A 144,179-nucleotide genomic window follows, 5' to 3' on the forward strand; every position below is an offset into this window, starting at 1 on the left:
CTCCTGGGTGTCCAGCATTAAATTTCGATGCACCTGTGCAGATTTACTGTATCCCTTGGACCTTCACATTGACCGTGAAACGCAGAAATTGCAACGGGATTGAATACAAAATGCACAATGCCGACTTACGTACAAGAAGAGTAAAACTTCTGAGAGTTTGAGCTTTGAGCGGCTCATGGGAGACCAGTATTAGATTCCGATCCACCAGTGCTGGTTTACTGTATCCCTTGGTCCTTCACATTGATCATGAAACACAGATATTGCATCGGGATTGAATTCAAAAAGAACAATGCCGACTTAAGTACAAGAATAGTGAATCACTTCAGAGTTTGTGCTGTGAGCGGCTCCTGGGATACCAGTATTAGATTCCAATGCACCTGTGCAGGTTTACTGTATCCCTTGGACCTTCACAGTGACTATGAATCACAGAAATTGCATCGGGATTGAATACAAAAGGCACAATGCCGTCTTAAGTACAAGAAGAGTGAATCTTCTTCGTGATTGTGCTTTGTGCGGTTCCTGGGAGACCAGCATTAGATACTGATGCACCAGTGCAGGTTTACTCTATACCTTGGACCCTCAAATTGACCATGAAACACAGAAACCGCATCGGGATTGAATACAAAAGGACAATGCCGACTTAAGTAACAGAAGAGTGAATCTTCTAAGAGTTTGTGTTTTAAGCGTCTCCTGAGAGACCAGTATTAGATTCTGATGCACCAGTGCAGGTTTACTGTATCCCTTGGACCTTCTCATTGACCATGAAACACAGAAATTGCATCGGGATTGAATACAAAAGGGACTACGGACTTAAGTAGAAGAAGAGTTAATCATCTAAGAGTTTGTGCTTTGAGCGGCTCCTGAGAGACCAGTATTAGATTCCAATGCTCCAGTGGAGGTGTACTGTATCCCTTGGACCTTCACATTGACCATGAAACGCAGATATTGCACCGGGATTGATTGCAAAATGGACTTCCGACTTAAGTACAAGAAGAGTTAATCATCTAAGAGTTTGTGATTTGAGCGGCTCCTGTGGGACCAGTATCAGATTCCAATGCAGCAGCGTGGGTTTACTGTATCCCTTGGACTTTATCATTGACCATGTAACACAGAAATTGCATCGGGATTGAATACAAAAGGGACTGCTGACTTAAGTGTAAGAGGAGTTAATCATCTAAGAGTTTGTGCTTTGAGCAGCTCCTGGGAGACCAGTATTACATTCCGATGCTCCAGTGCAGGTTTACTGTATCCCTTGGACCTTCACATTGACCATGAAACACAGAAATTGCATCGGGATTGAATTCAAAAGGGACTGCCGACTTAAGTACAAGAAGAGTTAATCATCTAAGAGGTTGTGTTATGAGTGGCCCCTGGGAGACCAGTATTAGATTCCGATGCTCCAGTGCAGGTTTACTGTATCCCTTGGACCTTCACATTGACCATGAAACGCAGAAATTGCAACGGGATTGAATACAAAACGCACAATGCCGACTTACGTACAAGTAGAGTAATTCTTCTAAGAGTTTGTGCTTTGAGCGGCTCATGGGAGACCAGTATTAGATCCCAATGCACCAGTGCAGGTTAACTGTATCCCTTGGAACTTCACATTGACCGTGTAACACAGATATTGCATTGGGATTGAATACAAAAGGCACAATGCCGACGTAAGTACAAGAAGAGTGAATCTTCTAAGAGTTTGTGCTTTGAGCGTCTCCTGGGAGACCAGTATTAGATTCCGATGCACCACTGCATGTCTACTGTATCCCTTGGACCTTCACATTGACCATGAATCACAGAAATTTCATCAGGATTGAATACAAAATTGACAATGCCGACATAAGTACAAGTAGAGAGAGTTTTCTAAGAGTTTGTGGTTTGAGCTGCTCCTGGCACTCCAGTATTAGATTCCGATGAACCAGTGCAGATTTATTGTATCCCTTGGACCTTCGCATTGACCATGAAACACAGAAATCGCATCGGGATTGAACACAAAAGGCACAATGCCGACTTGAGTACAAGAAGACCGAATCTTCTAAGGGTTTGTGCTTTGAGCGGCTCCTGGGAGACCAGTTTTAGATTCCGATGCACCAGTACAGGTTTACTGTATCCCTTGGACATTCACATTGACCATGAAACACAGATATTGCATGGGGACCAATACAAAAGAAATAATGTCGACTTAAGTCTAGAAGAGTGAATCTTCCAATAGTTTGTGATTTGAGCGGCTCCTGCGAGACCAGTATTAGATTCCGATGCTCCAGTGCAGGTTTACTGTATCCCTCGGACCTTCACAATGACCATCAAACTCAGATATTGCATCGGGATAGAATACAAAAGGCACAAGAGAAGTTAATCTTCTAACAGTTTGTGCTTTCAGCGGCGCCTGGGAGACCAGTATTAGATTCTGATGCTCCAGTGTAGGTTTACTGTATCCCTTGGACCTTCACATAGACCATGAAACACAGAAATTGCATCGGGATTAAATACAATAGGCACAATGCCGTCTTTAGTACAAGAAGAATGAATCTTCTAAGATATTGTGCTTTGAGCGGCTCCTAGGAGACCTGTATTAGATTCCGATGCACCTCTGCTGATTTGTTGTATCCCTTGGACCCTCACATGGACCATCAAACACAGATATTGCATCGGGATTGAAAACAAAATGCACAATGCCCACTTAAGTATAAGAAGAGTGAATCTTGTAAGAGTTTGTGCTTTGAGCGGGTCCTGGGAGACCAGTATTAGATTCCGAAACACCAGTGCAGGTCTACTGTATCCCTTGAACCTTCACATTGACCATGAAACACAGAAATTGCATCGGGATTGAATTCAAATGGGACAATGCCGACTTAAGTATAAGAGGAGTGAATCTTACAAGAGTTTAAGATTTGAGTGGCTCCTGGGCGTCCAGTATTAGATTTCGATGCACCTGTGCAGATTTACTGTATCCCTTACACCTTCGCATAGACCATGAAACACAGCAATTGCATTGGGATTGAATACAAAGATAACAATAACTACATAAGTACAAGAAGAGTGAATCTTTTAAGGGTTTGTGCTTTGAGCGGCTCCTGGGAGACCAGTATTACATTCCGATGTACCAGTGCAGGTTTACTGTATCCCTTGGACCTTCACATTGACCATGAAACACAGAAATTGCATCGGGATTGATTACAAAATGCACAATGCCGATTACGTACAAGAAGAGTAAATCTTCAAAGAGTTTGTGATTTGAGCGGCTCATGGGAGACCTGTATTAGATTCCGATGCACTAGTGCAGGTTTACCGTATCCTTTTGACCTTCACATTGACAATGAAACACCGAAATTGCTTCGGGAGGGAATACAAAAGGGACAATGCCAACTCAAGTAGAAGAAGAGTGAATTTTTAAGAGTTTGTGCTTTGAGCGGCTCCTGGGAGACCAGTATTAAAGTTCGATGAATCAGTGCAGGTTTACTGTATCCCTTGGACCTTCACATTGACCAAGAAACACAGAAATCGCTTCGGCATTCAATACAGAATGGACAATTCCGACTTAAGAACAAGAAGAGTGACACTTCTATGAATTTGTGCTTTGAGCGTCTCATGGGAGACCAGTATTAGATTCTGATGCACCAGTGCAGGTTTACTTTATCCCTTGGCCCCCAACATTGACCATGAAACACAGAAATTGCATCGGGATTAATACATAAGGCACAATGCCGACTTAAGTACAAGAAGAGTGAATCTTCTAAGAGTTTCTGCTCTTAGCGGCTCCTGGGAGACCAGTATTAGATTCCGTTGCACCAGTGCAGGTTTACTCTATCGCTTGGACCTTCACATTGACCATGAAACACAGAAATTGCATCGGGATTGAATACAAAAGGGACAATGCCGACTTAAGTACAGGAAGAGTTAATCATCTAATAGTTTGTGCTTTGAGCGGCTCCTGAGAGACCAGTATTAGATCCGATGCTCCAGTGCAGGTGTACTGTATCCCTTGGACCTTCACATTGACCATGAAACGCAGAAATCGCATCGGGATTAAATACAAAATGCACAATGCCAACTTACGTACAAGAAGAGAAAATCTTCTAAGAGTCTGTGCTTTGAGCGGCTCATGGGAGACCAGTATTAGATTCCGATGCACCAGTGCAGGTTTACTGTATCCCTTGGAATTTCACATTGATCATGAAACACAGAAATTGCATTGGGATTGAATACAAAAGGCACAATGCCTACGTAAGTACAAGAGGAGTGAATCTTCTAAGAGTTGTGCTTTCAGCGGCTCCTGGGAGACCAGTATTAGATTCGGATGCACCAGTACAGGTTTAATGTATCCCTTGGACCTTCACATTGACCAGGAAACACACAAATTGCATTCGGACCAATACAAAAGATACAATGTCGACTCAAGTACAAGAAGAGTGAATCTTCTAGTAATTTGTGAATTGAGCGGCTCCTGGGAGACCAGTATTGAAGTCCGATGCACCAGTGCAGGTTTACTGTATCCCTTGACATCCACATTGACCATGAAACACAGAAATCGAATCGGGATTGAATACAGAGGGAACAATGCTGACTTAAGTACAAGAAGAGTGAATCTTCTAAGAAATTGTGCTTTTGAGTGGCTCCTGGGAGACCAGTATTAGATTCCGATGCACCAGTGCTGGTTTACTGTATCCCTTGGACCTTCACATTGCCCATGAAACACAGAAATTTCATCGTGATTGAATACAAAAGGGACAATGCCGACTTAAGTACAAGATGAGTGAATCTTCTAACAGTTTGTGCTTTGAGCGGCTCCTGGGAGCCCAGTATTAGATTCCGATACACCAGTGCAGGTTTACTGTATCCCTTGGACTTTCATATTGACCATGAAATACAGAAATTGCATCGGGATTGAATACAAGAGGGTCATTGCCGACTTAAGTACAAGAAGAGTGAAGCTTCTAAGAGTTAGTGCCTTGAGCGGCTCGTGGGAGACCAGTTTTAGATTCCAATGCAGCAGCGTGGGTTTACTCTATCCCTTGGACTTTCACATTGACCATGAAACACTGAAATTGTACCAGGATGAATGCAAAAGTGACTGCCGACTAAAGTGCAAGAGGAGTTAATCATCTAAGAGTTTGTAATTTGAGTGGCTCCTGGGAGACCAGTATTCGATTCCGATGCTCCAGTGCAGAGTTTACTGTATCCCTGCGACATTCACATTGACCATGAAACACAGAAATTGCATCGGGATTGAATTCAAATGGGACAATGCCGACTTAAGTACAAGAAGAGTGAATCTTACAAGTGTATAAGATTTGAGTGGCTCCTGGGTGTCCAGTATTAGATTTCGATGCACCTGTGCAGATTTACTGTATCCCTTAGACCTTCACATTGACCATGAAACACAGAAATTGCATTGGGATTGAATACAAAGGGAACAATAACTACATAAGTACAAGAAGCGTGTATCTTGTAAGGGTTTGTGCTTCGAGCGGCTCCTGGGAGACCAGTATTACATTCCAATGTACCAGTGCACGTTTACTGTATCCCTTGGACCTTCACATTGACCATGAAACACAGAAATTGCATCGGGATTGATTACTAAATGCACAATGCCGATTACGTGCAAGAAGAGTAAATCTTCTAAGAGTTTGTGCCTTAGCGGCTCATGGGAGACCTGTATTAGATTCCGATGCACTAGTGCAGGTTTACCGTATCCTTTGGACCTTCACATTGACCATGAAACACCGAAATTGCTTCGGGAGGGAATACATAAGGGACAATGCCAATTCAAGTAGAAGAAAAGTGAATTTTTAAGAGTTTGTGCTTTGAGCGGCTCCTAGGAGACCAGTATTAAATTTCGATGTACCAGTGCAGGTTTACTGTATCCCTTGGACCTTCACATTGACCAAGAAACACAGAAATCGCATCGGCATTCAATACAAAATGGACAATGCCGACTTAAGAACAAGAAGAGTGACACTCCTATGAGTTTGTGCTTTGAGCGTCTCATGGGAGACCAGTATTAGATTCCCATGCACCAGTGCAGGTTTACTTTATCCCTTGGCCTCCAACATTGACCATGCAACACAGAAATTGATCGGGATTAATACACAAGGCACAATGCCGACTTAAGTTCAAGAAGAGTGAATCTTCTAAGAGTTTCTGCTCTGAGCGGCTCCTGGGAGACCAGTATTAGATTCCGTTGCACCAGTGCAGGTTTGCTCTATCGCTTGGACCTTCACATTGACCAAGAAACACAGAAATTGCACCAGGATTGAATACAAAAGGGACAATGCCGACTTAAGTACAATAAGAGTGAATTTTCTAAGAGTTTGTGGTTTGAGCGGCTCGTGGGAGACCAGTGGTAGTTTCCGATGCACCAGTGCAGGTTTACTGTATCCCTTGGAGCTTCACATTGACCATGAAACACAGGAATTGCATTGGGATTGAATACAAAAGGGACAATGCCGACTTAAGTACAAGAAGGGTGAATCTTATAAGCGATTGTGCTTTGAGCGGCACCTGGGAGACCAGTATTAGGTTCTGATGCACCAGTGCAGGTTTACTGTACCCCTTGGTCCTTCACATTGACCATGAAACACAGATATTGCATCGGGATTGAATACAAAAAGGACAATGCCGACTTAAGTACAAGAATAGTGAATCACTTCAGAGTTTGTGCATTGAGCGGCTCCTGGGATACCAGTATTAGATTCCGATGCACCAGTGCAGGTTAACTGTATCCCTTGGAATTTCACATTGATCATGAAACACAGAAATTGCATCGGGATTGAATACAAAAGGCAAAATGCCTACGTAAATACAAGAAGAGTGAATCTTTTAAGAGTTTGTGATTTGAGCGGCTCCTGGAAGACCAGTATTAGATTCCGATGCACCAGTGCAGGTTTACTGTTTCCCTTGGACCTTCACATTGTCCATGAAACACAGAAATTTCATCGGGATTGAGTGCAAAATGGACAATGCCGACATAAGTACAGGATGAGAGAATTTTCCAAGCGTTTGTGGTTTGAGCTGCTCTTGGGAGACCAGTAGTAGATTCCGTTGAACCAGTGCAGGTTTATTGTATCCCTTGACCTTCACATTCACCATGAAACACAGAAATCACATCGGGATTGAATAAAAAACGCACAATGCCGACTTGAGTACAAGAAGAGTGAATCTTCCAAGAGTTGTGCTTTCAGCGGCTCCTGGGAGACCAGTATTAGATTCGGATGCACCAGTACAGGTTTACTGTATCCCTTGGACCTTCACATTGACCATGAAACACACAAATTGCATTCGGACCAATACAAAAGATACAATGCCGACTTAAGTACAAGAAGAGTGAATCTTCTAGTAATTTGTGAATTGAGCGGCTCCTGGGAGACCAGTATTGAAGTCCGATGCACCAGTGCAGGTTTACTGTATCCCTTGGACATCCACATTGACCATGAAACAGAGAAATCGAATCGGGATTGAATACAAAGGGAACAAAGCTGACTTAGGTACAAGAAGAGTGAATCTTCTAAGAATTTGTGCTTTGAGTGGCTCCTGGGAGACCAGTATTAGATTCCGATGCACCAGTGCTGGTTTACTGTATCCCTTGGACCTTTACATTGCCCATGAAACACAGAAATTTCATCGGGATTGAATACAAAAGGGACAATGTCGACTTAAGTACAAGAAGAGTGAATCTTCTAGTAATCTGTGAATTGAGTGGCTCCTGGGAGACCAGTATTGAAGTCCGATGCACCAGTGCAGGTTTACTGTATCCCTTGGACATCCACATTGACCATGAAACACAGAAATCGAATCGGGATTGAATACAAAGGGAACAATGCTGACTTAAGTACAAGAAGAGTGAATCTTCTAAGAGTTTGTGCCTTGAGCGTCTCCTGGGAGACCTGTATGAGATTCCGATGCACCAGTGCACGTTTACTGTATCCCTTTGACCTTCCCATTGACCATGAAACACAGAAATTGCATCAGTATTGAATACAAAAGGGACAATGCCGACTTAAGTACAAGAAGGTGAATTTTCTAAGAGTTTGTGGTTTGAGCGGCTGCTGGGAGACCAGTATCAGATTCCGATGCACCAGTGCAGGTTTACTGTATCCCTTGGACCATCACATTGACCATGAAACACAGAAATCGCATCGGCATTGAATACAAGAGGCACAATGCCGACTTAAGTACAAGAGGAGTGAATCTTCTAAGAGTTTGTACTTTGAACGGCTTCAGAAAGACCTGAATTAGATTCCGATTCACCAGCGCAGGTTTACTGTAACCCTTAGACCTTCACATTGAGCTTGAAACAGAGATATTGCTTCGGGATTGAATACAAAAGGGACAATGTCGACCTAAGTACAAGAAGAGTGATTCATCTAAGAGTTTGTGCTTTGAACGGCACCTGGGGGCCAGTGTGAGATTCCGATGGCCCAGTGTAGGTTTACTGTATCCCTTGGACCTTCACATTGACCATGAAACACAGAAATTGCATCGGGATTGAATACAAACGGTACAGTGCCAAATTAAGTACAAGAAGAGTGAATCTTCTAAGAGTTAGTGCTTTGAGTGGCTCCTGGGAGGCAAGTATTAGATTCCAACGCACCAGTGTGGGTTTACTGTATCCCTTGGACATTCACATTGACCATGAAACATAGAAATTGCATCGGGATTGAATACAAAGGGACAAACCGAACTTAAGTACAAGAAGAGATAATCTTCTAACAGTTTGTGCTTTGAGCGGCTCCTGGGAGTCTGGTGTTAGATTCCGATGCACTAGTGCAGGATTACTGTATACCCTTCGACTTCCACATTGACCATGAAAGACAGATATCGCATCGGGATTGAATAAAAAAGGCACAATGAGGACTTAAGTACCAGAAGTGCGAATCTTCTAAGATTTTGTGCTTTGAGCAACTCCTGGGGGAACAGTATTATATTCCGATGCACCAGTGCAGGTTTACTGTATCCCTTGGACCTTCACATTGACCCGGAAACACAGAAATTGCATCGACATTGTATACAAAAAGGACATTTCCGACTAAAGTACAAGAACAGTGAGTTTTCTAAGAGATTGTGGTTTGAGCGGCACCTGCGAGTCCAGTATTAGAATCCGATGCACCAGTGCAGGTTTACTGTATCCCTTGGACATTCACATTGACCATAAAACGCAGAAATCGCATCGGGATTGGATACAAACGGTACAATGCCGACTTAAGTATAAGAAGAGTGAGTTTTCTAAGAGATTGTGGTTTGAGCGGCTCCTGCGAGACCAGTATTAGATTCCGATGCACCAGTGCAGGTTTACTGTATTCCTTGAACCTTCACATTGACCATGAACCACAGAAATTGCATCGGGGTGAATACAAAACTCACAATGCCATCTTAAGTTCAAGAAGAGTGGATCTTCGAAGAGTTTGTGATTTGAGCGCCTCCTGGGAGACCAGTATTAGATTCCGATGCACCAGTGCACGTTTACTGTATCCCTTTTGACCTTCACATTGACCATGAAACACAGATATTGCATGGGGATTGAATACAAAAGGGACAATGCCGACTTAAGTATAAGAAGAGTGAGTTTTCTAAGAGATTGTGGTTTGAGCGGCTCCTGCGAGACCAGTATTAGATTCCGATGCACCAGTGCAGGTTTACTGTATCCCTTGGACCTTCACATTGACCATGAAACACAGAAATCGCATCGGGATTGAATACTAAATGCACAATGCCGACTTAAGTACAAGAAGAGCTAATCTTCTAAGAGTTTGTGGTTTGAGCGGCTCATGGGAGACCAGTATTAGATTCCGATGAACCAGTGCAGGTTTACTGTATCCCCTGGAACTTCTCAATGACCATGAAACACAGAAATTGCATCGGCCTTGAATACAAATGCACTATGCCAACTTAAGTAGTAGAAGAGTGAGTCTTCTAAGAGTATGTGCTTTGAGCGGCTCCTGGGAGACCAGTATTAGATTCCAATTTACCAGTGCAGGTTTACTGTATCCCTTGGAGCTTCACATTGATCAAGAAACACAGAAATTGCATCGGGATTGAATACAAAAGGCACAATGACGACTTAAGTACAAGAAGAGTGATCGTCTAAGAGTTTGTGTTTTGAACGGCACCTGGGGGCCAGTATGCGATTCCGATGCACCAGTGCAGGTATACTGTATCCCTTGGACCATCACATTGACCATGAAACACAGAAATTTCATCGGGATTGAATACAAAAGGCACAAAGCCAAATTAAGTACAAGAAGAGTGAATCTTAAAGAGTTTGTGGTATGAGCGGCTCCTTGGAGACCAGTATTAGATTCCGATGACCCAATGCAGGTTTACTGTATCCATCGGACCTTCACATGGACCATCAAACACAGAAATTGCATCGGGATTGAAAACAAAAACCACAATGCCGACTTAAGTACAAGAAGACTGAATCTTGTAAGAGTTTGTGCTTTGAGCGATTCCTGGGAGACCAGTATTAGATTCCAATGCACCAATGCAGGTTTACTGTATCCCTTGGACATTCACATTGACCATAAAACACAGAAATTGCATTGGGATTGAATAGAAAAGGGACTACCGACTTAAGTACAAGAAGAGTTAATCATCTAAGAAATTGATTTGAGCGTCTCCTTGGAGACCAGTATTGGATTCTGATGCTCCAGTGCAGGTGTACTGTATCCCTTGGACCTTCACATTGACCATGAAACGCAGAAATTGGATCGGGATTGAATACCAAATGCACAATGCTGACTTACATACAAGAAGAGTAAATCTTCTAAGAGTTTGTTATTTGAACGGCTCATGGGAGACCAGTATTAGATTCCAATGCACCAGTGCAGGTTTACTGTATCCCTAGGATCTTCACATTGACCATGAAACACAGAGATTGCATCGAGATTGAATAGAAACGGGACAAAGCCGACTTAAGTACAAGAAGAGTGAATTTTCTAAGCGGTTGTGGGTTGAGCAGCTCCAGGGAGACCAGTATTACATTCTGATGCACCAGTACTGGTTTACTGTATCCCTTGGACCCTTACATTGTCCATGAAACACAGAAATTTCATCGGGATTGAATACAAAAGGGACAATGTCGACCTAAGTACAAGAAGAGTGATTCATCTAAGAGTTTGTGCTTTGAACGGCACCTGGGGGCCAGTGTGAGATTCCGATGGCCCAGTGTAGGTTTACTGTATCCCTTGGACCTTCACATTGACCATGAAACACAGAAATTGCATCGGGATTGAATACAAACGGTACAGTGCCAAATTAAGTACAAGAAGAGTGAATCTTCTAAGAGTTAGTGCTTTGAGTGGCTCCTGGGAGACAAGTATTAGATTCCAACGCACCAGTGTGGGTTTACTGTATCCCTTGGAGCTTCACATTGATCAAGAAACACAGAAATTGCATCGGGATTGAATACAAAAGGCACAATGACGACTTAAGTACAAGAAGAGTGATCGTCTAAGAGTTTGTGTTTTGAACGGCACCTGGGGGCCAGTATGCGATTCCGATGCACCAGTGCAGGTATACTGTATCCCTTGGACCATCACATTGACCATGAAACACAGAAATTTCATCGGGATTGTGTACAAAAGGCACAATGCTAACTTAAGTACAAGGAGAGTGAATCTTCTAAGAGTTTGTGGTTTGAGCGGCTCCTGGGAGACCAGTATTAGTTTCCGATGCACCAGTGCAGGTTTACTGTATCCCTTGGTCCTTCACATTGACCATGAAACATAGAAATTGCATCGGGATTGAATACAAAAGGCACAATGCCAATTAAGTAAAAGAAGAGTGAATCTTCTAAGCGTTTGTGGTTTGAGCGGCTCCTGGGAGACCAGTATTAGAATCCGATGCACCAGTGAACGTTAAATGTATCCCTTTGACCTTCACATTGACCATGAAACACAGAAATCGCATCGGGATTGAATACTTAATGCACAATGCTGACTTACGTACAAGAAGATTGAATCTTCTAAGAGTTTGTGCTTTGAGCGGCTCCTGGGAGACCAGTATTAGATTCCGATGCACCAGCGCAGGTTCACTGTATCCCTTCGACCCTCACATTGAAGATGAAACACAGAAATCGCATCGAGATTGAATAGAAACGTGACAAAGCCGACTTAAGTACAAGAAGAGTGAATTTTCTAAGCGGTTGTGGGTTGAGCAGCTCCAGGGAGACCAGTATTACATTCTGATGCACCAGTACTGGTTTACTGTATCCCTATGACCTTTACATTGCCCATGAAACACAGAAATTTCATCGGGATTGAATACAAAAGGGACAATGCCGACTTAAGTACAAGAAGAGTGAATCTACTAACTGTTTGTGTTTTGAGTGGCTCCTGGGAGACCAGTATTAGATTCCGATTCACCAGTGCAGGTTTACTGTATCCCTTGGACCTTCACATTGACCATGAAACACAGAAATTGCATCGGGATTGAATACAAAGGGAACAATGCCGCCTTAAGTACAAGAAGAGTGAATCTTCTAAGAGTTAGTGCTTTGAGCCGCGCTTGGGAGACCAGTATCAAATTCCAATGCAGCAGTGCGGGTTTACTGTATCCCTTGCATCTTCACATTACCATGAAACACAAAAATTGCACCGGGATTGAATACAAAAGGGACTGCCGACGTAAGTACAAGAAGAGTTAATCATCTAAGAGTTTGTGTTCTGGGTGGACCTGGGAGACCAGTATTAGATTCCGATGCTCCAGTGCAGGTTTACTGCATCCCTTGGACCTTCACATTGACCATGAAACGCCGAAATTGCATCGGGATTGAATTCAAAATGAACAATGCCGACTTAAGTACAAGAAGAGTGAATCTTCTAAGAGTTTCTGGTTTGAGAGGCTCCTGGGAGACGAGTAATATATTCCAATGCACCAGTGCAGGTTTACTGTATCCCTTGGACCTTCACATTGACCATGAAACACAGAAATCGCATCGGGATTGAATACTAAATGCACAATGCCGACTTAAGTACAAGAAGAGTGAATCTTCTAAGAGTTTGTGGTTTGAGCGGCTCATGGGAGACCAGTATTGGATTCCGATGAACCAGTGCAGGTTTACTGTATCCCTTGGAACTTCTCAATGACCATGAAACACAGAAATTGCATCGCGATTGAAATCAAATGCACAATGCCGACTTAAGTACAAGAAGAGTTAATCTTCTAAGAGTTTGTGCTTTGAGCGGCTCCTGGGAAACCAGTATTACATTCCCATTCACCAGTGCAGGTTGACTCTATCATTTGGACCTTCACATTGACCATGAAATACAGATATTGCATCGGGATTGAATGCAAATAGGACAATGATGACTTACGTACAAGAAGAACGAATCGTCTAGGAGTTTGTGCTTTCAGCGGCTCCTGGGAGACCAGTATTGGATTCGGATGCACCAGCGCAGGTTTACTGTATCCCTTGGACCTTCTCATTGACCATGAATCACAGAAATCGCAACGGGATTGAATACAAAAGGCACAATGACGACTTAAGTACAAGAAGAGTGGTCGTCTAAGTGTTTGTGCTTTGAGCGGCTCCTGGGAGGCCAGTACTACATTCCGATGCACCAGTGCAGGTTCACTGTATCTTTTGGATCTTCACATTGACCTTGAAACACAGTAATTGCATCGGGATTGAATACAAAATGGACAATGCCAATTTAAGTACAAGAAGAATGAATCTTCTAGGAATTTGTGCTTTCAGCGGCTCCTGGGAGAATAGTATTAGATTCAGATGCACCAGTGCAAGTTTACTGTATCCCTTGGATCTTCACATTGACCATGAAACACAGAAATTGCATCGGGATTGTGTACAAAAGGCACAATGCCAACTTAAGTGCAAGGAGAGTGAATCTTCTAAGAGTTTGTGGTTTGAGCGGCTCCTGGGAGACCAGTATTAGTTTCCGATGCACCAGTGCAGGTTTACTGTATCCCTTGGTCCTTCACATTGACCATGAAACATAGAAATTGCATCGGGATTGAATACAAAAGGCACAATGCCAATTAAGTAAAAGAAGAGTGAATCTTCTAAGCGTTTGTGGTTTGAGCGGCTCCTGGGAGACCAGTATTAGATTCCAATGCACCAGTGAACGTTAAATGTATCCCTTTGACCTTCACGTTGACCATGAATCACAGAAATCGCATCGGGATTGAATACTTATTGCACAATGCTGACTTACGTACAAGAAGATTGAATCTTCTAAGAGTTTGTGCTTTCAGCGGCTCCTGGGAGACCAGTATTAGATTCCGATGCACCAGTGCTGGTTTACTGTATTACTTGGACCTTCACATTGACCATGAAACACAGTAATTGCATCGGGATTGAATACAAATGAGACAATGCTGCCTTAAGTACAAGAAGAGTGAATCTTCTTATAGTTTGTGCTTTCAGTGGCTCCTGGGAGACCAGTATTGGATTCTGATGCACCAGTGCAGGTTTTCTGTATCCCTTGGACCTTCACATTGACTATGAAACACAGAAATTGCATTGGGATTGAATACAAAAGTGACAATGCTGACTTAAGTACAAGAAGAGTGAATCTTCTAAGAGTTTGTGGTTTGAGAGGCTCCTGGGAGCTAACTCGATACAATACACCCAGGAAGTGGAGAGGAACCCGCACTGGACACCTCAAAACGCTGAACATTGGGAATAATTGTAGATGTAGCTAAATGGAATATCTGAAGGGAAGTAACAAAATAATGTGTACTAGGATATGACAAACCTGCCCAAGTCCTCTACAAAGGATACCAAGGGTCTAAATAATTTTTTTATAACATTTTGTATTTAAAAATATTTGTGTGTATAAATTGTTCATGTTGATGTAAATTTGACAATTTAAGAATTGGTCATGCTTAGGAACAATATAAGAAATAGGCGTTATGTAAAAGCCAGTGTGCTTTTGTTTGAAACGAAAATGGCTATGGAGAGTGGAAAAGGTTCGAAAGGCGAATTGGCGTGCTACCTTGAGCAAGTGCGGGAAGTAAGTCACACAGTCTGTAGGCAGCAGTGATTGAGGTAACTCCTTTGTGGAGCAGAAGCTTTGCCTGCAAATTTTCATAAAAATGCCTCGGTTGAAGACTGCAAACAGCTTGCAGCATAGCTGCGAGTTGTTGAGCTACTGTATGTAAAACTGAATGAAGCCAAGTAGAGAAATTGAGCCCATACAGCAAGAAACTTGCAGGCTGTAGTGTGGGTAGTTTAGCTGTCATAACTGTTCGCCACACCCAAGCGTACAGCCCACAGATAAGATTTTTTTCTATTTTTACCTTTGTAGGGCATGAACCATTAATTTAAACTGTGTTTTAATAATCATTCTTGAACTTTACGGAAACTGGTTCACCCTGTTATTTCATCCTAATCATACATCTGTATAGGGTTCCTTCCTGGTGTTTGATTAATCCGAGTGTCCTGTTTTACAGACTTATGAAGTTCCAAGTTAATATAAAGAGGCACCATTTAAATAGCTTTAGTGTAAATAATAAAAATGTTTTCTTAACTATTGCAAAGTGTTGTAGTTTGGTTACATAAAATTGAATCAGAGTGAAGCCAAGTTACTAAAAACTGTTAGATGGCTATACAGAATTAGTTCAAAGAATGATAGCTTTTGAAAGTTAATTCCACCAAGAAAGAGGTTTTCTTTAAGTGAAATGTTCAGTTAAAAAGTGTGTGCTTTAGTGTCTAAGTATTTAAGTTTCTTGATTATGGAAAGTGCTTTTCTAAAGGTTGTCCCCCCCACCCCGGCTAATTTTTTTTACCTTCCTCGAAGTTATCTACTGGGCTTTTTCTTTTTTAAAAACATAATGCATAAAGATGTAGCCCAAAATTGTTTAAGTGGGGTAATTTATTTGAAGAGCCAAACTAAACAGTAGCAAGAAAGTAGGCAAAATTCACATTTCTGCTTCTCCAATACTTCACTATTTCATTGCCAGGATAGGTTGGTGACCATTAAGTACATGTTTCATACCGCTAAATGAACTTGGAAATGAGTTGTCCTAGCTTCAGTATATTATTATTCATACTGTGTTTCTATCTAGCCACTGGGTAAGATCTTAGGAAAAGAAGTGAATAGTCAAATTTTCTTATCCATTAGATGCAACACATGGTAAATTCTTGTAAGAAGGATAACTCTATTGATTATCTTTTCCTATAAACAGGACTATCCTTCCATAGTGTATTTTATTTGGAAACTAAATTAAATTTTAGTAAGAGGGTTATACGTGGCAACATAGAGACAGGGTTTCTGTTATTTACGTAAAAGCATACTAATATCATAATGGTAGTGTTATAAGGTCCTATTAATGTGTGGTCATGACATTTGTTAAATGTCTCACCACATTCCTATTGAAACTATTTACTCTTCTTGTAAATAACACCTATGACAATTTTATACAAATGTCCACTAAGACTTTGCTCGTCAACTTTCATTTAGGTAACAGCGATCTTTAGATGTATTTAAATCAGTACTGTTAAGAAATACTGACTAGCTTTATTTTCAAGAATCTCAAGTTTAAGTTATACACACTGTTATCCTCCAATAAGAATCATTGGCCGATTCTTCATCTTTGACAGGTTTAGCATGCCTGCAATGCAAAACATTATCTTTTGTATTAACAGATGAAATCCAACTTTTTAAATTTAATAAATGCTTATACAAACATAAAGTTTCTTCAAAAAATGTATTTCTGACAACTTCCTGTCACAGATAATTTTCACTGAATGTTGCAACCCAGTTATATTGCTGATGAGAAGCAAATGTTGATCTTTTCCCTCTCTTCCTTCACCATCTCCTGTTTTCAGAATGAGATTTTCACTCTGCAGCGGAAACGAGGTACTGGCAGAAGTAAAGCTGTGAGTACCGGATGTGAGTCGTGCTTTGGTAGAGCACTTGCCTGCGAAAGGCAAAGGTCCCGAGTTCGAGTCTCGGTCGGGCAAACAGTTTTAATCTGCCAGGAAATTTCATCTCCAGTTTTGTTCACCTTGACATATTTCTACCAAAAAGACTACCCCAATGGATCCACTGCTTATATTTAACACACAGTAAATTCAGTTCAAATATTTCCTTAACAGAGGATGTGCATTGACGAGCTTGAATTAATCAGAAAAATATAAACAGATACTAACCATTCCACAGCTCTTACAAAATACTTGCATTAAGTAATCATCAAAGCTACTTTTTGTACAGCAAGAGGACTAACAGTCAAAATGGTGCTACATGCTACAGGCAGTGCAATACAATTTATTTTACTCATTGCTACAGCAATAAATGTACTTATAAAAATATTCAGACTTAGACTATAATCAAATACAGAGAGAGAAAATATTCTAACTAAAGAGATATAGCAGCCATAGGCAGAAACAAATAAAAAAACTGATACTAATCTTAGCTTTGAGGACCAAAAGTTTCTTCATCTGGAAAACACAAAAAGAGAAATGAGACTGTTCAAGAATTAAGGATGAAAATTCAGGATCTTGAGTCAAGGAAGATGGACATGATGAAATTCAGTTGCGAAAGAGCAGCAGATGATGTAATTTTAAATGCTGAGAAATAAGATCTCTTCAAGAGGAGCCACCAAAAGGTCAAATAAGTGAAAAACAAGCTGAAAATACCGGTAAATGGGCTAAAATGGCGGCAAATAGATAAACGAAACAGAAAGATAGTGCTGAAGAACAGGCAACCAAACAACCACAACAACAACAACAATAATAATAACAGCACATTGTAGCAATATATAATAGCAGTCCCACAACATCTGGAGGAAGATTTTCCACTAACAGAACAATAAATTCATGAAGCCATCAAATCATTCCAACACTTCAAAGCAACAAATGAAGACTCCACTACAGAAAAATTATTGAAATAGTCAGAACACACAAATGATCTACAACTGCTGTTTGAGAACATTTGGAAAGCTGAAGAGATTATGGAAAGCATTAATCCACAGCTATGAAAAAAAGGGGAAACACAAAATGTCAACAATTGCAGAGATGCCTCACTTCTGCCAGTGGTATACAAAATATTATCAAAAATTCTCTGGACAGAGTTGTAGAAACTTTAGACAAATAACTGGGAGAATCTCAAGGAGCTCTAGAAAGGGAATACCCTGCACAGAACAGATGTTTATTAGAAAATCGATAATTCTCCACATACTGTTAATCACCAAACCTATAATAGTATCATGTATAGGTTTCAAGAAAACATTTGATTTGGTAGGCAGAGAAATTATAGGTAAAATCATCAAAGAATTTTGTGTTAAAGCAAACATAATCCTCAAAACACTAGCAAATAGGATGGCAGAAGCTAAATTTATGGGAGAAGTATCTCAACCATTTGAAATAAAAACTGATGTTAGACAAGGGGACAGTTTATCACCTTTACTGCAACACTGCATTCTAGAAAAAATAGAAAGTATCTGGAATTTGGAGAAAAAAAAATCACAAAATTGAACCAATAATTTTAGGATGAAAAACAAATGGAATTAAGGTAAACTGCCTGGCTTCTGCAGATGATTCTGATATACTTTCAAAAAATCTGGCAGACAGTTATTGAAAGAAATCTTTTGGAAGAAATAGCAAAGGGAGCTGGTCCCAAAATTTCAGCCGAAAAAACAACATTGATGACAATTTCAAACAATGCATCAACACTCTTAGAAAAACAAAAATGTAAAATAGCATTAGGAAGTAAATTTAAATATATTGGACAAACTGTACAACAAAATGGACTAGAAGAATTAACAGTAGATGCAAGAGTCAGCAAACTGGAGAGAGCAAATCGTTTGACAAAGGATATTTACAACAAGAAATGTACAACTAAAAAAAACAAATTTAAACACTATCCCACAGTGGTATGACCAGGATGTTTACATGGATGAGGATGCCTAATGATGAACTATAAGCTGGACAGAACAGAGGTTCCACAAAGGAGCATTATTAGAAAATAATGGTTGCAATACAAGCTACAGATGGCTGGAAAATGAGAAGTAATGAGGAGATATACAAAAATTTTGAGAAAATATCAGAAGTAATGGCTAAAAGAAGATTAATCTTTTTTTAGAGACCTCTACTGAATGAGTAGTTCTGGAAGAAGGAATCAATGATAGCATGGATTACAGAAATAAGAAAGAAACAACATCAAACAATCAGAAATAATAGAAAGAAACCTTTTTACAGATAAAATACTGAATTTAAAAGGATCATCACCTCTCCAAGATCAAAATTAATTTCATCCCTCTCAATAAGACCGTGAAAACTGGAAATAAAATTCATTAATATGATATTGCGAAGCTCAAAATCAATCAAAACATATTGGAACAATGCCACCAGTAACTGACAGTTGAATCCCATAAATGGGCAGACATTGACTCCATGATCCAACAAGCAGCTAATACTAAAATCCTGACAGCTAAAAAGAGGAATCATACATGGTGGAATGAGGTTTGTGGTGAGGTGGTGGGCCAAACAGCAAGTGCATGGAAAAAGTGGAACTCTACCAGGAGACCTGATGATTTTGATGTATTCCATGAAGTTCGAAAATATGCAGCCAGAACTCTACGAAGGGCTAAGCAGTTGCATGAGAAACAGCAGTTATAACAGATCGATCAGCGTTTCCAGATAAACAATGTCAGAGACTTCTATCAGACGTTCAAATCGAATTTGAAAGGATACCAAGCCCCTAGTTTTTGTTTTAGAGACGAAAATGGAAAGCTCAGTGTTGTGTACATAGTTCCGCGTATTCAGCGCGTACACAAATTTCCCACTAGAGTGAGCCCCGCTAAGCACAACAGCGCAGGCGCAGCACTCATCCATCTCCGCACTACGAGATGGCGCTGCCACAGAGACGGACCAAATTCTGCTTCCGCCGATTCACGTATTAATATGTAACACAGCCAATGAGATTGCTGCTAAGATAGAACACTTTCTCCTCGCGCATCACACTCGCGCAGTGATACATGAACGTGCGAAGTATTATAACGAGTGTAAAGACCTTCGACCAGTCAGTCTGCATTTGTCTGCACCAGTCTGCATTAGTCTGTACCAGTCTGCATAGTCTGTACCAGTCTGTACGAGTTCTACAATTGTCTGTACCAGTCCATAGTCAAGATTCAGTTTGCGCCTAATAAGATTACCATATTCCTGTACATTGCCATGAAGATAAATGTATAGACACTTTCATCAAGTACCCGAGATATATGTGAGAATAAGATTAATGTATCAATACCAAAGGAACTTCAGATTGTCAATTGTAAATAGCATCCAGAATCAAGTTAAGTAATTTTTATATTTGTTATTATTTTAATAAATGTATGTGAAAACTAATCAAGTTCTGTTTAAAGTTGGTCACCGTCAATCTGCTACTCTCAGCGTGCAAGTGGCATTTCTATCGTCTGACCTAATGGCAGAAGATAAATACGCCATGATAAGACCACGAGACATATTGCTGACACTCGCTTACTTTGTTAGAGCAACAAGTCAAATAATCTGATGGTGTGTGCACTGAAGGTCTTACAGTACGCACACCACACTCGGCCTGACCAACAAAAAAACTGCAAGATAATGTCTCGTTACTTTGAAAACCTACTTAATTGTGATGAACCGAAAGAAAGATTCGCTGTATGTGCCCCAATCCACAAACTACCCCTCATCTCCATCTAGTAAAGAGGAGACCAAAGAGATCATCAACAACTTTAAGAATAATAAGGCAGCTGAAGAGGATTCAATAGTGGTGGAACTACTGAAGCTGGCAAATAATGAAACTCTAGATATACTAGTCCAACTTTTTGAGGAGATCTGGAGAGGTAGGATGATACCAACTGAATGGCAGTCAGCTTTAATCCATCGTCTACACAAAAAAGGTGATAAATAGAATGTCAATAACTATAGGGGTACCTCATTAGTATCTGTTCCATATAAGATTCTCTCGAAAGTGATACAGAATAGAATAGAAGATCATTGTAACCAACTGATTGGGGACTATCAAGCTGGTTTCCAAAAGGGTGATTCTTGCGCAGAACAGATCTTTAACCTGAAGAACATCATGAGGTACAAAAAAAAATTGGAAGAAATAACTATGTGGTCATGTTTGTTGATTTTCAGAAAGTATATGACTCCATCGACTGACATGCATTAATGAATATTTTGGAAAAGTTTGGGGTGGATAATACATCAAGAAAGCTGATCAAACAAACTCTTGCTAACACAGTGTCGAAAATTAAACTTATGGGTGAGGTATCTGAACCCTTTACAATCAGAACGGACATAAGACGAGGAGATGGACTATCCCTCTCCTTTTCAATTGTGTCTTGGAAAAGGTCATTCGAGAGTGGAGAAAGTTATTAGCCCAAGAAGAAACAAATGAAGAGTGGTTCAGACTTGGTCCTAAGAACAAAGGGGTGTGCATTGACTGCTTAGATTTTGCGGCTGACCTGGCCATTTTTGCTAACAACATAGAGTCAGCAATCAACAAGATAAATAGGCTGTCAGAAATTGATGAAAAAAGTTAGACTCCAGATCTCTATTCAAAAGACAAAATATATGACGAACATCTGTGACGGACCTGAATGGAAGATAACCAACCTGGGAAAAAATCGGATGAGTTAAGAATTTCAGGTATCTCGGTGAAGTCATCCACCAGGAGAATGGATTAAAAGAAGAAGCAATTGTCGGGATGAGGAAGTTAGACCAAGCATACCAACTGACAAAGAATACTTATAACAAAAAGTCTATGAGTATATGGGCCAAGTTCCAACATTATAATACAGTTGTACAACCTGAGGGCTTATAAGCATCCAAAACTTTGACCACGAATAGACAAGGTCAAGCTGAGTGGCTGGAAAAGCGTGAGTGTAGGATATTAAGGAAAATCCTAAGGTAATAGATGGGTCGATGGACAATGACGAATGAGAGCAAATGAGGACACGTGCAGTGAGACAGAACCTATCACAGCATCCATTACAAAGAAATGATTGTTATTTTATGGTCATCTCATGAAAATGGACGGTGATTGACTAACAAAAAGAATACGGAGTTTCATCCTATCTAAGAAAACGAGGCCGAGATGGTTCAAAGAATGTGAAAAAGATCTTAAGCAGATTGGTATCTCAGAGAGAAATTCCTGAAAGGAACAAATTTTGAAGATTGGTGACCAACTACCAAGGTTTTAACATGGCATCAACATCCGAAAGACAGTGAGGACCATTATCTGAAGAGCATAAAAAGGCACTTCTTGGAGGGGCTCAGAAGATACTGGCAGGAAGTCAAAGCTGGAGCAAGAACAAGACCTGGACACTAGAGTGAAGTCGGTTGTTACCACGCAGTCCGTAGAGACTCACCTCAATAAAAAAAATAAGTAAATAAAAATAAAAGGCTTTCAATGCAGAAGAAATAGGGGATTGAGAACAACACGAATAGAATAAAGGGGGAAAAACATGAGGAGGAGATGGACGAGTACTGGAAAAACAGGAGACGACAAGGGAAGAAGAAGAAGTGAAGTTATTACATGACGAGAGATGGTGATTGGATTTGATTTGATTCAGTTTTTGTTACATACACCGAAAAAATATGATGATTCTCGAGGGTGTGGAACATGTCAGAATGTATAACACAAAACATTTTAATATAATGAATACTTCCCTGATCATTTGTCACGAGATTGTCAAAATAGGTGAATACAATACAGTAAACTGGAAAAGCTAATATTTACAGAATTAATACGCTGTCAGAATGAAACATTGTTATGCACTATTAATAAATTTATCATACACAAAATACTTAATATTGACTGTTGCAACCAAGTGCTGTCAAAACTTAAATCTAACATATTTTTACTTAAGCTGGCCTTTCAGTCTCTGTTAGGATATTCATCTACAGAGTAGAAGGCATTGCCTATCAAAAAGTCATTCAAACTCTGTTTAAACTGTGCTTTATCTGAAACCAAGTTTTTAATGGGTGCTGGTAATTTATTGAAAATGTGTGTTCCTGAATATTGGACCCCCTTTTGGACCAACATAAGTGATTTTAGGTCTTTATGTAGATTGTTCTTATTCCTAGTATTGATAATATGTATTGAGCTATTTGTTGGAAATATAGATATGTAACTTGCAACAAATTTCATTAAGGAGTAAGTATACTGAGAAGCAATGGTCGGAATTCAAAGTTCCTCGAATAGGTTCTACACAATGTTCTTCAAAGACTGGTCCCAGATACTCCATTGCACCATTCACTGAACCTGATAACCCCGAGCCGTCAGTAACAAAAATTAAGTCTTGCTTAAGAGATTTACAACACTACATGCACTTGTTACCAAAGCCTCATTTACTTTTAGAGCTATCTGTTCTACTTCCTTTTTGGCCCCACTTCTCTCTGTCTTCACTATATCCCATACAGTTCTTATTTTGTTGATACAATTATCTTTTTCTCTTAATAAAGTTACTTCAATTTCTGGATTACTTGATTCAATATTTTGCAGTATTCTTTGTAATGCATTACAATGCTAATATCAGAAATGTTCCTAGATAGTAGATACAGTCTCCTTTTTCCCCACATGATATCTTTATTCCTTGTGTAATCCATGGTTTATCTTTTGACTTCTGTGTGATTTGAGTTACCTTTAGGGGAAAACAATTTTCAAAAGAGGAGGTAACTTTATTAATAAATGCTTTGTATTTTCCATTTGAGTCAGGTAAACATCTCTCCAGTTCATGTCTTTGAGCAATTTCCTGAATTCCTCAATTTCTGGCTTATTTATTATCCTCCTGTACTCAGATTTAATATTTTTTTTATCCTGACAAGTTTCAACATTTAACACAGGATGCTGCACGTTGTGATCAGATAGTCCATTTACTATTGGTTTTGTGATATGACTTTTTTCCCCTAGATTTGTTCATAAAGATATTATCAATAGCAGTCTCAGAGCATTTACATATCCTAGCTGCAAAGTTCACAATAGGAACTAAATTGAATGATAGTGTTAAAAACACCAGCAACCACTATTTCCTCTTCTTTTTTTTTTTTTTTTTTTTTTTTTTTTTTTTTTTTTTTTTTACACAAGCCATTCCTTTCGCTTTGTGAAATGAAGCACTGCCTAGTCCCAAAACACAGGACTACTATGACAAGGTGAAATGTTCTCAGAGTGCTACATGTATGATAGTAAATGTAATCAGCACTATAGTTGTTTTCTGAGTAGTTATGCTGTGTGTGTTTCATTCAATCAGATGAAATGGAATAAAATCATCTATTTATTTATTTGGGCTCTTTATCACCAAGATACATTCAATGTTGGTTGAGGTTTATCTTTTGAATTCACTCCAGTGTAGATTGTCAAAATTTTATCAGTTGTCAAAGTACTTGTAACACAGTTTTCGAATTTACTGCCATCCAGGAAAGTCTCGCACTCAAATTATTCTCAGAGACTGAGAGCTGGCTGAAACCCAGAGTAGAAAGCTCTGACATATTTAGTGATTAATGGAATATATATCGGAAAGGCAGGTTAGACACTGTAGGAGAGGGAGTGTCCATTGTCTCTATTGAGGTCAAAGCTGATTGTGACAGTGAAGTTATCTGGTTGCATATAACAAGTCTACGTGAAATCAAGTTAATTAATGAATGTTTTAATCAGCCACCCGGTTCTGCTATGACAGTTTTGGAGCCATTCACAGAAAGTCTACAGACAGTAGCACGTCAATACCTAGATCATGCAATACTAGTTGGAGGTTAATTTAGCCTACTGAGTATAGATGGTAGCCTATGGCTTCATTGCAGGGGGTGCAGTCAATCTTGTGAAGCACTTTTGAATGTGGTTTTCAAAAATTGTCTTGAGCACCTAGTTTGGCATGCCACATGCAATGGAAATATCTTAGACCTTGTAGTTACAAACAGGCCAGATATCATCAATGACTTCAGCATAGAATGAGGATTAATAATCATGATAACATCATAATAACTAAGGTTACAAAAATTAATAAATCAGTCAAGAAGGCTAGGAAAACGTTCATGCCAGAAAGAGCAGATAAGCAGATGTTAGCATCTCACTTAGACAGAACTGACATCACTTAGTTCCATTAAGATGGACGTAGAGAGATTATGGTCAAAGCTTAAACAGATCGTGAATTGCACTCTCAACAAGTCTGTACCTAGTAAACGAATTAAGGATGCAAAAGAGCCACTGTGGTTTAACAATGAAATTCGGAAAATACTGAGGAAGGAAAAGCTACTGCACTCTTGGTTCAAAAGAGAATGCCAAATGGCAACAAGGAAAGGTTACTACCACTGTCATACCTCAGCAAAAGATCTGGCTGAGAAGCAGGGGAAATTATTGTCCTATGTAAAATCACTAAGTGAGTCAAAGGTTTCCATCATGTCACTTGACCAGTCTGGTGTGGCAGTAGGAGATAAATGTTTTAAATTTTACATTTAAGAAATAATTCATGCAAGAGAATCATATAAACATACCGTCATTTGACAATAGCACAAAGACACCTAACAACAATCACCTGTAAACATGTGCCATGTCAGTGCTCTTGGAAGAGAGCTGTGGCAGTGACACGGCTCTGTTGTTGTTCCTGTGTAGTGATCTGCAAAGACGGGGGAGGGGGGGGGGGGGGGGGGGGGACGGGTAGAGATTCAAGCAGTGATGAAGTACTTCATAAAGATAGGTATGAAAGCGAAGGACATTCATGCCGATTTCCAGAATACACCAGGGGCTCTGCTCCTTTGTCTTCAACTGTTGCCAAGTGGATAAATGAATTTAAATTTGGTCAGGAGAGCTTAGATGATGATCATCCATGAATAGGTCAGCCAAGATGTGTCACTACTCTAGAAATCATTGCAAAAGTGCGCATAATGATCAAGGAGGATCACCAATTTAGAGTGCATGAAATTGCTCACGCTTGCCAGATGTCATCTGAAAGGTATTCACAAGATGGGTGCCGCGACTCTTGATGCTGGGTCAAAAACACATGAGAATGGACATATCACAACACTGTTTGGCCTGTTTTAGGAGAAACAAACAAGAACTTTTGTGCTGGTTTGTGACCACGAGGAAACTTTGGTTTACTACTATACCCCAGAGACAAAGCAACAATCAAAGCATTGGAAACATGCTGAATCTCCGTCGCCAAACTCCTTCAGCGGGGAAGGACATGGCGTCAGTGTTCTGGGATGCGCCACCAAATTCCTTCAGCGGGGAAGATCATGGCATCAGTGTTCTGGGATGAGAAGGGGATTCTGTTTGTACTTTATCTCCCCACTGGGCAAACAATTACTGGAGAATACTATGCTAACCTTCTGGACAAATTGCAACAAAAGATATGAGAAAAAGGCCAGGTTTAATAAGGAAGAAAGTCATCTAGCATCAAGCCAATGCACGCTCGCACGCATGTGCCATCGCCATGGTAAAATTACACAAACTAAGGTATGAATTGTTGCCACACGTGCCTCTTCCCTAAACTGAAAATTTTTCTTTGTGGATGAAGATTCACTTAAATTAAGAATTGACAGCCTGAGTTGACAACTATTTTGTAGGCCTGGAGGAAAATCATTGTCGAGATGGGATCAAGGTATTGGAACACTGTTGGACCAAGTGAATTAATCTACAAGCAGGGTACATTGAAAAACAAAAAAGTTTCAGTGACATAAGTACTTTTTTTCTATTCTGTTTCAAGAACTTTTCAAACCACCCTCGTAAGCATCCCTGACACCTGAAATAATTAAAAACAAATAAGTCACCAGTTGCAGATGGAATCTCAATTTGGTTTTACAAAGAGTGCTATATGGCACTGGACCCTTACTTAGCTTGTATTTATTGTGAATCTCTCACCCAGCAGAAAGACCTAAGCAACTGGGGAAAAAATACAGAGGCGTCTCCTGTATATACGAAGGGCGAAAGAACAGACCCGCGAAATTACAGACCAATACCCATAACATCAGTTTGCTGCAGAATTCTTGAACATATTCTGGGTTTGAATCTAATCAGTTTCATAGAGACCAATAAGTTTATGTCCACAAATCAGTACAAAGCATCACTCATGGGCAACTCAGCATGCCCTTTTGTCATACAATGTCTGTTCAAAAAATTCCAGAACTTTGTCCACAAAATTTTCTATGCTTATCTTTTAGTTACTATGGATTGTCTCCTTCAAAATACTCTACTCCAAAATTGATACACTGCTCCCAATATCATTTCCACTTCCAGGAGCAGTCTTGACACACATCTTGCTGGGTCGCATAAAGTGCCGTCTGCGAATTTTCTTCTATCTCATCTACCATTGCAAAACTTCATCCTTTTCACCTTTGGAAATAAAAAGAAGTCTGCAGGGGTCATACTATTCTCACAAGGAACATCTCAGTCTCATTTGTAAGATCCAAAAAGTTTTTTTGGTCTTGAATCATGAGCGTGGAATGAACTTGACGGCAACACAATGCATTCCAAGATGCTGTGTCATTTCATAACATGATCCAATTGAAATGTTACATTCTTCTACAATCTCTCGGACAGTGAATCTTCGACTGGCACACACAATTTCGTTGACGTTCCTGACACAAGCATCATCAGTGGACATCTAAGAGCGTCCTGAACAAGGATCATGTTTGACTTTTGTAAAGCCATTTTTAAAACGTGTGAATAATATGTAACACCGAGTATGGCTTAAGTACTCATCGCTATAGGCTCCCAGCATCATTTGGTGTGTCTCTGTAAAGGTTTTCTTGAGTTTCACACAAAATTTAATGCAGATGCATTGCTCCTCTAACTTTGCCATCACAAAATTCACAAACCCAGATTCCATATTTCTTGATTTCCGAGAAGCATTTGACATAATGACTCAATGCAGACTTTTAACAAAGGTACAAGCACATGGAATACATTCCCAGACATGTGAGTGGCTCAAAGACTTCTGAAGTAATAGAACCCACTACATTATCCCGACGGTGAGTGTCCATCAGTGACTGGGGTATCATTAGGATCGTTCCAGGGATGTGTGATAGGAGCGCTATTACTCATATTTTCTATGTGCATAACTGATTTGATGGACAAAGTGGACAGTAATCTGTGGTTGTTTGCTGATGATGTTGTGGTGTATGGAAGGTGTCATCGTTGAGTGATTTAGGAGGATAAAAGATGACCTGGACAAAGTTCCCAGTTGGTGTGATAAATGACAGCTAACCCTAAATGTAGAAAAATATAAGTTACTGCAGATGAGTTGGAAAAACAAATCCATAATGCCAGAATCCAGCATTAGTAGTGTCATGAATGAAGAAGTCACATTGTTTCAATATCTGGACGTAACATTGCAATGTGATATGAAATGTAACAAACGTGTGAGGGTCATGGTAGGGAAGGCGAATAATCATCTTTTGTTTGTTGGGTGGATTTTACTACAGTGTGGCTCAGCTGTGATGGACATCACATATAGGATGCTAGTGTGATCTCTTCTTGAGTACAGTTTGAGTGTCTGGTATCCGCAAGGGGTCGAATTAAAGCAGACATTGAGGTAATTCAGAGGCAGGATACTAGATTTGTTAACAGTAGGTTGAAACAACAACATACAAGTATTATGGAGATGTTTCTGGAACTCAAATGAGAATCCCTGGAGGGATTTTGAGGAACACTGTGCTGACTGCAGAACAATTCTGCTTGCACCAACATACATTATGCGTAAGGACCACAAAGATAAGAGACAACAAATTAGGACTCATAGAGAGGCATATAGACATTCACTTTTTCCTCACTCAATTGGCAGATGGAACGGGAAAGGAACTGACTACAGTTGAAATAAAATTACTTGATAGTTGGCACTTCAAACGCCAATAAGAGTAGTCAGCGTCACACTTGAACTGTCTGCTGTTGCCAAACTCCACCAAACTTGGCCAGTCACTTCCAATTCCTGGTTCAGCATTCTTTCTTGATGTATTTGTATCCCGAATTACGAGCCCGACACTTTTATTATGTATTTCATGACACGCGATACCTACACCAAAAACAACACACATTAACAATGCTAATGAAAGACACACATTTCATTCATAGCACTAACCAAACACTACTGAATAACTCAGCACAAGGTGTGATTCAGTATCATACATATAGTTATCATATTCACAGAGATCATCTTACATTAGATAAGCTTTTCACTACACTGCGTGAAACTGAAATTTTTAAGGTTGCAATTCATAGTTGCAACTGGGTCACTACATTCACATATATAAATACTTCATGCAGTGCTGTGGCATAGCACAATGGTTGGCAGATTAATCTAATATGTAGCATGTTGTAGGTTTGAATCTCATCAATGTAGCAAAATTTTTATTTTTAAATCTAACCAAAAGAGTGTGATTATTATTTTCATTCAATTAATTGGTTTAAATATATTTTTTTTTTTATTTTTAATAATTTGCTGCATCATTTTTCATCATTGTTTTGACTGTTCTATTTGGTCTTATTTTTCTTCCTGTCATTATTTCTTCATTTGGAATCTGCCTCAGTCATCTATAATCCACGACCAAGTGCCCACATGGACTGTTCACTGGTTTCTAACATGGCAGCATGTGCAGCTAGTGTAAGGATAGTTACAGGTAACAAATGACATGGAGAAATTTCAATTTGCTTTCAGCCCTGAAATTGAGTTTTTGTTGTCGTGAGTTTACCCTTAAGGGTTAGCTTTAATTGCCATGAACAAAGCGATCATGATATTAGTACTGCTGCAGACTGTTGACCACAATTTTCTCGGCTGGGTTAGGACACAAGTTTACAGTCAGAGATACAAAACGGGTCGTCTGCCCCAGTTCAGTCACTGGTCACTTTAAATCAATAGTCGACAGAGTATCCAACATTTCTGACATACCTTGCACCAGCCACTAGAAAAATTGCTCTGTGTTAAACATTTAACATAATTTGTGAAGTGAGCTGCTTGTTTGTTGTCACCTGTAACCAAACGGTAGCTGGTAGCCAATGTGGCAACATTGTTGCAGCAAGTGATTGATGTCAACTATCAAGTAATTTTATTCAGACTATTGTAGTGAGACAGGGTACCTTCTGCCATGCACCATATGGTGGCTAGTGGAGTATGTATGTAGATGTGGAATCACATCCCATCTGGAAAGTCAGCCCTTGATCTGCAGTTCTGGGTAACTTTCTCAAAATCTACCCTCTTTCCTAGACCTATCCTTCACCCCTCTTCCTTCCACTTCAACCCTTCTGCCTGAAGAATGAGCTACTGGCTCTGAAGCTCGCCTAATTATAATCTTCTTTTATGTGTGTGTTCTGCCGCCACTTAGCAAGTAGGTTGTTTATCTATCCAATTCAATTATCATGTAATCAAAAGCTGCATTTAACACACCAAGTCTCTTTTACCAATCACTTTGAATATGTCCTGCAGAATGTACTGTCTATCTTGTCCTTTTTTGAGATTACTGTTTTGTTGTACTTTTCTACAGGCATCATCTTACTTATTAAGAGTCAGTTCCTTCATGTTGTTGTTGTTGTTGTGGTCTTCAGTCCTGAGACTGGTTTGATGCAGCTCTCCATGCTACTCTATCCTGTGCAAGCTTCTTCATCTCCCAGTACCTACTGCAACCTACATCCTTCTGAATCTGCTTAGTGTATTCATCTCTTGGTCTCCCTCTACAATTTTTACCCTCCACGCTGCCCTCCAATGCTAAATTTGTGATCCCTTGATGCCTCAAAACATGTCCTACCAACCGATCTCTTCTTCTAGTCAAGTTGAAGAGCTGCATGTCCTCGGGAAAAATTATGGCTGTAGTTTCCTCTTGCTTTCAGCCGTTCGCAGTAACAGCACAGCAAGGTGTTTTGGTTAATGTTACATGGCCAGATCAGTCAATCATCCAGACTGTTGCCCCTGCAACTACTGAAAAGGCTGCTGCCCCTCTTCAGGAACCACATGTTTATCTGGCCTCTCAACAGAAACCCCTTCGTTGTGGTTGCACCTACGGTACAGCCATCTGTATCGCTGAGGCACGCAAGCCTCCCCACCAACGGTAAGGTCCATGGTTCATGGGGGGAGTTCCTTCATAGTCAACAGTTAAGGAATGGGTGGCTGAATTCATATGTGGCATATGTCTCTGTAAGATGACTCATGAACTACTTCCTAGAATTACAATCAAATATGAAAATGCTGAGAAAGAACACAGTGTGATATTGCAAGATCAGTAATTAAAAAGATGTGCAAAACAGTTGATGCCGTGGCCATACCAGAAAGTGAGTGGCATGTCTGTTGAAGCCTGACTACAACCTAATGTGAAAAACAATTTGGGACAATCTGACACACAACTGATTCTATGCACCAATCTGTTCCCGTGGATGAAATGAAACAGCAGTTGCACAAAAATAGCCAAGGTGACTTAATCGGAGAGAAAGAGTGGTCATTGTTTTCTAGGATGCAAAAGGGATTGTATTTTAGATTAGCTTGCAAGACTGAAACAATACCTCACAGATACTATGCAAGTATTCTGACTCAACCGGATGAAAAAATATGGAGCCAAGACCCAGGGGGAAAAAAAAGTTTATCATCAGTGAAATGCATATGGTCACAAAGGCACTTTCACAATAGGAAAACTGGGAGTTTCAAGTGTGAAGTCTTCAAATATCTATTCCATTCTCAAATTTTTTCACATTCTGACTTTAGCTTCCTCTTCTTTTCTTTTTGTATGAATGATTCACTTAAGACTACATGCGTCACAGTTCAAAACCGTTTTGTGAGTCAACAACTGGATATGTTTTCACTGCTCTGTCTCTTGTAACTCCGTTGGACATGGAGGTAGCAAATGAGGATGTAGGATGTCCATGACATACTGTTGTGCTGTCAGAGTGACCTGAAGTCATATCCGATGCTGCCCCAAACGCCCTCTCCCTATGTCGTTGTCATACTCACTGACAACTGTCATCGCGGGTCTTGTAGAATGTGACTCACTGCTGATCACATGACAGGTGCAGGTGTGAAAGGGTTACAATGTGCTCGGCGTACTTGCAGCAATTCTCCCATGGGCTCGTCAGACACGGTCAACCGGAAGCTTGCTGACAAGCAAGCCGCCCTTATGTACCCAAGCAGTCCAACATGGGGACACTACCACATCTGAATGTCTCACAAATCTGCATACTGCATAATTCAATCAGCCTGGCAAATGGAGACACACAATTAGGCCCCTTCAAATTTTGTTACGTGCTGATAGTGCTGACTCACAGAAGTACAGGGCATCTGTGTCCTTCACAGGGATCACTCAACATCTTACGCTCTTCACATCTCTTATAGCTCCTACCATTCATGGTAACAATCCGAGACACAAACAAAGCTAATGCAATCTGGTGACCTTTTTATCCATTTCAGAGAGTTGCGACTCTCATAATTTACCACTGGTATGCACACTCGTGAAACTACGTTGCTTCAGGGAGCTTCCCTTTTTTTTCTTCAAGCAGTTTAGTTCTTTGAATCCATTTTTCTTGTAGCTCAGAATAATTATTTTATTGTGTAGCAAACTTACAGGCTAGCATTCTGGCCTGAGCTGTCTGAGTTGGTGGTCATGTGTGTGTGTGCGGTGTGCTTGCTTGTGTGAATGAATGGTGTGTATTTCTATTTCTTTTTCTGATGAAGGTTGTGGCCAAAAGCTTATGTGTAAGTGTCTTAACTGTGCCTGTCTGCATTTTAACGTGCCATCTTTATGGTAATTAGCACTCTATCTTTTCCTACACTGCTGATATTCCAACCTGTAGTTTCCATTGTTTGAACTTACGGACTACTGTTTTATGTTGCAGTGCACTTCTACAAGTGTAATACACAAATGTTGCCTTAGGAAAGTGTCACAATAACATCCATGTCTACCGTTTGCTATTTTTTACGAAATAGCACGTCACACTCGAAATTTAACTTAGCCAATGAAAGAAGTTTGAAGATTTATTGTGTGTAAGAGACACAAGGGCCCACTGTGTGGGAAATGTGGGAAGTTCTGTGCAGAGACGGAGTTATCCACAGACACAGTAAGTCTTGGGAGCTATACGGGTGTTTAAACATCGCCACCTGCTGGGATGAGGGGCCACTTACTCTGAGGTGGCGCTGTGCCAGCAACGAGCTCGACCCATTGATTAGCACCACAGATGACAATGAGCAACCAGCTGCTTCTCTGTGCAGAGATATAAAATTTATCGATTTTGGACATCGGGTGACAATCTGTCACATGGAGAACAATGTTTACTCTGGCAATTTTTTACACTAATCTAGTGTTCTGCAACATATTAATGTGAAATGTTGTCTATGATGTTGAAGAGTTTAAGTTAAACTGATATCTGAGAATTTGTTGTTTTTGTGGCACTATCCGGAAAATGGCCTCTCTTGCAGCTCCAAGCATAAATGTATAGTGAAGAAGAATAATTAGCACAGCACACTGGAACCGAGTAGGGATCCGGTTTACTGCTCGGCCACTAAATTAGCATATTGTGAGTACACCAGAAGAGACGCTGTACACACTTGCATATACTACATACACAAGTACAAGCATCGATCAAGCTACTGTGAAACTGCACTCTGTGTGACTCATCACTACATCAGAATACTGTAAATGTGGTGATTCCAATTTCGTAAGGTCTCTTCCTGTTTGTTTTCATCAGTTGGATCTTATTTTTCAAGTATGTGGGAATCCAATGAGCTGCCTGTTTGGATACATTCTTTCTGTATGTCCCACAAGTTGGATTCTTTGGAGACACATTGTAACAAGAGTTTTTAGGAATTTGCCTGGAGATTTCACACTGGGTTCTGTGTGATGTATTCCAACTTTTATTCTTGGACCTAAGATTTTTACTACAATTTTACATTCTTCTAATTCAGTTTGCTGTTTTCATGTCTTGTGTTGGACAAAGAGTCTCTCTCATGCATAAAGAAATTCTAATTTGATCACTGTTGTGCAATGTTAGATTTTAGAGTTCCAGGAAAAATACTTTTAGTTAACTGAGAGACAGTTTGTATTTTCTGAAGTCTGGATTCTATGCCTTCTTTTCATTATGATGTTCAGTGGTCTTTTTCACCTAATTATTTAAACTCTGTATCACCGAATACTATGTTGTTGCCTATATAAGTTCACCCAGTGCCATTTTGGTATCGTCCATTAATTTTTTACCCAGGTGAAATTATTAGTCCAATTTTCCTAGATTGCTCCCTTAATATTTCAAATTGCTTTAGCACATCAGTGATGTTTTTGTCAATTAGTATTACATCATCGGTATAGGTTACACAATATAATTCTATCTTTAAGTTTACATTCTAGTCAGTGTAATAGTGCACCTGCTCTTCTCCATTATCTTACAATTTTCTTAGGGGCATAGTTGAATAGCAATGTGTTATGCCATCCCATTTTCATATACTTATGTCTGTCTTAAATTACACTGCTTGAAAAAAAGTGAGACACTCAGAAGGTGGGGAGAAAACAAATTGAAACATAGCTAATTTAGAGGGTATGCGATGTTATTTCAGTGATAACAAAACAGAGTCAAATTTACACAGAACTTATCAGTTTGAGCCCACTTATCAACACAGCAATGCACCCTGTCTGGCCTGGACAGTGCGGGAGGATGTCGTAAAGCTGCTGCATACCCTCCTGAGAAAGGTGATCCACAACTGTTGTAACTGGACATTGCAATCATGGATACAGGCAGTGGGATGGAGTTAACGTCCATGTTGGTCCCATAATGTTCTATCGGGGACAGATATGGGGATTTTGCTGGCCACAGGAGTATATCAACATCACGCAGACAACTTAAAGAGACACACACTACATGTGGACAAGCACTGGCCTGTTGAAAAATAGCACCACAATACTATTACACACTGCTGTACCATCAGAGTTCCCTCAGCCATTACAAGCCGTGACCTGAAGTCATACCCAATGGCTCCCCACACCATGGGACTGCTTTGTGACCCCCCCCCCCCCCCCAAAATGTGGAAGAATGGGACCTCTCCCCATCTCCCCGGGTCACTGTCGAACTTCTCCACGATAGTCATTTGGAGCAGTGCAGGACTGGGACTCATTAGTGAACATAATGTGACACCATTCATTAGCAGTCCGTACTTCTCGATCATGGCACCACTTCACATGCAGTCATTTGCTTGGGTGTTAATGGCAGCCTATGTGCAGGACGGCAATTCCATAGTCTGGCTGCTCCTAGCAGTATGACACAGCATGTTGCAAGGAGTCTATTACAGTGAACTCCTGTTTATCCTAAATGATCGGGACGGTGGCCGGTTCCGATAACAAAAATTTCAGATAAATCAAAGTCCCCCTGTTTTCACATGTGAACACTCCAAATTGCATCAATATTGCGAAATACGATCGTAAAACGTGCGTAGGGTATGTAAAACGTTACTGATATGGTTGCAAATAACCCTGCACTTTTTTACTGAAAAAATTGTGTTGACATGTTAAAAAGGCACCAAACTATGATTGAAAACTCAAAGTTTTTAAGTGCTGTATAACAAAGCTCGTTTATTTTGCATTCTTACAGAAAAAAATCTCCCTTATTTGGCAGCAGGAAATAACAGGAGTTTTAATTTTATTACCTACTCTTTTGAGTAAAAAATAAACTACTGAACAAAATTATGAAACAAATCTAGAGATTACTCAAAGGAACAAAAAGTCTGTCTAGAGGAACTTTCAAGAAAATTAAAAAAAAAATACTTTTTAAGTTATGGACATAGAAGTTCTAGGATGGTTCATTAGAGTTTATTTTTTGGTAACGAAGTCACAAACGTCTTTTTCTTTTGTTTTTTTGCTTGAGAAACTATTGCTGCAACAATACATCTCCAGCGTTGAAATCAAACTATTTCAAGATAAATCGTCTCCGCCTGTTGGCTGATGTACTCCAGGGCAGTTTGGATCACTTCATAACAGAATGTGTGAGGAATATTTTTCTCTGATTCATCATCAGAAACATAGTCTTCTGACACTTTATGATCGGTCACAATTTGGACGATTTCATCCTCAGTCACATGAAAAAATGCCATTTTCTATTCACTCTTCAATGTCTTCGAAGTGTGTGTCTTTACAACCAGCTTCTCCAGTAAATTCACCAAAATTATGTCAGCTTGAGTTTCGGTGTTGCCTCCTCCTTCCCACCACTTAGGTTGCCTTACGATCTAAGAGTATTTTTCCAAGACCTAACAAGAGGAACTGGAGGAATTAGATTCCAAGCTTCAGCAATCAATGAATGACACTTAAAACATCGATTTTTTTTAAGAGCTTCCACAAAATCATCTGCAGCATCAATCACACCTATTAATTATTCCAGCATCTTGCGTCTGTAATGTTTTTCCATCGCCTCAAGAATACCTTGGTCCATCGGTTGACATAGAGATGTGACATTTTGTGGGAGAAATACAACTTTGATATCCCCATCTTGCAGATCACCTGGGTGAGAAGGAGCATTGTCCACAAGAAGTAGCACTTTTCAAGGAAGTCCTTTTCCTTCCATGTAATTTACTACAGTTGGAACAAACTCTGCCTGGAACCACTCTCTGAAGATGGCACTGTTCATACATGCCTTAAGACTGACTCATGTACCTCAGTGGCAAACTGGTTGGTTGGTGTCTAAATGCTCTTGGTGTTTTGGATTTGCCAATTAAAGTAAGACACAGTTTATGATTGCCAGTGGCATTACTGCAAGCAAGGACAGTAAATCTTTCTTGGATTTTTTTGTATCCTGAAGCCATTTCTTCTTCTTTAGAGGCAAGGGTTTTCATTGGCAGCATTTTGTAATTCAACCCAGTTTCATCACATTTGTAAAGTTGATTGCCAGTATAACCTCCTTTGTCAATGATTGTGTGCAGTTTCTTCTTAAAATCAGTGTAGCAGCTTCATCCCCAGATAATGATTTGGAACTGATGGCAATTTCATGAATGCCATGCTGCTTCTTGAAACGATCCTGCTGGCCATTACTTCCGAGCAATTCTTGCTTCTTTCCTTCAATCAGCTCATCAGCTCATTTTGACAAAGTAGAGGACCTGAAACTGACACACCTTTGGCTCTTATTTATTCGTGCCACAAAAATAATGCCTCTTCTAACTGAGGATGTGCACCTTTTCTCATTGCTTTTCAAGATTTCACTGCGCTGCCCAATGCTTGGATGGAACAAAATTTTTAAATTCCTGATCAATTTGTCTTCCGATCAGTAATTGTACTCCTACTCTGCAGCAACTTTTGTGGGTGGCTCACCAGCATCAATTCTCTGCAAAGTGTGAAGCTCTTTTTCCAACAAGATCACATTCATTTTATGTTTCGTGCCTGTAGTCACGTTCAGTGTTCTTTCTACAGACACTCGACTGAGTCCTTTATGGTTTTTGGCCCCTTTTATCTCTGGACACTTTAAGGCACATAGTGGGAGCACGAAACCTCAAATCAGAAACACACAGATGCACAACTTGACAACACTCGAGATGCACTAGACAAACTTTTGACTTTTGAAACCAGGCTGTGGCAGCCATCAAATGAAAGCATTCGATACATCTATGCCATTTCCTCTGTTCTACCCAAGCCCACGTGGCAACACAACAGGGTGTTGTACATTCACTGTTACACACTCAGCTTTGATGTACCGACAACAAGTGGAAAGTGTTAGGCAGCGCACTCTAATTGTCGGTTTTGACAGGGCTACGTTGCGCTGCATAGAACAATACTGTATGTACTGTACTACCAAGGAGTTCCAATAGATGGCAGTGGCATGAAACCATGCAATACGAATAAGAAACACACTAGAGCTTCAACCAACACACGCACGAATTGACGATACTTGGACTTTTGACACACACCAGTGCACAGATTAGCAGCAGATTGCCAAAAAACACCAGCAAATGCTTGGCTCCAGGTGCACGCAAACTGAAACTTGTCAAGTGTCAATCTAGCTAGCCAAAAGTGTAGCTGCACGAGAGTTTACTGTACTTGTTCTCAGATGGCAGTCACAGATGTGAACAGGTTACAATGTACTCAGTACACTACACAGTGATGCTCCCTTGTAGTGGTCTCATGTAGTCAACTGGAACATTGATGACGAGTATGCCCTTACTTTCCAACATCAGGCCACTGTCAGATCCAAATACTCCAAAAATACAGATGTTGCAAGGTTTAACCAGGCGACCAAATGGACATCCACAATGAGGTTTCTTTCAAACTCTCATCAGATAATGCTGTCTCACACCAATATGCAGCACCTTCATATCCTCCAGAGTGATGATTCATCTGACGCTATTCGCATCCCTTATATACCACATGATGCTTGCTAAACAGCAATAAAAACAAAGAACACTAATGAATAATGAAGGAAAAGACAGACTGTTACTTACCATAAAGAAGATACCTTAGGCTGCAGATGGGCAGAATTAAAAGACACTTACATAAAGCTTTCAGCCACAGCCTTCACCAGTAAGTAGTAATCTGCCTTTTCCAATATTGTTGATATTCCTACTGGAGTTTCCATTGTTTCAAGGACACTGATGCTTTTCTGTGAGTGTTTGCTTTATGATGTTTTCTGCATTTTAGCTTTTTTTTAAAAAAAGAAAAAAAAAGAAAGAAAGAAAAAAAAAGATTTGTTGCTGGAAAACTTCTGAAGTCCAATAAAGGAGTTACAACAGCCATATATGGTTATCTGGTGGACCTTGCAGAACCAAATTCTAGGGCTGAAATATCTTGTTGACCAATGGGCATTAATCAGAATGAATACTAAATAAAAATTAAATCCAAGTTTACACAAAAAACACAGGTTCTATCACTGTTGTTTTTCGTTCTATTTTGCTCTTATGTTTGCTATGACTTGTTAAACAGAAATTTTCTTTCTATCTATAGAGTTACATTTGCTGTAATGTATCTTACCTCGATGTTGTTTCTTCCTTCTTCTCACTGCTGCCCAAATCATGGCAAGCAAGTCATCCTCACTGCATTTGCTTCGTATTGCATCTCTGAAACAACTGTTAAAACACCCGTTAAACAGTACCAGGCAATTACCACACAGTGAAATGTTGGTACACTAAAAAGGAAGAAAAACTTTGCAGAAATCTTCAACAGTAATCTTGTAGTCTGCAGTAGGCAACAGCAGGATAACAAACCCACTGGACAAGAATGGGAAAGTCATGATAGAAGTTACTTTTATTTTTATAAATAAACAGGTATCTTACACAAATGCTCAAGAGTGTACATAGGATCTTGGGCTGAAGAGGTGGAGCAGAAACTTACATTAGTTTTGTTGAAGAGGGAGTACTGGAACACAGCACAATTTCTTGCAAAATGAAGCCAAATTTATTGATAAACTCTTAATTAATTGCCAAGCTCACTAATGTGATCATTTTACGACAGGTACTTACTGCTTGGAGTATATGTGACTTTTCAGGCTTGCCTGATAGATCTGTTGCAAAAACACTTTGGGTTCCCCACCAGATAACATTATGCAAGTCCCTCCCTCAATATTTCAGTGACACAACGTTTTGGCCTCTACAGGTGGTGGTGATTTCCACCATCACTGCTGCAAGATGCAACTGGCAATTTCCACATGACAGCTTTGAAATTTATCATGTGGATGACTATGACCATCATATTTAGAATTCAGAGGATTTCATAGAATACCTGAAGATGCTTAAACTAGAACTTTCAGATCTTTTAGTTAGCTCAAATGTTATATCATTACTTACAAAAGTGCCCCTGCAGCCCTCATTAGAGGTTATTAACAGCAAGTTTGAGAAAGAAATTGTGGTGCTGTTTAAACATGTGCATACCTCATCCTATTTCTTATGTAACACCAACTACTTTAATCAAGTGGACAGTGTTCCCATGGGAGACCCTCTATTTCCCTTAGTAAATATCCAACATTCCTCCTTCTGGCAGAATGCTGAAGAGACATTTGTGGTGTGGCCCACATAATACAGACACTACCTATGTCCCTGCAGCATTTGCACTCGCTCCATCTGAATATTCAGTTCACTGTGGAAGTACAAAAAGATAGCAGCTTACCATTCCTGGATGTCACAGTTTGAAGAAAAGCTGACAGAACACTGGGGCATAGTCTCTACTGCAAACTGATACACGCAGAGTTATATTTGCGGTCCAAAAGTTGCCATCACCCTGCACAATGTGGTAGTGTCTTACACTCCCTGGCACATAGAGCACACGTGATCTCAGATACCAACAGTTTGCCTGGTGAACTGTAAAACCTAATAACAGTGTTGCAGCAGAACGTTTATTCTTGTAAACAGATTTGCAATGTGTTCTGAGCAAAGCAAGTTCAGTGTAGGGATGTAAATGAAGATACTTAGACAAGCACTGCAAATGGCTTTCTTGCCATATTTCAGTGGCATGTTTTCAAAAATAGAAAGAATCGCTAGGAGAAACAGAATCAAGTGTGTTTTTCGTCTACCAGCGAAACTAAGGAAGTGTTTGTGTTAAGTTAAAGACAATCTTGACCCTAGAAAACATAGATCATGTATAAGATCTGATGCCATTATGGGAAATCTTATATAGGGCAGACACCTCACATTGTGCAAGAACACTGTGTTCAACAGCACTGACAAAAATGCCACCCAGTAAATTAGTGGTAGCAGAGCACTGCCTGAATACAGGGCACCACACGTTTCCCAAGAGGCCATACGGTGGGCAATCTTACCAACAGGAATATGGAATTTTGACTAAGCACTGCCCAGAATCCAGCACTGACTGCCATGAAATTAAAACAGTAGAAACCAGATCCTCCGATGTATGACCTGATGCAGCACCTTGCAGAGAGTTAATTCAGCTTTTAACCACACGAGTGTCCAGAAGTGCAGTCATTGCCCACAACACAATAAGCAGAAGGCTACTATGAATGGCATTTCCATCCAACTGGGAGTGCCTGTCCACACATTCGTACTCCTGCTTCTAGCCTGACAAATTTCAATTCTGCTGTGCGAATATCACCAGTCACATCTTGCAGCAGTGATGACAGGACCCACCACTACCTGAAGATGACGAACAGTTGTGTTGGTGAAATATTGCGAGGCTTGCACAAAGTTATTCAGTGGCCAATCTGAGAAGATTTGTATACATTATTTTTCTGTGACACAGGTATTGTGCAGCAAAATGTGATAACTTTCTGCATTTGCCTTTTTGTAAATTTCAAAATACCCCAAAAATTGGTGAGAAACACTGAACATATGACGTAACCAGATGACATACCCCACAGCATGTGCAGCAGTCGGGGTTGAGTGTAAAGGAATGATTGAGCAGTGCAATACTTTCATTTGAGAAAACAGAGCAAATTTCAAAACATTTTGTAAATATGATCTGTTGTAAATGTAGATGTTACAAAATTACTGTCCCTGCTGTAATCAAGCAAAAGCAGTTCTGATTTTGTGTTTTTTGCTTCTGTCACTTCTCTTTTTGTTTACAGACATTAGTTAGTAAAGAAAACAAAGGTCATTTAATGGCGATGATGCTATTCTGAAGTTTACACTCATCTACTTGTTATGCAATATGGTAGGTTTTCATTGTACTGTACTTTGCAAGAAATCAAGGAAACTGCAAGACCGATAAATAAAATAATACACATCAATATAAATACATAATTGTTTAACACAATGAAAAAATACTGCCTGCCAGATGCAAGACGCAAATCCTGAACGCCATCACTAAAGTCGCACACATGTATCCGTAGCCACAACGATATGAATACTTGACTTGGGTTGGGATGATCAAGTGTGACAGACCAAGAGGCTCAACCACTGCAAGCATGGCAAGGTACATCATCTGGTGACATTTGTCATTCGCTTTTGACACATTTCCCAACATTTGTATCGTATCCAACATTTGTAATCCCATGTGTCTTGTATTAAATTACTTGTCTCAGGGTCATCTACAGTGCTTTGGAGGTTTTTAAATGTTAATACGCATCACCCTGTGTGTGTGTGTGTGTGTGTGTGTGTGTGTGTGTGTGTGTGTGTGAGTATGTGTGTGTATGTGTGTGTTTATATATATGAAACAAATACTAACAAAGAGATAGAGGGCCTGGTGAGTACTTACCTCAGCTCAGTACAGCCGATAGATACACAAAACAGAACAGAAAATTGACGTATCCTAGCTTTCGGAACTTCGTTCCTTCATCAGGGAGGAGAGAGGGGAAAAAAGTGGAAGAAGGGAAAGTGGATTCAGTTATTCACAACCCAGGTTATGAAGCAACAGGGGAAAGGTAAACAGGGAGGGTAGCAAAGATGGAGGCATGGATGTCAGAGGGAAGCCAAAGATATTCTACTGTAATTACTGTGCCAGCTTCAAACCAAGGAGGATGAATACAGAAGTAAAGAGGTACATAGTATAAAGATAAACACAACTATGTAGGATAAAAAGATGCGTGAATGGCTAAAGAGGAAAGGGAAAGAGGAGAAGACTAAAGAGTAAATGGGAGTGAGGTTGGTTAACATAGGTTCAGTCCAGGGGGATGGCGGGATGAAAGGATGTGTTGGAGTGCAAGTTCCCATCTCCGCAGTTCCGAGGTACTGGTGTTGGGTGGGAGAAGCCAAATGGCACATATGGTGTAGCAGGTTCCTAGGTCCCTAGAATTATGCTGGAGGGCATGCTCCGCTACTGGGTATTGGACATCTCCTAGGTGGACAGTTCGTCTGTGCCCATTCACGCGCTCAGCCAGTTTAGTTGTCGTCATACCAATGTAAAAGGCTGTGCAGTGCAGGCATGTCAGCTGATAAATGACGTGCTGTCTCACATGTGGCCCTGCCTTGAGTTGTGTATGTTATACCAGTAGCGGGGCTGGAGTAGTTGGTTGTGGGGGGATGCATGGGGCAGGTTTTGCATCGGGGTCGGTTACAGGGGTAGGAACCGCTGGGTAGAGAAGGTGGTCTGGGAATATTGTAGGGTTTGACAAGGATGTTACGGAGGTTAGGGGGTCGGCAAAAGGCAACTCTGGGTGGTGTGGGGAGAATATTGTCAAGGGATGATCTCACTTCAGGGCTTGACTTGAGAAATTCATATCCGTGGCGGAGTAATTAGTTGATGTATTCGAGGCCAGGATAATATTGGGTGACAAGGGGGATGTTTCTGTGTGGTCTGGGGGTAGTAACATTGTTGTTGGTTGGGGAGGAATGTATTGTTTGGGAGATCTGTTTGTGGACAAGGTCTACAGGATAGTTGTGGGAGAGGAAAGCACTGATATATAATATAATACAGGGAAACATTCCAAATGGGAAAAGTATATCTAAAAACAAAGATGATGTAACTTACCAAACGAAAGCGTTGGTATGTTGATAGACACACAAACAAACACACACACAAAATTCAAGCTTTCGCAACCCACAGTTGCTTCATCAGGAAAGAGGGAAGGAGAGGGAAAGACGAAAGGATGTGGGTTTTAAGGGAGAGGGTAAGGAGTCATTCCAACCCTGGGAGTGGAAAGACTTACCTTAGGGGGGAAAAAGGACAGGTATACACTCGCACACACACACACACACACACACACATACACACACATATATCCATCCGCACATATACAGACACAAGCAGGGTATATGTGCGGATGGATATGTGTGTGTGTGTGTGTGTGTGTGTGTGTGTGTGTGTGTGTGTGTGTGTGTGTGGCATACTGGTCTGAACTATGCAGCCTTCAAATGGAAGTTTTTTGATCACTCCTTATTTTGCACCCTGCCACCTTGGCAATATGTACCGCAAATCATCAGACAGACGACCTTCCTGCATGCTTCGAGCATCCCCTGGTGCTGTTCCGAACCAATGCTAATCTTTGTAACTGTGACGAGCAGTGTGCAGATTGCATCTTTGTATCCCACAAAGAGGTGACAGTTCCCAGTGGCATGAATGGTTACTGTTTATTGAATGTCACTGAGTTGGTGAGTCATTTGCTACATTGTGGCCCACCTGTTCGCTGCTAAAGCCATGCTAGTCAGTGGTAACCCCTGTCAATGATATCCTGTTGCCCATAGCAGTTCACTCTGCTGATTGTGGTAGTATTTTCCTTGAGTAAATCTGCTCACAGTACACCTTTGACACTGTGGTACAAGAAAGCCCAATGACTACACACCCTTATAGAATAAGTGTCTCGAGCCATGGTTACCCACGATATGGCAGTGATAAAATCACCCTGTGATCAACTGTCACACTGCAGCTGTAAGCTGCACCTCCTTTTTCAGAATACTCAGGTTTATTAATTTGAAGTAAATCAGATCTTTTGCAGGAAGATTTAACAAAAAGAGCACATCCACGAAAGGATGAAACCATGTCTAATTAACTGGAACACAAAATTAATAATTAGTGGTGACAAAGATCCTCTGCAATAAAAAATAATGTCCACTTACTTCATGTATTAGTCTTCAAGTGACAGAATATATGTAACTGTGTCCTTCTTATTTACACTGATTAAACAATGGAAATTCCAGGTAGGAATATCAACAGTGCAGGGAAAGATAGATCACTATTTACCGTAAAGAAAACAAAGTTGAACACAGGCACAACACACAAGCAAGCACTCCACGCGCGCACGCACGCACACACACACAGAGAAAAAAAAACTGCCAAGTCCAGCAGCTAGGGGCAAGCTACTGGAGTTGTCAGTCATATGTGTGTGACATGTGCTTGCCTGTGTGTATGAATGTGTGTGTTTCTCTGTATCTCTTTTGCTGATGAAGGCTGTGACCGAAAGCTTTGTGTAAGTGCCTTTTTAATTGTGCCTGTCTACAATGTAACATGTCTGCTTTACAGTAAGCAGCAATCTATGTTTTCCTATATTTTTCATTTACACAGATGTAATTAACAAATCAGAGTCTATTTATTCCAGAGAAGTGACAGTTTGTTCATGACAGTTCAGCACAAATCTGATTTTTTATATACAGCAAGGCTACCTATAAATTATTCTGTGTGCCAGTGTTCATGCTGACTATAGGGATTCACACGGATCATGTGTAATTTGACATCTGGTCCTGTAAACTTACTTCTGCTCAACGTGAAAAATTCTCCAATCCACATTTTATAATTAACCTGAACATATCAAATAATGCACCCTTCGATATAACTGCTTATTGTCCACTTCCCATCACTCTATTCCCAATGTCAACCCAATTGACCTCTTCTTCTAATCCAAAAACCATGGTTGACTCAATGTTTGCTATTGCAAGCTATTGCTATTGCAGCACAAAAGTGCCAGAGGCACCAGTAATGATTTATAATTAAAAATACTAGAAAGTAAGGCTCACTGGTCCGTACATGCTAAGACAAACACTACAAGTGTCTAAGACACCGCGCTCTCACACAACAAGTACAAGGTCTGAATACATTCCATTTACGATACACTAAACTGTTTCATTCACGGTGCAATATACATACTCTCTCCCCAATAAACAGAATAGTTATAACTCAATTGTTCACAAGTGTATATTATGACTCTTGCCACAGCTATGCAGTCAGTATGCCACAGGGGTGCCATAGAAAGGGATCAGGTTCAATTCCTTGTAGAGCCGGGAAATTCTGCTCGGTGGACGGACTGGAATAGGGTACACTCTGCTTGTAGTTCCAGCTGAGGAGCTACTCAAGTGAGAAGCAGTGTCTTCAACTTCTGGAAGTTGATAACAGCCTGGAGAGTTGTATACTGACCCCCTAACTCTCCATAGATATATAGTAGAGGACATCTCTCGAAGGGCATTGCGTGGTCTTCTGGGCCCAATGCAGAGTTCCTTTATCAATGTATATTGTATATCACCACTTGTACACACTCATCAGCACAGTACCATATTGTCTCTTCGCGTGGCAAATTTTTATTCCCTTGTTTCCAGATCAAGATTTTTCCACTTCCTCTTCTTCTTCTTCTTCTTCTTTTTTTTTTTTTTTTTTTTTTTCTTTTTTTTTTTTTTTTTTTTTTTTTTTTTTGTACCACACATATTCCACACGGTTTATGCTCACTCCTTCAATGATACTTCCTATCCTCCTCTAGTGTCCGAGTTGTCCCTGCTTTCCTGCGTGTTTGTTGGTTTAAACACCCTTGTTTCAAAAGAGAGTGACAGCTTCGATACAGTCTTGTCAACATTTTGTATTTTTATTTAGCAATTATTGTTTGAGCCTTATAGGCGAATGTCACAAGATATTGTCAACCACTGCATTCACTAGATTGGAATGGGGTTCATGGTAACTTATCAATTCATTTTTTAAGTTGCTGTTATCTTTTTCATCCTATCTTGGACTAGCTTTTCCATACTCCCACTCTATTTTACGTAGTCAAACAGTTATCTGCCCTTGCAAACTTGCTCCTTTACTACCAAGTTAACTAATACTGGGCAGCCTAACAGAAGTTCCAATATCCAGTCTTTCACCACAATTCACCTACACACACTTTTCACTCACTGATTTTCTTTTTTCAATGTCATAAATATTTTGCTTTCACAGACTGCTGTGCTATGAACATAAAATTGTAGGAACATCTGCCTCACAGGTCATTTTTTTTTTTTTTTTTTTTTAATTAAAGAATATGTTCCTTGCTTATTCCTATTTGCTTCTGATACATTTCCATTCTCACTTTTATTTTGTTTTGATCCATTTCTTTTTTCTTTGATAGACAAGTCAAACAACAATGGCAATATGTTGCAGCCCCTTGTGTTTCACCCTACTTACTACGAACTTACTTTTCTTAGCTTCCAATTTTATTAGTCATTTGGTTTTTAAGATACTTAAATTAATTGTTTGACCCTGTATTTTTATATCTTATTTTACCTTCGGTTGATAAAGGATTTCTGGTATGCTCACAAAGAGAGAGCTGATTCTTCCCACCCCTCACCCCCCTTACCATGTCCTGAAGCAAACTTATCGCCAAGTATCTTGCAGTTTTTTTCCTATTATTAATCTCTTAGTCTAGTCATCAATTTAAAAGTGTCAGTTGTTGGTCCCATTGTCTAATAATTTGTACATTTATACACATGAAGTTCCAATTTTTATTTGGAACATATAGACTCTGATAATCATGAATCACAGTTCAAATGGCTCTGGGCACTATAGGACTTAACATCTGAGCCAAGGCAGGATTCAAACCTGCGACCGTAGCAGTCACGCAGTTCTGGACTGAAGCGCCTAGAACCGCTCGGCAACAGTGGCTGACGAATCATAGTTACCATCACATGGACAGAAATATTGTGTTAACTTTATTACAACATAGGGACATAACTAAAAATGTCTTTACATAATTTCCAGTTCTGATTACTTTCCTTTAATTTAATCTCACAAATAGGTTAGTGTAACATGATGTTGACAGAGGCAAATTATATATACTCACAAATTATTTAGCTAGAGGTATCTGGTTTGTATGTCTGGGAGGGAGGAGGGTGCAAGCTGAAAACTTCAAGAAAAGATTACTCATTTCATACCTGCTGGATTTAACTGCAGTTTATCTCTTCCATATACCAACCACATACCTAATGTGCATGGCAAACAGTTTGAAAGTATTATTCTATACTCAGCATTTGGAACTATCAGTTCCTTAATGAGAGAGGAAAGAGGGATAAGTTTCTGAAGGTCTCAAAGGTCACTCGGACTCCATGACTAATGTGAGGACAAGAGGAACAAATGTGTCTATAAGAAGTTTTGGAATTTCACATCCTGGAGGTAAAATACTGATCAGTCTGTCAGTCTTCTAGTAATTTTATGGTTTCCTCACACGAATTTTCACTTGGACACGATTATTCTATGTTTCATCACTCACCTGAGAGATATCTCTGAATTCCCAAAGAGACACACCTTCAAATTGCCATCAGCTGTTATCCGTAAACGGTTGCACGTGCCACAGAAGTGTTCACTCATTGAGGTAATAAATCCCACATGTCCCTTGAAGCCCGGCACATGGTATGCCTGCAAAAAGAAATTGTAAGAAAATAGCTACTGCTGTTGTGAAAATACTATAAATGTGTTGCTCACCAAGTGGAGGAAGGAGAAAATGTGCATTAAGGGGAGTTTGAACGCCATATCCTGACAATGTTAAATTTAGTGACTTAACTTCCCCGTATTTCAGGAACAACTGTAGCCATTGACAAGAAACTTTTACAGGACATTAAACTATATGTTCTGAGTCTTACAATAATTGCATTTCAGCCACTGCTTTTGGAAATACAATTTTTTAATCACACAGTTAAAATTTTGTGTACTTTTTTGTATGTTATTCTAAATAATTTTATTTATACATAACATTATGTTCTTCTTTTAGTTCAGAAGGCTCAGGATACATACTGAAAATTTGAATTCGCTATTCGAATTAGTTACTGAGATTTAGGGAAAAATGCAAGACAAAATGTAAATTTTCAGGAAGAGTTTTTAAAGTTTTAATAGACTGTAACTCAATATATGCTTAACATTTTATTTTTAGTCACTCAGAAGCACCCTGCACCATACTGTATATCATCCTCTTGATCTTTTTTAAGTTTTTTCTTGTTTTCTTCTTTCTGGACTCCGTAGTGGCCAACTGTGCTGCATACTCTGCTTTACCAGTGCAAACCTTGTCCATCCATTCAAATTCTCTGATGCAGTTTGCTCCAGAATTAATTCCCATATGTTGTAGCACTTTCACGCTACCAATGTTGCCATCATTAAAAGCAATAACAGCATGACTGACCCCCACTTTAGTGTCTTCATTACAAGAAAAACATTTTTTGGTCTACATCTACATCTACATCCATACTCCTCAAGCCACCTGATGGTGTAGGGTACCTTGAGTACCTCTATTGGTTCTCCCTTCTATTACAGTCTCGTATTGTTGGTGGAAAGAAGCATTGTCGGTATGCCTATGTGCGGGCTCTAATCTCTCTCATTTTATCCTCATGGTCTCTTTGCGAGATATACGTAGGAGGGAGCAATATACTGCTTGACTCCTCGGTGAAAGTATGTTCTTGAAACTTCAACAAAAGCCCGTACCGAGCTACTGAGCATCCCCCCTGCAGAGTCTTCCACTGGAGTTTATCTAACATCTCTGTAACTCTTTCGCGATTACTAAATGATCCTATAACGAAGCATGCTGCTCTCTGTTGGATCTTCTCTATCTCTTCTATCAACCCTATCTGGTACGGATCCCACACTGCTGAGCAGTATTCAAACAGTGGGCGAACAAGTGTACTGTAACCTAATTCCTTTGTTTTCGGATTGCATTTCCTTAGGATTCTTCCAATGAATCTCAGTCTGGCATCTGATTTACCCACGATCAACTTTATATGATCATTCCATTTTAAATCACTCCTAATGCATACTCCCAGATAATTTATGGAATTAACTGCTTCCAATTGCTGACCTGCTATATTGTAGCTAAATGATATGGGATCTTTCTTTCTATGTATTTGCAGCACATTACACTTGTCTACATTGAGATTCAATTGCCATTCCCTAAACCATGCATCAATTCGCTGCAGATCATCCTGCATTTCAGTACCATTTTCCATTGTTGCAACCTCTCGATATACCACAGCATCATCCGCAAAAAGCCTCAGTGAACTTCCGATGTCATTCACAAGGTCATTTATGTATATTGTGAATAGCAACGGTCCTACGACACTCCCCTGCAGCACACCTGAAATCACTCTTACTTCGGAAGACTTCTCTCCATTGAGAATGACATGCTACGTTCTGTTATCTAGCAACTCTTCAATCCAATCACATAATTGGTCTGATAGTCCATATGCTCTTATTTTGTTCATTAAACGATTGCAGAGAACTGTATCAAACGCCTTGTGGAAGTCAAGAAACACAGCATCTACCTGGGAACCCGTGTCCATGGCCCTCTGATTCTCGTGGACGAATAGCGCGAGCTGGGTTTCACACGATCGTCTTTTTCGAAACCCATGCTGATTCCTACAGAGTAGATTTCTAGTTTACAGAAAAGTCATAATATTCAAACATAATACATGTTCTAAAATTCTACAACTGATCGATGTTAGAGATATAGGTCTACAGTTCTGCACATCTGTTCGACGTCCCTTCTTGAAAACGGGGATGACCTGTGCCCTTTTCCAATTCTTTGGAACGCTACACTCTTGTAGAGACCTACGGCACATTACTGCAAGAAGGGGGGCAAGTTCCTTCACATACTCTGTGTAAAACTGAACTGGTATCCCATCAGGTCCAGCGGCCTTTCCTCTTTTGAGTGATTTTAATTGTTTCTCTATCCCTCTATTTCAATATCTACCATTTTGTCATCTGTGCGACAATCTAGAGAAGGAACTACAGTGCAGTCTTCCTCTGTGAAACAGCTTTGGAAAAAGACATTTAGTATTTCGGCTTTAGTCCATCATCCTCTGTTTCAGTACCTTTTTGGTCACAGAGTGTCTGGACATTTTGTTTTGATCCACCTACCGCTTTGACATAAGAGCAAAATTTCTTAGGATTTTCTGCCAAGTCAGTACATAGAACTTTACTTTCGAATTCATTTAACGCCTCTCGCATGGCCCTCCTCACATTACATTTCGCTTCGCGTAATTTTTGTTTGTCTGCAAGGTGTTGGCTATGTTTATGTTTGCTGTGAAGTTCCCTTTGCTTCCTCAGCAGTTTTCTAACTCGGTTGTTGTACCACGCTGGCTCTTTTCCATCTCTTATGATCTTGATTGGCACATACTCATCTAACGCATATTGTACGATGGTTTTGAACTTTGCCCACTGATCCTCAACACTATCTGTACTTAAAACAAAACTTTTGTGTTGAGCCATCAGGTACTCTGAAATCAGATTTTTGACACTTTTGCTAACCAGAAAGATTTTCGTACCTTTTTTAATATTTCTATTTATGGCTGAAATCATCGATGCAGTAACCGCTTTATGATCACTGATTCCCTGTTCTGCGTTAACCGTTTCAAATAGTTCGGGTCTGTTTGTCACTAATATGTTATCGCCATGAGTCAGTTCTCTGTTTAACTGCTCAAGGTAGTTTTCAGATAAAGCTCTTAAAAAATTTCACTGGATTCTTTGTCCCTGCCACCCATTATGAAAGTTTGAGTCTCCCAGTCCATATCGGGCAAATTAAAATCTCCACCCAGAACTATAACATGTTGGGCAAATCTAATCGAAATATTTTCCAAATTATCCTTCAGGTGCTCAGCCACAACAGCTGCTGAGCCAGGGGGCCTATAGAGACATCCAATTACTATGTCTGAGCCTGGTTTAACCGTGACCTTCACCTAAATTATTTCACATTTCGGATCTCCGTCAATTTCCTTCGATACTATTGCACTTCTTATCACTTTAAACATGCCTCCCCCTTCACTTTCCAGCCTGTCTCTGCGGTATACATTCCAATCTGAGTTTAGAATTTATTACTGTTTACATCGGGTTTCAGCCAACTTTCTGTCCCTAGTACTATGTGGGCATTGTGACCGTTTATTAATGAGAGCAGTTCTGGGACCTTTCTATAGACGCTCCTGCAGTTTACTATTAGCACATTAATATTGTTATTCCCTGTTGCATTTTGTCTACTCCTACCTTGCCGCATCTCAGGAGGTGTCTTGTCGGGCCTAGGGAGGGAATTCTCTAACCTAAAAAACCCACATGTGCACTCCACACATACTCCGCTACACTTGTAGCCACTTCCTGCATGTAGCGCACGCGTGACCTATTCAGGGGGACCCTACATTTCTCCACCCGATAGCGGATGTCGAGAAATTTGCACCCCAGATCTCCGCAGAATCATCTGAGCCCCTGGTTTAAGCCTTCCACTCGGCTCCAAACCAGAGGACCACTATCGGTTCTCGGAACGATACTACAAATAGCTAGCTGAGATTCCACCCCGCGAGGCTTTCCGCCTTCACCAACTCCACTAACCGCCTGTATGAACTGAGGATGACCTCTGAACCCAGACGGCAGGAGTCATTGGTGCCGACATGAGCAACAATTTGCAGTCGGGTGCACCCAGTGCTCTCTATCACTGCTGGCACGGCCTCCTCCACATCTCGGATGAGACCCCCGGCAAGCAGACAGAGTGAACACTGTCCTTCTTCCCCGACCTTTCCGCTATTTCCCTAAGGTGCTCCATCACCCGCCTAACGTTGGAGCTCCCAATAACTAATAAACCCCTCCCCCCATATGCCTGCTCAGACCTTGCTGAAGGAGTGGCCACATGTCCACTCACAGGCAGAACGGGCGATGCCACACAGCCAGCCTCCACACTGACCCTCCGCCTCGTGCGCCGCGAATGCTGCTGAACCCACCACTCCCCTTGGGAAGAGGGTGGCCCAACCGCGCCCGGTACCCGCAAAGATGTGTCGACAGAAGGGTCAGTGGGTGAAGCATGTATCACCTGGGGTGTACCATGCAAAGCACCAGACTCCCCACTGCCGCTACACTCCAAGGCAGCAGCCTGAAGACGGGTAACCGCGGCCATCAACAAGTTCAGCTGTTCGCGAACAGTGGCCAGCTCCACCTGTGTCCATACACAGCAGTCACACATCCTATCCATCCTAAGAAATCAATTTACTGTAGAGAGTTAATCAACTTATAACTAGACTGCTAATTCACTAAAGGTGGCTGATAGTTGACTAAACTGTGGTTACTAGACACTTCCTGTAGAAAACAATGAAAATAGCCCTACCTGTCTCTGGACTGTATTGAAAACAAACACTAGCACTACTGGCACTATGGCTTACTAAACGGACTCTCTCTGACTGTATTCAAAACAAACACAAAATCTATGGAACACTATTACTAGCACTCGACAATAAAAAGCTTCCTAAAAGCAAAAACACATGGAAGAAGAAGTGACAAGTAAGAAAAATAGAGTTAATACTTAAATTAGCGTAACTCGCTGCACAGCAGACATGACGCAGACGGCAGTTACGACAACACTGACACTATAAGATTATTGAACGACTCATTGGGATTTTGAGTCTGACAATGCAGACACTTCTTCAATAATTCCAGATTGCCAGGTCTCTGTAAACAGGTTTTATGATATCCACAACTGCTGCTGGGATATAATGTTTATGGCTGTATGACCTGTTTGAGTACTGGGCATTGCGGTAATTGCACCATGAACCAGATCCAGGAGGGCAAAGATGGTGTACTGGTTTATCATCAGCTGACAGTCTCTGGAAGAAGGTAGCCTGTACTGCCTGCTTCAATTTCAACAAATCCTCAGTATTATTTCTAATGGCAATCTCATAATACTGTTGTAGTTGATCAATCATTTTGTCTGTCAGCCTGCTTCTTATGGTCTTACCACCTGAAAGTTTCTTGTCTCTCAAACTTTGTTTCAACTTCCTCAATCTGGTACCCATCCTCTTCTGGACATGACGAACACATTCCAGTTCTGTGATAAGCTTCTCACCATAAGGCTGAGTGGCTACTACACTGTTATATGCATTTGAGTCTGCATAACCTAAGAACTTAGTGTAACACACTCGCCTTTAGTTTACAGATCGATTATAAATTTCAACAGCTGCACAGGCCTCCGTACGACTAGTTGTCCTTCATAATTTCTGTCACAGATATGCCCTTCTTCATGCCCTGATTTATACTTATAACAATGTTTGGTTAAAATCTGGAAATCTATTAGCTTTCCAGTATCCACACTGGTCACTGTAGCAACAGAATTCTTAGAAATGCAGCTGCGCTACTACCAAGCGCCCCAAAAGCTACGGATATGTCAATCATACCATCGTTTATTTCAGCAGCTTCATTTGCAGCACACTTAATTGACTCACATGCAGCAGATTTCACAGCAGCTCCAATAAATCCTGCATACTTGTCCATTTTACAAAGTGGGCGTGGCATATACATCATGACACACATTGTTTCTGCTGCAGTGTAACCTTTGCCAATAGCTCTCAATCCATAAAACCACCTAACATTTATTTCAAAATAATTATCTTTACACTTATCAGAATTCCAAAATGAATGAGTATATTTACAACTGGCAGAATTAATGATACGTTTCCTGGCTAGTCCATTTGATACCTCAATGTCTTCATGTAAACTAACTGGCCCTCCACATACATACAGCACACACATTCACATAACACCCCTGTTAGGTTGTGTAAATGTATCAGAATATAACCTAACCTACCGTTTACATGAGTTTTGTTTTGAGATAACTGTGTTATCACTATGTTTCATTTTAATCTTCGAAGCACTAATGGGTGTTTCGCTAGATACTCATGAGTTTGCCAGTATTTCATTGTCTGTAACTTCACACACCACATGCTGAACGCAAAGTTTCTCTTTATACAAAAATTTATTGCCATGAAACCCACATTTCTTAAAAACACTTCATTTTGGAGTCATATTTTTTGAGAGATTTACCAGTCTATTCGTCACTTTTCCTCGGAAGAACGTTAGCACTTCGATATACAAAGCATGTTTATACTATGAAAAGATACGATACTATTTTTGACAGTGCTACCAATGCAAACACATAATTTAACCTTTATAACACAGCAATCCACAGCTTTCTACAGGGTGGTCCATTGATAGTGACCGGGCCAAATATCTCACGAAATAAGCATCAAATGAAAAAACTACAAAGAATGAAATTCGTCTAGCTTGAAGGGAGAAACCAGATGGCGCTATGGTTGGCCTGCTAGATGGCACTGCCATAGGTCAAACTCATATCAACTGCATTTTTTTAAAATAGGAACCCCCATTTTTTATTACATATCCATGTAGTACGTAAAGAAATATGAATGTTTTAGCTGGACCACTTTTTTCGCTTTGTGATAGATGGGGCTGTAATAGTCAAAAATGGTTCAAATGGCTCTGAGCACTATGGGACTTAACTTCTGAGGTCATCAGTCCCCTAGAACTTAGAACTACTTAAACCTAACTAACCTAAGGACATCACCCACATCCATGCCCGAGGCAGGATTCGAACCTGCGAACGTAGCGGTCGCACGTTTCCAGACTGTAGCGCCTAGCACCGCTCGGCAACTCCGGCCAGCTGCTGTAATAGTCACAAACATATAAGTATGTGGTATCACATAACATTCCGCCAGTGCGGACGGTATTTGCTTCATGATACATTACCCGTTTTAAAATGGACCGTTTACCAATTGCGGAAAAGGTCGATATCATGTTGATGTATGGCTATTGTGATCAAAATGCCCAAGGGGCGTGTGCTATGTATGCTGCTCGGTATCCTGGACGACATCATCGAAGTGTCTGAACCATTCGCCGGATAGTTACATTATTTAAGGAAACAGGAAGTGTCCAGCCACATGTGGAACACCAACCACAACCTGCAACAAATGATGATGCCCTAGTAGATGTCTTAGCTGCTGGGGCAGCTAATCCTCACATCAGTAGCAGACAAATTGCGCGAGAATTGGGAATCTCAAAAACGTCGGTGTTGAGAATGCTACATCAACATCGATTGCACCCGTACCATATTTCTATGCACTATGAATTGCATGATGATGACTTTGAACGTCATGTACAGTTCTGCCACAGGGCACAAGAGAAATTACGGGACGATGAAAGATTTTTTGCATGCGTTCTATTTAGCGATGAAGCATCATTCACCAACAGCGGTAACCTAAACCGCCATAATATGCACTATTGGGCAACGGAAAATCTACGATGGCAGCGACAAGTGGAACAGCAGCGACCTTGGCAGGTTAATGTATGGTGTGGCATTAAGAGAGGAAGGATAATTGGCCCCCATTTTATCGATGGCAATCTAAATGGTGCAATGTATGCTGATTTTCTGCGTAATGTTCTACCAATGTTACTACAAGATGTTTCACTGCATGACAGAATGGCGATGTACTTCCAACATGATGGATGTCCGGCACATAGTTTGCGTGCGGTTGAAGCAGTATTGAATAGCATATTTCATGAAAGGTGGATTGGTCGTCAAAGCACCATACCATGGCCCGCACGTTCACTGGATCTGACATCCCCGGATTTCTTTCTGTGGGGAAAGTTGAAGGATATTTGCTATCGTGATCCACCGACAATGCCTGACAACATGCGTCAGTGCATTGTCAATGCATGTGCGAACATTACGGAAGGCGAGCTACTCACTGTTGAGAGGAATGTCATTACACGTATTGCCAAAGGCATTGAGGTTGACAGAAATCATTTTGAGCATTTATTGCATTAATGTGGTATTCACAGGTAATCACGCCATAACAGCATGCGTTCTCAGAAATGATAAGTTCACAAAGGTACATGTATCACATTGGAACAACCGAAATAAAATGTTCAAATGTACCTACATTCTGTATTTTAATTTAAAAAACCTACCTGTTACCAACTGTTCGTCTAAAATTATGAAACATATGTTTGTGACTATTACAGCGACATCTATCACAAAGCGAAGAAAGTGGTCCAACTAAAACATTCATATTTCTTTACGTATTACACGAATATGTAATAAAAAATGGGGTTCCTATTTAAAAAAAACACAGATGATATCAGTTTGAGCTATGGCAGCGCCTTATAGCAGGCCAACCATTGCGCCAGCTGGTTTCCCCCTTCGAGCTAGACAAATTTCTTTCTTTGTAGTTTTTTCGTTTGACACTTATTTCGTGAGATATTTGGCCCGGTCACAATCAATGGACTACCCTGTATATAAGAAATTACCGATTTTATTAGGTCTTCACGTTATGCATGTAAAAATTTTAACATTTTCAACTGGTGTAGATTATATTTTAGAAAATAAAATAAAATACTTCCCACACAAGTTTATAAGTAATATACATATCATTTTAGTTGGAGAATTGCAAATTTTATAATCAGATAAAAACCCAAAAAAGTGAAAAAGAATGTTTTCCCCTTCTAACTCCCCTTAAAGTTATGGAAATGTGCAAGCTTTTGGAGTCAGTGGCTTCTTCTTCTGGCAGAAACAATGAAGGGGAAGGAAAAGGGAAGAAATAAAAGGATTGTCAAGGTTTAGGAAATGGGGAGAGTTGCAGAGAAGCTGCAGAGAAACCCAGGCCAGGACAGACTTACTGAATGGGATGAGAAATATGTAACTAAACCAGTCCATCTCTCATACCACCAGCAGATGTGAAGTATTCTTGTGATCGGTAGTAAGTCATAAACATTAAATTATTTTCAATGTATGTTCATATGTAATACTGCACGTACCTTTGAGGTATCATTGGGCCCATTGGGAAGAGGATCAAAATCAGGCCACTGCTTTCTAATTATTTGGAGCATTTCACTAAAGGAGACCATCTTCCCATCATTCCATTTGTTGCCGCTGAAAGGCATGTACTCGATAAATCTTACATCAACATTTTTCTCTTTTGTTAACTCCACAAAACTGCACACTTCATCTTCATTAAAACCTCGCATTACAACACAATTTATCTGTGGAAGAAAGACACCATTAAAAACTTGGTATCAGATAAAGCATGGTTTAAACAGAGTTTGAAAGACTTTTTGATAGGCAACTCATCCTACTCTATACATGAATATCTTAACAGTGGCTGTTAGGCCAGCTTAAATAAGAATGTCTGTTAGATTTCAGTTCTGAGAGCACTTTGTCATAACAGTCAAGATTATGTACTTTTTGTTTGATAAATTTATGAATAGTGCATAACAATGTTTCGGTCTGACAGCGTATCAATTCTGAAAATATTAGCTGTTACAGTTTGTATTGTATTCACCTAGTTTGACAATCTCCTGACAAATGATCAGGGTATTCAAATGGTTTATATTTTTTATGTTATACTTTCTGGCATGTTACTCACCCATGAGAATCATCTCATGTTTTGGGTCTTGGAACAAAAGCTGAATCTAATCTAATCTAACCTACAAAATAATGGTTCTACAAGTCTGTTGTTATATTTGTATACCTCACTGATTCTGTTAAATTAATCTTTTTCTCTCTTTTTAGAGAATGTGGGAATTTATCTTAGCATGCCAAACTGTTAACCTTCTTAACAATTTAAGAAAATTAAACTACATACATCTCCAATCCTTTTTCCCACTCCAACGCACACATCTTTTGCTGAAGGTATTATTTTAACTATTACATTAAATTATGAAGCTTTCTTGAAACTGTGCTGCCATTTGTGAAACAAAGTTAAAAGTGTTCTCAAGATAAAAGGTCTTCACAAAAGGAGCATTTAGTATCTGTGCAGGTAGTAACACTGACAGCCTTCATATAAACAAGCCCATATAGTAGAACATCCTGCTTTACACATACACGCAATGGCAGAAAAAAGGAAAAGAGCACACCTTTCATTCAAGCATTGAACATATAAACTGATGAGACAAAACACTATGACCTCCTGTTTGATAATGTGTTTGTCCACTGTTGGAACACAATACAGCAGTGATTTTGTGTGGGACAAGTTCAATAAATTTCAGGTATGTTCCCAACATTATGTGAGGTATGTTCCCAGCATTATGCAGCACCGCATGTCTAAGCACAGGTCATGTAATTCCCATAAATTGGAGATCAGTGGTTTCTGGGTGCAGAACTGGTATCTGATATCATCGCAGATGTATTCCATCAGATTCAGAAGGGGTGAATTTGATTCTGGCCTCGTGACACTGAAAGTCATATTGTTGAAACATGTCACCTTCATTAGGGACAGAGTGCGGACAGTGCACAATAATGTTCACACAGAACAAAGCTGTTATGGAGCCTTCAGTTACTACCACAGGACCCATAGAAGACCAGGTGAATGTCCTCCATAGCATAATATTGCTCCCACTGGCCTAAGTCTGTAGCAAAGTGCACCTTTCAAGCACCAATTCACTCTGTTGACAGTGTATGTGCACAAAACCGTCAAGCAGGTGTAATGCGAAACACGAATGATTCAACCAGATGACACATTTCTATTGATTCACTGCCCAATCTCAATGCTCCTGAGCCACAGAAATTGTAATTCAACAGTGTTGTCAACATGGGAACATACAGGGGTTGTCTACAGCACAGCCCTATGTTTAACAATGTGCAATGATTGGTGTGCTCTGAAATACTCGTGCTTCCACCAGCACTGTGTCATCAGACCTGCCACAGAAATTAGCTTCCTCAACCGAATGTCATCTTTTTCGAAGGAACCATCCCAGCATTTGCCTTAAATCAATTAGGGAAATCAAGGGAAACCCAAATTTTGGTGGCCCGATGGGTCTCGGGTCCGTTGTTCTCTCGAAGGCAAGTCCACTGTCTGACCACTGTGGTGGCATGACCTAGTCTTAATTAAGCCAGAAAATCCTGGGAAATGCTGACATACTTATTGATTTAAGATATAACAATTTAAAACAATCCTTTCATGAATTTCACTACAATTTTCTGCTCTTTTGAAAAAAAATTTCTTTTGACTGTTTTGATGTTGTTTAGTATGTTTAAATAATGATGGCAGTCTCTATAAAAGGGCAGTTTGACTTTTAAGTTTAGTTATACTGTTTTAAACTACATCCTTCATCTATTTGTCCACCCAGAAGTGCTATAGGATATAACTTGAAGACTATGGTGAGGTGGTGGGGGACAGTCATGTGTTGAGAAGGAGGTGCTGCCAGAAACGAAGTGTGTGAGGTGACGTTATTGACACTGCATACAGGGAGAATAAAAATACTCTATTCCATATTCATTTACAATCTACGTCTGGCCCCCATATGGTTTTACTTTTCTCCAATAAGAAAAAAAGAAATTGTCAGTAACTGTCTTTATAAGGTCTTAAAAGGAAACAAACAATAGAAAATCTAGGCTGGAATAATGACCATATTATAAAAAAGATACATTGCTATTCACTGTATACAGGAAATGTTAGGTCACAGACAAGCACAACAAAAAGACTACTAAACAAGTAAGCTTTCGATCAGAAAGTCTTCTTCCAAAGTGGACAAAACACACACACACACACACACACACACACACACACACACACACACACCCATGACCGTTGTTTCTCCCATTATGCGCAGTTGCTCCCAGTCTGGCCCTAGCAGCCAGAGACAGTGGTCATGTATGTGTGATCTGCATTTGCGCGTGTGTGTGTGTGTGTGTGTGTGTGTGTGTGTGTGTGTGTGGGAATGGGGGGGGGGGGTGGTTTGCACCAAAAGCTTACGTGTTTAATAGGTGGTGTTTCCCCCCCCCCCCCCCCCCCCTGCCAGCAACACAACATCTACACTATACAGTGAGTGCCAATCTATCCTTTTCATAATACTGTCGTTACCACCTTGCCAAGAGGCATATTGTGGAGTAATCCAAAGGGCTCTACTAATTTGTACAAGAGGAAGGAGAGCACAATCTCAATGTAAGTTTTTAGAAAACTGGTATGTGCATTACTTCTCCAAACCTTTCAGAAAAGACACGGTATGCTCTTCATTCAGCAAGATGCGTAATAAACAATATTAGCAATACTGCATCAAACTTGTTCACTTTCATCTTTGGATTAAACATTCGATTTCAGAGAGTACAGAATTTGGCAGAATCAAATTTTGGGGATATGTGGAACTGGGACAATGGCATATTTTTTACCCATTCAACAAACTAAGCACTGCTGATTGCTACTTTTATTGTGTCTGCTGCTGCAATGCATCTATGAAACTGTAAGTGCAGCATCTATGATGGAATAAAATGTTATACAAATGAAACAAACAGGCACAGTGAAATAGAGTAGTATGGCTCATCATTTCGGTCTCACAGATTGGCAGGTGTTGACTTGAAAGATAATACTTAAGAAGTATTTACTCAAATCCAAGCCGCACTTTTTTTCCGGTTTTTGTAATCCAAAAAACCGCCTGCGGCTTAGAATCGAGTGCAAAGCAAGTGGAAGTTCTGAAAAATGTCAGTAGGTGCTGAAACAACTAACTTCTGCTGTCGAATATATGTAGCGCTACACAGGCATGCTTCATAGGCACAAAGATAAATACTGGCGCCAAAACCTCTGCGTCAGTAAATAAATTAAAAAAAAAAAAGGTGGAAGACAATTTTCATACATTATCCAAAGAAGTAAATACAAATTCCGTATTGTTCATCTTCGAATGTAGCAGAACTTCAATGTATTACGAAAATCCGACTGGCAAGACTGTTTGGGATGTTTGTCAATATGGCCAACTCTACGTTCTGAATGTTTTCCTACCTGTGAGAAGAGATGGTTGCTAATAGGAACCTGATGAAATGTGAATCACATGCAGTATTCTCTTCATCATAAGAGTAATACGAATATAAACATTTTGCCACGTATTCTTTCGTGTTTGCTGCTATCTTATTTAAATCCTGTCTGCCTAATAAACTACGAAACTAGAGTGAGACAACAGCAAATGCGGAAGAATATACGTATCGTGTCATGTTTATATTCGTATTATTCTTATGCCTAATAGTGATACAGTCAGAAATGAAGCATGGCAACTGACTAGATTTTTATATCTAAGATGACTCTAATTTCTGTTCAGAATTTGATGTACTAAAGAAGCGGCCGCAAAGATTTTCAAATGGAGAAAAATTTTCGCCTAACTCTCGTTCAGAACATGTTCTATCATACGCAGTCTATTATTTGGTTCTTGTTGATCATTATCAAAGAAAGCAGCAGTGTATGTAACAAGAAATAATAGTCTCTTGCCATTGTTCCGCTAATGAGACAATTTCTCTCTCTTTATTTTTTTTTTTTTTTTTTTTTTTTTTTTTTTTTTTTTTTTTTTTTTAAATTGTAGGCAGCGGTAGCGTGCACAAAAGCAAGCCATGCCACGAGTGATGACAGGCCGCAAACACGCACTATCAGAATGCGACAAACAATGCATGACACAGTACAGTAATGCATTTTCAGCTTAGAGTGACATAAACGCCTATAACAAGGAAAATGGCACTTATCAGATCAAAGCAAAATAAGCAATCGATTCAAACCAGATGAAGCACGTGAAAAAGGAAGGGTACCAGTATAAATACGGACGGAGCGCCTGACGCATAGCAATGGCTACCTGGTAAAGCTTAAGTGCTACGCTTACGACTCGAACCAAACTACTGTAGCTGTATCGTCATTCACTCGAACTAAATTGTGTCTCATATTACAATGGACTGACTTTGTTTCGATTTGGAGGTGCGGCCTAAAACTTTTCTCTCCCCTTGAACTTCGAGTCTCAAATTTCAGGTGCGGCTTAGATTCAGGAATTTTTTTTTTTCCTTTCTTTATTTCGAGTCTCATTTTTCAGGTTTGAGTGCGGCTTAGATTTGAGTAAATACGATAGGTGGTATTTCAACTAATTCTGACTATGAAATAAAACAAAGTACAGCAGGGAGCTCTGACGAATCAAAGAGCAGCGATGAAGATTCTGATGAATAGTAAAGTATGAGTTAAGAAATAAGATGCTACTGAGATCATAAATTTTTCTTGTGTTGATGAATCTGTTAACAAACATATTCAAAAATGCACTGAAACATTGGCACATGTAGTGTTGGGAGGTGATAAACTGTCATTACTGTTAGAGGAGCTACATATTTCTTGCTGTTCTACTCCTACATGACACTGTATCTGAAGGTATAGAATGAATCTTCACTGGCTAGAGAAATGGGTAACACAATTTTACAAGTCTCTGCTGTCATGTAATCTCTTCAGGGAAATCATGACTGTACTACGATTCGGTTTGTGGTTGACAAGGTCAGAGTCATTAAGAAATGCAAGGCAGCTACCATGTCAGTCCTAGAAGAAAGAGACGTAGCAAACTGTCAAAGCATGTACATCCCCGGTCCTTATGTTTGTGGTGATGTACTAACCAAGTAATACTGAAGTGTGATCCAAGTCGCACAAATATGGCTTTAATAATAACCTCCGAACAATATGCCTCTAAGGACTCAACAAGACACAGAACGCTGATGTGCACATTACAAACTAGAATCACACAGAGAGTCAGTCAGCACTGTTCCACACTTACATATGTGCAAGTCGCCAGCAGATGGCATGGCAGGGACCGCACGGCACGCTTGGCTCCCAGAGACGGCCTCCAGCAGCCAGCCTGCAATGATCAGTTGGTGACCAATTTAAAGACGCAAGTACGGCAACACCACTCTCGGTGCACTCACACAGATACAGCAGTGATGAGCAGTAGTACCCCTCCTGTCTTGCGCGCCTTTTATCTGGCCCTACAATTTACTTTCCTAGACCCACACAAATGCCTGATCCTCCTAATTCAATTTGCTCTGCAGACTATTTAAAATTCATAAAGAAAAAGGAGCCACAATTGCACTTTGTGTGCCAGTTACTTTCCAATACATTGGCACCAGCTGATCTTATTTAAGAATACTCAACTTTCGTAGCCATACTTACAGCACATCCTTTGCTTCCTGGTCTAAATCCAAGTTAACTCCCAGCCCCCTCCCCCCCCCCCCCCCCCACACGCACACACACACACGCCCCTCCCCCCCCTCTCCCCCCCCCCTCCCAATCAGCTAGTTGTGTGCTGTTACCTCACGTCACACCCTAATCTATGAGTACCCAGCTGTCTGTCACCTGACCCCTCTACCTGCACCCCTAGCTAGCCCACAGATGGCTCCCCACTCTCCCACGAGCCACTAAATGCTTCCCTCCAAACCCCTCCCATCTCTCTCCATCCCTCACATTGCCTCAACCCACCCCATCCTACCCCACTCTAAAGCCCCACCTCACTCCAGAACACTCACCGTGGGCCAGTAAAGAGCTGGCAGTTGAGCGACCACAAAATAAGGAGACGTGCATGCGCATGTGAGTGTGTGTGTGTGAGTGTGTGTGTGTGTGTGTGTGTGTGTGTGTGTGTGTGTGCTCGTGCGCATGTTTTTCCTACAGCTAGAAAAAGAAAGTGCATTCTGGAAGCTCGCCAAGCAACGTACCTTTTAGTTTGGAATGTAGAAGACGAGGTACTGGTGGACGTAAAGCTGTGAGTACGGGTTGTGAGTCGTGCATGGATAGCTCAGATGGTAGAGCACTTGCCCATGAAAGGCAAAGGTCCCAAGTTCGACTCTTGGTGCGGCACACAGTTTTAATCTGCCAGGAAATTTTCATATCAGTGCACACTCCACCGCACAGTGAAAATCTCATTCTACATATCTTTTGTTCATGTGCCTATCGATGAGACAGTGCTTCTGCCTTTTGGTGAGCCATCTCCTTTATTCCTAAATAATTCGTAATTTTCAACAGAAACTTTCCGTACGTTATTATTGCATCCTACATTACAATATGCAATTTCCACAATATGTGGTCCTCTGTGAATATAATGGGGGTAACAACTGTAGGAGACCAAAAACTGACTGCAGTAAGCAAGTTCAAGTTATTGTACGCTGCAGTAGTTATGCAGAGGTGAAGAGGGTCACACAGGATAGGCTAGCATGGTCAACTCCATGAAACCAATCTTCAGATGGAAGATCACAACAATAAAAACATTTGATTCAGCATACACCAGACTCCAAACAGCGTACACAACCTGTATGCTCAGAAACACAGAAAATCATATTGGTTCCATCAGCAGGAAACTTCAGCCCGTAATTGTTATGGAACACTGTGGCGATTTTGTTCATTAACAAAACCCAAAACTGGGGAGTAATAAGAGAGTATTGTTGTAACTTCTTATCAACCTGGTTACCAAAATACATATTAAGAACACTGGTAAAGTGTTATTTTAAAGGGGTCACTCCAAAGCGCCACGAAAGTATTTGAGCAATGTATAAAATTAGAGAATCAGTGCACAATATTGAAAGCCTATCTACATTATCTATATCTGCATGACTAGTCTGTAATTCACAATTAAATGCTGGCAGAGGGTTCAGAGAACCACCCTCAACCTCTTTATCTACCATTCCACTCCCCTACAGCATTTGAGGAAAAACAAACACTTCAATATTTCCGTACAAGCTCTGATTTCTCTATTTTATTACAATGATCATTTCTCCCTATGTAAGAGGGCTCTAACAAAATATTTTCACATTCGGAGGAGAAAGTTGATGATTGAAATTTTAAGAACCTGCTCCAGCAAATTGCTTTTGCTTTAATGACTGCTACCCCAATTCACATGCGATATCTGTGGCATGCACTTTCCTGTTTGCCAATAATACAAAATGAGCTGCCCTTCTTTGAACTTTTAAATGATGTCCTCTGTCAGTCCTATCTGGTAAGGATCCCACACCATGCAGAATACTCCAAAAGAGGACAGACAAGTATAGTTGTAGATAGTCTCTTTAGTAATCCTAATCTTCTAAATGTTTTACTATTAAATCACAGTCTTTTGTTTGCTTTCCCACCGCATTATCTATGTGAGCATTCCAATTTAAGTTATTTGTAAATGTAATTCCTAAGTATTCAGTAGACTTCACAGCCTTTAGCTCTGCGTGAATTATCATGTAACCAAAATTTAGTAGATGCCTTTTACTACTCATGCGGATGACATAACAATTTTTATTATTTAAGGTCAGTTACCACTTTTTGCATCATATGGATAGGTAGCCTAAATCATTTTGCAGTTCATTTTGATCATCTGATCACTTTACAAGACAGTAAATGATTTGCAAGACTGTAAATGACAGCATCATCTAAGAGGACTGCTCAGATTCTCTCTTAAATTGTTAATGTAGATCGGCAACAGCAGGTGGTCTATAACACTTCCTTGAGGAATTTCAGATATCACTTCTGTTTTACTTGATGATTTTCCATCAATTACTATGAACTGTGACCTTTCTGACAGGAAACCACACATCCAGTTGCACAACTGAGACAATACACCATAGGCACACAATATGATTAGAAAATGCTTGTGAGGAACTGTTTCAAAAAGTCTTCTGGAAATCTACAAATATGGAATAAATTTGAGATCCCCAGTCGACAGCACTTATTACTTTGTGTGACTAAAGAGCTAGCTGTGTTTTAAAAGGTCGATATTTCTGAATCTATCTTGGCTATTTATCAATGAATCATTATCTTTGAGATAATTCATAATATTCAAACACAATATATGTTCCAAAATCCTAATGCAAATCAACATTAGTGATATGAGTCTGTTATTTAATAGATAACTCCTCTTTTCTTTCTTGAGCATTGGTGTGACCTGTGCAACTTTTCAGTCTCTAGGTATGGATCTTTATCAAATGAGCAGCTATATATGATTTCTAAAGGAGCTATTGTATCAGCATTCTCTGAAAGAAACATAACTGCTTTATTACACTGAGGAGAGCTACTACTAAGTTACTCACAGTTGCAGTTGTTCTTGATTTGAATACTGCAATATTTACTTTGTTGTCTTTGGTGAAGAAATTTCAGAAATCCGTGTTTAGTAACCCTGCCTTAGTAGCACTGTCATCAGTAACATTACCACAGCTATTGAGCAGTGAAGGTATTGGTTGTGTCTTGCCATTGGTGTACTACACATGCAACCAGAACCTCTTTGGATTTTCTTCCAGATTCCAAAATGAAGTTTCACTATGGGAACTATTAAACACATCTTGCACTGAAACCCACCCTAAGTTTCGAGCTTCAGTAAAACATCGCTAATCTTGGAGATTTTGCATTCTTTTAAATTTTGACATGCTTTTTTTCATTGCTTCTGCAGCTGAGTTTTGACATATTTTGTGCACCACCCTTTTAATTTATTTGGTATCCTTTCAATTGCACAAACAGAATGTGCAAAGTAAGTGGAAATTACTCGTCTCTTCCCTGATTACAGTGCAATAGAAGATACTACAAGATGTTGACAGATTGCCATATCTCGGTAGCTTTATATGTAATAATGAGGTCACAGATGCAGAAATCACCAGCAGAACTGGAAAATCAGTCCATATGGTAATTAGGTCTGTAATATGTCAACAAAGCTTTGACTGTACTCCTTTATCATTATATGTGTGAGACTTGGAAAATATCAGTAAAATCAGCACACAGTCTCCATATTTTTCACCAACAATGCTAGAGATGAATTCTGAAGATGTTAACCCAACCAAGTTACAAACGATGAAGTGCTGAGAATACGAGGTCTACACAGCCTGCACGTAATTATTGTTGAAAGAAGACTGAAGATTGCAGGTTATGTTCTACGCATGTAAGGTGGAAGAATCCCAAGATCAACACTGTTGTGGAAATCAATGGACAGATACAGATGTACAGGAAGACCTTTTAACACCTGGAACTTTTGCAATGAATCTTCTATGCATGGACACAAACTTGGAGGAAGGTGAGAACTTGGCAACTGATCGAGTGAACTCTGTGAAACCAGTTCTTTGTATGGTACACAGCAAATCTGAGTAAGTTAGTAAGTAAGTAAGTAAGTAAGTAAGTAAAGTAAGTACAACTGGGGATTTTGCAAAACTGCTAGATGATCGATATTATTGTCTAGATTTGACACTGTTGGACTTCTACCTTTTCCTTGATGTGTATTCTTCAAATTGTGAGTTTTATGAGAAAGCTGATAGGTACTTACCAATCAACCTTCCCTCACATGAACTGACATTGTCTCTTTATAAATTCTACTGTGCTAACAATTATCTACTGAGAATCCTCGACTAGGTCTCCGCAGCTCAAATGAGCCAGTTTCTTTTAAATTTCTGTCTTTGGCTATAATTGTCTTCCAAGTATGGTGACACAACATCCTGTCATGAAACTTTTGCCTTTACACTTGTTTTTTTTTCTGGACACTGCCTTTTTCTGCACTGTGCACTAAATACACTATGTGAGTAACGCCCAATCTCCAACAACCAATCTTGAGCTGTAAACAGTTGTGAACTCTGCCAGGGCACATAACAAACAATTAACATTTGCGTTTTAGTGTTCTAAGCTGTGAAGTCATCAGCGGACAAATAATTTAGTACCTATTCCTGGACAGCCGGAGTGGCCGTGTGGTTCTAGGCGCTACAGTCTGGAACTGAGTGACCGCTACGTTCGCAGGTTCGAATCCTGCCTCGGGCATGGATGTGTGTAATGTCCTTAGGTTAGTTAGGTTTAATTAGTTCTAAGTTCTAGGTGACTGATGACCTCAGAAGTTAACTCGCATAGTGCTCAGAGCCATTTGAACCTATTCCTGACATGCTGTTGTTTGGAACAACAACTGACATGATCCAAAATATTACTTTTTTTTATTATAGCTTCACTTTTATTTTGTCTAATGATTACTAATTTCAGTATCAAATTCCATCATCAAGCCACTATATGATTGGAAAGCAAAGTGTATCGTTAAAATATTGTTTATTAAACAGATTACCATTATATCATCATTCCTTAAAGTAATGTCCAAAGTGGAAGGACAGATGATTAATTTTGAGTATATACAAAAGTCAGAGTACTGAACCGGATATGAAAGAAGGAAAACCAGAAGGGCAGTGAGAGACGGGTGCCTTCTATCACCTTACTTCCTTAATATTTTCATCAAGGAAGTAATAACAACAACAAAGAAAAGATGACAAGAATCAAAAGGTAATTTCTGGAATACTCCAAGGAAATGTGATAGGACCATTACATTTACAATGAATATAAATGATCCAGTAGAAAGTGTCAGAGGCTCCTTAATATTGTTCACAGGTACTCTCACTTGTCCATCAGAAAGTAGCAACAACAGAAGGCAGTATCAATTTGCACAATGACCTGCAGAGGATTGGTGAATGATGCAGGCTCTGGCAGTTGACCCTGCACATAAATAAATGTAACATATCACTCACACACACACACACACACACACACACACACACACACACAGGAAAAGAAATCCAATACTGTACAACTACACTATTAATGACAAATTGCTGGAAACAGAATCTACCATAAAATATCTAGAAGTAACTATCCAGAGCAACCTTAAAGTGGAATGACCACATAAAACTGCAATAGAAAAGCAGATGCCAGACTAACATCCACAGGAAGAATCTTAAGTGAATGTAAATTACCCCTGTGTCCTTACCCAGTAGGACTGACAGAAGAGAGAAAGAAGATCCAACGAAGTGCGGAGTGTTTTGTCACAGGATCATTTAGTCACTGTGAGATCATTACAGAGATGCTCAGCAACTCCAGTGGTAGATGCCATAAGAGTGCAGTTGTGCATCACGGAAAGATTTACTACCCAAATTTCGAGAGAGTAGTTTCCGAGAAGAGTCTGACAACATAATAGTTTCTCTCATATACAATTCACGAAATGATCACGTGAAGAAAATTTGAGAAGTTAGAGATAATACAGAAGTGTACTGACAGTCATTCTTCTCAAGCACTGTTCTCAAGTGGAACAAGGCAGAGGGGATCAGTTGGTGGCATGAGACGTACCCCCTGCCACACACAGTTAGGTGGTTTTTGGAGCATGATGTTGATATGGAAACTTAATTGCATGCATATACACTGCAGATTGATGACATCACAATAGTAAATCAAAGTAGGAACTAAATAAAATGTTTCAGGCCTTAAATCTAGAAATGGTAAAACTAAAGCTAAAAATGAATACAAAGAAGACAAAAGTTATGGCTACAGACAAGAAAGGAGGTGGAGGTAGGACTGACACAAGAACAGGCAATGAGCAACTCAAGAAAGCAACTGAAATTCAATATCTCAGTAGCTTTTTGCAAGAAAACAATCAATATTTCAAGGCATTCAAGAAAAGAATAGCACAGGTGAAGAATTCCTTCCAAAATAAGAAGAAGCTGCAACTGAATAAACATATCAGCTTCCACATTAACAAAATATTTGTAAAGACCTTTGTGTGGAGTGTTCTGACACACAGATGCAAAATCTGTACATTAGAAAAGCCAAAGGAAGCTCGCCTCAAACCTGCTGAAATGTGGTTCTGGAGGAGAAGTACAAGAACTAGCTGCATTGACGGAAAAATTAAAGGAAGTAGGAGAGAAGAAAAAACCACTGAAAGTTATAGGCCAGGGCAAAGCAAAATACACTGGACACTTAACTGGAGACGATAATCTTTTAAAAAACATTTCTGAAGGCAAGATCGTAGGTAAGAAAACAAGGGGATGACTGAGAACATCCTACTTAAACAATGTGATCAATGAATGGGATTTTCTTCACACATGGAGATGAAGACAACTGCTGAAGAGAGGAAGCTGTGGCTGCAGAGACAAGGTTTAACCTTTTGGAAGAGTAAGGACAAACAAATACGAAAAAAGTGAGTCTACATGGTAGCTACATATGGAATAAATGACAACTTCTTGTGTGCAGTCATCAAGTCACTTACCCCAGTAGGTGTCTTATCTACTAAAAGTAAAGGTCACTGTTGTGCTTTCAATAGATGTGAACTGCACCCTGAAAATGGTATGTCTAGTTTGCAGTTGTACAGAAGCTTTTTATTTTGCAAAATGGTTCAAATGGCTCTAAGCACTATGGGACTTAACATCTGAGGTCATCAGTCCCCCAAACTTAGAACTACTTAAACCTAACTAACCTAAAGACATCCCTGCCTGAGGCAGGATTCGAACCTGCGACCGTAGCAGCAGCATGGTTCCGGACTGAAGTGCCTAGAACCGCTTGGCCACAATGGTCAGCTTTTATTTTGCAAAGAAATTTTTGATAATAAGATGAACTGATGCTGGTACTTGCTACTGAAACCAGTAGTACTTAGATATAACAAAAGTGTGACTATAGAATTAAGAATAATTTTTCCAAACAATCGAGTATTTTTTTCAAAATGGCACCACAATAGAGGATACTTATTTTAAACTAAAGACACAAAAGAAAAAAAGAGAAACTGTAAAGATCTTGAGTTTCATAATGCTCTCTTGGGAGGAAAATATAAGATACCAATTACAAATTATTTGTTTCAGTTCCTTTAGAATAATTTCCTGTTTCACAGGTGCCTTGAAGAAAATAAAAGATCTCAAAAGTGTCTTAATGACAACCGATGGCCTCATGTTGACAATAATTGGTAAACTTGCAAGCCATACTTTTTTATGTTGTATAAACTACGAACCTGTTAGCATCGTCAGCTAAAATTTACTTCTTCTGTCTTAATATACCTTCCTTCACTTACAGCTGCAGTGTGGAGACAACGGTGAGGGTGGGAGCGGGGATGGGGGTGAGGGTGAGGGCGTACTGCTTTAAAATGGTGATTCTTGTATTGATATTCTTAACAACAGATTTATATCTTTTGTTTATGAAAGTCTGCATGCGATGACAGCTGCACTAGTAATACCTTTACAGGTTTGTATTCAAGTTGCAAGGCTAGATCTATGCCAGCCATGACACGCTTCCAGCCTTTCCTCCTCATGATCTGGTTGTAGCGTTGGGACTGCAGGGTGTCTAAGCTGATGTTCAGACCGTCAAGCCCTGCCCTCTGCAAGGCAACAAGCTGTCTTGTCAACATGAGGCCATCGGTTGTCATTAAGAACTTTCGAGATCTTTTATTTTCTTCAAGGCACCTGTGAAACAGCAAATTATTCCAAAGAAACTGAAACAAATAATTTGTAACATTGTTGCTGCATATGAAACAAAACTCCAGTTGATAAATTGAAAATACAAATTCCTTAAAAGTTAACTGTACATTTGCCCTAATACAAAGAGATAAGAAGGGTTAATAAACTGAATTGGAGAATGCAAGTTAAGATAGCAATGAAAAAATAATTAGAGGCATAAGATCACCTACTGCAACAGGGAAATGGGAATCAATATGAACCATTACCCAGCTACTGTCAACTGATTCCATGTCTCCATGCACACTGTATAAACCACTGTGGGTTTGTCCGACAAAGTACATTGTTGTACCACACATTATGGTTTATCCCCATTCAATGCTCATGTGGAGTGTGGGAAGAATGATTCAAAAATGGTTCTGTGCATGCTGTAATTAATCTTGCCTTCATGGTCCCTATAGGAGTGATACATATGTAGTTATTGTATAATCCCTAAATACCTCGCTTAATACAGGTTCCTGAAATTTCATAAGTTGGGTTTTGTCATATATTTGGCGTCTATCTTCACTTGTCTGGCATTTCCAATTTTTAGTAGCTTCTTGATGCTCTCCCATGCATCAAATAAATCTATGATCAATCATGCTACACTATTTTGTATACATTCAATGTCTGCCATTAGCCTTATTTGTTATGGGTCGTACTTAAGCAATATTCTAGAATGGGCCACACAAGTATTTTGTAAGCAATGTCCTCTATAGACTGATTGCATTTTCCAGTATCTTACCAATGAATTGAAGTCTGCATTCTGCTTTGCCTACAAGTGAGTCTATGTCACCATTTCATTTCATCCAGATATTTGTATGAGTTGACCAATTAAAACTGTGATTATTTGATAATGTAGTCATACAATACTGTCTTTTATTTGTTTTGTGATGTGCTCCAATTTACATTTCTGAAAACTTAAACTCAGTTGCCTATCTTTGGAGCAATTTGAAATGTTATGATCTGACTCAAATTTGTGCAGATTTTTTTCAGGCAATAATTCATCATAGACAACTCTATCATCCAGGAAAAGTATGACGTTCCTTATAATATCGTCTTCCAGAACATTAAGGTACAACATAAATGTAATGGTATAAATTACTATAACTGTATAAATAAGTTTATAAGTGTGTAAAATACATTGAACTATTTGTTACAACAAAACATTGTACTGGTATACTCAGCAAGATGTTAAATCAGCAGATAGCTACATTTTATGTTCAACATTTTGTGTACAGCATATATGCTGGAAAGGATTTATACCCAAATTAAATAAATCTGAAGAAATGGTAGTGTGTCTCTGGAAAAATTATCCATAAAAACTCATACAGTCCAATTTGCTATTATGTCACTGTTGCTGAAATATAATACAAAGTAACTGAATTCGATGAACATTCTCAGAGTGCAATATGCCTCAGAGTGAAATGCACAGTAATGTCAACATTATTTTTCCAGGCTATGTTTGCGAAAATGGATGAAAGCAAACCACACATTTTGTTCTCAATCTGCGGAAGCATTATGCACTGTGAAACACTGTACTGCTGTTCTACATAAAAGCTGTCTAATTGTCAACATCTTTCCCCTGCTGGCTGTTCTACACTTCTCATCACTGGTTCAACACATTGTAAGATATTTTATGCTGTATGACACCACAGTCCAGTCTGGTTAGGACAGCATAAAAATAATATATGAATTTCAGTATTGAAACTGGAACAGCAGAACAGCTCTCATCACACTGGATATCAAATCGAGGTTGGATTACAGCCGTGGGTACATCATTTCATGCTACTCAACTGTATGTCATATGTCAGAGTTCTCCAACTGTAGTGGCTGGTGACTGGTGGCTGGCGACTGGTGGCATACCCATCTCCTGGCATCCTGTGAACAGACGTTCTCCACAGGTGACAGATTTGAAGAAAATGCTGGATACGGCAACAGTGGAACACTCTCTGTATCGAGGTAGCTCAGTACAGATCAGGTGATGTAAAGTCTTGCATTATCCTGTTAAAAGATAACATCACGGAGCCCTTGAAAATAGGGTACAGCGATAGGCCTTAACAAAACACAAATGCAATGGCTGCTGTCCAAATTACTGGCTATGTGAACCAGAGGTTGTGACATGTATCCAGTTGCACCCCATACCATCACATCACATGCTGGACCTGCATGTGAATGACAGGTACAATCTGGCCAGCTCTGTTGGCATCAGAGCCTCCACACACAAGTACATCAATTGTGACGATGTTGCAGAACCGAGACTCATCTGATACAATGACACAGTGCCATTCCTGTGTCTGGCATTGTTGTCAGTTGCACCGCTGTCAGTTCAACTCTCTCTAGAGCTGCATTAATGGCTTGACAGTCTGTGCTGCTCCAGATGCCATCACATTGTATGTGTGGATACTTGTCTCACTGTATACAAGCCCACTTCCTGACTAAATGTACACAACTTCACTGCAGGATCATGTACGCATGAGCGAACACTTGTCTGCCCTCTCAGGTGCTAGTTGGATGGCACTACGGAGGCCCTGCAAGGCATTTAGCATGGCCCTCCTGAACCTACCAATTCTATGTTCGCACAAAATGAGATTCTGAGCAATGCAAGCAGCAATATAGTGAAACAATAAACCAGAGTCTCACCAGACCATGAGCCTGCCACTGCCAAAACTGGAATGCTGATAAACATTTCTCCTTCTTCCATTATGCTTAACACGGTCTTTGTGTACACAACCAACACTGAAATAGAATTTCTGAATGAGAAACCGGCTTTCTTGCATACAGAATATGCATGTTAGTGCTGAAAAGTAATGCCTCTGAATTTTTTATTCTGTTCTCAATATCGGTCGAGGTATGACACGTCACGCATATTACTTGGTCAACTTTCCCACTTCACTGACTCGTGGCACACCCCCCTCCCGCTAACAGATGGAGTCGCAATAGGCAGCCCACTCTGACCAGAGATTGTGAATATGTTTACGGTGCACTTCGAGGAAGAGGCCCTGATGTCATCCAAATGGAAATCCATCTTCTTCTTCTTCTTCTGTTATGTGGATAACACACTTGTCATCTGGCCTCATGGAAGAGACAAACTTCTTGACTTCTTTGTACATCTGAACTCCACACGCCACAAAATCAAATTCACTATGGAGACCAAAGAAGAAGGAAGACTACCATTCCTGGACATCATAGTCAGGAGAATAACGGACAGCACCCTGTGCCACAGTGTGTATCTGACTCTATAAAACACATAAACTCAGTTCTCCCTATGGCACTGTGAATAATTTCAATAACAAAAACTGAGATGAATGTTGCAGCGTACATTTAATTTCCACTTTTGCTTTGCATTCAAGATCAGTCTTACCTGAGAGTGCAACATTACATCTTTGTTTAATTTAATTATATGTTCATTAGATTTTGGTTATAAGGCACGTTTTGCTTCCTAATGTTTCATCTCCAAATGCTGGAAACAATCCATGGAGGAAGAGGAGTATGTAAGACATTGGTGGACCAGGTTGGAAGTATCTGTGAATTTCAATACTCTGTAGAAGAGCCAATCATTTGAAAATAACTTTCAGACCTTGTGGCTATTCTAACAGATATACATAGGGCACTACATTCTAAAATATTTGCATCTTTCAGTGACAAAACAAGCAACTAGAGGAAAAGTTCTCTTGCCACTTGTAAAAACAGTCGCAGATCGCGACCTCTGAGTGCTATAAAGAGAAGGTATTGATGCAGTGCTTAAACCAAACAGAAGACCACAACTGCAGCCATACTCAAGCAAATTGCTATGCAGTAGTTTCAGTGAATTTGACAATGATGTGGCTGCTTTCATAGTGGCCCAGTCATATTGTGGGGTACGGAATGCCAGTGACAGGGCTGGAATTGTAGGTGACAGATGGGTTTTTGGCAAAGACTTGTATCAATACCTCCTTAATTATTGAGCTGAAAAACTGTAAAAAACATCATACAGTAAAATCACACAAAAAAAATTCCTATTTCTGCAGGTATTGTGCCTTCTGTTTCCTTTTCATTATAAAAACATATTGATTCAAATTTATAAAGTCACAACTATGTCGCTGTGATTTGTGTAACACACATTCTGGAACATGTTCCAGGAATGTCATGAAACAGACAGCTTTAAATACTTACTCTAGCTCATCTTTCAAGACTTGCATGCCAACAACAACACCATCTATCCAATCTGTTTTTATTTCACTTTCATGTAAAGCTTTCTCCACAATGGATATCATCTGCCATGTAGGCAGTGCAAGAAGAAATTCCACACTCACATTTGGGTAACCAAGTGGATTCTGTGTCTTGTCAGAACCAAGTACAATCAACCCAATTTCATCTTTACCACTGGTAAATATCTGGAAACATATTAAATGGTAAAAATAAGTTTTGTTTATAACAAGTTGTATACCAATAAAAACATCACACACAGGTACTCTTTATAAAATCATTTAATTCGATAGATAAAAAATCTACTCACCAAGCAATGGCAGAACACACACATAAAACACTGTTGTGATAGGCAAGCGTTTGGAGCCAGTGACTCCTTCTTCAGGCTGAAGGGTTGCAGGGGAAGCAAGAAGGATGAAGGAAAAGGACTGGAGAGGTCTAAAAAAAGGGGTAGATTTTGGGAAAGTTACCCAGAAACATGGGTCATGGGTGACTTACCGTACCGGATGAGAAGGAGAGACTAATTGTTGGGGAGTGCATCGGGCAAGATTCGGAAACCTGAGAGCTTAAAGGTGGAAGACAGGGTAATATGCAAGACAGAGATTACTACTAAAACTGTACATGAGTTAATAAGAGTGAGAAGCTAAGTGTATTGTATGCAACAGCTGTGGGAGGGGGCAGTGAAAATAGACGGAAAAGACAATGAAAGATGTAGAAAGCTAAAACGGAGTGAAGCAAAGAGTAATTACAGTGAAGAATAGCTGAGACAGGAGAAATTAACGTAAATTAAGGCGAGGTGGGTGGTGAGAACCAAGGACATGTTTTAGTGCTAGTTCCCACCTGCGGAGTTCTGAGAAACTGGTGTCTGGCGGATGAATACAGGTGGCATGTGTGGTGAAACAAGTGCCGAGGTCACGTATGCCATGTTGAAGAGCATGCTCTGCAACAGGATATTGTGAGTTCCCAGTATATACACTACGCCTATGCCCATTTATCCTAACTGATAATTTGGTGGTAGTCATGCAGATGTAGAAAGCTGAACAGTGTTTACATAATAGCTGGTATATGACATGTGTCGTTTCTATTTCTCGCCTGATCCGCAGTTCTGTGTGACTTTCCCAAAATCTACACCTTTTCATGGAACTCTCCAGGCCTTTTCCTTTACCCTTCTTCCTTCCCCTTCAACGCTTCTGTCTGGAAGAGCCACTGTCTTTTATGTGTATGTTCTGCTGCCGCTTGGTGAGTAGATTTTTTATCTATTCAATTAAATAAATTTATCAATAATTTATTGTTTTTGTTGTTATAGTTACTCTTTATAACCTACTTAAAATACATCACGTACCCTCCTCTCCACAATTCTTCGAACACATAGTTTTGCCTTTTGTAAGAAATCACTGTGTTTCTGTATAACATACTTGGAGTCAAAGTGTCCAACATCTATTACAATTATAAACAGATGAAAGAAAGTCATTGTATTTATTGGCAGTATTACGCAATCAAATATTTTGAAAGAGTTCCAGTGGTATAAATTTACAATATCTTACAAATAAATATATACGTTTATTCTTTAAATCAATTCTTAGCAATAACATAATAGTATAAATTGCAGAATCAATATAGCCAATTTTAATGTAATGACTGCAATACCAATACAAAATAACAGTGGTAAGTTATTACAAATGAGAGGGAGAGAGAGAGAGAAAGAGAGAGAGAGAGAGAGAGAGAGAGAGAGAGAGAGAGAGAGAGAGAGAGAGAGGCATTTAGACAATGTTTCGTTACAGTGCGAAACTTATTAGAATTAAAATGAAGCCATAGTGAATTATTACATTCCAAAAATAATTATTATTGTGTTCTTTCACATCAAAATAATACATTCATTAGGCAATGTATACTTTTAATTTCAGAAATTTTTATAACAGCTCTGAACTTCACTGTTTCGATGAATTTATAACATGTGTCAATGAATGAGGGTTGATAACATTGCTTTAGTCATTCAATTGTTCATCATGTGATATGCACAATGTTGTTAATAACTTCTTATGTAAAGTTCTATCATCAAAAAGATAATCTACGTAAGTTTTAAAAGTCGCGAATCTTTAAACAACAACTTGAAAATGGGTATATCAGTATTTTGTATACATTCTAGCATTGCTAGATTTACTTTTAAATTTTAAAGTATATGAGCAGATTGAGCGACTTTCCATCCAGAAAATTTGCTGTTGGCAAGACCTCACTACAAAGAAAAATGGTCTTTCCGGAGTCAAATGCTAAAAAATTCATAAATACCAGCATTGTAAGTTATACAAACAGGTATTAAGCAATGGGCATAAATATCGTTCTGCTTGATTTGAAAAAAAGTAGGTAGATGAAAGAGTAAATTGGGTGCAAGGATTGAACATAAACTCACCCAAATTGCAAAGGTTAAAAAAAAAAAAAAAAAAAAAAAAAAAAACAAGAGGGTCACTGCTCAAGAATTGAGAACAGCCCCCCCCCCCCCCCCCCCCTTCCCTTTCTTTTACAGGCTTGCTTTCACTTTTCAGGTGAGACCATGTCCCCCATATGTGAAGAAAATAGCCAATACATAAAGAGAATTACAGATAAAGCTTTTTCTAGAATGAGATTTTCACTCTGCAGCATTGTGTGCACTGATATGAAACTTCCTGGCAGATTAAAACTGTGTGCTGGACCAAGACTCTAACTTGGTGATCTTAACCCCAGATCTGTGTTGCCGATTTGGGAGGTAGATCTCGTATCTGGAAAGAGGAGATGACAGTTAGGGTACTATGGGTGAGCAGCTGCCATCAATTTTTGATGGTGCAGAACCCACAATAGTGGAACTGCTGCCTAGTCCAAAGGCACCTGTTACCAGTCTTACCCCACAATAGTGTATCGAATCCAGACGTAATGTCGAAGCTGATGAAAAGTCATATGAGAGATTCCTGTAATCTAGGTGTGACTTCACCAATGCTGCATACAGCCATATCAAAGTAGAGTGGACCACATCGTGGTCAGTGTCGCTGAGGCATAGAAGAGCATTCAGGTGCGACCTACATGTCTGCTTTAGTTGACAAAGACGGGGAACCCATGTCAACTAGGCATCTAAGACCGGTCCTAAAAAACGCAATGACAGAAATGCATAACATAGGTCATGGCAGGCAAAAAATGGATGCTATGAGTATAAGCCCAGGATTGTGCTTGGTGTATTGCTCCCTGCATTCTGCCTCCAGCAATAGCCGTCGTGGATGAACAGGAAAGATGGGGACACCATATGCCATGCAGCTGCCGCCAGATCATTGATAGCCACAAAAAGGAGAGTGGCACTCAAAACAGAACCTTGTGCAAGCCCCTTCTCCTGCAGGGGGGGATGCTACAGGAGGCACCAACCTGTACCCAAAAAGTGTGACATGGAAGAAAGTTCTGGATAAAAATCAGGAGTGGGCCATGGAGGCCCCACTCCTTTAAGGTGGAAAGGACGTTATGGCACCATGTGGTATCATAAGATATACACGCAGATCAATGAAAACTGCAACAAGGAACTGATGCTGAGCAAAAGCTGTTCAGATAGCACACTTCAAGTGGACTAAATTATCTTCAGTAGAGCGCCCTTGGCGAAAAGCACCCTGGATCGAAGCCAAAAGATCCGGGGATTCAAGGACACAATACAGCCTTCGACTAACCATATGTTCAAGTAACTTGCAGGACACTGAGTAAACAATCTGGACGACAGCTGTCCGTTTGAAGAGGCAATTTATCTGATTTAAAAACTGGAAAAACGGCATTTTCTCGCTACTGGGAAGAGAATTCTGCATTGCACCAGGGATGGTTAAAGAAAGGCCAGGTACACTGACGGAAAAATTTGCAACACCCAAAAATAATTAATGTAGAGTAATGAAATACCAGGAATATATTTGTTGAGACAATGTATGTAAAGTGATTAACGTTGCAAGATCAGAGATCAATGTGAGTGTGAGATAAGCCACTGCAAATGTAAATGTAAATGCTGATACGCTGTTGTACATGTGTCATGTGTGTGTGTTTGTGGGATGTAGTTCCATGCCTGTTGCACTTGGTTGGCCAATATAAGGACAGTTAATGATGTTTGTGGATGGGTTGAAACTGTCATCAGATGACGTCCAATATGTGCTCGATTGGAGGTAGAGCTGGTTATCGAGCAAGCCAAGGTAATATGTTGACACACTATAGCATGTTGGCTTACAACAGCAGTATGTGAGCAAGTGTTATCCTGTAGGAAAACACCTCCTGGAATGCTGTTTGTGAATGGCAGCACAACAGGTCAAATAACCAGATGGACATACAAATTTGCAGTCAGCATTCGTGGGATTCATACAGACAGTTTTGTCAGTGGAAAAGCGAAAGACATTGTTGATGCTCCAGGAGTAAAGACAATCAAGACATTGCTGAAGATGCCACTAAGTGAGACAGGTTCATAGAGAACTGCAATAGAAGGCAAAATCGTCAAAAAAAAGGGAGCCGGAGATGCCCAGTGGGAGACATGCCATTATAGGGTTAATGGTGATAGCAAAGAGAATGACACTCAGAATGGAACCCTGAGACACACCATTTTCCTGGATAAAGGTGTCCGACAAGGCAGACCCTTCATGCACCTCGAAAACTCAGTCTTTTAAAAATGTCTGAAGGAAACAGGGTAGGTGGCCATGGAAGCCCCACATGTGAAGAGTATGGAGGGTACTAGCTCTCTAGCAGGTGTCATAGGCCTTCTCACAAATCGAAAAACACAGCGACAATATGGGATTTCTGCAGAAAACCATTCATGACATGGATGGGCAAAATAATGAGACGGTCCACTGCAGAATGCCGTGTTGAAAGCCACACTGTGCATTCATCAAAAATTGTGAGACTCGAGCCACCATATCATCCGGGCATGAATCATATGTCCCATCACCTTGCGAACACACTGGTAAGAGAGATGGAGTGGTAGCTAGAAGGAAGAGTGTGTGTGTGTGTGTGAGTGTGTGTGTGTGTGTGTGTGTGTGTGTGTGTGTGTGTGTGTGTGTCAGAGAGAGAGAGAGAGAGAGAGAGAGAGTGAGAGAGAGAGACAGAGACCTAATTTCGGCAAGAGCTGGATTTCAATCAATAAACTGAGTTGAAGTCTGCTGTTGTGGTCTTCATCCAGCTACTGGTTTGGTGCATCTCACCAGCCTATTCCAGCCTTTGTAAGCCTCTTCATCTGCATAGTATTTCAACCTAAATCCACTTAGAATGGTGAACCACCATTCAGAGAATAACTTTTTAACAACACAGTTCGACTTCTCTAAAGGCTTCTATACTGAGAATCCAACATAATATCTCACAAATTCAATTCCAGTAGAATTAAATAGTGGAAATTAACCCCTCTGTCATCTTGCCAAAGCCTTTGACTGTTTAGATTAAAAAATTCTGTGAGGGGAAGCTAAAACAGTATGGCATTAAAAGTCTTCCCCTTGCATGGATTGAGTTGTACTTTAACTACAGAAAATGGAAGGTCACATTAACAAATGATAAGACAGGAAGTGGGCGCCATGTGTAGAGAGTACAAACGATACTAGTCCCCAACAAATGTCGTAGGCTTTCTCCAAATTGAAAAACACAGCCAGTCTGGGATTTCCACAGAAAACCATTCATGACATGGGTAAACAAAGTGGGTGATAGCCAGAAGGAAGTTGTTTGTCCTTACCGGGCTTAGGTGTGGGTATAACAGTGGCTTCACAACAGTGGCTTAATAACATGCCCCTTGCCCAGGTTCGGTTGTACGTATTAAGCAAAAAGTGCTTGCCCACAAGAGAAAGGTGCTGCAACATTTGAAAATTAACAGTGTCTGGTCCAGGGCAGAGGATTGAGATGAAGTGAGAACGTGAGCTAGCTTCCACATAGTAAAGGCAGCACAGTAACACACACGATTCTGAGAAGAGAAGGGTATTGCCTGAGTCTTCTCTGCCCATTTCCAATAGAGGTAGGCAGGATGATAGTGGGAGGAGCTCAAAATTTCTGCAAAATGGCGACCCAAGGTGTTGGAGATAGCAATATGGTACACGATGATACTGTCTGCTACTGTCAGGATGAAAATTGGGGAATGGATCTTGCTCCCAGAGAACCATCGGAAGTTGGTGCACACGATGGAAGAGGGGGGTGAAACTGTTAAAAGAACTAGTGAATGAAGTTCAGCTACCTTTTTGGTTATCCTGAAGAATGCGAATTCCATCACAGCAGGCTTCAGTCCACCAAAGGATTGGGACACAGCATGGTAAAGAGGAAGTGTGAGGAATGGAATGTTCTGCGACGGTAAGGATAATGTTTGTAAGAAATTCCACCTGTGACAACTGTGGAAATCATGTTCGTTGAAGGTCGCCAGGGCGGGGTAAAGTCTCCAGTCAGCCTTAGTGTGCTGCCATTTCGATGTGCACGGAGGTGGGGTAGGAGTCAGCAAATGGATAGCACACAGGAAATGGTCGCTCGAGTAGGTGTCAGAAAGAACGGACCGTTCAAGATGATGTGCAGGACGGGCAGTGAAGAAGGAAAGGTCCAAATGGGAATAGGAGTGCGACGAGTCTGAAAGCAACATGGGTGCTTCTGTGTTAAAGATGAAAAGGTTAAGTTGATTAAGAATGGCAGCGAAGAGGGCACCTCTCGGATAGGTTCTGGAAGAGCCCCGAATGGGATGGTGTGCATTAAAGTCCCCAAGCAGCAGAAATCGGCGAGGAAGCTGTCCAATAAGCTGCAGGAAGTCGAACCTGGTGACATCAAATGATTGAGGGATGTAAATGGTAGAAAGGGAAAAGTTCAAGTGAGGAAGGAAAAGACAGACTGCAACAGCTTGATGACAGGTAGTCAGGGAGATGGATGGGTTGACTATGAATGTCATCCCATATGAGCAGCATGACTCCTTCATGAGACAGAATGCCAACCTCGAGCGGAAGGTCAAAACAGACCAGGAAGAAATACAAAAGCTCAAAGCAGTCGTGAGGATGCAATTTTGTTTCCTGAAGGCAGAGTACAAGTAGAAGCTGCGATTCTAAAAGCAGTCATAAATCCTCTTTGTTGGATCAAAGTCTGCAAAAGTTCCATTGGAGGACAGTCACGATGAGGACAATAGGAAGGGGTGTCACCTCGGCAGCTGCCAAGTGTCAGTCTGCGAAAACTCACTGCTACAGGGCACAGAGGCAAGAGGATCCTGCTCCATGAGGTCCTACAGAAGTGTCGGCTTTCTTCTGCTGTCGACATGAGGAATCCAGGGCACGTTGTCTGTAGTTCAACAATGCCTAGATGATCCTTACTGCAGTTCGATTGCATCTGCATTATTACACTTTGCCAAGAAGGGCTCTCAGCAAGGGTAGTGTCCAGACATCGTGGAGCGAACCGTAGCAATGTTGTTCGGACATGGAAGAGATAGAGAGGGACAGGAACTATCAGTGACATACCTTGCTCAGGCCACCTGAGGGCTACTACTGCAGTGGGTGCCTGCTACCAACGGATTATGGCTCTGAGGAAGCCTGACAGCAATGCCAATGTGTCGAATAATGCTTTTCGTGCAGCCACCGGACGTCTTAGGCCTGTTGCTCTTCCATTCATTGAAACTACAAAATTCCTGAGGCTCCTGCTTTATACAAAACTATCTTGGTCCTCCGACTTCATGCTCCCTGCACCTTTTTCGATGGGTGTGAACCCTTCACCATCTTGGCTTCATGCGGCAGCCCATCTTCACCTTGACCTTCAGGCTCGCCTTCAGTTTCACGACCTATGCATGGATTTTTGCAACAGTATCTTTGTGTACACTGATGGCTCTTGGACTGACCATGGTGTCAGGTGTGCCTTCAACATCAACCAACATTTTTTGGTACTGACTTCCGGCACATTGCTCAGTATTTACAGCAGAGCTCTTCACCCTGTATCAGATCATGGAGTACATCTGGTGACATACTCTTTTCAACTGTGTCACTGCTCAGACTCTCTCAGCACCCTTCAAAGCCTCTGTGCACTGTAGACTGTCCATCCCTTAATGCACCGGTTCCAGGAAAGCTTCCACTTGCTCACTTTTTATGGAGCCACTGTGATGTTTACGTCGGTTCCAGGTCATATCGGTCCAAGAGGTTGCTGACACTGCTGCCAAAGCTGCATTCCTCGTACTTCAGCCCAATAATTCTTGCATTCCCTCTGATGATCTCTTGTTGCTTTCTGTCAGGAGGTGGTGTCACTTTGGCATCGCCACTGGTCCTCCATTCATAGGAATAAGCTCTGGGTTATTAAGCCTCTTCCAGTGGCTTGGACAACCTCCTCTCAGTCGTCCTGCGGCGAGGAGGTCATTTTAACTAGGTTGCATATTGGGCACTGCCTTTTTAGCCATCACCATTTGTTAAGTGGTGCTCCCCCACTACTTTGTGTACATTGCACCCAACTTTTAACTGTCTGCTGTTTCCTGAGAGGGTGCCCTTTTTTTTTACCGTTTACGTTCCCGTTTGGGTTTGCCATCTGAGTTTTTGGCCGTTTTAGTGAACAATGCGTGGGCTGTCGACCGTGTTTTACTTCTTATCAGTTGTAGCAATATGGTGAAGGCCATTTAACTTTTAGTTCTGGGCCTCCATTTACCTATTGCGTACTTCATAGACCTTTCTCCACATCCCTGATTGTAGCTGTCCTCTCTCCTGTCATTAAACATTGACATGTAATCATTTTTAACTCCTCTCCTCACCTTTGTGTTTCACAGTTTTGGCATGGACACATATGACCCTAGTTGTTTTTGCGCCCTAAAACAAAATGGGGGATAAATACAAAGCCCTTACATTCTTTTGTCGACTTATGTCTTTACCTCCCCTTGAGACCTCAAATTTGTCGGGGAAAAATTCTAAAATGTGTCTGTGGAATCAGAGATATCAGGGAATTTCACTTGGAGAAACTTGTGGCAACCCTGATGTTAGGTTTTCATATATGGAAATTATTTTTGCTTCTAGTATTGCAGTTCTGAATTGCTGAGTTCATCCTAAACTCACACATGAGTGGTATCTGCATACCCAGGAACTTAGAACACGGGAGCCTAATTGCCCATTTATCCCTACTTTTGATATTCGTATCTGTAAGTCACTTTTATTTCTTTAGAACTGCACAATACAAGTTTTTAGGCATTAAGCTGGTACCTGTGGATCAGTACACGCCTGTTCTGTTATTCTCCTGGATGTTTCTGGTATGGATGAGCTTAGATCTTGCATCAATAAGTTTGTGGCACTGCAAAACATTAGAGTTTTTCCTAAGCCCTCCAGTGCCGGAAGTAAATCATTTTTGTGGACTTGGCAGCAAACACTGTGTGCCACACCATATTTTATGTTCTCCCTTTTTGAGTTTAATCTTATTCCTGTCTTATCATTTGTTAATGTGACATTCCATTTTCTGTAGTTAAAGTACAACTCAATCCATGCAAGGGGAAGACTTTTAATGCCATACTATTTTAGCTTCCCCTCACAGAATTTTTTAATCTAAACAGTCAAAGGCTTTGGCAAGATTACAGAGGGGATAATTTCCACTATTTAATTCTACTGGAATTGAATTTGTGAGATATTATGTTTGATTCTCAGTATAGAAGCCTTTACAGAAGTCAAACTGTGTTGTTAAAAAGTTATTCTCTGAATGGTGGTTCACCATTCTAAGTGGATTTAGGTTGAAATACTATGCAGAGATGAAGAGGCTTACAAAGGCTGGAATAGGCTGGTGAGATGCACCAAACCAGTAGTTGGATGAAGACCACAACAGCAGACTTCAACTCAATTTATTAATGGAAATCCAGCTCTTGCCGAAATTAGCTTCTAGCTACCACTCCATCTCTCTTACCAGTGTGTTCGCAAGGTGATGGGACATATGATTCATGCCCGGATGATATGGTGGCTCGAGTCTCACAATTTTTGATGAATGCACAGTGTGGCTTTCAACACGGCATTCTGCAGTGGACCGTCTCATTATTTTGCCCACCAAAGTCATGAATGGATTTCTGCAGAAATCCCAGATTGTCGCCGTGTTTTTCGATTTGGAGAAGGCCTATGACACCTGCTAGAGAGCTAGTACCCTCCATACTCTTCACATGTGGGGCTTCCATGGCCACCTACCCTGTTTCCTTCAGACATTTTTAAAAGACTGAGTTTTCGAGGTGCATGAAGGGTCTGCCTTGTCGGACACCTTTATCCAGGAAAATGGTGTGTCTCAGGGTTCCATTCTGAGTGTCATTCTCTTTGCTATCGCCATTAACCCTATAATGGCCTGTCTCCCACTGGGCATCTCCGGCTCCCTTTTTTTTTGACGATTTTGCCTTCTATTGCAGTTCTCTATGAACCTGTCTCACTTAGTGGCACTCCTGGAGCATCAACAATGGCTTTCGCTTTTCCACTGACAAAACTGTCTGTATGAATCCCACGAACGCTGACAGCATTCCAGGAGGTGTTTTCCTATAGGATAACACTTGCTCACATACTGCTGTTGTAAGCCAACATGCTATAGTGTGTCAACATATTGCCTTGGCTTGCTCGGTAACCAGCTCTACCTCCAATCGAGCACATATTGGACATCATCTGATGACAGCTTCAACCCATCCACAAACATCATTAACTGCCCTTATATTGGCCAACCAAGTGCAACAGGCATGGAACTCCATCCCACAAACTGACACATGACAAGTGTACAACGGCGTACCAGCATTTGCATTTACATTTGCAGTGGCTTATCTCACACTCACATTGATCTCTGATCCTGCAACGTTAATCACTTTACATACGTTGACTCAACAAATATATTCTGTTGTGTGTAGACAAGACAGCCTAGACACAATGAGAGGAAGCCGAAAGGCATGTGCTACGCTCATGCAGATGGGCGTGAGGTCTGAAACAGGATACGTAATGAATGCTATACAGAAAAGTACGTAGCTTCTGTAATACTTAACTTTAATCCATCCTTTTGGTACATCTGGGGAATGTGGTGATACAAGTGAGACTCTTTAGATACATGCAATGTTACTAATGGCGCCTTGCTAGGTCGTAGCCATTGACTTAGCTGAAGGCTATTCTAACTATCGGCTCGACAAAGGAGCGAGGCTTCGTCAGTATAGTCGCTAGCTATGTCGTCCGTACAATTGGGGCGAGTGCTAGTCCGTATCTCGATACCTGCCTTGTGGTGGTGCTCGGTCTGCAATCCCTGACAGTGGCGACACGCGGGTCCGACATGTACTAATGGACCGCGGCCGATTTAAAGCTACCACCTAGCAAGTGTGGTGTCTGGCGGTGACACCACATTCCTCCCCCGCAAATCGGCGAACGGTCGTGTTATAAGGCTTCCGCCCGCCGTGGGGAGGACCCCATGTTGACGTATGCGATGAGGTGGGGAAACTAACAACAGGCGAGGCTGTGCCACCCGCACCCAGCCATTCGGTGCGAGGGGATCTAGGAAACGCCTGAAAACCTAGTCCAGGGTGCACGTCAACATGCAGTGTATGTGCCCATAAAGAGACAGGAGGGGCTGAAGGGTCGACCGCGAAGACGCCATGTGGTCCGGAGCGGGCAAGAGTTCCATGGTGGAGGACAGCTGGTCACGGGAAGCGATCGGCGGCGCGTGACCCAGGGAGGTGCTTGGCGGCTGCAGCGAAGCGTCCACTGTGGGCGGCGCCGGCTGGAGGACAGGCGGCGGCGTCGGAGGCGGCAGCGGCGCGTCGCCATGGGGCAAAATGGAATTCATCGTCGGTAACACCTGGGGATGAGGCGAGCCAGTAGATGGGTCCCCAGGGCGCTGACCGGACGGCACCGTCGCTGAAAGCAGACGGGGAGCGGCAGAACCCGTGCGACGACAGAGGCGCAGCTGATTGAGATGCCGACGCACCTCACCAGAGGCCCCCAAAACCAAATACATCGCGCGGCCGAGGCAGCGAAGAATGCGCCCTGCGAGCCAACGCCGTGAACCTCGATAGTTGCGATAAAATACAACGTCGCCTGGAGCAAAAGCAGAAGTCTGCCGCTGCACAGGAACCTGATCCGGCGGGTGCAGCAAAGACATCAAGGTTCGATGAGGACGACCGTGGAGCAACTCAGCCGGCGAGCGACCATCTCGGGGCTGAGAGCAATACGAAGACAAAAAGAGCAACAACGCGTCCTCCCGAGAATGCGACTCTTTCAACTTCAACATCTGTGACTTGAAAGTCCGGACCAATCGTTCAGCGTCACCGTTTGACTGAGGCGAAAACGGCGCGGATGTCAGATGTTGAATACCATTGGCCTGGCAGAATGACTGAAATTCTGCGGACATGAATTGTGGGCCATTGTCAGAAACAATAGTCTGCGGAAGACCTTCAATGCAAAAGATAGCAGACAACGCTTGGATGGTGGCAGTTGACGTCGTGGAAGACATCCGGACAACAAAAGGAAAATTACTGAAGGCATCTACCAGAATAAACCACCGAGCATTCCAGAATGGACCAGCAAAATCGATGTGCAAGCGTTGCCAAGGGGAAGTGGCTTTTGGCCATGCAAATATTTTCCGCGGCGGTGCTGATTGTTGTTCGGCACACGCCATGCAAGAAGAACACATATTCGTAATCGCAGCATCGATGCCGAACCAAGTACAGTGCTGACGAGCAAGTTGTTTCGTTCGCACTATACCCCAATGTCCTTGGTGAAGAAGCCGTGAAACAGAGGACTGTAACGAACGTGGGACCACGACTCTGGACTGATCATTATCAGAACGCAACAACAAAACACCACGTCGAACAAAAAGTCTCTCCTTGTGAGCAAAAAATCGGCGAACCAACGGATCCTCGATCCGAGACTTTGACAAAGGCCATTGCGTAGCAACAAAACGCAAAACGGTAGCAAGGACCGGGCCAGCAGCTGTGGCTGTAGCTACACGACGAAAATCAATCGGAAACGATTTGACCACGTCATCGGTTTCCGAATCAATGAGCATACAAGCAAGTTCGGAAGAGTCGAATGCTCTATCCTCAGCAACAGGCAAACGGGACAACGCATCGGCGTTTCCGTGCTTAGCAGTGGACTGATAAAAGATATCGTAGCGGTAATGCGAGAGGAAAATAGACCAGCGAATGAATTTCTGCGCTGTACACGGAGGTACAGGCTGGTTCACTGATAGGTCCTGATTTACTATAGACATGTTAAACAACTGAAATAAATCTAAACCAAACAAGTTCACTGCAGTAGAAGAACGAAGAACGTAAAATGACACAAGTTTTGTTTGTCCCTTGTATGTTGCAAGAAGGGTGCACTGTCCTAACACAGGGATATTCTGACCTGAATAACTATTTAACTTAACATTTGCGGCACGCAACAGAGGTTTGCCCAGTTGTTTGTACGTGTCATGATTGAGCAATGAAACTGCAGCTCCGGTATCAAGCTGGAATGGTATGACCTTGCCATTTAAGTCCAAATCTACAAAAAGTTTAGTGTCCTGGTGACGACAAGAGCGACTGTCTCATGCAATTTGAACTGACACTGGTACAGAAGCACTTGCGACTTGACGCGAGTTCCGGCAACGTCGACGCACAGCATTTGTGGGACGAACACAGTCACTGTTAGAGACAGTGGCACTGGACGAAGTGGAATTAACTACATGAATGTCCATGGGCGAAGGTGCACGAGCCTGAGTATTCTTGGTTCGATTCCGGTGCGAAGCAAAGGGCTTGGAATGATTAAGAGTGTCTGATCTGAGCTTTTTCTGGCAAACACTTTGAACATGTCCTTTCTTATTACAGTAAAAACAAATAGCTTGGCGTGACGGGCAATTTTCACGCAAATGTCTAGTAGCACACCGCGGGCATGATTTCACTGCAGTTGTATGCTGTCACGGCACACCTGCTTTAGAGCGAGGCGGCAGCTGCGCGGACGCGTGCGAGGGCAGTTTACTGGGTCGTGCAGTGCGCCCGGCGGACGGGGTAAATACATTTCAAAGTTGGACCTAGCAGATGCGTACTTGCAAATCCCAGTGGACGCCGAATCCCAGCGCGTCTTGGTGGTTAACACGCATCTTGGCTTGTACCGATTCAAAAGACTGCCATTCAGGTGTGCATCCGCCCCTGCATTGTTTCAGCAATATTTACAAACTGTTTGTGCGTCGGTGATGATGGTAAAGTGACGACCATACAAGAAATCATGGAACTTAGTAACACCAAACACGAGAGCCAAAGCTTCTTAATGTGGTATCACCGCCAGACACCACACTTGCTAGTTCCTAGCTACGTCGTCCGTACAACTGGGGCGAGTGCTAGTCCGCATCTCGAGACCTGCCTTGTGGTGGCGCTCGGTCTGCGATCCCTGACAGTGGCAACACGCGGGTCCGACATGTACTAATGGACCACGGCCGATTTAAAGCTACCACCTAGCAAGAGTGGTGTCTGGCGGTGACACCACATATTCCTGGTATTTCATTACTCTACATAAATTATTATTTGGTGTTGCAAATTTTTCCATCAGTGTACCTGGCCTTTCTTTAACCATCCCTGGTGCAATGCAGAATTCTCTTCCCAGTAGCGAGAAAATGCCGATATTCCAATTTTGAAATCAGATAAATTGCCTCTTCAAACGGACAGCTGTCGTCCAGATTGTTTACTCAGTGTCCTGCAAGTTACTTGAACATATGGTTAGTCGAAGGCTGTGTTGTGTCCTTGAATCCCCGGATCTTTTGCCTTCGATCCAGGGTGCTTTTCGCCAAGGGCGCTCTAATGAAGATAATTTAGTCCACTTGAAGTGTGCTATCTGAACAGCTTTTGCTCAGCATCAGTTCCTTGTTGCAGTTTTCATTGATCTGCATATATATCTTATGATACAACATGGTGCCATAACATCCTTGCCACCTTAAAGGAGTGGGGCCTCCATGGCACACTCCTGATTTTTATCCAGAACTTTCTTCCATGTCACACTTTTTGGGTACAGGTTGGTGCCTCCTGTAGCATCCCCCCCCCCCCCCCTGCAGGAGAAGGGGCTTTCACAAGGTTCTGTTTTGAGTGTCACTCTCCTTTTTGTGGCTATCAATGATCTGGCGGCAGCTGCATGACATATGGTGTCCCCATCTTTTCTGTTCGTCCGCGACGGCTATTGCTGGAGGCAGAATGCAGCTAGCAATACACCAAGCACAATCCTGGGCTTTCACTCATAGCTTCCATTTCTTGGCTGCCATGACCTACGTTATGCATTTCTGTCATTGTGTTTTTTAGGACCGGTCTTTGATGCCTAGTTGACATGGCTTCCCCGTCTTTGTCAACTAAAGCAGACATGTATGTCACACCTGAATGCTCTTCTATGCCTCAGCGACACCGACCACGGTGTGGTCCACTCTACTTTGATATGGCTGTATGCAGCACTGGTGCAGTCACACCTAGATTACAGGAATCTCTCATATGACTTTTTATCAGCTTCGACATTACATCTGGATTCGATACACTATTGTGGGGTAAGACTGGTAACAGGTGACTTTGGACTAGGCAGCAGTTCCACTATTGTGGGTTCTGCACCATCAAAAATTGATGGCAGCTTGTCACCCATAGTACCCTAACTGTCATCTCCTCTTTCCAGATACGAGATCTACCTCCCAAAATGGCAGCACAGGTCTGTGTTTACGATCACCATGTTTGAGTCTTGGTCCAGCACACAGTTTTAATCTGCCAGGAAGTTTCAAATCAGTGCACACTATGCTGCAGAGTGAAAATCTCACTCTAGAAAACGCTTTATCTGTAATTCTCTTTACATATTGGCTATTTTCTTCACATATGGGGGACATGGTCTCATCTGAAAAGTGAAAGCAGGCCTGTAAAAGAAAAGGGGGGGGGGGACCGTTCTCAATTCTTGAGCAGTGACCCTCTTGTTTTTTTTTTTTTTTTTTTTTTTTAACCTTTGCAATTTGGGTGAGTTTATGTTCAATCCTTGCTCCCAATTTACTCTTTCATCTACCTACTTTTTTTCAAATCAAGCAGAACGATATTTATGCCCAGTGCTTAATACCTGTTTGTATCACTTACAATGCTGGTATTTATGAATTTTTTAGCATTTGACTCCGGAAAGACCATTCTTCTTTGTAGTGAGGTCTTGCCAACAGCAAATTTTCTGGATGGAAAGTCGCTCAATCTGCTCATATACTTTAAAATTTAAAAGTAAATCTAGCAATGCTAGAATGTATACAAAATTCTGATATACCCATTTTCAAGTTGTTGTTTAAAGATTCGCGACTTTTAAAACTTACGTAGATTAACTTTTTGATGATAGAACTTTACATAAGAAGTTATTAAGAACATTGCGAATATCACATGATGAACAATTGAATGACTAAAGCAATGTTATCAACCCTCATTCATTGACACATGTAATAAATTCATCGAAACTGTGAAGTTCAGAGCTGTTGTAAAAATTTCTGAAATTAAAAGTATACATTGCCTAATGAATGTATTATTTTGGGGTGAAAGAACACAATAATTATTATTTTTGGAATGCAATAATTCACTATGGCTTCATTTTAATTCTAATAAGTTTCACACTGTAATGAAACATTGTCTAAATGCCTCATTCTCTATCTCTCTCTCTCTCTCTCTCTCTCTCTCTCTCTCTCTCTCTCTCTCATTTGTTATAACTTACCGCTGTTATTTTGTATTTGTATTGCAGTCATTACATTAAAATTGGCTATATTGATTCTGCAATTTATACTATTATATTATTGCTAAGAATTGATATAAAGAATAAACGTATATATTTAATTGTAAGATATTGTAAATTTATACCACTGGAACTCTTTCAAAATATTTGATTGCGTAATACTGCCAATAAATACAATGACTTTCTTTCATCTGTTTATAATTGTAATAGATGTTGGACACTTTGACTCCAAGTATGTTATACAGAAACGCAGTGATTTTTTACAAAAGGCAAAACTATGTGTTCGAAGAATTGTGGAGAGGAGGGTACGTCATGTATTTTAAGTAGGTTATAAAGAGTAACTATAACAACAAAAACAATAAATTACTGATAAATTTATTTAATTGAATAGATAAAAAATCTACTCACCAAGCGGCAGCAGAACATACACATAAAAGACAGTGGCTCTTCCAGACAGAAGCGTTGAAGGGGAAGGAAGAAGGGTAAAGGAAAAGGCCTGGAGAGTTCCATGAAAAGGTGTAGATTTTGGGAAAGTCACACAGAACTGCGGATCAGGCGAGAAATAGAAACGACACATGTCATATACCAGCTATTATGTAAACACTGTTCAGCTTTCTACATCTGCATGACTACCACCAAATTATCAGTTAGGATAAATTGGCGTAGTCATAGTGTATATACTGGAAACTCACAATATCCTGTTGCAGAGCATGCTCTACAACATGGCATACATGACTTCGGCACTTGTTTCGCCACACATGCCACCTGTATTCATCCGCCAGACACCAGTTTCTCAGAACTCCGCAGGTGGGAACTAGCACTACAATGTGTCCTTGGTTCTCACCACCCACCTCGCCTCAATTTACGTTAATTTCTCCTGTCTCAGCTTTTCTTCACTGTAATTACTCTTTGCTTCACTCCGTTTTAGCTTTCTACATCTTTCATTGTCTTTACCGTCTATTTTCACTGCCCCCTCCCACAGCTGTTGCATACAATACACTTAGCTTCTCACTCTTATTAAATCATGTACAGTTTTAGTAGTAATCTCTGTCTTGCATATTACCCTGTCTTCCACCTTTAAGCTCTCAGGTTTCCGAATCTTGCCCGATGCAGTCTCCAACAATTAGTCTTTCCTTCTCATCCTGTACGGTAACTCACCCATGAGCCATGGTTCTGGGTAACTTTCCCAAAATCTAACCCTTTTCTTAGACCTCTCCAGTCCTTTTCCTTCACCCTTCTTGCTTCCCCTGCAACCATTCAGCCTGAAGAAGGAGTCACTGGTTCCAAACGCTTGCCTATCACAACAGTCTTTTATGTGTGTGTTCTGCCACTGCTTGGTGAGTAGATTTTTTATCTATCCAATTAAATAATTTTATAAAGAGTATCTGTGTGTGATGTTTCTATTGGTATACAACTTGTTATAAACAAAACTTATTTTTACCATTTAATATGTTTCCAGATATTTACCAGTGGTAAAGATGATATTGGGTTGATTGTACTTGGTTCTGACAAGACACAGAATCCACTTGATTACCCAAATGTGAGTGTGGAATTTCCTCTTGCACTGCCTACATGGCAGATGACATCCTTTGTGGAGAAATCTTAACATGAAAGTGAAATAAAAACAGATTGGATAGATGGTGTTGTTGTTGGCATGCAAGTCTTGAAAGATGAGCTAGAGTAAGTATTTAAAGCTGTCTGTTTCATGACATTCTTGGAACATGTTCCAGAATGTGTGTTACACAAATCACAGTGACATAGTTGTGACTCTATAAACTTGAATCAATATGTTTTTGTAATGAAAAAGAAACAGAAGGCACAATACCTGCGGAAATAGGAAATTTTTTTGTGCGATTTTACTGTATGAATGTTTTTTAGAGTTTTTCAGCTCAATAATTAAGGAGGTATTGATACAAGGCTTTGCCAAAAATCCATCTGTCACCTACAAATCCAGCCCAGTCACTGGCATTCCCTACCCCACAATATGACTGGGCCACAATGAAAGCAGCCACATCATTGTCAAATTCACTGAAACTACTGCATAGCAATTTGCTTGAGTATGGCTGCTGTTGTGGTCTTCAGTTTGGTTTAAGCACTGCGTCAATACCTTCTCTTCATAGCACACGGAGGTCGTTATCTGCGACAGTTTTTACAAATGGCAACAGAACTTTTCCTCTAGTTGCTTGTTTCTCACTGAAAGATGCAAATATTTTAGAATGTAGTGCCCTATGTATATCTGTTAGAATAGCCACAAGGTCTGAAAGTTATTTTCAAATGATTGAGCTCTTCTACAGAGTATTGAAATTCACAGATTCTTCCAACCTGGTCCACCAAAGTCTTACATACTCCTCTTCCTCCATGGATTGTTTCCAGTATTTTGAGATGAAACATTAGGCAGCAAAATGTGCCTTATAACCAAAATCTAATGAACATATAATTAAATTAACCTAAGATGTAATGTTGCACTCTAAGGTAAGACTGATCTTGAATGCAAAGCCAAAGTGGAAATTAAATGTACGCTGCAACATTCATCTCACTTTTTGTTATTGAAATTATTCACAGTGACATAGGGAGAACTGCGTTTATGTGTTTTATAGAGTCAGATACAAGCTGTGGCACAAGGTGCTATCCGTTATTCTCCTGACTATGATGTCCAGGAATGGTAGTCTTCCCTCTTCTTTGGTCTCCATTGTGAATTTGATTTTGTGGCGTGTGGAGTTCAGATGTACAAAGAAGTCAAGAAGTTTGTCTCTTCCATGAGGCCAGATGACAAGTGTGTTATCCACATAACAGAAGAAGAAGAAGAAGGTGGATTTCCATTTGGATGACATCAGGGCCTCTTCTTCGAAGCGCACCGTAAACATATTCACAATCTCTGGTCAGAGTGGGCTGCCTATTGCGACACCATCTGTTTGCGGGAGGGAGGTGTGCCACAAGTCAGTGAAGTGGGAAAGTTGACCAAGTAATATGCGTGATGTGTCATACCTCGACCGATATTGAGAACAGAATAAAAAATTCAGAGGCATTACTTTTCAGCACTCCCATGCATATTCTGTATGCAAGAAAAGCTTATGGAGCAGGTTTCTCATTCAGAACTTCTATTTCAGTGTTAGTTGTTTACACGATGACCGTGTTAAGCATAATGGAAGAAGGAGAAATGTTTATCAGCATTCCAGATTTGGCAGTTGCAGGCTCATGGTCTGCTGAGACTCTGGTTTATTGTTTCACTATATTGCTGCTTGCATTGCTCAGAATCTCAATTTGTGTGAACATAGAATTGGTAGGTTCAGGAGGGCCATGCTAAATGCCTTGCAGGGCCTCCGTAGTGCCACCCAACTAGCACCTGAGAGGGCAGACAAGTGTTCGCTCATGCGTACATGATCCTGCAGTGAAGTTGTGTACATTTAGTCAGGAAGTGGGCTTGTATACAGTGAGACAAGTATCCACACATACAATGTGATGGCATCTGGAGCAGCACAGACTGTCAAGCCATTAATGCAGCTCTAGAGAGAGTTGAACTGACAGCGGTGCAACTGACAACAATGCCAGACACAGGAATGGCACTGTGTCATTGTATCAGATGAGTCTCGGTTCTGCAACATCGTCACAATTGATGTACTTGTGTGTGGAGGCTCTGATGCCAACAGACCTGGCCAGATTGTACCTGTCATTCCCATGCGGGTCCAGCATGTGATGTGATGGTATGGGGTGCAACTGGATACATGTCACAACCTCTGGTTCACATAGCCAGTAATTTGGACAGCAGCCATTGCATTTGTGTTTTGTTAAGGCCTATCGCTGTGCCCTATTTTCAAGGGCTCCGTGATGTTATCTTTTAACAAGATAATGCAAGACTACACATCACCTGAGCTGTACTGAGCTACCTCGATACAGAGAGTGTTCCACTGTTGCCGCATCCAGCATTTTCTTCAAATCTGTCACCTGTGGAGAACGTCTGTTCACAGGATGCCAAGAGATGGGTATGCCACCAGTCGCCAGCCACCAGTCGCCAGCCACTACAGTTGAAGAACTCTGACATATGACATACAGTTGAGTAGCATGAAATGATGTACCCATGGCTGTAATCCAACCTCGATTTGATATCCAGTGTGATGAGAACTGTTCTGCTGTTCCAGTTTCAATACTGAAATTCATATATTATTTTTATGCTGTCCTAACCAGACTGGACTGTGGTGTCATACAGCATAAAATATCTTACAACGTGTTGAATCAATGATGAGAAGTGTAGAACAGCCAGCAGGGGAAAGATGTTGGCAATGAGACAGCTTTTATGTAGAACAGCAGTACAGTGTTTCACAGTGCATAATGCTTCCGCAGATTGAGGACAAAATGTGTGGTTTGCTTTCATCCATTTTCACAAACATAGCCTTGAAAAATAATGTTGACATTACTGTGCATTTTACTCTGAGGCATATTGCACTCTGAGAATGTTCATCAAATTCAGTTACTTTGTATTATATTTCAGTAACAGTGACATAATAGCAAATTGGACTGTATGAGTTTTTACGGATTTTTTTTCCAGACACACACTACCATTTCTTCAGATTTATTTAATTTGGGTATAAATCCTTTCCAGCATATATGTTGTACACAAAATGTTGAACATAAAATGTAGCTATCTGCTGATTTAACATCTTGCTGAGTATACTGGTACAATATTTTGTTGTAACAAATAGTTCAATGTATTTTACACACTTATAAACTTATTTATACAGTTGTAGTAATTTATACCATTACATTTATGTTGTACCTTAATGTTCTGGAAGACGATATTATAAGGAACCTCATACTTTTCCTGGATGATAGAGTTGTCTATAATGAATTATTGCCTGAAAAAAATCTGCACAAATTTGAGTCAGATCATAACATTTCAATTTGGTCCAAAGATAGGCAAACTGAGTTTAAGTTTTCAGAAATGTAAATTGGAGCACATCACAAAACAAAAAAAAAGACAGTATTGTATGACTACATTATCAAATAATCACAGTTTTAATTGGTCAACTAATACAAATATCTGGATGAAATGAAATGGTGACATAGACTCACTTGTAGGCAAAGCAGAATGCAGACTTCAATTCATTGGTAAGATACTGGAAAATGCAATCAGTCTATAGAGGACATTGCTTACAAAATACTTGTGTGGCCCATTCTAGAATATTGCTTAAGTACGACCCATAACAAATAAGGCTAATGGCAGACATTGAATGTATACAAAATAGTGTAGCATGATTGATCATAGATTTATTTGATGCATGGGAGAGCATCAAGAAGCTACTAAAAATTGGAAATGCCAGACAAGTGAAGATAGATGCCAAATATATGACAAAACCTAACTTATGAAATTTCAGGAACCTGTATTAAGTGAGGTATTTAGGGATTATACAATAACCGCATATGTATCACTCCTATAGGGACCATGAAGGCAAGATTAATTACAGCATGCACAGAACCATTTAAAGAATCATTCTTCCCACACTCCACATGAGCATTGAATGGGGAAAAACCGTAATGTGTGGTACAACAATGTACTTTGTCGTACAACCCACAGTGGTTTATACAGTGTGCATGGAGACATGGAATGAGTTGACAGTAGATGGGTAATGGTTCATATTGATTCCCATTTCCCTGTTGCAGTAGGTGATCTTATGCCTCTAATTATTTTTTCATTGCTATCTTAACTTGCATTCTTCACTTCAGTTTATTTACCCTTCATATCTCTTGATATTAGGGCAAATGTACAGTTGACTTTTAAGGAATTTGTATTTTCAATTTATCAACTGGAGTTTTGTTTCATATGCAGCAGCAATGTTACAAATTATTTGTTTCAGTTTCTTTAGAATAATTTGCTGTTTCACAGGTGCCTTGAAGGAAATGAAAGATCTCAAAAGTGTCTTAATGACAACCAATGGCCTCATGTTGACAAGACAGCTGGTTGCCTTGCAGAGGGCAGGGCTTGACGGTCTGAACATCAGCTTAGACACCCTGCAGACCCGACGCTACAACCAGATCATGAGGAGGAAAGGCTGGGAGCGTGTCATGGCTGGCATAGATCTAGCCTTGCAACTTGAATACAAACCTGTAAAGGTATTACTAGTGCAGCTGTCATCGCATGCAGACTTTCATAAGCAAAAGATATAAATCTGTTGTTAAGAATATCAACACAATAATCACCATTTTAAAGCAATACGCCCTCACCCTCACCCCCATCCCTGCTCCCACCCTCACCCCTGTCTCCACACTGCAGCTGTAAGTGAAGGAAGGTATATTAAGACAGAAGAAGTAAATTTTAGCTGACGATGCTAACAGTTTCATAGTTTATACAACATAAAAAAGTGTGCCTTGCAAGTTTACCAATTAAATATCTTATATTTTCCTCCCAGGAGAGTCTTATGAGACTCAAGATCTTTACAGTTTCTCTTTTTTTCTTTTGTGTCTTTAGTTTAAAATAAGTTTCCTCTATTGTGGTGTTGATTTGAAAAAAATACTCCATAGTTTGGAAAAATTATTCTTAATTCTGTAGTCACATTTTTGTTGTGTCTAAGTACTACTGGTTTCAGTAGCGAGTACCAGCATCAGTTCATCTTATTATCAAAAATTTCTTTGCAAAATAAAAGCTGACCACTGTGGCCGAGCGGTTCTAGGCACTTCAGTCCGGAACTGTGCTGCTGCTACGGTCGTGGGTTCGAATCCTAACTCAGGCAGGGATGTCCTTAGGTTAGTTAGGTTTAAGTAGTTCTACGTCTGGGGGACTGATGACCTCAGATGTTAAGTCCCATAGTGCTTAGAGCCATTTGAACCATTTTGCAAAATAAAAAGCTTCTGTACAACTGCAAACTAGACATACCATTTTCAGGGTGCAGTTCACATCTATTGAAAGCATAACAGTGACCTTTACTTTTAGTAGATAAGACACCTACTGGGGTAAGAGACTGGATGACTGCACACAAGAAGTTGTCATTTATTCCATATGTAGCTACCATGCAGACTCATATTTTGTATTAGTTTGTCCTTACTCTTCCAAAAGGTTAAACCTTGTCTCTGCAGCCACAGCTTCCTCTCTCCAGCAGTTGTCTTCATCTCCATGCGTGATGAAAATACCATTCATTGATCATATTGTTTAAGTAGGATGTTCTCAGTCATCCCCTTATTTTCTTACCTACGATCTTGCCTTCAGAAATGTTTTTTAAAAGATTATCATCTCCAGTTAAGTGTCCAGTGTATTTTGCTTTGCCCTGGATTATAACTTTCAGTGGTTCTTTCTTCTCTCCTATTTCCTTTGATTTTTCTGTCAATGCAGCTAGTTCTTGTATTTCTCCTCCAGAACCACATTTCAGCAGGTTTGAGGCGAGCTTCCTTTGGCTTTTCTAATGTACAGATTTTGCATCTGTGTGTCAGAACACTCCACACAAAGGTCTTTACAAATATTTTGTTAATGTGGAAGCTGATATGTTTATTCAGTTGCAGCTTCTTCTTATTTTGGAAGGAACTCTTCACCTGTGCTATTCTTTTCTTGAATGCTTTGAAATATTGATTGTTTTCTTGCAAAATGCTACTGAGATACTAAATTTCAGTTCCTTTCTTGAGTTGCTCATTGCCTGTTCTTGTGTCAGTTCAACCTCCACCTCCTTTCTTGTCCGTAGCCATAACTTTTGTCTTCTTTGTATTCATATTTAGCTTTAGTTTTACCACTTCTTGATTTAAGGCCTGAAACATTTTATTTAGTTCCTACTTTGATTTACTATTGTGATGTCATCAATCTGCAGTGTATATGCATGCAATTAAATTTCCATATCGACATCATGCTCCAAAAACCACCTAACTGTGTGTGGCAGGGGGTACGTCTCATGCCACCAACTGATCCCCTCTGCCTTGTTCCACTTGTGAACAGTGCTTGGGAAGAATGACTGTCAGTACGCTTCTGTATTATCTCTAACTTCTCAAATTTTCTTCTCGTGATCATTTCGTGAATTGTATATGAGAGAAACTATTATGTTGTCAGACTCTTCTCGGAAACTACTCTCTCAAAATTTGGGTAGTAAATCTTTCCGTGATGCACAACTGCTCTCTTATGGCATCTACCACTGGAGTTGCTGAGCATCTCTGTAATGATCTCACAGTGACTAAATGATCCTGTGACAAAACACTCCGCACTTCATTGGATCTTCTTTCTCTCTTCTGTCAGTCCTACTGGGTAAGGACACGGGGGTAATTTACATTCACTTAAGATTCTTCCTGAGAATCTTAGTCTGGCATCTGCTTTTCTATTGCTGTTTTATGTCGTCATTCCACTTTAAGGTTGCTCTGGATAGTTACTTCTAGATATTTTATGGTAGATTCTGTTTCCAGCAATTTGTCATTAATAGTGTAGTTGTACAGTATTGGATTTCTTTTTCTGTGTGTGTGTGTGTGTGTGTGTGTGTGTGTGTGTGTGTGTGTGTGTGTGTGTGTGTGTGATATGTTACATTTATTTATGTGCAGGGTCAACTGCCACCAATCCTCTGCAGGTCATTGTGCAAATTGATACTGCCATCTGTTGTTGCTACTTTCTGATGGACAAGTGTAGTACCTGTGAACAATATTAAGGAGCCTCTGACACGTTCTACTGGATCATTTATATACATTGTAAATGTAATGATCCTATCACATTTCCTTGGCGTATTCCAGAAATTACCTTTTGATTCTGGCCATCTTTTCTTTGTTGTTGTTATTACTTCCTTGATGAACATATTAAGGAAGTAAGGTGATAGAAGACACCCGTCTCTCACTGCCCTTCTGGTTTTCCTTCTTTCATATCCGGTTCAGTACTCTGACTTTTGTATATACTCAAAATTAATCATCTGTCCTTCCACTTTGGACATTATTTTAAGGAATGATGATATAATGGTAATCTGTTTATTAAACAATATTTTAACGATACACTATGCTTTCTGATCATATAGTGGCTTGATGATGGAATTTGATACTGAAATTAGTAATCATTAGACAAAATAAAAGTGAAGCTATAATAAAAGAAAGTAATATTTTGGATCATGTCAGTTGTTGTTCCAAACAACAGCACGTCAGGAATAGGTTCGAATGACTCTGAGCACTATGCGACTTCTGAGGTAATCAGTCGCCTAGAACTTAGAACTAATTAAACCTAACAAACCTAAGGACATCACACACATCCATGCCCGAGGCAGGATTCAAACCTGCGAACGTAGTGGTCACTCGGTTCCAGACTGTAGCGCCTAGAACCGCACGGCCACTCTGGCTGTCCAGGAATAAGTACTAAATTATTTGTCCACTGATGACCTCACAGCTTAGAACACTAAAACACAAATGTTAATTGTTTGTTATGTGCCCTGGTAGAGTTTACAACTGTTTACAGTTCACGATTGGTTGTTGGAGATTGGGCGTTACTCACATAGTGTATTTAGTGCACAGTGCAGAAAAAGGCAGTGTCCAGAAAAGTAAAAAAGTGTAAAGGCAAAAGTTTCATGACAGGATGTTGTGTCACCATACTTGGAAGACAATTATAGCCAAAGACAGAAATTTAAAAGAAACTGGCTCATTTGAGCTGCGGAGACCTAGTCGAGGATTCTCAGTGGATGATTGTCAGCACAGTAGAATTTATAAAGAGACAATGTCAGTTCATGTGAGGGAAGGTTGGTTGGTAAGTACCTATCAGCTTTCTCATAAAACTCACAATTTGAAGAATACACATCAAGGAAAAGGTAGAAGTCCAACAGTGTCAAATCTAGACAATAATATCGATCATCCAACAGTTTTGCAAAATCCCCAGTTGTACTTACTTTACTTACTTACTTACTTACTTACTAACTTACTCAGATTTGCTGTGTACCATACAAGGAACTGGTTTCACAGAGTTCACTCGATCAGCTGCCAAGTTCTCACCTTCCTCCAAGTTTGTGTCCATGCATTGAAGATTCATTGCAAAAGTTCCAGGTGTTAACAGGTCTTCCTGTACATCTGTATCTGTCCATTGATTTCCACAACAGTGTTGATTTTGGGATTCTTCCACCTTACATGCGTAGAACATAACCTGCAATCTTCAGTCTTCTTTCAACATTAAGTTTGTGCAGGCTGTGTAGACCTCGTATTCTCAGCACTTCATCGTTTGTAACTTGGTTGGGTTAACATCTTCAGAATTCATCTATAGCATTGTTGGTGAAAAATATGGAGACTGTGTGCTGATTTTACTGACATTTTCCAAGTCTCACACATATAAACGATAAAGGAGTACAGTCAAAGCTTTGTTGACATATTACAGACCTAATTGCCATATGGACCAATTTTCCAGTTCTGCTGGTGATTTCTGCATCTGTGACCTCATTATTACATATAAAGCTACCGAGATATGGCAATCTGTCAACATCTTGTAATATCTTCTATTGCACTGTAATCGGGGAAGAGACGAGTAATTTCCACTTACTTTGCACATTCTGTTTGCCTTATCTCTATTAATTTCCAGCCCTACACAATAAGGCATTTAATGAGAAAGCAGATAAAAATTAACTTGATGCCTTCCAAGAAGACGGTCTCTACTAAGTCTCTACTCCTTCAAGTCTGACTATGTAAGTGTAGACCAGAGATGGTTTAAATTCAGAGAAATAGTATCGACATCAATTAAGAGATATATACCAAATAAACTGAAAGGATACCAAATAAATTAAAAGGGTGGTGCACAAAATATGTCAAAACTCAGCTGCAGAAGCAATGAAAAAAAGCATGTCAAAATTTAAAAGAATGCAAAATCTCCAAGATTAGCAATGTTTTACTGAAGCTCGAAACTTAGGGTGGGTTTCAGTGCAAGATGTGTTTAATAGTTCCCATAGTGAAACTTCGTTTTGAAATCTGGAAGAAAATCCAAAGAGGTTCTGGTTGCATGTGTAGTACACCAATGGCAAGACACAACCAATACCTTCACTGCGCAATAGCTGTGGTAATGTTACTGATGACAGTGCTACTAAAGCAGGGTTACTAAACATGGATTTCTGAAATTTCTTCACCAAAGACAACAAAGTAAATATTGCAGTATTCAAATCAAGAACAACTGCAACTGTGAGTAACTTAGTAGTAGCTCTCCTCAGTGTCATAAAGCAATTATGTTTCTTTCAGAGAATGCTGATACAATAGCTCCATTAGAAATCATATATAGCCGCTCATTTGATAAAGATCCATACCTAGAGACTGAAAAGTTGCTCAGGTCACACCAATGCTCAAGAAAGAAAAGAGGAGTAATCTACTAAATAACAGACTCATATCACTAATGTTGATTTGCATTAGGATTTTGGAACATATATTGTGTTTGAATATTATGAATTATCTCAAAGATAATGATTCATTGATAAATAGCCAAGATAGATTCAGAAATATCGACCTTTTAAAGCACAGCTAGCTCTTTAGTCACACAGAGTAATAAGTGCTGTCGACTGGGGATCTCAAATTGATTCCATATTTGTAGATTTCCAGAAGACTTTTTGAAACAGTTCCTCACAAGCATTTTCTAATCATATTGTGTGCCTATGGTGTATTGTCTCAGTTGTGCAACTGGATGTGTGGTTTCCTGTCAGAAAGGTCACAGTTCATATTAATTGATGGAAAATCGTCAAGTAAAACAGAAGTGATATCTGACATTCCTCAAGGAAGTGTTATAGACCACCTGCTGTTGCTGATATTCATTAACAATTTAAGAGAGAATCTGAGCAGTCCTCTTAGATGATGCTATCATTTACAGTCTTGCAAATCATTTACTGTCTTGTAAAGCGATCAGATGATCAAAATGAACTGCAAAATGATTTAGGCTACCTATCCATATGATGCAAAAAGTGGTAACTGACCTTAAATAATAAAAATTGTTATGTCATCCGCATGAGTAGTAAAAGGCATCTACTAAATTTTGGTCACACGATAATTCACGCAGATCTAAAGGCTGTGAAGTCTACTGAATACTTAGGAATTACATTTACAAATAACTTAAATTGGAATGCTCACATAGATAATGCGGTGGGAAAGCAAACAAAAGACTGTGATTTAATAGTAAAACATTTAGAAGATTAGGATTACTAAAGAGACTATCTACAACTATACTTGTCAGTCCTCTTTTGGAGTATTCTGCATGGTGTGGGATCCTTACCAGATAGGACTGACAGAGGACATCATTTAAAAGTTCAAAGAAGGGCAGCTCATTTTGTATTATTAGCAAACAGGAAAGTGCATGCCGCAGATATCACATGTGAATTATGGTGGCAGTCAATAAAGCAAAAGCATTTTGCTGGAGCAGGTTCTTAAAATTTCAATCATCAACTTTCTTTGTTTGGCACGGCACTTGGAGGGCGACGGTTCAGTCTTCACCCATCTGTCTCTTTTGTCCCATGTCCTGATTATTTTCTCCTCATGCCTCACTCCTGTCTTTACTTTGAACAGTTCATGGATCTCTCCCATGAACTTCACTTTCGATATTGCATTTTTCATGTTTCTTGTCATATTAACATCAAAGATAATGATAATGTGCAAGAATAATGTAAGGCTAGCATCTTTTTAGTCACATATTTCTGCTGATACAGGTTATATTGTACGCCTGGAAATACAATGTCAATTTTGTTCCGATGACAACGTATGTCACCTGGGAGTAGTAGATGTACTGGCAATGGTTTCAGTGTCATCCGCCAACAGATAGTGTAATGGCATAGCTATCAGAGTGCTATATGTGTCTACCCTTTAATAGGAAATGCTCACAGCCAGTGTGATGCAGACATGTGAAGCAAGCAGGCAACCATGCCAGGAAGGCACACTCGTGATTCTTATAGCCAACGAGTGAGTTTAAAAAGGGGTAAAATTGTGGGCTTCCGAGTGGCAGGATGGTCCTTTCGGGGGAATTTCCACACAAGTTGGATGTGCTGCATCAGTTATGCAATGCTGCTAGTATCAGTAGTCACGTAAACATTCTCACACACATAATTGAGGTTCTGGACATCCACACAGCACAGATGCTCACTAGGATTGTTGTACTGAAAGGGCAGCAGTTGCAGATCGTACGGCTACCACAGCACAGATAAAAGGTCTTGTGAGCCCCAGATGTGTCAACACAAACTGTTGCGAAGCAGTTATTGCCAGTTGCGTTACGGACGTGCACACATCTATCCTGTCCTCCAATCGTGCCTCAGCACTGACATGCATGGTTCGAGTGGTGCCATTAGAGGATCTATTTGAGGATGGCATGGCACGCCATGGTTGTAAGTGATGAAAGCAGATTCCGCTCACACGCAAGTGATGGTCGTATCAGCAAATGACATAAATCTGGTGAGCACTCTCTTGTAGAGTGCATTTGCCCAAGATACAGTGGCCCCACCCCAGGCCTTATGGTCTGTGGTGCGATAAACTACAACTCTCATTCATCTGTGGTGTTTCTGCACTTGGTACATGCAGAATGATGTTACACCTGTTATTTTTGCATTCTTGTAACTGGAAGGTAATGCACTGTTCCAACAGTATAGTGAGGACCCACACGCTGCCCATGAAACTCAGTGTTCTCAGAAAGATGAGCAGTGACTTCCCGGGCCAGCATGTTCTACGAGTTTGTCTCCAACCGAGCACATGTGGGAACATGGGATGAGAAGTGACTCGTGCAACTTGTCAACCAACAACTCTTACATAACTATCTGAACAGATTGAGCATGTGTGACATAATTTATCTCAGGACAGTTTTTGCCATCTGTACTATCGACTGAATGCCGTAGTCAAAAATGGTTCAAATGGCTCTGAGCACTATGGGACTCAACTGCTGAGGTCATTAGTCCCCTAGAACTTAGAACTAGTTAAACCTAACTAACCTAAGGACATCACAAACATCCATGCCCGAGGCAGGATTCGAACCTGCGACCGTAGCGGTCTTGCGGTTCCAGACTGCAGCGCCTTTAACCGCATGGCCACTTCGGCCGGCTGAATGCCGTAGTCAGTGCCTGCACTGTCACCAGTGAGGGCTACACCACGTACTAATGTGTGTGTTTTGGCACGGGTCGATACATGCTAGCTGAGAAGCATTTGCAGTATTGATCTGTAAATGTGATCATTTCATGTACTCCATATGCACTGTTGCAACATTAAATCTAGAGTGAATTTTCTTCTGGCAGTGGGCACAGACTTTTACCTCACAACTTTGATACATTTTACTTTTTCTTTTTCTTAGTCTTTATCCCCTGCTATCACAGTCTCAGCATGTTAATGTGGATTTGGCAGTATTAGTGGTAAATTGTGGCCAGATGCCCTTTCCATGCCACCTCCCCCCCCCCCTCCCCCCCTTCCAACCCACACCAGAGTGAAAGTTATGTACCCTGTATCTGTATGTATCTAATATTATCGTGTGTGAAAGTGTGAGAATGTTTCAAAATGTTTGAGGATCATGTAACTGATGTGGGGTGTGCATACCAGTTTGCTATTCATCTAGTCGGATGTTGACAACAGCCTAAAAACCATGTCCACACTGGCTCTAGCTGCATGCTAACGTTGGCATCTACCCAGGAGTATTACAATTTCGATAGAGTACAGTAGAGTTTTAATGATTTATACAATACTTTTATGTCATGAATTTTAGAGAATTGATTGAAGATGTCTTTCTGCTGTTGTTTAATTTATGATATAGCCGCAACAGAAAATCCAACAGAATATGTTAATTATTCTGGTCTTGTTCATTTCCGTATTTGTTCTGTGTTAAAGTAATTGTTCAGATGCATACAACATAAAAGTAAAAGTAAGGTCTATGATGACAGGCAGTGACTGGGCTGTTGTCCTGACAGCAGGTAGGGTGCAGCCTTTGTTCACTGTGGCACTAGGAGGGAGAGGGTTAATGGCCTATCACCCCAGCTTCCTTTTACCCCTGGGAAATATCCCCAGGAGTCACCTGATAGCAGGTTGGCGTCACCTGGGGGCCATCCTGCAGTCACTGGAACAAGGAAAATTCCCCACCTTTTATGTTTTATGGGGAATCGAGCCCAGGACCTCCTGATTGGAGTCTAGTGCGCTACCCACTAAACCTCCACAACCACCGTGCTTATGGGATATGAAATGTCTGCATCTATATGACTACTCTGCATTTCACAGCTCAGTGCCTGACAGAGGATTTATCAAACCACTTCCATACTGTTTCTCTACCGTTCCACTCTTGAACAATGTGTGGGGAAAAGTAACACTTAAATTGCTCTGTGTGATCTCTGATTCGTTGTGTTTTATTATAACGATCATTTTTCCCTATGAAGGTGAGTGCTATGAAAATTAAAATGTTTTTGCATTTGGAGGATGAAGTTGGAGACTGGAATTTTGTGAAAAGATCTTGCCACAGCAAAAAAGTATTTCTTTTTGTGATTACCATCTCAACTCGCATATCATGTCTGTGACTCTCTCTCTCCTAATATTTTACAATAATACAGACTGAGCTGCCCTCATTTTGACTTTGATTTCCTCCATCATTCGTATCCCATGGTGTACTTGTGCATTGGCATCTTGAAACACAACCAATGATCATCCAAATGTCGACTATATGACAGGACAGTAGGTTCGAGGATCCTATCATCATATTGCACAGCCCTCAAATAGCCTTATTAGAAATGAGATGTGTCAGACATCTGTATACCATACTGGCCCAAAACATGACCGATCCATCTGCCTGCTAAACTTAAAAGACTGGACTGCAGGTCTGAAACACATTTTTCACTGGAGCGGACACAAATGAACAAGAATTATCTATGGCTCTGAACAGTAGCTGAGCACAAGCAGACACCATTCTGTTGCATTTGGTTAGCATTCACAGGTGTTCACTCATGTTCTGCCCATTATCAGTCCTTCGATGAACTGTCAAACGAAGTCTCCATCATCTCTGCATTGGTGAGAGCAGGAGAGAAAGAGCTAAATTCTGGTGTTTCATCAGTGAACTTTTGTCTTCAACTCAAGATCTTTGAGCAGCAGAATGGTCTGAAGAGAATGTAATGTTTCTGATAACAGAATAGATGCTCGTGAATTCCAAGATGTCCACGCCATAAATGCCAAATAAAAAGAAATACAATTGACAGAGAGTTTCCGAGGTACTGGGAACATGAGAAAGATGATAATTACATTAGATACTTTCATCAGCCATAAATGGAGTGAATAAGCACGAGCTTTGTATTTGTTTTTATTAAAAAAGAACAGCACAACAAAGTTCCTTGAAAGTAAACATGTACAAAAATGTATCTATCATGCTGATTAAAATTATGTACATACCCCACACGAGCTTTGTATTTGTTTTTATTAAAAAAGAACAGCACAACAAAGTTCCTTGAAAGTAAACATGTACAAAAATGTATCTATCATGCTGATTAAAATTACGTACATACCCCACAAGCCACCTTAGTAATTTCTTGTCCTGTTCCACTGACAAATAGTGCTAGGAAAAACGACAGTCTATATGCCTCTGTACAAGCCCTAATTTCTCTTGTCCTTGTGGCCTTTACATTAATTGTAAATTGGTGGCTGTAGGATCATCCTGCAGTCAACCTCAAGTACGAGGTACCTAAATAGTTAAATAGTGTTTTGTGAAATGAATATCATCTTCCCTCCAGGGGTTCCTATTTGAGTTCATGAAGCATCTCTATAATACTTATGTGCTGATCAAACTTACTGGTTCCAGAATGAGATTTTCACTCTGCAGCGGAGTGTGCGCTGATATGAAACTTCCTGGCAGATTAAAACTGTGTGCCCGACCGAGACTCGAACTCGGGACCTTTGCCTTTCGCGGGCAAGTGCTCTACCAACTGAGCTACCGAAGCACGACTCACGTCCGGTACTCACAGCTTTACTTCTGCCAGTACCTCGTCTCCTACCTTCCAAACTTTACAGAAGCTCTCCTGCGAACCATGCAGAACTAGCACTCCTGAAAGAAAGGATACTGCGGAGACATGGCTTAGCCACAGCCTGGGGGATGTTTCCAGAATGAGATTTTCACTCTGCAGCGGAGTGTGCGCTGATATGAAACTTCCTGGCAGATTAAAACTGTGTGCCCGACCGAGACTCGAACTCGGGACCTTTGCCTTTCGCGGGCAAGTGCTCTACCAACTGAGCTACCGAAGCACGACTCACGTCCGGTAATCACAGCTTTACTTCTGCCAGTACCTCGGTAAAGCTGTGAGTACCGGACGTGAGTCGTGCTTCGGTAGCTCAGTTGGTAGAGCACTTGCCCGCGAAAGGCAAAGGTCCCGAGTTCGAGTCTCGGTCGGGCACACAGTTTTAATCTGCCAGGAAGTTTCATATCAGCGCACACTCCGCTGCAGAGTGAAAATCTCATTCTGGAAACATCCCCCAGGCTGTGGCTAAGCCATGTCTCCGCAGTATCCTTTCTTTCAGGAGTGCTAGTTCTGCATGGTTCGCAGGAGAGCTTCTGTAAAGTTTGGAAGGTATGAGACGAGGTACTGGCAGAAGTAAAGCTGTGAGTACCGGACGTGAGTCGTGCTTCGGTAGCTCAGTTGGTAGAGCACTTGCCCGCGAAAGGCAAAGGTCCCGAGTTCGAGTCTCGGTCGGGCACACAGTTTTAATCTGCCAGGAAGTTTCATATCAGCGCACACTCCGCTGCAGAGTGAAAATCTCATTCTGGAAACATCCCCCAGGCTGTGGCTAAGCCATGTCTCCGCAGTATCCTTTCTTTCAGGAGTGCTAGTTCTGCATGGTTCGCAGGAGAGCTTCTGTAAAGTTTGGAAGGTAGGAGACGAGGTACTGGCAGAAGTAAAGCTGTGAGTACCGGACGTGAGTCGTGCTTCGGTAGCTCAGTTGGTAGAGCACTTGCCCGCGAAAGGCAAAGGTCCCGAGTTCGAGTCTCGGTCGGGCACACAGTTTTAATCTGCCAGGAAGTTTCAAACTTACTGGTGATAAATCTCTGAATTGGTTCAATGTCTTCCTTTAATCCAATGTCATGCAGATCCCAAACACTCAAGCAATGCTAAAGAATGGGTCACACTAGTGTTGTGTCCTTTACAGACAAGCTACACTTTCCTAAAATTCTTGCAATAAACCTATTTGGCCATTTGCCTTCCCTACAACCAATTTTGCTTGTTTCATGTCTTACTGCTTTGCAACATTATGGCTAGGTATTTAATTGACGTGACTGTCAAGCAGCATACTACTGATGCTGTATTCAAACATCATGGGATTTTTTTTCCTTCTCATCTGCATTAACCTACATTTTTTTATATTTACAGTAAGCTTCCATTCATCTCACCAATCACAAATTTTGTCTAAGTCATCTTATATCCTCCTATAGTCACTCAATGGCGACATTTGCTCATACACAATAGCGTCATCAGCAAACAGCCTCATAGTGCTGGCCACATTGGCTGTCAGATCCTTAATGTACACTTATTAGCCAAAACATTATGACCACTGCCCACTGCAAGTTGGATGCTGCCTGGTGGCATTGCGGGCATGTGATGCGGTAACAAAAATATGTAAATAGAGCAGAGGGGGGTGGGGGCTCACTTAGGTAAGATATGGGCTGCAAATGGGGAAATCAGTTGAGATAAGTGATTTTGATAAATGGCAGATTATTATTATGCTAAGCGTGTGACACACATCTCAAAAGCGGCAATGCTGGTCAAATGTTCATGTGCTATCTATCACTAGGTGCTAAATGGTTAGACATCCATGACTCTTCACAGTACTTGGGGTTTGGCGGCATGTCTGGCTGCAATGTAGGATAGACGGTGATTTGTAGCAACTCTGCTGAAAGAGCACAATGCTAGTGCACGCACAAGTGTTCCATAGCACACTGTTCATTGTAAATTCTGGAACACGGATCTCCGCAGCAGACCACTCCTACATGTTCACATGTCTACCCAACAACATCATCAGTTGTGATTGCAGTGGGCACAGGACCATTCGGATTAAACCATCAATCAATGGAAATGTTGGCTCTTTGGGTGAATCCCATTTTTGCTACACTAGGTTGATAGGTGTCTCCACAAAAACCATCATTGAGGTGAATGGCAGCTCCAAATGTGCAGCACACCACGGATGCTGGCTGGTGGGAGCAGCATTATGCTTGGGAGACATTCTCCTGCACTTGCATGTAGTAATCAAAGACATGCCGACAGCTGTGAATCACCTGTGTCCCTTCATGCTTGATGTCTTCCCCGACAGCGATGTCATCTTTCAGCAGTGTAAATGTCTGTGTCTCAGAGCCAGAATCATGCTACAGAGGTTTGAAAAGCATTATAGTGACGTCACGTTGATGTCTTGGTGGCCAAATTTGCCTGATGTAAACCTAAAAAACCCATCTGGATCACTATCGGGCATCATTACCACGTATGCAAATCAGTGAATTACAAGACCTGTGTGTAGACATCTAATGCTTCCTACCTCCTCAAACCTAACAACAAGCTGTCTGATCCCTGATACGCAGAATCAGTGATGTATTTTGTCCCAAAGATGGACAAACAAGCTATTAAGCAGGTCATAATGTTTTGGACCACCAGTCTATACAGGATGTTACAAAAAGGTACTGCCAAACTTTCAGGAAACATTCCTCACACACGAAGAAAGAAAATATGTTATGTGGACATGTGTCCAAAAACGCTTACTTTCCATGTTAGAGCTTATTTTATTACTTTTCTTCAAATCACATTAATCATGGAATGGAAACACACACCAACAGAATGTACCAGCATGACTTCAAACACTTTGTTACAGGAAATATTCAAAATGTCCTCCGTTAGCGAGGATACATGCATCCACCCTTCTTCTCATGGAATCCCTGATGCGCTGTTGCAGCCCTGGAGAATGGCGTATTGCATCACAGCCATCCACAATATGAGCACGAAGAGTCTCTACAATTGGTACCGGGGTTACGTAGACAAGAGCATTCAAATGCCCCCATAAATGAAAGTCAAGAGGGTTGAGGTTAGGAGTGTGTGGAGGCCATGGTATTGGTCAGCCTCTACCAATCCATCGGTCACCGAATCTGTTGTTGAGAAGCGTACGAACACTTCAACTGAAATGTGCAGGAGCTCCATCGTGCATGAACCACATGTTGTGTTGTACTTGTAAAGGCACATGTTCTAGCAGCACAGGTATGAAATCATGATAACATGCTCCATAGAGCGTAGGTGGAAGAACATGGGGCCCAATTAAGACATCACCAACAATGCCTGCCCAAACGTTCACAGAAAATATGTGTCAATGACGTGATTGCACAATTGCGTGCAGATTCTCATCAGCCCACTCATGTTGACTGTGAAAATTTACAATTTGATCACGTTGGAATGAAACCTCATCCGTAAAGAGAACATTTGCACTGAAATGAGGATTGACACAATGTTGGAGAACCATTCGCAGAAGTGTGCCTGTGGAGACCAATCAGCTGCTGATAGTGCCTGCACACGCTGTACATGGTACAGAAACTACTGGTTCTCCCGTAGTACTCTCCATACAGTGACGTGGTCAACGTTACCTTGTACAGCAGCAACTTCTCTGACGCTGACATTAGGGTTATCGTCAACTGCACGAAGAATTGCCTCGTCCATTGCAGGTGTCCTCGTCGTTCTAGGTCTTCCCCAGTCGCTTAGTCATAGGCTGGAATGTTCCGTGCTCCATAAGATGCCGATCAATTTCTTCGAACGTCTTCCTGTCGGGACACCTTCGTTCTGGAAATTTGTCTCGATACAAACGTACCGCACCATGGCTATTGCCCAGTGCTAATCCATACTGCAAAACCACGTTCCTGACGAACACTAACCTGTTGATGCTACGTATTGATGTGCTTGATGCTATTACTGTAGAGCAATGAGACGCATGTCAACACAAGCACCGAAGTCAACATTACCTTCCTTCAATTGGGCCAACTGGCGGTGAATCGAGGAAGTACAGTACATACTGACGAAACTAAAATGAGCTCTAACATGGAAATTAAGCATTTCCGGACACATGTCCACATAACGTATTTTCTTTATTTGTGTGTGAGGAATGTTTCCTGAAAGTTTGGCCGTACCTTTTTGTAACACCCTGTATAGAGAATGAGGGTGGTGCCATCATACTTCCCCGGGGCACTCCTGAGAATAACCCCAATACCCCTGCCTCTGATGAACACTCACCATCAAGGACGACATTCTGGCTTCTGCTACACAAGAAGTCATCTCGAGCCATTCACATATCTTGAAACCTAATCTGTAATTTCAGACCTTCATCAACAGTATGCAGTGGCGCACTGTGGCAAACACTTTCTGGAAACAGCAATGTGGAATCTGCCTGTTCCCTTCATTGCTGATTTGCAGGATATCTTGTGAGAAAGGAGCAAGTCGAGTTTCACACGAACGATGATTTCTAAATCTGTGCTGATTTGTGAACAGAAGCTTTTCTGTCTCGTGGAAATCAAAGTGAAAATACATTCAAGAATTCTGCAGCAAACCAGTGTTAAGGATATTGGTTTGTAATGTTTCGGGTCCATTTTTTTACTCTTCTTATATACAGGAATTACCGTGCTTTTTTCCAGTTGCTTATGACTTTGCATTAAGCAGGAAATTACAATAAATGCATGCTAAGAACAGGACCTATGCCATAGTGCACTATTTGTCGAGAGACCCATTGCTGAAATTTTGACATTTTGTTGGCTAAACAGTAGGTTGGAGGATTCAGTTCTGATACTGCACAGCTCTCAAATTATACTTACTAGTTATTAGAGGCATTTGATATCCATAGGTGACACAAGACCAAAACCAGACTGACTCAACTATGTGCTGAATCTGTGGGTCTTCACACTTCAGGCATGCATTGGTACCTGGCCATTTCCGCACCCTTCTACAAGGATCATCAGGTATCAAAGAAATGGTTCACTTATTGTGAAAGGAATACAATACCACTGATCCAAGTTCCGCTGGAGGACACCCTGTATCACCACTAGTAATCTCCTTTCCTGTTGCACCACAAACAGAGTGAGGGCAAAATGACTTGTCTATATGCCTCTGAATGAGCCCTAATCTCTCTAAACTTGTCTTCATGGCCCTTACATGGAATGTACATTAGTCGCAGTAGATTGTTCTGCAGTCAGCGTCAACAGCCATTTCTCTAAATTTTCTCACTAGTGCTCCTTAAAAAGATTGTCGCTTGCCATCCACCGGTTTCCATGTACACCACGATTCTTTGTGCACTACATTCCCGGGGGTTTGTACTGTAGTACATAATGGACACCTAGAGACCCCACTGAATGTGTCGAGATGGTTGTGTACCATGTGAGTCAACACAGCTCTCCCCATTATCTGCAAAAAAGTCACAGTGCAGTTACAGTAAGTTCCTGAGGTACTACCTGTCAGCTATAATTTGAAGTTAGCAGTCGTCAGTTGTTGTTGGCTCTGAGCAATCTCTGTAGTGCCGATTTTTAACATTTTGTTACTGCAAAGGCTGTGGAATGTTCATATGACGTCGCTGTAGCTTTTGCCAATTGTGTGGTAACTTTGCATGCTGACAAAAATTCTTACTGTAAAGTAACAATGCTTGGGCAGTCTTTAAGCATTAACGCTTTAATCCCATTGCAAAGTCAAATTTTTTGATGTTATATTTGACATGTGATCAGTTTGTTTATTTATTTATTTTTGTAATTTTATTTTTGTGGTTTAGGACAAAAACTGTAGTGGTAGTGTATTTCTCCTAGAGCCCTTTTGTGGGCTGCTATTTTCCACTGTGAAAATGAGGCAATTTTTTTTTTTCCAACTACACAAGTGACGATAGTAGTGATCTGACAACAAACAAAAACTGTTTGTTGTAGCAATTTTTATGCATCTGGTACAGTGTACTATCACAAGATACCAGGTACATCAACAGATGGTAATATATATTCCCAAAAGCTTTGTAAAACCACTAAGTGGTTGGCAAGTGTGCTTCCCGAGATTCACAAAAGACATAATTGTGTAATACCGTATTTACTCAAATCTAAGCTGCACTTTTTTCCGGTTTTTGTAATCCAAAACACCACCTGCAGCTTAGAATCAAGTGCAAAGTAAGCGGAAGTTCTGAAAAATGTTGGTAGGTGCCGCCACAACTAACTTCTGCCGTCGAATATATGTAGCACTACACAGGCATGCTTTGCAGGCACAAAGATAAATACTGGCGCCAAAACCTCTGCGTCAGTAAAGAAATTAAAAAAAAAACGGTGGAGGGTGGTGGGGGGGGGGGGGGTGGAAGACGAGCTTTTTTCTCTGCCCCGAGTTTCGACCACTGCATTTTCATACTTTATCCAACAAAGTAAATACAAATTCCATATTCTTCATCTCTGAATGTTGCAGCCTTTCAATGTACTATGAAAATCCGACTGGAAGACTGTTTGGGATGTTTGTCAATATGGCCAAGTCTACGTTCTGAATTTTTGTCCTACCTCTGACAAGAGATGGTTGTTAATAGCTACTTTTATGAATTGTGAATCACATGCAGTATTCTCTTCACCATAGGAATAATACGAATGTAAACATTTTGCCATGTATTCCTACGTGATTCCTGCTATCTCATTTAAATCCTGTCTTCCTAATAAACTACGAAACTAGAGTGAGACAACAGCAAACGCGGAAGAATATATATATCATGTCATGTTTATATTCGTATTATTCCTATGCTGAATAGTGATACAGTCAGATTTTTAAACCTAAGATGGCTCTAATTTCTGTGCAGAATGTAATGCACTAAAGAGGCGTCTGCAAAAATTTTCAAACGGAGAAAATTTTTCGCTAAACTTTCGTTTGGAACATCTATCATATGCAGTCTATTATATGGTTCTTGTTGATCATTATCAAAGAAACCAGCAGTGTAAGTAACAACAAATAGCAGTCTCTTGCCATTGTCTCACTGATGAGACGATTCCTCTCTCTTTTTTTTTTTTTTTTAATTGTAAGCGGCGGTAGCGTGCGCAAAAGCAAGCCATCCCGCGAGCGGCGACAGGCCGTAAACACGCATAATCAGAACGCGACAAACAATGCATGGCACAGTCCTATAATGCATTTTGAGCTTAGAGTGATGGAAACACCTATACATCTACAATTACATCTACATTGATACTCCGCAAGCCACCCAATGGTGTGTGGCAGAGGGCACTTTACGTGCCACTGTCATTACCTCCCTTTCCTGTTCCAGTCACGTATGGTTCGCGGGAAGAACGACTGTCTGAAAGCCTCCGTGCGCGCTCTAATCTCTCTAATTTTACATTCGTGATCTCCTTGGGGGGTATAAGTAGGGGGAAGCAATATATTCGATACCTCATCCAGAAACACACCCTCTCGAAACCTGGCGAGCAAGCTACACCGCGATGCAGAGCGCCTCTCTTGCAGAGTCTGCCACTTGAGTTTATTAAACATCTCCGTAACGCTATCACGGTTACCAAATAAGCCTGTGACGAAACGCGCCGCTCTTCTTTGGATCTTCTCTATCTCCTCCGTCAGACCGATCTGGTACGGATCCCACACTGATGAGCAATACTCAAGTATAGGTTGAACGAGTGTTTTGTAAGCCACCTCCTTTGTTGATGGACTACATTTTCTAAGCACTCTCCCAATGAATCTCAACCTGGTACCCGCCTTACCAACAATTAATTTTATATGATCATTCCACTTCAAATCGTTCCGCACGCATACTCCCAGATATTTTACAGAAGTAACTGCTGCCAGTGTTTGTTCCGCTATCATATAATCATACAATAAAGGATCCTTCTTTCTATATATTCGCAATACATTACATTTGTAATGTAACAAAGAGAATGGCACTTATCAGATCAAAGAAAAATAAGCAATCAATTCAAACCAGACGAAGCACTTGAAAAAGACTCTCTAGTATAAATGCGGACGGAGAGCCTGACGCATAGCAATGACTACGTGGTAAAGCTTAACTGCTAAGTTTACCGTACGCACCAAACTACTGTAGCTGTATCGTCATTCATTCGACCTAAATGGACCAACTTTGTTTCGGTTTGGAGATGTGGTCTAAAACGTTTCTCCCCCTTGAATTTTGAGTCACAAATTTCAAGTGGGGCTTAGATTCGGGAAAAATTTTTTTCCTTGATTTCGAGTCTCATTTTTCAGGTGCGGCTTAGATTCCAGTGTGGCTTAGATTCGGGTAAATACAGTAAGTGTACTTCCCAAACCATTTTGAGAAACTATTTTGATGGAAAGCATATTTTCCAAGAGCCATTAAAACACTGTTATTTGGTGGGCTGTATACTTCTCACAGCCCTAAAAGCTATATTTCATAACAAAAAGAAAGTAAACTGGTGCAGCGGACTATCACTGGATGCCAGGAGCATGCAGAAGTGGTTCAATGTATTCCCATAAATGCAGTAAAGAAACACAGCTACTGCTAAGTATATCCCTCATGACCAGTAAAAGCCTTAAGTGACTCTTTGCAGCAGGTCGACAGACTGTACAGCCCACGTGAGTCACACTGTCCCATTAATGAATGGAGACACAATGCACTCTGCTAAAGTAAATGAGAGTGCAGGTTCGCTTTCACCTACATTACACAGTCAGTTGTACTTAGTGATTTCTGGTGGACAAAAGAATATTGAGAAAGGAGAAATGAAGGAAGATAAGTGTTTAATGTCCCATAAACACTGAGGTCTTTAGTGTCTGAGCACAAACTCTGATTGTTTCAAGGATGGGAAGGCTATTTATTGTGCCCTTTCAGAGAAACCATCTCGGCATTTGCCTGTACTGATTTAGAGAAAGCTCAGGAATCCCAAGTCTGGGTGGACTAGATGGAGCTGTAGAGAGCAAAAACTGTAGAGGAAAACAGAGATTGGAATACATCCAGCAGATAATTGAGGCTGTAGGTTGAAAGGGCTACTCTGAGATGAACAGGTTGCCACAGGAGAGTAATGCATGGACTTTAACTGTTAGTCGCCCTGAATGTGAGTCCAGTGAGCTCACCACTGTGCCACCTCGCTCGATATATTTTGAGAGAAGTTCCTGATTTAACCATTTCACAGGATGTGGGACGTGTACTTACCATCAACTGTATTTCTTTACTGTATTCCTGAGAACACATCATACGAGCTCTGTATGCACCTGGCACCTGATGTTAGTTTGCTGCACCAGCTGAACTTTCTGTCTGTTATGAAATGTAGCTTTTAATTGTCATTAAATGTCACTTGTTCCTTTCAGAAGCAGTTGCAAATATATGTGCCACCAAATAATGTTGTTTTGAAGGCCACTGGGAAGTATGCTCACTACCAAAGTAATTTTTCCATGATACAAGAAGAATATACTTACCACAAAATTAATTTCTTTTTTGGACTGCAGAAAAGATACTTACCACCAACTGACCATACTTACCACTAATTTAGTTGTTTTACTATGCTCTTGGGAAAATGTTGTACCTCCTCTGGACGTGGTTGACCTTTTGTGATAATATGCTAAACCACTGGTGCCTGTTTGTCATGACATCAGTGCTGTTGTCACTTGTTACAACAGAACACATTGTTTCATTCTGCAATATATGCTATTGTGACTTGCCTCAGCTCGTTTCTTTAAGTAGTGTTAAATGAAGTTTCTAGGATTGTAAAATAGATAGTCAAATAAAAACAGAAAATTCCTTTTTTTCACATGTAGTAGTAACTCATAACAGCTTACTAAAGACAGTGGGAAGTATACTTACTACTATAGTTTTTTGCTCCTAAATCACAAAAATAAAATAATCAAAAATTAAATTTAGTTGAAACTTGTAAAATGATACCAAAACAATTAACTTTACAGGGCTGCTACAAAAAATGTGCCCACAAATGGGTTAAAAACAAAGTTTGCAAGCTGTGGGGGCAGTGTGAAACTTTTTTAAGCACTGTATTTGAAAAATATTATTCATTTTGTTCCACTTCTAGAATGTTAGGTTTTGTGGATTTTTGCCTGTACATTAATGGGTGTGGATGCGTTCAGTGGAAGCAAGTGTGTCGTGAATGATTTTTCTCAGTAAATATGTCCTACTGACTTTGCAGTATATCTCCAATGTTCTGGATGCATCAAATGAAGTTTAAAAGACAGCTATATGCTGTTGCTGGTATGTCTCTTCATGTAAATGTCAGAGTTACTATTATTATTCAATACAGAAAGGAAGATTACCAGCTTAGCAATTTGCTGAAAATGGGTTCAATAAAGGGAATATTACAATTAACATCCTGTTAACGACAAATTAATTAGAGATGGGAAGCAGCCCCAGATTGGAGAAGGAAATTGGACGGATAGCTGACTCCATAAAAATTAATACATTTCATACTGTGCTCGAGCACAGGCAATAAAAAACAGTGAGCAAACATGATGCGTGTACTTGTTGCCTCAGGGTCTCCTGCGAAACTGAGGTCCTTGAGTAAGCTACATCACACTGCTTCGTTGTGTACTTGTTGTCAAGCCAGTTTATGAAGTACACATCCCTCTTCATTTTTATATAACTTTGTTTTGAATGCACTGTACAAGAATATTGAATACCTTGAAAATTATCGAGTTCAGCCATCCATTCACATGTAATATTCCAACAGCTCCATCACCGATGAGAGCCTTCAGGGGTGTAAAACGAGTAAGTGAGAAGTGCCACTGAACTACTAACAAACATTTTCATCTACTACTAATCTGCTCACATTAATCATTATTCAAGGGGATCAGTTCTACATCATTTTATTTTTATAAATATACAGAGAAGCAACTACTTGAAAAAAGCCAATGCTCTGCTACTTAAACTGCTCTGCCACTATTTTGATTTAATACTTCATGCTAAATGGGCATTTAATTTTACACAGGACACTGTCATCTAAACTTATTCTGATAAATTCATATACTTCCTTCTTGTGCAATGCCCTTTATGCTGTCAATGTCACGTTGGGACCGGTACAGTAGTTTCTGTTCTGTGGAGGACCAACCGTACCTGCACATAGGCTATTATTATGATGTAATCACCGCTTCAAAAGGCATTCCTGTCTGCTCCTAGAGAATATGTTGCATGGCTAAATATGGTCTTCTGTTAGAAAGTGTTTGTGTGTTGTGTATTTGAGGTGGGACAGGTAGGTAAATTCACATATCCAGGTAAATTATTGGTGTACTGGCTAATAAAACATTTTTTACTTTAATTTTGAATATTTGGGGATTTCTCGACTGCTCCTAATGTCGGCTGGCAGATGTTAAAAGGGTGTTGCACCTGAATATAAAACAGTTTTCTTAACCCTAAGCTTCAATGCATATTCTCTATGGAAATTATTTATATTGTGATTGTTATGGTTGCAAACTTTGCAATTAATGCTAAATTCTCTCTTGTCCATTTCAGCAGCTCAAGGTCAGCATATCTTGCTGCTATGTGGAGGACCCAGGTCCAATTCGTGGTAATGCCTTTTTTTTTAAGGGGCGAAGCTACTCCACACCCACACTGACATGGTGACCATCACCAAAGTTCTACCATCACCTCCGTTTGCTTCGTTACAATTGAGAAGTGCACAGGATGTGGGGTCATGATGTTGTCCGTAGGATTACCCACTAATACAGGCACTTTGAGGCGACAGAAGTGGTCGAGAAGTGAGCAGAACGTAGCAGTTTTAAGGGCAGAGGGAGAAAAGTGCCGAGGCAAGCACCAAAGGAAAAGAACTTCTGCAATAGTCTGGACAGATAGTAAGAGCAGTAACAGTTTCTTTCTGTCTGCAAGGGTGAGGTTGTCGTTAGTTTTGGGTATCGTGCGATGCTCGATACCATTGTCGCAGCTTAAAACACTCTTTACGAGTGTCAGTCCTATTGAGGAGGGGTACTCCTGGGCTGTGCACCTCAGTGTCTCCTGGGCCACCTGCAGCATCTGTACTTGTAACATGCCAAGGTCGTTATACGAGTGGTCAATTGGCCATAAAGAGGTTTGGTTGGATATGTTTATGTTTAGTGTGCAATACTGCTTTCCCGTATTGCCAGTTGGTCAGCTAGATATTTGCAGCTGGCAATGCCATTTAGTTTTGCTGTAATGCAGGGATTCGCCAGTGTTTATTTTGTCTGTGAGCTTGTGCTGTCCACAGGTGATTAATTGTCCCTAGATAGAAGTGTTTTTCAGCAGTTGTGTTTTCACCCGTGGTTGTGGTCGTAGTTTCCCAGGTTAAGAATGAAATAATTGTCAGAGTGTCTCAAGTTCCTGTACAGTAGTGTGGTTGTTTTTTGAATATCTGTGTGTGAGTCTCAAGGCAGTATTCTCTGTGAAGGTCGACAGTGTGTGTGGACTGTGGTGCACTTCGTTGTGTATCACCTGTAGGCGGCACAGGCGGTCAGAGCCACATAACCCCAGACTGCAGCTGCATGTATCATCATGGATCTAATCAGTATCATGTACACAGACCTCGATACCCTCCTATTCAGTGTGCTTTACCTGTTGAGCTTAGAGTAACACTGTTTGAGCCTTGCATTTGCTCAGTTGGCCAGTCACTGAAGTATTTGACTTTCACACTGAAACGTATTGGGCGTGTGTGTAGTGTTATTTGTCTTCAGTCTTAATGTGGGGTCCTGCCCACTCATCTCATATAGGGTGCCTAAAGGATGCTGCATTCTCAAAATGCTATACAACAATTCAAGCAAACAACATTAATAGTTTTTATTACAAATAAGAAGTTTGACAATGCTTAACCTGGAATTTACAATGGTGTCGCAAGCAATAGGCGACATGCAGTATAAATCCGAGTCCTTTGCTATGTACAATGTTCGTGCAAGTTTGACACACAGTTTGTGGATCACTAATAACTGTTATTGTAGCATTCAGCGCTAGGCCTGTCCGTATACTGTCCTAATCCTGTCCAAATACTGAGTGGCCGAGGCTGGCAGGAGCGGCACTTATATTCTCTTTGTCTAGGGACCTGCTCCCGTCGTGGTGTGGTCCTTGCCAGTGGGCTATTCGCTGACGGTGTGTTCACTGCCTTCTTAGCTCTTGCAATCTTACTTTTCATTCCAGAGCTTGTGGGTATGCCAGAACACTTAATGATTGTGCAGTTGTTATGGTTTGTCAGTGAACAGAACTGCTTCACACTTGTCAGCATTTGCTTTAACACACTGTCGTTCCAGCTAGGCAGTTTTGTTTGCAGTTGCAAATTATGCCTGATGGTTTCCAGTCTTGCACTAGGATGGTAATGTCATCTGCATAGATGGTTGCCATTGTGTTTTGTTCAGTTGGAAAGTCATTGACGTAGAGATTAAACAAGAGGGGCCCTTGGATGCTGCCTTGGGGTACTCCCACTTGTATACTGTGTTGTGTTGACTGTTTGCCCTGAACGTCGGTGTTGAAGCTTCTGTGGGTGAGATATGAGTGTGTAAGATGCATGAACTCGTTGGAGAGACTAGCAGTGCAGAGTTTTCGAATGAGACGATTGTGCCGTAGATGACTGAAGACCAAGAACAGCACTCCTGTAGCTTTGTTGGTGTTGGGGGTGTGTGTAATATGTTCTACTACACCGAGGAGTTGTTGTGTTGTGGAGTGGTGATTGCAGAATCCAAATTGCTCCAGTCTCAGCGAGTGATTGGTGTTGCAGTGCATAGTAAGATGTTTGAGAATCATCTTCTCAACAATCTTATTCAGGGAGCTCAGCAGGCTGATGGCTCCATAATTTTGTGGTAGGGAGTGGTATTTCCCTGGCTTCCTGAACATCAGGACAGGGAAGTGTTGATGTTGTAGAATGGTATTCGTCATATGTGTGAGATGCTCTATAGCTTTATTTGTGAACTCCTGGGTGACACGGTTTTGAAAGTGATTGGGACCAGGAGCTTTTCTAGCTGTTTTGTGCTTAATAACCTGTGTAATTTCATGTGTAGCAGTATGTATTGTTACATTGCACGTGGGCTGGGTTACAAGCCATGTAACCTCCTGGTTCATTTCAAGTAGCAGTGCTGGATTGGAAGGAGCCAGATTCAGTGTGAATGATGTTGCTAGTGTTCTGGTCATCAGCTCATGCTTCTCCTCCATGGAGTATGCTGGTCTGTAAGGCGGTGGTAAGGGCTTTGACAGCTTCAACAAGTTTCCTGCTTTGTGTAATTTTGGGAATTTGTGGGATATGACTTTTCAAGCATTTCCTTGAACAATGCCCAATTCACACGCTTGTAGCTCAGTATCCTGTGAGATTCACATACTGCTGTGTTTCTGCCAAGTAAAGTATTACAGGTGTTTGGTGAGGCCAAATCATGTATAATTTCAATGTTGATTGTGACTATAATGCCAATCACATCTAATGTCTATCACATTTAGTCTCTGTTCCCCGTTTTAAGTGTCACCTCAGCTGGCACTAGTGTAATGTAGTTTGGGCGCAGTGCATGTTCGCATAGTTTTTTTGCTAATGGTGTTTGATCTTTGTTAGTTCCAAGCAGAGTGTTTAGCATTAAGATCACCAGTGGCTATTAGTCACTATGCTATGTTGAGTATTGTGCTGATATCGCTTGTTATGATATTACCAGATCAATTGTATATCGATATCAATGTAGTGTTCACTCAGTTGACTTGACCCTAACAGCTGTGGCTTCTAGTCTTGCAGGTTCAGGGATCTTAATATTTGTGTATTCTTTGTCTCAATATATGATGATTGCTGTTCCACCCACAGTTGTGCCTTCAGGTGGTCAGTACAGTAGATGTAATATCTTGGGAAGAGTAGTTGTTTGTGTGACTGGAGTTAAGCTTTGTTCATGAGAGCATTCCAGATTCCCTTCTCCTCCATAAATGCAGCTAGCTCTGCCCTTTTGTTGCCAATCCCATCTGCATTCCAGAATAGCATCTGAGTCAAAGTACTGTTGTTTGTGTTTTGTGGTGTATTATCTATGGAAGAGTGTGGGCGGTGTGGTGATAGCAGTTTGTATAGCAGCCATGCAATGGCTGGGTGTAGCCGTCATGAGTTTGTGCATGCGTTATGATGAAGAGCCTCAAGAGGATCTTAAGCCACGTGAGTGGGGAATAGTGTCTCCACTATGCCTCTGATTGTGGTGAGAATGTTTGTTATGTCAGCCAAAGTGTTGGCGGTGGTGTTGGTGGCTGGTGGTCCTTATGTTGGTGTACTGGATGGGCTGGCTTGTGTGTTATTCATGGTTCGTATTTCATCTGGGGTCACCTGTGTTATTGCTGTGGTGAGGGGGGCAAGAGTGTGAGTTACGGTTACATTGTTCCTTTTAACGTGTTCCTATGTTTGTCTGGTCTGTTGTTGGTGTATTTGTTGTGGTGTGATAGTGTCCCCTCTTTTGTTTTTTGGGTACCTCTGTTTCATTTCGTGTGTTTGTGGTTGCCCTAGTTTGGGTGTGTCTTCTGTGATATCACGAGTGTCACAATCTGGCCTAGACAGAGTTGACTTGGTGTTGTCTGGGACCGGCAGTGTTGTCATCAGTACAGGGGCAGTTTCTAGCATTGCAGGTGTGGGTTGTGGTTCTGTTGTTGTGGGAGTGTGCCATGAGTTTGTGGAGCTCTGTGCATCCTCAGTTCATCCACTTCCACTGACAATGCCAGTAAAAGAGATTCCACACCTTACTGGTTGGGGGGTGGGGAGTGTCTTGGAGCTGTTCTGGTTACCACTTGTCTGTCTTTGGCACTTTTGCACCTTAGAGCTTCTTTGTATGCTGCACACCATCTGTAGTTTGCACATGGACCCCTCCACATTTGGTACATTTGATAGTTGTACCAAGTTTAAAGTGTCGTGCTACATGGTTACCAGTGCATTTGCAGCACTGTGTGCCAGTTCACATCGGGTGCCGCACGGCCAATCTGCTGGCAGTGGTGGCACTGTTGGGGGACACACGGAAGTGTGTATATTTCTACTACGACCATGTGAAGCAGGAGCATCTGCGTCAGAAAGTTGCAGGAGTAAGCTGTGTCGTCCAAATCCACTAAATAGTTTGGCTGCAGTCTGTGTGTCACGAATCCCAGAATTCATCTCATGCTCTCACAGTCCCAGCTGAGAGCTGTGATTATACCATGAAGAATGTCATTGAGGGTTGTGGTGTCAACTCCTTTCATGATGTACATTCGAGTTTTTCCCCCTTGGGTGCTATATTTATGATACTCAATTCCCCCAGCTTTGACGAATTTCAGGAGATTTGTGCAATCTGTTTTGTTGCATACATACAGTGATACATGGTCCCTTGTGAGTTTTGTGTTTGGTATATTGTGGGGAGTGACATTCTACAAATGTCTTTTTTAGCTTGCCGGGGCAAGTGTAATTGTGTATTATGACCAGTGGGAAGCCAGTCGGTGTAGTGTTCTGCGTAGCGGCTGGGTTAGTGTTGTGTAGTTGAGGTGCTGCAAAATTGTTTGTATGGGCGCTCATATTACTGATGCTCAGAACTGGTGTTGGTAAAAGCACGCTGCATTTGCCGTGTGAGTCAGTAGGCTCAGTTGTTCGTGTATGTTGCTGCTGATTCCATTTTGGACCCACCAGCTTCGAAGGTCCATCTTTGTTCCACGGAGCTGTCACTTCCAGCTCGAGGACTACTGCGGTGATATTGAGGGCCTCTCTAGTATATTCACTGGTGGTGTGACTGGTGTTGGTGTTGCTGTTGCTGTTGCGTTGCTTCCACCCATCAGTTGGACAATGAGCTCATGCTGTCTCCGAGCCATTGCTTATTTATTTGTGGCAGCAAAGTCCAGATTTAGCTGGTTCATCACTTACTGATAGGTGGCAAAGCAAGACAGAAACATTGAAGGGAACAGATGGCACTCCTGCCTCTTGTGCTGCAGTCTTGCTACGGGTCGTTGGGTGGGATCTGCTCGGTGGATCTGCCGTCTCCCAGACATAAGGATACTTTTAAGGATAGAATGTGGATATGAGACAATTTTACTTTTTCATCTGAAAAGACGATTTTGCTTTTTTAGTGTACATACAGAAGAGGGGAGTCCTTATGACTCACTTGTGCAAGATGCAATGCACAGTGCAAGAGAGCACGGGTGGTGGACAGCAGGCCTGTACTGGACAGTGTTGTCCAATGTGAACGTGCCCCGGACACTGAAATACCCTATTAAAGAATGGGAGAGTCACACTGGGGAAGTTCCAACCACAGTTGCAGGAACTTTGAGCCAGAACTCTTGGCCACCTAGCACTGTCAAGTGTGTAGCAGCGTGTGCTTATTAGTGACACTCCAAAGAGTGTCCTGTGGCATCTACGCCAGTTTTAGCGTATATGTAACACAAATATCCTCTCGCAGCTACTGCAGGTACAGGGGGAAGGCAGCTGCTCAGCTGCGACTCACCCGTAGTACTGCCCGTAGTTTTCCTTGGTGGGAGGACTGGAACGAGGTGCACCAAGCCTTGTGATGCCCATTGAGGAACTGTTGGACTGAGGCGTAGTGACTCTGAGGTCAAGAAAGCTGGCAGTGACCAGAACAGGGTGTGCTGACTCACCCCCCCCCCCCCTCCCCACGATACTGATTTCAGTGATGCCATTGCAGAGGATTACACTGTGGTTGGTCATCTGGTTTTGATGTGGGCCAGAACATGAAGCTTTCCTTTGCCTTTTTTTGCTAAATTGACTCTTACTTCTTGGCACAAACACCTATACAGAGCAAATGTATTGGCACCCAGGGTTTGGTTATTTGGGGGGGGGGGGGTTGGGGGAGTGATGGTTTGTTATTGTTTCCACCCCCCTCACCCAGCTTCCCTCAAAAATGCAACTCGCTAGCAACCTCACTGTTAGCATACGACAGACATCTACAATTTTAATAACAATAATAAACACACAAAAATATATTAAATTATTCAATATAATAGTAACAATACAAATAGGTGGATCAAAGAAGGAAGAAAACATAGGACAAACAAAAGAACTTCAGAAAGTGTAGAAACTGACATGGACACACTATAATAAAAGAAACATTTCAGTACAAGGCAAACACATGCGCTACAATACAGTTATAGTATCAGAAGCACTCTTCGCATCAGAAATGACCACAATCTGAGGACCAGGCACCACAAAGCAGAAAGAATACAATGCAAAATCCTCAGAAAATTTTTTGGAGCAGTGTACAGAGATGGCATATGGATGAAGAGATCAACCAGAGAATTATAAGAACACAGAGGCAGATTCAGTCACAATCAGAAAACACCGACTAACATTCTGTGGACACATACACACAATGAACAGCGACAGATTCACAAAGGGATTTAGGATGTAGTAAATGCCTAAATCAAAAAAAACCAGTTGGTTTCAAGAAATAGAAGAAGGCTAAAACGAGCAGGAATCAGAATGGAAATGATGAATGAAAGAGACAAATTCAGAATCAAAATTATGAACATAAAACTTGAAGTAAAGGGAAGGAAGAAAACAGAGAAAATATGTACATATCAAAGGAAACAAGAACACAGTCAATGAATGAAACGATTTTGGGAAGAGAAAAGGGAGGAGGAAATAAGGAAAAATCTGAACAATCACGTAACAACCAAGTTGAACTCTGTCAAAGTGTGTGCTCACCATCATCATTTCAATAAACATTATGACTGAACAGAGGTCTGCAAACACATGTGAATGAGGGGAATACTGTTTCTATCAATGATTTCCAACTGTGTTCGGGAAGTCATTCTTTCTGTTGTTGTTGTATCGGATCTGTTGTTGACACCTGGTATGTTCAACCCAGTGGTGTGCAGCTTTACCCGGCTGGAATGTTGTCAATCAGACCAAAAGCATGTCCTTGTGGGCAGACCCTAGCACGAGCAACTGAAAAGTGTCCTTTATTACATGTAGCTTGTCATTGCTGGAAGAACTTGGCATTTTTGACACACTTCTGTTTCCATGCTACCTCCTTCTCCAAAAGTTATGTGTGCATTTGGAAATTGGTGAAGTAAAAAATATAAAGACATCGTGTCGTTCTGCCACATCTGTCTGTGGTGTGCATTTTGGGGTGCGTGTACGATACAAGGCATTTAGGCATGGTGAGGTTACTTAGCCATTAGTGTTCACAATGGCTGGCATAAAGGAAACATGACAAGTATTACATTAGAAAGCAACAGCGATAGCTTTCCGACCGCATAAATTCTACTAGGCAGAGTCAGAAGCAGACACAGTGGCCTGTGCCAGATACGAGGGTTGGAAGTAGCTGAAATGTGAGTCGTGGGACAGAGAGAAAGAGAGAGAGAGAGAGAACACACAGACAGCACCATAAAGCATTCCCCATCTCTTTCTGCACGGAATGAACCACACTGCTGCCTTCTTAAGGGCACCCCAGTATAATATGTTGTTTGGGAAGTGGGTGGTAGTTATCATCATTGCAATGACCTCCCCTTATATCCACTCCTGCAAGATTGTGAAATCTACAGCCACTGAGGAGATTTATGTGAGATGTTCCTATCAACTTTGTGTAATATTCATATTGCACACTTCTGCAGACAAAACAGATTTTCGACATTAGCTTAGGAAAGAAAAGAATCATCACAGATCATTAAGGTCCAAAGAACTTGTCTTGAACACTGTAAGGGATCCGTGATCCCACAAACACAGATTCTAGTATCTGACGCCCAGGTCGATAGCGGACAGGAGTCGATTGTCGAGCGCTGCAGTAGGCAGTGAGACTAGTGCTGAGTGCGCAGTAGTATGGTAGAGTGTCGAGTGAGAAGTAGAGTGGGAAAGACGGCCAAGAATGGTGGTCTAGTGAGTTGTAAACGGTAAAATTCACTGGAGTATGACGAGTGAGCATGTCCCCCTGATCGTCGTGGGGTTGACTCTCACTAATGCCGATTCGCGAGTGATATGAAACAGAAAGTGACAAGTGCCAAATTACGTGTTTCGTGTCAACCGCGTCAGCCAGCAACAACCATGGATTGCAGTGAGGATTGTAGTGAATGTTAACCATCAGCATTGCCTGTGACAAAGTGCTGAAAATCAGCAATCAATAAAAAGAGATAACCACAATTAGACGTGTAAGGCAAAGGTAGCAACAGCCTCAGAATTTGTGTGTTAGTAGGAAATATATATCAGTTGTACATCGCAACCTTTGTGATACTTAATAATAGACAAACTTTCAATCATTAGCTATTCCGTCTCAGAACAGCCGCATTCGGTTGAAATACTCCTGAAACCACAGCAGAACAACGCAGAACAACCAATAGCCTTTCATCCAGTAAGCACACGGTCATATATCATAATAATTAACTGTTTTGTGGCTTTGGTAAATTACCCAAAATCCAGTAAAGGAATTAATCGGGGGTGTTTCAACACGAATGCTTAAAAATTCTTTTGTAGTTAACCTATTTTCAGATTATGAAGAGTTCTTTGTTACAGCTTGTATTTTTGTTCCAGGTGGCCCTGAACTTGATGGCTGTAGTGATGTTGTGAAGGCACAAAGTCGGAAGTTGTTAAACCTTCAGAAACAAGATTTTCAAAAGTACTTCTTCTCAGATACCAATATTTCGCCCCTGTTTGTGTCGGATACACAGATGTCTCAGTTGTTGTCACATAATTTGAGTGTAGTGACTGAATCTAGAAAACAGTTTCTTTTGCTTCCCTGTACCCCAAGCATTATGTGCAATACAGGACTCCTAACAAGACAAACACACAGAGCACAGCCCTCTGTCTTCTCTTGCCGTTTCTGCAGTTTGGGAGCACAGTCCGGAAGTCTGACTCATGTTGACCGGACCGGCAGGGCGAAAATGGTCGACGTGGGTTCGAAGCTGGTGACAGAACGGACTGCTGCAGCACGAGCAAAGGTTTTTGTGGGACCCGAACTGGTGAAACTCGTACGAGAAAATGGCCTGAAGAAAGGTGACGTACTTAGCGTTGCTCGCCTGGCGGGAATTGTGGGGTCCAAGCAGACGTCCAGCCTTATCCCTCTGTGTCATAACATATCTTTATCCTCTGTGGCTGTGGACATTGAACTGGACTCTGCTCTCAACTGTGTGATTGTAACTGGCACGGCAAAGTGTAGAGGGCAGACGGGTGTGGAGATGGAAGCTCTCACTGCTGTATCGGTGTCTGCCTTAACAGTGTACGATATGTGCAAAGCTGTGAGTCATGACATTGTGATATCTGAAATAATGCTTCTGGCCAAAAGTGGGGGAACTAGAGGAGACTTCCACCGGACATGAGCATCTGTGTGGGGCAGTGAAATAAGTTAAGTATACCTGGTGTGATGTAGGCAAATTTCAAAGTCTGTTCATAGTTATCATAAATTATATACACATCGAATTGGCCTGAATATGAGTTTCACCTTTAATTTCGAAAAAGAGAGAAACTTAATTAAAAATAATTTGTCAAGTTGCCCATTTACAAAAGCTTTTCAAAATGTGATTTACCCTTAACCAGTTTTTTTGTAGTACACTGTAGATAAATTACACACAAAAACAAAGCTTTCAGTTGCAGTTTTCATGTAAGACACTCTTAACTTCACTAACATTCATTGTTTTGTCACTGTCAGTATTTTTGTCACTCTCCTCCCAAAGTACAGTGCCGTCGCTACAATCCCGGGCATTGCATGTGCAGCATTTCTTGAACCGTACCTTTAAAAAGCACATCTGTTAGATGAATAACTGTGAGTTTGAAATTTGCAACGTAACTGTACCGAATTCCAAATCTCTCTCTCTCTCTGTGCCCTCCCCCAGCTGTGTGGTAGTGTCCTCTGTGTTGCTCTATTGTCTCAATTTTTGATGGTCCCATGCTGTGAAATTTGAGGTGAAGTGTTCATTCTTAAATAAATAGTGTGTATCAGCTCTTTTCTCCTAGGATCAGGTTGTCATTGCTGTGTTCATTGATGTAAAATGACACTTTTTTAACAGTTCCTAAAAGGTGCACCACTTCATTGACACTTTTGCTCAGGTGTAGAGCATATTGGCCAGACTAATTTACATGTTTCAGCTTTACACTGTATGGTATCCTCTTTTTTAAAGGCCTATTATCTTTCTTGTGTGTGACTTGTCCAGAGATTGAAAATGTTTTATTTTGTAAGTTACCAATCCAGAACAGGTTTCTGTCAATTTAATTCTTCAGGTTTTTCCAGAAGTTTGCTGAAATTCCCGAGTTGTCCTTTGCACAGTCGGACATCATTGTCTTCCTCGCATATTTCGGTGACATTAGTTGTTGCTTTCACAAAGTGCTACTTGAGACTGACCGTCAGATGGAGCAGGTCTGTAATTTGTTCCCTCTGCCTTCGTGCTTCATCTGCAATCTGCTCTGACAGACATCATCCTCGGGTATCCGTGTTGCGTGATATTCCGAGTGTCATCTACACTCACGGGCACGATTCTTGTGTGTTATGTTTTCAGTCCAAGCTGGTTGGTAGAATTCTGTTTGCAGGCTGTCCCCGTTTGGGGACAAGGATCGGCAGGGCATGAAACCCTAATCTTTTATCTTTCAGTTAACTCAAATGTCGAGTGTCACTTTTTTCATGTACTGCAGTTACAAATATAAGAAAATACAAAATGAAAATTTCTCAACATAGTCATGTTTCTTTTCAGTATGTTTCTCAGATCAGTACACTGCAATGTAAATATTCCATTAAAAGAATATATTTTTGATTGTTTCTTCAGTCAGAGATGCATTGCCTTTTTGACTTAACAATCAATGTCAAATCATTGTCCCTCAAACAATCCTGCAGGGGTTTGACAATGTGAGACCATGGCTTTATGGAGCATCACCTAGAATTAGCTGCCGTCTTTTCTGACATGATTTTAAATCAATGCTATCATCACTGTTTCTTTTGCTTAGGGTTTTGAGTCTAGGAATGATGCAAACAATCAGCAGTTTATTTCTTTGTTATGTGATCTTTTTTCTCCTCCCTAGCCCCCTTTCTTCCTTCATTTGGTAGCCTTGAGCAAATTGAATATTCCTGCTTTTGTTTGTATTTATTAATCTGTTTGTGCCTCTAATTCTTAAAAGACTTCATTATGACACTAATAATCTGAAGCAGCAAATTTGGGGAAAAAGAGCTGCATCCATTTATGCTGTTGTAAAATGGAGGAATTGGTTGTAGTTGGAAAAAAAATCTGCCTTTTACAGCTGCTGATTTTTGTCATTTATTTTACGTAGCCCACCCATGATCTACAATCAGGTCTTCTTTTTTATGTTGTATTTTTTATGAGAATGTTGAAACATAGATGATTGTTATGCATCTTTGCAGCACCTAAACTTGAATATTGTACTTAAAAATGTTATTTGTTGTCTTTTTTAAATTAAATTGTTATGTTAAAAAAGTGAATTAAATGATTGTTGCCTGTGACATAATTTTGTAGCAGCTAAAATTAAATGCTGGTCTTCAATATTTTAATTGTTATAGTTTGGGGTATGATTGTTGTAATTAGAAAATGAATATGTGCCTTGTGCACTATGTTGTTACAGTAATTTGGAGTTTATTTTGTACATCATCTGGTGTAAATTATAAGAATTTAAGCAAAAACTTCTGTCTCTCAACAGATTTCTTAATAACACTATTCCAGTAACTGGATATGCATATTGAAATATCTGTGTTGTATATTAGATTCTATGACCTGTACCGAGGCAATATTTTGCGGTTGCAAATTTTCTTGACTATTATTAAGTGTGTGTGTGTGTGTGTGTGTGTGTGTGTGTGTGTGTGTGTTGCTTATGCCCTACATACGAGTCCTCCAAGGTTCTTATGATCTGACCAATGTACGACATGCCAAAATGCTACAGCTGCATGGGGAGATACAATTAAATCCCATCCCCCTCTCTCTCTCTCCCTCTCTCTCTGTCTCTCTCCCTCTCTCTCTCTCTCTCTCAAAGATCGGCAGGTTCAGGAATCTAACACAGAAAGAATTTAATCACAGTTTCTTTTTCATCTCTATCATACAATGTAGTCCAATTTTTTGCTAATACAGATATAACATTTTGTGATTTATGTTGTGTACTCTTCAAAAGATCTAATGATGTCCTCATTCCCTTCTTATAAACAAAACAAAAAGAAACTGACAATAATTGTCATTAAAGTAAAACACAGAACAGTGTCTCCATAGCATCAATGAGCACATCCTTTCAGCACCTTTGACCCAGGCAGTGAACACAGCAGCAGTCAGTCTATGACTTGCAGCAGGTGAATCCCAGTCAGCTGCATTGCTCATGCACCCCACGTAAATAATAATAAACAAAATCTAACAATACACATAACCAAGTCTTGATTTGTGACAGTATACCGCTGATGACGAAAAAAATTAGACCCAAAGATTTTGAGATGTGGTACAATAGAACTTTTGCTCTAGTTGAAGCGGTAAGACACAAATGTTGTATTCACACTTTTAAAAAGCTCAGAAAAGTGTTATAACTTTTTCAGAAGTCTAAATCAAACTATGGAAACTCTCGGTAGGAACTTAGAAATATAGGAAATGATAGAGTGCTACTTACCATAAATACATGTTACGAAGTCTATTTTTTTTTTTTCTTTTAACAAATCTAGCACTGCATATTACTGCCAAATTAGTCATTACCTATGATTGCCCCAGTGGCAGAAGTATGTATAATAATGTCAAAACGTTTGTGACACTACACACTAGGACAAGCTCAAGTTTCAGATACACGTTGATTGCGTTCTGGATGATGCTATCTACATGTTCATCCACACTCTGCAAACCACTATGAAGAGTATGACAGAGGGTACATCTCACTGTACCAGATATTAAAGCTTGTTCATGTTTCAAGACCATTTAAATCTTTCTCTGCATGCTGTAATTAATCTAATATTGTCCTCACGGTCCCTATGGGAGCAATAGTTACAAGGTTGTAACATATTCTAGAGTCGTCTTTTGGTAAGCATACTTTCTTAGGATAGTGTACATCTTATCTTGAGGCATCTGCCAATTCAGTTATTTCAGCATCTCTGTGACACTCTCCTTTGGGTCAAACAAACCTGTGACCATTTGATCTGCCCTTCTCTGCATGCGTTCAAATCACCCATTAATCCATTTTGATATGGGTCCCACACATTTGAGCAATATTCTAGGATGGATTATACAAATGATTTGTAGAATGACTGCATTTCTATGGTATTCTACCAAAAAAAATCTAAGTCTTTCGCCTGCCTTACCCCTGAGTGGGCCTATATGACTGTTCCATTTCATATCCCTACAAAGTGCTCCACCCAGGTAATTGTATGAATAGACTTAATCCAAGCAAGACACCCTGATACTGTAGTCATACCACACTGCGTTTTCTTCATTTTGCAAAATGCACGATTTTACATGTCTGAACATTTAAAAGAAAGTTTGAAATTATCAAGATCTGACGAATGTTTGTACAATTTCTTTCAGACTGTGCTTTATTCTAGATAAATGCACTATCTGTGAAAAGAGTGCTTTACTATTAATATTGTCTGCAAAGTCATTAATGTACATGAACATGAACAGGAATGGTCACAACATACCTCTCTATGACACATCTGAGGTTACTTCTACATCAGATGATGACTCCCCAGCCAAGATAACATGTAAGTCATTCCTACCAAAATATCCTCAATTCCAGTGACATATTTCACCCGATATCCCTCACAGTAGCAATTTTGATAATAAGCATCAATCTGGCACTAAGTCAAAAGCTGTTCAGAAATCGAGAAATACTGCCTGCACCAGTCGAGCCAGGAAGACGAAAGTTTGAAGGTCAGGTTGACAAAACAGATTTTTAATACTCTTGATAACAACCTTTAAGTTTCTGACGTAGTTCAGGGGAATGACAAAGGGATCTTTGACAGGCTGGATTAAATCTAGGCGGCATCTCAGACCAACCAGAGTTACAACTTTAAAGGCTTCTACGCTGAGCAAATACAACGGGCTGTTGGAGGAAGAATGCAAAGGCAGCTTCTAGTAATGTGCAATTGCTATTCTGCATGGTCTTTAATGGCCATTATCAAATTTTAAAAAATTAAGAATAACAATAACACAGTACACAACAGGAAGGGTACAGCAGACTTTCCCTGATTGTTCCTTACATTATCTTTCCTTGATTTTTTTTTTTTTTTAATGATAATGTTTCTAAGTCTTTCCTGGTTTCCATTGAAAGGTTTGGATTGTTTCAAAGATTAATTTACACATTTTTTAATATTTTAATGTATTCTAGGACAGGAACTCAAAGAGCACAAGTATAAAAAAACTGCATGTAGGACATTCATGTAAAGCTTCCCATTTTTAACTGCAAGGTAATGGCAATCTATTTTGTTACAAGAAAATGAATTGGGACTTAGTTCTCCAGAGCTGATACTATTATAAGGAGTTGTGATGGAAGAACATGAGTTCCAAACAATGGATGCCTTGGATCTGTTTGCTGCTGCTTCTTTTTAATCTCTGCTGCTAATCCCATGAGTGAAAGATCTCTACCAATGAAAAAGTAGATTTGAATGACATTAAGTTTCTTCTCTTGTCGATAGTTGTTTCTACTGAAGAGAAATGAGTCTGGTCATCTTTGTCCATTTGCAGTAATTCAAAGGTGTCGTAGCACCTGACATGTATGCTTGAAAATAACAAACGATCAAAAATGTAATTAACAGAAGTATTGACAGCAGTAAGCTGTATTTATCACATTCAAAAAGTTTGTAATAGCTGTGGACCCTTGTTTTATCATGTCAATCCATTTGTGCCAATGGCTAACAGAGTACCATTCACCATCATGTCAAGTGGCAATAACAGTTTGCTTGCATCATAAATATTGAGTGTCAAAAGATAATTCTAACAATATGAAATAGGACAGATTGCTACTCACCAGTTAGAGCAGGCAATGGGCAGCAGACAAGCATACTGAAAAAAAAGAAACTGTCAGATACTATATACTCAAAAAAACACTTAGGTACTGAAGGAATTATCGAAATACCAAATAGGGCTGAAATCAGTAAATGTGACATACATGTGAAGACAGAAAAATAATTACAGTTTCAGAAAAAACTGGATGATTTATTCAAGAGAAAGAACATCACAAATTGGATGAGATGGTCCACCTCTGGCCCTTATACAAGCTTGGCTCTGGCTGATAGAGTTGTTGGATGTCCAACAGAGGGACATCACGCCAAATTCTATTCAAATGTCACTGTAGATAGTCAAAATCCCGAGGTGGTCTAACGGACTTCCCCATAATGCTCCTTACATTCTCAATTGGGGAGAGATCCAGCAACTTTGCTGGCCAAGGTAGGGTTTGGCAAGCATGAGGACAAGCTGTGTGCAGACAGGCATTATCTTGCTGAAATGTAAGCAATGTATGGCTTGCCAAGAAGGGAAACAAAATAGGATGTACAGTATTGTCAACAGACAACTATGCTGTAGGGGTGACATCCATGTCACCCTTACAGCATAGTTGTCTGTTGACCAAAAGTGATCTGTTACGAAAAGAAATCGCACCCCAGATCATCAGTCCTGGTAGTTGGACCATATGGGATGTGGCATTCACGGTGGTATCCCACCGTCTGGGGCGTCTTCAGACGCATCTGTGATGATCATTGAGGCTCAGTTCATAGTGGGACTCATCACTGAAGCCAATTATATTCCAGTCAATGCAATTCCAGACCAGGGACATGCCTGGGGACACACCAGATAGCAGTGCGATACCAACCCGGCTGCTGGCTGCCATACAGCCAAACGAGGACTGATGGTCTACTGTGCCATTTCTTTTCATAACAGGACCTCTTTGGTTGTCATCTGTGTCACCATTACAACACAGACATCTGTTGACGATATTATAAACCCCATTTTGTTTCTCGTCATGACAAGCCATCATTTGCTTACATTTCAGCAAGATAATGCCTGCCCACACGCAATTTGTCTTCATACTTGCCACACCTTATCTTCGCCAGCTAGGTCACGGGATCTCTCCCCAACTGAGTATGTCTGCGGCATTATGGGCAGGGCCACCCAACCAGCTCATGATTTAGACAATACAATGTGCCACTTGGATAGAATTTGGCTTGATGTCCCTCAGTAGGACATCCAACAAATCTATCAATGCCAAACTTGCTCAAGAGTCAGAGGTGGACCAACTTGCTCAATTTGTGAAGCTCTTTCTCTTGAATAAATCATTCAATTTTTCTGACATTGTAATTTTTATTTTATTTTATTTATTTTTTTTTTTTTTTGTCTGTGCACGTACATCACATCTACATATTTCCATCCCACACAGATAATTCTTTCATGCTGCATAATGTTTATTTTCATCTTACGAGTGTAATCTAATGGACAGAGCCCACCTCAGCATAGGGAGTCTCTGCTGGTTGGGAGTGTGGAGGTGGACAGACAGAGAGAAGTGTACTAGGGGGACGTAATAGTGTGTGAGGTTGGAATGGGAGCAGGGGAGGGCATTGAGGTGTGGGGCCACAGGAACGAAGCCTAGAAGCTCTAGCTGCGACATATTCTTCACTCCTGTAAACCCCGTTACCTAAACCTTTGCTAGTCTCTCTGTCTCACATATCTAGGCCTTTACCTGCTCCCACCCCGGCCTCACACCACCACACCTGCTAGATGAGGACTGTCCCATACTTTCTAATATCTAAAAATCTTCCTTCAATGTGCCAGTCTGCCACTCAGTGTCTCCTCTAGGTGGGGAGCAGAAAGCTATCCTATTCCATATTATTGTTATTCCATCCCAGATATCCCAATGCTTAAAAATTAATTTTAGGCTTGCCGTAAAGTATTACACAAACACTAATTGGTTATTTTTTCTGATATTCAAATTATATTTTGCTCTCATTTTTGTCCCTTTATCTAATCAACTTTGCATTGTGACATTTCTGACGAAAGTACGAGTTATTCAGAAATTAGGTAAAAAGTAGTGAATTCTTCCTTTGAATCACTCTCACTTTGTCTCAGGCACGAGCAAATGTGTGTACCTGTATATGCATTTAGTTGTATCAAATTATCTTCCCCAACACACAAAATGGGGGTCATTATTCAATTTATCTTGAAAGTATGTGTGAAATGCACTTTCCACAAAAATGCTCAGATGCATAACTCTCAAAATATGTGTTTGAACAATAGGTCTGGAATTTTTAAAGACAAGGTGAAGAAACCATTGGATTGTATAATTTTTTTATTAATCACAAAGAAACAACATGATTCAAAGACATCAACAACAGCAATGGAAGTTCAAGTGAATTGTCTGCCTCCAATTCTGATCACAGAGAAACACTCCAATAGGAAAGAGGGCACAACATCCTGCTCCATTTTCAAAAGCTGCAATGTCAAATATTACAACCTGTAACAAAAAAAGGTCATGTGATAAATATTGTTTACATATCGATTACAGTAACAGAGGCATATATGGTCTAATAGGAAGGGTGAACACAAGGGCAGGACATGGGGAACAATGAACAGATGAGATGTGAAACCACGGTAAGTTAATAGTGGTGATAATGCCAGTTAATTACATGGGTGGGAAAAGCAACCACTCTTGCAACTCAGAGCTACTCTTGTTTCTGCAACTGATCTTCCGTTCCTTCATTGTTCCTATTTTTCTCATATTAATAATTCTAGTTATAGAAGGTTTTCTAACTAAAAGCTTATTAGCATTTTGTAATGAAACCGATAAACAATACAGTCTCATTCTCTAATGGAAGAACACAGTACATCGCGTTCGTAAATAACTTGATCCAACAAAACAGTGGACATTCATTACATGACATTTAATTTTAAGTATCAATACAAACACTTACATAAAACATTATTTACACTCAAAACCCAATATTCAAAACTGATGTCCATATGTGTAACTGTTTACAGTAGCAATTATTAATATAGTTACTATTGCTAGCTTTAATATGGATTGTTAAAAAGTTTAGAAATGTTAACTTAAAAATGAACTGTAAGCAAAATCTTTTCTGTTAAAAAGTTAATGTTGAAACCACTGGAGAAACATTATAATGTATTATTGTAGTCATCATGTACACTGAAAAAAAAAAAAAAAAAAATTGCAACACCAAAAAGTAATTAACGTAGAGTAATGAAATTTCAGGAACATATATGTCTAAGTAACTTATTTAAGTGATTAACATTGCAAGATCACAGGATAATATAAGTGCGAGATACACCATTGCAAATCTGATACACTAATGCATTGAAATCCAGTGTAACTGCCCGAATGTAAGCATGCAAACGTGCATGCATTGTGCTGGTTATGAGTTTGTGGGATGACGTTCCATGCCTGTTTCACATTGTCATCAAAACAGGGATGGTTAATGCTGTTTTTGGGAGACACTGGAGTTGTTCGATGATGTCCCGTGTGCACTAAATTGGAGCCAGACCTGGTTATCAAACAGGTCAAGGCAACATGTTGACATACTGTAGAGTATACACCCATGCCTCCATCTTTGCTACCCTCCCTGTTTACCTCTACCCTGTTGCTTCATAACCTGGGTTGTGAGTAACTGAATCCACTTTCTCTTCTTCCCCTTCTTTCCCCTCTCTCCTCCCTGACGAAGGAACAAAGTTCCAAAAGCTAGGATACGTAAATTTTCTGTTATGTTTTGTGTATCTATTGGCTGTACTGGCCAACCCCTCTATCTCTTTGTTAGTATTTGTTTCACGTCTTTATATGAGATTTTCCATCATCACAATAATGTTAGTTTATAATTTACGGACAGCCTAATCCATTATTTCCTGTCAAGGTTTGAAACTTTAGAAAATCATAAATTTTGTCTTGGTAAAATAAAGGTGATTAGATGTTTCCCTTATGCACATGTAAAAGACTGTCAGTTCACATCTACGTTTATAATCTGCAATCCACCAGGAGGTGCATGGTACAGGGTAAGTCCCATTGTACCAGTTATCAGGGTTTCTTGCTGTTTCATTCATGTATGGAGCGTGGAAGAATGATTGTCTGAATTTGTCTGAATGCCTCTGTGTGAGCAGTAATCATTCTAATCTTATCTTCACGACCCCTGTGAGAGCAATATGTGGGGGCGGGTGGGGGGGGGGGGGGGGGCGGGGGGGGGGGGGGGTTGTGGTATATCCCTAGAGTAATCATTTAAAGACAGTTCTTGAAACTTTGCTAATACACTTTCTTGGGATAGTTTACACCTGTCTTCAACAGTCTGCATTTCAGTTCCTTCAGTATCTCTGTGACACTCTCCCATGGATTAAGCAAACCTGTGACCATGCTGCGTTTCTTTGTATACATTCAATGTCTCCTGCTAGTCTCATCTGGTACAAGTCCCACACACTTTAGCAATAGTCTAGGGGGGGTGGGAGGGGGGGGGTCACACGAATGACTTGTAAGCATCTCTTTAGTAGACTGATTGCACTTCCCCATTATTATACCAATACACCAAGGTCTACAACCTGCTTTACCCACAACTGAACCTATGTGATCATGCCATTTCATATTCCTACAAAGTGTTACACACACGTATTTGTACGAGTTGGCAGATTCCGACAGTGACTCACCAATATTATAGTCACAGGATACTAAGTTTATACATTTCTAAACATTCAGAGCAAGTTGCCAATCACTGCACCATGTTGAAATCTCATCAAGATCTGACTGAATATTTATGCAGCTTCTCTGAAATAGCACTTCATTACAGATAGCTGCATCATCTGCAAAAATCCTGATTTACAGCAAGGTCATTAATGGACAAGAACTGCAAGGTCCCCAACACACTTCCCTGGGGCACACCTGAAGTTACTTCTACATCTGATGATGACTCTCCATCCAAGGTAACATGCTGTGTCCTTCTTATCAAAAAGTCCTCAATCCAGTCACGTATTTCACTTGATACCCCATATGATCGTACTTTTCACAGTAAGTGTAGGTGTGGAACAGAATCAAAAACTGTTAGGAAATCAAGAAACACAATCTACCTGTTGCCTTGATCCAACGCTTTCAGCAAGTTATGTGAGAAAAGTGAGAGTTGGATTTCATATCATCTATGTTTTTGAAAACCATGCTGGTTGATATTGAGAAGGTAGTTCCGTTCGAGATACCTCATTATGTTTGAGCTCAAAATATTTTCTAAGAATCTACAACAAATTGATGTCATGGCTACTGGATGGTAGTTTTGTCACTCCTACAACCCTTCTTGTAGACGGGTGTGATCTGTAACTTTTTCCAAAAACTAGGTAAGGTTTTTTGGATAGATTACAGTGAGAAGAGAGGATAACTCAGCCACAAATTCAATATAGAATCTGACTGTGATTCCATCGGGGTCTGGAGCTTTGTTTAATGATTTCAACTGTTTCTCAACACAACTGACACTAATACCTATTTCGTTCATTTTTTCAGTGTACGAGGATTGAATTGGGGCAGTTCTCCTGGGTTTTTATTTGCAAAGGAACATTTGAAAATCGAGTTCAGAATTTCAGCTTTTACTTTGCTACCCTCAATTTCAGTTCCTGTCTCACTTGCTAGGGACTGGACACTAACTTTTTTGCCACTAACAGCCCTTACATACGACCAGAATTTATTTGGATTTTGTGAAATGTCATTTGACAATATTCTGCTACAGTAGTCATTGAAGGCTTCATGCATTGCTCTCTTGACAGCCAAACATGTTTCATCCAGCGTCTCTCAATCTATAATCCTACACTTTGTTTTACACCTATTATGCAGTAATCTCTGTTCCTTTAGAAGTTTTCTTTACAGTGACTGTATACCACGGAGGTTCCATCCCATTATGAACTGTTCTACTAGGAACCTATCTACTCAGTGCGTGGTCAACTGTTCTTTTCAAGTAGAGGAAGAGCACCTCTACATGCTCCTGACCTGTGCTGAAAGTTTCAAGTTCCTCACTGAGATAAGATATTACTGATTTCTACTTAGTTAACTGAACGCATAATAAGAGGGAAACATTCCATGCAGGAAAATATATCTAAAAACAAAAATGATGTGACTTACCATACGAAAGCACTGGCAGGTCGATAGACACACAAACAAACACAATCATACACACAAAATTCTAGCTTTCGCAACCAACGGTTGCTTCATCAGGAAAGAGGGAAAGACGAAAGGATGTGGGTTTTAAGGGAGAGGGTAAGGAGTCATTCCAATCCCGGGAGCGGAAAGACTTACCTTAGGGGGAAAAAAGAAAAGGTATACACTTGCACACACACCCATATCCAACCACACATACACAGACACAAGCAGACATTTGTAAAGGCAAAGCGATTCGGCAGAGATGTCAGTCGAGGCAGAAGTACAGAGGCAAAGACGTTGTTGAAAGACAGGTGAGCTATGAGCAGCGGCAACTTGAAATTAGCAGAGGTTGAGGCCTGGCGGATAACGAGAAGAGAGAATATACTGAAGGGCAAGTTCCCATCTCCGGAGTTCTGCCAACGCAGAAAATCTTTTTGGTTTCGATGCCTTTCGCGTTTTTGGGTTCTCCATAGTTGACTCTGTCAATATTGTCTCTGACGCTATTCCTTATGCTCAACTGGATTCCTTGTCGACTACATTTTCGTCCCTTTTTTCTCCCGGTTTAGGCTGTGCGAACAACTTTGAAGCTCATATCATGCTCAAACCCACGGCTCGGCCTAAGTTTTTTCGGGCTCTGCCCATTCCTGTGGCCCTTCAAGATTGGGTAAAACGGGAGTTGGATCGTCTCACTGCGTCAGGGGTCTTACTTCTTGTCACTTCCAGTGAGTGGTCCTCTCCTGTTGTTGTAGTTGCTAAGGCCAATGGTGATATTTGTCTCTGTGGCGATTTCAAAGCCACTGTAAATGCTCAATGCCTCATTGACACTTACCCTATGCCCCGTCCTGAAGAACTGTTCACTAAACTCGCTGGAGGACAGTATTTTTCTAAAATTGACCTGTCAGAAGCTTATCATCAACTTCCTCTCGATGCTGCTTCCTGGCAGTTTCTGGTCCTTAACACGCCTTTCGGCCTCTATCAATACCAACGCTTGCCATTCGGGGTTGCTAGTGCCCCTGCTCTCTTTCAGCGATTCTTGGAACAATTATTGCTCCCTGTCCCTGGGTGTATCAATTACACGGACGACATTGTTGTCACTGCCTCCACCACTGACGAACATCTTCAAAATCTCCGCACACTTTTTAATGTCTTACAGACTGCCAGTCTTAAATGTAATCTTCAGAAATCACAATTTTTTCAGGCATCTATAACGTACTTTGGGTTCCAACTCTCTCGCGATGGTATTCAACTGTTTCAACACACTGTTGCTGTGATCGATGCCCTTCCTCGCCCTACATCTGTTAAGGAACTGCAGGCCTTCTTGGGGAAAATAGCATACTATCACAAGTTTTTACCATCTGCGGCGTCGGTGGCTCAGCCGTTGCATCCCCTGTTGCATAAAAACGTGCCTTTTCACTGGTCCGCGTCATGTGACGCGGCTTTCCAGAAATTAAAGACTATGCCTGGCTACTTATCGACCTGGCCAACATCTTGTTCTTGCCACAGATGCCTCTCAATACAGGGTCGGTGCAGTCCTTGCACACCATTTTTCTGACGGTTCAGAACAACCCATCGCTTATGCCTCCAAAACGCTCACGGATGCCCAACAAAGGTATTCCCAAATTGAGAAAGAAGCTTTGGCCATTATTTATGCTCTTCATAAGTTTGGTGTTTTTCTCTATGGCTCAAAATTTCATCTTGTTACGGATCACAAACCACTTGTTTCCTTGTTCCATCCATCAACGTCACTTCCCGACAAGGCTGCACACCGCCTCCAGCGTTGGGCTCTTTACTTGTCCCGTTTCAATTATGAGATTCATTTCTGGCCAATGGCTCAACATGCGAATGCTCATGCTTTGTCTCGCCTTCCCATGGGTCCTGATCAGGCATTCAATAGGGACGAACTTTGGTGTTTCCACCTGGATGTTGCCGAGCAGTGGGTTGTGGACGGGTTCCCCATCACTGCGGACAGGCTGGCAGCTGCTACGGGTTCTGACCCTACCCTCTCCCGGGTTTTATGCTGTATTCAGGAGGGTTGGCCAGATCGCCCGTCCGCTAAGACTTCTGATCCGTTGCGGAACTACTACACTTTGCGCTACCGCCTTACGGCTAGGGATGGTATTATCCTCCTCTCCACTGACAATGCTTCACCGCGTGTAGTGGTACCTGCATCTATGCGTGTTGCGGTCTTGCGCCTCCTTCACCAGGGGCACTGGGGTGTGTCTCGCACAAAATCTCTGGCGCACCGTCATGTGTACTGGCCTGGCGCTGACTCTGAAATTGCACACATGGTGGCTGCCTGCGGCCCTTGTGCGTCACAGGCCGCTGCCCCGAAGTCATCTTTGTCACCGTGGCCTT

At 40.9% G+C, this 144,179-nt stretch overlaps 2 protein-coding genes across 2 annotated transcripts; one reads left to right on the forward strand and one right to left on the reverse strand.

The window, feature by feature from the left end:
* Positions 1-16,513: 16,513 nt before the first annotated feature.
* Positions 16,514-76,884, reverse strand: LOC124580513 (molybdenum cofactor biosynthesis protein 1-like). The gene is made up of 7 exons (XM_047131261.1): positions 76,756-76,884; positions 75,381-75,601; positions 70,970-71,195; positions 57,038-57,262; positions 47,688-47,833; positions 38,837-38,922; positions 16,514-16,569 (listed from the first exon to the last, which is right to left on the reverse strand). Exons 1-7 carry the CDS (start codon positions 76,882-76,884, stop codon positions 16,514-16,516), a joined length of 1,089 nt encoding a protein of 362 aa, XP_046987217.1.
* A 52,768-nt stretch (positions 76,885-129,652) lies between these two features.
* Positions 129,653-130,087, forward strand: LOC124580514 (cyclic pyranopterin monophosphate synthase-like). The gene has a single exon (XM_047131262.1). It carries the CDS (start codon positions 129,653-129,655, stop codon positions 130,085-130,087), a length of 435 nt encoding a protein of 144 aa, XP_046987218.1.
* The last annotated feature ends 14,092 nt before the right edge of the window (positions 130,088-144,179 follow it).

Source organism: Schistocerca americana, unplaced genomic scaffold (assembly GCF_021461395.2).
Source record: "Schistocerca americana isolate TAMUIC-IGC-003095 unplaced genomic scaffold, iqSchAmer2.1 HiC_scaffold_33, whole genome shotgun sequence".
NCBI classification, from domain to species: domain Eukaryota; kingdom Metazoa; phylum Arthropoda; class Insecta; order Orthoptera; family Acrididae; genus Schistocerca; species Schistocerca americana.

Bases quoted from the DNA above. Each gene is read 5' to 3' on its own strand.
- LOC124580514 (XM_047131262.1), top strand. From the start codon at position 129,653: ATGGTCGACGTGGGTTCGAAGCTGGTGACAGAACGGACTGCTGCAGCA.
- LOC124580513 (XM_047131261.1), bottom strand. From the start codon at position 76,884: ATGACTTTCTTTCATCTGTTTATAATTGTAATAGATGTTGGACACTTT. The intron at 75,602-76,755 runs GTACGTGATGTA...ATATGTTTCCAG, and splicing joins GAAGAATTGTGGAGAGGAGG to ATATTTACCAGTGGTAAAGA. The intron at 16,570-38,836 runs GTAAGATACATT...TTTGCATTGCAG, and splicing joins AAGGAAGAAACAACATCGAG to GCATGCTAAACCTGTCAAAG.